Raw genomic sequence first — 116,816 nt, forward strand, 5'->3', positions numbered from 1 at the left:
AAAAGAAAAGGAAATGCATCACGGTGAAATCTTGAATCTCTCCGTTCTCGTCCTCCCTTTTCAGGCATGGACGCCTTTTGATATCCCGTCTGTCAAGTTCCCTTTGCGGCGCGTAAAAATATTCGTCCGTTTCTCGCCGTCTTCCTGAAAAGAGCGGTTATTTCGGGAAATCGACAGGCAGACATTCATCCGAGGGACATCTCTCTCCCCGCGCGCACAAAACAGAGAAACGCCCGGCATCATTCTGTATTCCTTTCTTTTCCATTTTCCTTTCATATGTCATCTATCGATCCCCCCTCCCTCCTTCCTTCCCTCCTTGGCTCCTCGCCGTCCATACATTTTTGCCGATCGCAGTGGTTGCCCTTGGCCCTCAGCTGTGCCGGGAGATTTCTCTGCGAGATAACGGCGTACTATATCTCCTCGCTCCGTCCTCAGGGACAAACACAGACTGATGCTCCTGGCCCCGGAAAACACCGACTCGCAGGACGGTAAACATTCCTGTAAGAGTGTCTTACCTTTGTAGCAGATAAGAAGTGCTTAGCGTGTTTGTGAAGAATCGCACAAACTACTGTGGATGATGTCGCCGTGCAGGTTAAGGAGTGCGGCAACACCGCTCTGCTGGATTGATAGTCCAGAGGTTGTGTGTGTTTGCAAATGAGCCCACGCGGCAAAAAAAAAAAAAAAAAAAAAAAAAAGAGTAAATGAGTGTGTGTGTGTGTGTCAGAATGTGCAGCTGTTTGTATAGGCTGAACGTTGTTGCCTCCGAGACCCGGACCACCCGGCCCCTCCAGCTGCGGACTTTAACCCAAGCTACCCCCTCCCCAGGTTACAAACACTCACATACACACACACACACACACACACTCGTGTGTACGCGTCTAAACACACATCCTCTGCTGTAATTTATGCAATCAGTGCTTTCAATTTACATACATTACCATAGATCATACATGTAAGCAGCCCTCTGCAAGGTCACTGCCGAAACACTCCCCTGTCTTTAAAAGGTAGGATTTCACGCGGAGAGGACGGCGGCGAGATTTCTAATGAGAGCCGCTACCGAGCTCCCCCGAGTTAATATGCAGCCGTACCTCCGCGCTCTTTCCTAACAGCTAAAGTGGGCATGTGAAATGCAAAGACCTGGTAGCCACGTAATTGCACGGTGCACCGCCGAAGACGTCCCTCTCTTAGCATAAGAGCTATTAATGCTAAACAAAGGGCTCCGCCGCCAGTGTGTTGGGATGTAATAGCGCGGGAGCTGATGAAAGGGGGGGGGGCTGGAGACGCTCGCCGTCGAATCCCCGATACCCCCTGTCTCAGCAGGTTCACGTGCGTTTTATTTGGCAGGCCTGCCGCTCTTTTGGCTCCCCTTTTTTCCGGGATGGGATGTAATGATTCTGGGAGACGGCAGCGGGTCCAAGCCCACATTCTGCTTTGCATCCAGCCGCAGAGAAAGCTGTGGATAATTCACCTCTCTGCGCTCCCCCTGTCTCTAACTGAGATGGATGTAGATGAGCTTTTCTCTACCTCTTTGTGTGTGTGTGTGTGTGTGTGTGTGTGTGTGTGCCTTGAGCAAAAAAAAATGGATCGGTCCGTGTCTTTAGACTGGGCTCGGTGAGGCAGGCAGAGAGAGTATAATCTGATTTAAAGCATGTCAAGGATTGTGAATAATTTCCTCATTACCCCCCACCCTCCCATCATTTTCGGAGCATATTTAATTTAACAAGAACAGGGGAGACTCGTGTGTATCCGTGCGCGCGCGTTTACGTGTGTGTATTTGCGCGTGACGTGTCTTAGCGTGTCACGTGTGTGCCGAAGTCTCCTATCTCGCCGCCGGAGGAGGAAAGAATTACTCCTCGCAGACTCTGTCACTCACTTTTCCCGTCTCTCTTTCTCTTTCTCGTTCCCTCTCCTTCCCCCTCCCTCCGACCCCCCCGAGAGCTACAGCTGTCACAGTGTCACTTTTCCCATCCATAATTGAGGAGTGCGCACTGCACAAAACCCATGAAACCATGTCAACCACTTCCAGTTGCTCCTGTTAAATAATCAGGCAGAACCAACAGTGCCGGGGGGGAATCTGCCTGTGCAGCTGCCTGAAACACTGGCCTCGTGCAATCAACTTACCCACTCTTCTGCTTTTCACCAGACCCCCACCCCGACACACACACACACATGTTCGCTGCCCTCGCGCCAAATGTAAACACACGTCGCACTGTTTCGGCTAGCGGGGTAGTCCGTCATCTGCACGGGCAGCTGGTGGAAACGCTGTTTGCAAGGGGGGGGGGGGGGTCGAACCCGAGCTCGTCCGTCATGGAGTCAACAAGTGAGGAAATAAAAAAAAAAAAAAGGAAAAATGGAGTCGGTTTAACTTGAAAAATTTGTAAAGTGTAACATCTTCCCTGGGAGCAAGTGGGATTAGGCTGCTTCTCTGCAGAGGCGTTTGTCTTCTTTCAAATGAAGCCTGTGATAATTAGATCACTATGAGCGCCCTGATTAGTGAGCCACAAGGAAGTATCAGAGGATGGCTTTTTTTTTCTTCCACCTCTTTTTATCCCCTGCTTCTCTTCCCCCCCCTCCCTTCCTACATCTCTTTTTCTTCCCCCCCTCGTCCCCATTTCCATCCCTCCCCCCCTCTTCCTCCTGACCCCTCCTCTTCTCCTCTCTCGTCATGGCATCTCGCAGTGTCAGGAATCAAGGCAGGCGGAAAGCTCCCAGGAAGGCGTATGGCATGCCGTGGAACAGGCGTCACCCCCGCCACACACACACACACACACACACACACACACCACACCTCTTCCTGTGTAATTAAGCTGCATAGTGAAACTGCAATGACTCACAACAATCCCAGGTAGACGCACACCTTCCTCTCGCGGCGAGGCTACTTATTGCGTTGGCGGGCAGGCGGGGCCCCGGGGCCTCCGGGGGGATGGGGGTCGAGGCGGCGCTTCGTCGACATGAAAGCAAACCTACGACGACAAAGAGCAGCATACTTTTTTAGAAAATAAGTGGCGCTGCCAGAATATAAATTGAAATGATACAGCGGGCTACGTGCAGAAATCGTCCTGTGAAGTGTGTGTCTGTCCCGCGTGATCAAAAGAGCTGTCAGGAAATACACACCCTCTCCAGAAAGGTAGAGTATAGTGAGGCTTAGTAATGAAAGAGCTGTAATTACTGTGTAGTGAACAGCAATGGTAACCTCCCACTCTACAGGCTCTTGACAGCCACACAGCTTTCTCTCTCCCGGGAGCGCGGCTTTCTTTATGTAACACGGCTTTTTAATCCCGGTCCTGTAGGAGGGAGCCGAGACACACCGGAATTAACCGACAACGCAAACAGGGGTGGGACGCACAAGTGTGTGTGTGTGTGGAGAAGACGGTGCCCTCATTCATCCTTGATCTTTTGAGGCATTCTGCAATTAGTAATACGCGTGTCTCCTCAGATATATTGTATTTTTACAGCTACGGGTTATGAATGACCTGTTTGTTACACCTGTTTATCATGCGGTTCACAAAGAACCAGTTCTACTTCATCGCGGTCCTGCAAACTGATTTTTGTTGGTTTGATTTTATGTGCGGGGCGTTTTTGAGCAAGGCAATACCCCCTCCAGTGTGTGTGTGTGTGTGTGTGTGTGTGTGTGTGTGTGTGTGAATGGGTGAATCAGAATCCTCAGAAACACATCCAAACGGAAAGAAATAAGAATAAATTAAACAAGGGTGATTATTAATAATACAAGCGTATAAAATGCAATCTAATATGCAGTAGATGCCGTGTAACTTGACATATACTCGCCAATAATTATAATTGTTACCCATTAATATGTAAACAACAAGCTAAGGGAGAAGACAAAAACAAACAAGCGATGAAATAGATAAAGATACAGATCTAGGTGAAGATAATAATACACCGCTTTTCAAGGTGTAAGACAAATAAGACACAAGGTGACGAGAGGATACAAACGCTTTGGATGCAGTTGTGATAATGAGCGATCTGTGACTTATTAATCAACAACACAAGAAAGTAGACACCTGTGTAAATATTTAAAATGTTTTAGTTCAAACAAGGCGATGTGTGCAGGGATGAACGTGTTTGACTTGGAAATATCATTAAACGGGGAGTCGGGGAAGCACGCGGCTGTGAATAGAGCCTTCCAACAAATGCAAATGAAACAGATGATAAAGACGCAAATCCTCATCCTCGGTTTTAGACTCGGGAAGCCGACGGCGGCCCTGAAGAGGCCGGCGAGGGCGGCGAGGGCGCCTGCAGGAGATCAGATAAGGGTTTTGGACCGGAGCAGTTTGGTGACACGTGGCCGCTCGACAGAAAAGTGTCTGAAAATGTGTGTTTTAAGGCGAACGTCCTCATCCGGTCCACAGGGGAGGGTCATCGGACCTTCATTTGTCAAGGAGAGAATGTCTTACATGGCGTATAAATGAGAGAGAGAAAAGAAAAGAATAGACTATAACAACAATCGTCAGCAAAAAGTGCTGGAGTTGAATATGTGCAATATAATATATGTGCAGTCACTAAGATAAGAAACTTTATCGATCCCCATCGGGGAAATTATAGTGTCAATAAATATGAATATAAATATAAATAGAGAGACAATTAGAAAATAGCAAAAAACAAGAATAAATAATAATAAATGGACAGCAGAGAGAACAACGACAACAACATCAAGGATAAGAAAATATTATTTTATAAAATATTATAAATATTATAAAATATATATAAAATATATTATAAAATATTATATTATAAAATTATATTATAAAATATAATATATTATATTATATTATAAAATATTATAAAATTTAATAAAATATTATTTTAAAATAATATTTTATTAAAATAAAAAAAAAAAAATGAAAAAATAATAAAAAAAAAAAAAAAGAGGGAAATTAGACAACCCAAACGAGAGCATCAAGGATCGGATCGGAGTGAGAATAAAGATACCTAAATATCAGAAAATATGTAAAAATAAACAAGAAATAAACTCTATATGTGGCATCCATAAAGATCAACGAGATCCATAACGAACACATGAGTGAATGAAGGAATTTATTATTAGCACGCAAACAATTTCAATTGTTGAGTTGAAGCCTTTTCGTGAGATTTCTCAGACGGAGTGGACGGTTTTGTTCTCCACCCTTTGCGTTGTGTAATTATTAATCCTATATCAAGCTTGATATGCGGAGCTGCAAGATCAGCTGTTTGGATCCTGCAGATGTCCGCTATTGTGTGGAGAGCATCTTCAGTGCGACATGGTCTTTAAGGGATCTTGGCCAAGTTCACCGTCCGAGGACGGCGACGTCTGATGCGGCGCCGTCTCGTGCGAAAGCATCGACTGCGGCCCGATTAAGAAGAACATAATCCATCACACGTGTCTAAAGCCAGAGGATTTTCGGAGCGGCGGCGTCGGCGTCAGAAGGACATCAGGGTCTTGTCAAATTTGTCCCAAGAGGGGTGAAACGCAAGATCTGAAAAAGCCACAAATGTGCTAGAACACGCTGAAATGGCATGTCCCTCCAGGCTACCGAGCAAAACCATGTAGAGCTGATTTTTCTGACTGGATTAGTGTTATTTCCCTCTTCATCTCGTCGGTATTGTCCCGGTTAAAAGAGATTTATCGGACTGCGGTGGAGTATTTACCGAGCAAGCGACTCGGACTGTATTCTTCAGTATATCTTAATTTTCGGCCTCCTTGAAGTCTGTATTAAGTCTCCCATTAAGACCTTCGAGATAAGATAAGATAAGCTGTATTGATCCCCGTAGGGGAAAGTCTTTGACCGATTATAAGTGTCAAATAAATATGAATATCAGTATAAATATTGAGACAATTAGAAAAACCAAAACACAAATAAACAGACAGCAGAGAGAACATCAAGGAAGGCAGGTGAAAGTAAACGACCAAAACAACCAAAACGACAACATAAACAGAGCGATAGCGATGATAAAATTAGCATAAATAAACAAAGGAAGCGAGTGGGTTGAGACCGACAGGATAAGAAAGGGGGGGGAATGGCAACAATTCATTTCCACCGGCCCGGGAAATGATTTCTCGATGCTAACCAAAGTTCATTTGATGTAATATTGACGGAGAGGCATTTAGTCGTCGGCGGCTGTGAGGGATTTTCACTTGGAAGGCGGCCGGCATTCCTTTTATTCTGTACAAGAAAGCCGGGTTTTCCAATGTTGAATAAAGACCTTAAACCGGTCTGTTATCATCCCAAATGTGAGCATCTGGGACGTCTTTCAAGGTATTGATGGCGGGATAATGAGATTCAGCGGTGAAGGTGGAGAGCTGCACGCACTTTGTCTTCTCTGCATTCAGAACGAGCCGACGTCCATTGAACGATAGCTTGAAATGATCTAATGCAAAGAGAAGACGTGTCGGGGCCTCGCCGGGGGCGAACATAACAGCATCAGCTATTAACCAATGATGCCGCAATGATAATTGGGAAGAGTTATATTCAGCGGACGCTACATAGGAACCAACTCGGAAGCGGATCGAATGCTCTGCAGCTGATTATCGTCCGCGAACTCATTAATATCCTCCCTGCGGATACTAAAGTAACATATAAATACATTTAAAATGCTAACGCTACCTCGCTTCCCTTCAATTCCCTCCTCAGTATCGTTTTCCTTTTCGCCAGCTCTTGCGAAGTAACGCTACGATCCGTCGGTTTAGAGCGCATCGCCCTGGAATAACGGGGAGGTCCCGGGTCGGCCCCGGGTTTCCCCGATTATGGGACCGACCGAGGAACGAGACGTCGACCCGTGCAAACACGTCCAAACACCTCCGTTGTCCGCGGCGAGGGTGCCTAGCAATCGGGGGTTCTGCGCGACCCCGATCCGATTGAATTTGGTCCATTGTTCATCAACTGGAAGCCCAATTTTATTTCCGTTAGCCAGCGGGAGCAACTCGTAAGCCAATCCATTTATCTTACTCGCGGTAAAGCTGTAACTCCCCCCCGTAAGGCGTCCCCTTCCTGATTCCTGACCTGTTGACATCCAGGGATCAGGTCTTGGAAGGGGTCGCGGGCGAACGAGACATTTATTTCTTTAACAAGAGCGACAGAACATTTCCGGGCCGCCGTCCCCGTCGAGGTCAGGGACGGACGCGGGAAGGGGTAACATCGTTTCTCGTGCGGCGAGCGCTTTGTCCTCGTGTCAACAAGAATGGCTGGGTTTGAGACAAACGCCTCTTGTGCTTTCAGCCAGACTTTCAGATTCTCGTGACAGTAATTACAGCTCTCCGAGTGGCGTTCACTCCTACTCGTCATACGAACGCACCGTCAGGTATTTCCACGGTGACCCCTCTGTAATTTGCGCCGCAGTAGGAGTGTTCGGGAGGACTTGAAGGCGGCCTTACCAACGCGCGGAGCGCCAAAACTTCCTCCCGGTGACTTTCACTAAACGCTCAGTCGCTTCGTTTGGAGCGAAAACGGGTGTTACGGCTTTCTTTGCGGGCATTTGTTTCATAAAATCAATCCTTTCCCGCATTGTATTTCAAACAGTGAGCGTCCGCTAACGCTACGCAGCATTTGCACGTCAAAGGTTACCAGCGGAAGACAAACTCGATCTTTTTCGGCTTGTTTTCTTCCGAAACGGTCCTCCATTACGGTCCTGAGCGGTGTGCACGCCGATTCCTTACTCGCGCACTTGCAAAAATCCTCACTGAATGGCCTCGCTGGAAAGCAAACGCTAGTATGATGTCACCGCTCAGTGCCTTGGCTATCGCTAGCACATCTGGTTTAGCAATGGGAAATAATTCGACCCACCTGGAGAATTTTAATGAAACGACCGGTCATTATTTATGTCCTTTACATGCTGACGGTTCAGTGAGATCCGCTGAAATGGGTATTTCGGTTCTGGGAATTTGCTCGGGTTTGGTGTCAGGGTGTTGCGTGGGATTAGCTTTGCACGTTTCGCACTTTGTTCGTTTTTCAGCAGGGGCTGCGCTTCGTAGCATGTTTCCCAAAATGACGTGGCTCAATGTAAGTTCAAACAGCGTGTGATTCGGGGTAAATGGTTTTCGAGCCGCCTGATTCCGCCGCTTCGTCTGCACGCCGACTCCTTTGAGAAGCGGGGTCGGTTCGAGATGTACGCGCGGCACATTTGCCGACTCGTATTCCGGTATTTCCGATCGACGGACGATTAGCATCCAACCGACATAAAATGAGCTCTCTGCGCTAGATTGGTTTTCTTGTCGGTGGTACCGTGCCTCTGTTTCTCTGCCGTGTTAGCGACCTTTTTATCTTTAGCGATCTTGCAAACCTCAGTCGGAGCGATTAACTCGCCCGCTTGCGCAGAATAATGTCTTGGCCGGGGTTCGGCCTTTACAACTTTCGTCATTGTTGCCACGGCAACTATTCATTCCGTCTGGATTTCTCTTTGCTAACCAATCGGCAGATAGTTTCAGATGGTTAGCAGACAGGTCATGTCTTGTTGTAAGAGGGTTGCCAGTTTCCGCTAAGCTGCCATGTAGTTCGCTATCATCGGCTGCTGGTAATAAAGTGGCGGGACATCTCTCCCTAGTTAAATTACACAGCGGTGGTCGGACCGTTGGATAAGTGCCTGGTTAGTGACATGTGGGATTTTATGCAGCAGTAGAAGCATTAAAACCCGATGAGGGACCTTGAGGGTCAGCGGTGCAGTCATTCTGTCCCCTTTTTTTCTCCGCAGAAATTCACATTAACGTTGGTTAAACGTTGGTCTCCAGCAGCACCGCATCATCGTACGTCCCTCGGAGAAGCATCGAAAACGTTAAATCTTCCACTCTTTTGTCATTTTTCAGGATGGACTAAATTGTCTTTTCCCTGTTTTTCTGCAGTGACCCCCTCCCAAATCCCAGGTCCAGCAGGCACGAGGTCCTCTGCGGACAGAGGAGGGCGACGTTCGAGGAACAGGGAGGAGCACCTGGTCTTTGGTCAGTCGTCTTGTTGTTGTCGTCCTCTTCGTATTCATTACAACTCCCTAACTTCCTTCTTTACCTCCTCGTCTGCTTCTCTTATATCCTTTTCTCTTTCAGCTGCTTCTCCCAAGTCATTGTTTCATGAGTTTCTTGTTCTGTATCCTCAACCAAGTTGTCCCAATGTTCTCCCTTCCCTTGTTTTGCATCACCTTTCCATCGCCTCGCAATGGGATCGCACTGCACAACACGAAACATGGAGCCCGAACAAATCTCAGCGGTCGGCTGAAGGTCTGGTAGCCTACGTGCTGTTACACCCGAGTTTTTCTATGTTGATTGTCATCCCTGACTTCCCCTTTGGTCATACTTGACCGCAAAATCCAAAGAACAGCCACGAGTTGCCCTTCGGTTCCTGGATCTGAAAGAAAGTCTTCTTTTAGGGAGTTCTGGACTCCCCCTTACATGGTATCAGTTTCCAACCTTGTAGAGAGGGAACGTAGACCTCGCTATCGACTCGAAGCTTTGAGTCTCTCCAATGAGGACTTCGGCAAGAGCACAACTGAAGGAAGCCTGGCGATACAAGGAAATGCACCAACTCTTGCGCCCCCAGACAAAGGTGGAGCTGTACTCGTGTTACACCACAGTGACTGATTCATATTGTTCCCTCAAACTCGAGCGTCTCTTCTGCTGGCACTGCCGTGTCAGGACAGCTGCACAGCGGTCAGGAAGCTGCACCTGTTCTCAAGGTTACACAAAATCAATGGTCCGGTATGTTCTTTCGCACAAAGAGGCAAAGCTAACGTGATTTATAACGTCACTTTTCTGATTACGTAGAAATGCAACTTGGCTCTGTATGGAATGCTCTGCAGCCTATATGTCTTCTCGCACATAGAAACGTTACGTTTCCTCGCTTTCGTGATGAATCGCCGCCTTTATCAATGGAGGATTGATTTGCAGTGGCGAGGCAAACATCTGCTCAGGAGGGCGCGCACACAAAGCCTCCTTCGGGATTCAGCTTCACCCCACGTGATCGATCCGTCGATAAGCTACATGTCAGAACCAACGGAGAATGCCGGGCTGCTCTTTCATAGATGGTTGAATTCAGTGACGTGCGGTGAAGTTCATGGCTGGTGAGGCACTGGTGACGTCATCACGGTCAGATTTACAAACATATGAACCCTACAGAGTAGCTTATTCACCATTTTATTGGCAGCAGTTGACATGTTTTGGTTAAAATATCATAGCAGCATTCTTTACATATACAGACTGTAGCATAGAAAAAAGCACATGTAAAAAAAAAAACGTTATCATCTCTTACCTTTACTTATAAATGAAGTCCAGAGCCGCTCCTTCTGAAGAAAAGCATCGATGACTTGCTTGTAGAATCTTCCTTTTCTTTCTTCGGTTTTAAAAGTCTCTCTGTCTCAATGGAAATCACGGCCAGTGAAGACAGCCGTCCTCGATCGGTCCTGTTCCGACCGTATGTTTTGAGTCTTTTCGGTGCCGAGAATGAGCGCTCCGCCAATGCTGTCATAGCTGGAACAGTGACCGCTTTGACCACCGGTGAGCCACTTTGTCGCCTCAGGAAGAGTTTGAATGAGATCCTTCTGGGTCAAAAAGTTGAGAAGCTGCCCAGGAGATTTACATTCATCCCTCACCGTTTGTGAGCTACACGGCCCGATGAGATCGGCGAAAAAATAGCTGGATGGCTGCACTTGACTTGCTAACTATTTACTGTAGCTTGCTCTTGCTAATTATTGACTTGCTAACTGTTTACTGTAGCTTGCTATTGCTAATTCTATTATTCTGTAGCCGAGTAGTAAGAGGGATCCCTGGGATCAACGGTGCCCCCTACCATGAGGCACCGTCACTGCCTGCCTCACTTAATGTCTATTTGCAGTCGTTTTATGATTACGAGAAACGCGTTACAGTTATTGACGAAAAACATTAGACACATCAGCTAAACTATGGAAATTTAGTTCATTTATTAAATAGTGTTTTTTTAACAGTGACATCCACAGAGACAGCACTACGGTCTCAGTGCATAGCATGCTAGCACAGTTAGCAGAATCATTAGAATCATTGCGCCATCCATAGTGATTTTTTTTTTAGCGATATTGAAAAAAAATAACTAAAAATGGTGAAGCTACGTGGAAAATAACTATATAGTACAAATCACTGAATAAATCACTGAATAAATTTCATTTTGCATTTTTTTCTTTCCCTGATGACAGGTGAGGCACGGCCTCCCCTGCCTCCCTTGCCTGCACGTCACTGGTTGAATTGTACATGTCGTCGCTTTGTTGGTCACAAACGCACCCGGGGGTCCAATCGATCACCTCGGTGAACTCAACGCTATGACTCCTGAGCCACCTGAGCCAGTTCGCCTGTCGAAGTCATCCCGTTTCCAGGCGGCTCTTGGAAAGGAACCCGCTACCTGTCAGCCTTTAACCTCTTTTTCCGTCCGAGATGCCTCCGCTCCGCCTCCCTCGACCGCCAGGCGTGTCACGGAGACACATCTTTCTCTTTAATACCGCGTTAGCACCTTTGACTCCGCTGTTTTTCATATCCTTAACAAGGGGTGTTCATGTGCGATGCTTCCCTCTATGATCTACTGCGCGCCGCCGGAATGACGATGTCTCGGGCCACGGTGCATCTCTGCCAAGCTGCTGCTTTGTTTTTATTTGCAGTGACACACGCAGAGACTGGAAAAGGTCAATGGCTTCCTCTACAGAGAGGGGCGGCGGTGGTGTGGAAGGGAAAAGGGAACCTCTGGATCATAACATCTGCATATCTATGAGCCAGAGAGCGAGACGATGACTCGCCTCCCTGGATTTATTGACTACCGTTCGAGTCTAAATTGGGATTCATAATTGCGCGGAGACGCAGGAATCCGAGCGGCCTATCTTATGTTAATGTGGCGTCTGCCGGGGGAGAAGAAAGGACCGCGGAGCGGTATTAGTGTTTTCCTGCCACTTAGAGTCTGTGTCTCATGAAAGTAAGTCAGCTTCAAGGTTTTTCTCTCACTAACCACAGCTATTCATAGCTTTGATGGCCCCTGAGCAGAACTTTGTCAGAATGAGTGACTTCCAAAACAGCGCAAGCCGCAATAAGTCGAAAAGATGGTTGAAGATTGTGTTGTTGTGCGCGCGAGCGCGCGTTTGCGTCTGCGCGCGCGCCGCGGAATAATTCACCCGGCTTTGCAAATACGGATGAGGAATCGGTGTTGCTGTGAATTCGTGCATTGATTTTGTAGCAGGGCGCAGCTACTGTACTTTTTCCCACGCGCTGCACATTCTCTCCGAGCGGCGCCGCCGTGCACGGGCCTGCCCGTCCTCATTACTTACCGATCGAGACTAAAATGGGAAGAATTAGCATCTTCTCTCTTTTTTTTTTTTTGTTTTTCATTGTATTTTTCCTCCTAGCGAAATAAACAGCGGGCTCCCAACGCGCCGGGCTCGTCTGGTATTTGCGCGCCCGTATTGTGTATTGTGTGCGCCTTTGCGAAGTGGCTGAAGAAAATAATGAGACAATGTGAGAATTTGAGCCAGACCCTTAAAGCGGATCTGGCGTGGGTACCTCGGGGCGGCGGGTACGGTGTCCGGCACCGAGGAGCAGAGCAACAGGGGGAACGTGGAGGTTAGGATTTAAAAAGCAATCAGAAGACGTCTTGAAAATGTACTACCAGTGGCTGGAGTACTCCGGGGTATTGGTACTCTTCACCGTCATCGGAGTACTTTTTGGAAGTGAATGCAGTCAGATGGAGTCAAAGTAAAGCACTGGAAGAGCACGTGAATGGTTGAAGGTCTCTTTAGGACATGAATGACAGGGTGAATGGTCGTGCATGAGTGAATAATATGTATCAGACACGTGAACCAGAGGGTGAATGGTTGTGGGTCGCTTGATATGTGATTGAACGAGTGAATAGTTCTATATCTCCATATGCCATGCGAATGAATGAGTTGTAAGTTTCTCTTACACGTGAATGAGAGGGTGAATGGTCGCAGGTCTCTCGCCAATGTGTGAATGAATAAGTGAATGGTTGCATGTCTGTTTGTGTGAATGAATGAGTGAATAGTCATAGGTCCCCATGTGACATGTGAATGAGTGAGCGAGTGATCGGAGGTCTCTACACGTATGAATGAATGAGTGAATAGTTGTATGTCCCGATATGATGTGTGAATGAAGGTGGATTATTTTAGATCGTATTCGTTGTGAATGAATGGGTGAATGTTGTAAGTCTATATGTGTGAGTGAATGAGCTCATAGTTGTGTCTTTGACAGGTGAATGAATGAGTGAGCACTTGTAGGTCTTTATTCAATGTGTGAATTAATGACTGAATGGCTGAAAGTCTCTATGATGTGTGAACGGTTGCCTGTCTATGGGTGTGGATGAATGAGTGAATAGCTGTGTGTCTTTGACATGCGAATGAGAGGGTGAATGGCTATGTGTTTGTATATATGCGAATGAATGAGTGAATAGTTGTATATCGCCATATGACATGTGAATGAGTGGGTGAGTGGTTGTACATCTCTGTGTGCAATGAATGAGTGAACAGATGTAAGTGTGTTTGATGTGCGAATGGTTGCATGCCTAAATGTGCGATTGAATGAGTGACTAGTTGTATGTTCCCATATGATGTGTAAATGAGAGGGTGAATGTTGTAAGTCAATATATGTGAATGAATAAGTGAATAGTCGTATGTCTCCATTTGACATGTGAATGAGTGAGTGAGTGGTTGTATGTCTCCACATGTGTGAATGAATGAGTGACTAGTTGTATGTCCCCGTATGATGCGTGAATGAGCGGGTGAATGGTTATAGATCTTTATTTGATGTGTGAATTAATGAGTGATTAACTGTCAGTTTCTCTGACGTGAATGACAGGGTGAATGGCTGTCAGTCTATATATGTCAATGAATGAGTGAATAGCAATTCGTCTTTATATGACGTGAATGAGTGAGTGAGTTGTTGTATGTCTTGAATGAATGAGTGAACAGTTGCATATCTCCGGCATGTCTTGTAAGTCGTTTTGGTTAAAAGCGTCTGCCAAATGACCGTAGTATAATGTAATGTAATGTAATTTAATGTAATGACAGGTGAATGACAGGGTGACCGGTTATGGGTCGGTTTAATATGTGAATGAATGAGTGAACAACTGAAAGTCTCTGACGTGTGAATGAGAGGGTGAATGGTTGTAAGTCTCTATTACTTGTGAATGAGTGTCAATGAGTGATGTGTGTATGTCTGTGTGTGAATGAATGAATGAATAGTTGTGAGTTTTTCTGACATGTGAATGAGAGGGTGAATGGTTGTAAGTTTATATTTAAATGAACACGTGAATAGTTGAATGTCCCGATATGACATGTGAATGAGAGGGTGAGCGGTTGTAGGTCTCTGCAGGGTTAGGGATTTCGGGAATGAATGAATGAATTTTTTTGCATTGATGCCGTTCTGAGAACCCGCCAACTTCACTCTCTTTTTCAAACCACATTCATAATTCAAGATTCTGAAAGGAGAGGTGTAGAGCGGCCATGCCGTCTGCTTCGGAGGCACAGAGGAGAAGACAGGAGGCAGAGATGAAGATGTGGACCTTCTTCTTTGCGAGCGAGGAGGACGGAGAGGATCAGGAAAGGCGTCCATCAGAAGGAGAGCACGTGGGAGATGTTCTGGAGATAAAGTCGCTTCGGACATGGTTCGGACGCGGACAGCGAAGATCTGGGGAGGAGGATGCCGAGGTGGGAGGTCCAGGAAGACCAGAGAGGAGATTTTTGGATGGATGGGAAGGAGGACAGGAAGTTAACCGGTGTGACAGAAGAAGGTCAGATGGAGGCAGGTGATTGGCTGTGACCCTTGAAAGGAGAAGCTCGAAGGAAACGGAGATCTGCGATGCCGGATTCTGCAAAAACGCTCTGCCTTTTAACTCGTTTGGTTTGAGATTCCTGCTTTTTTTCCCAGGAAAATTTCATTCACTTGAATTTGTTTTTTCGGGTGACAAAGAGCGGGAGATGAAAATCTCCAATTTCGACATCGTCTCCAATAAAAGGCGTTAGCGCGGCGGCGGCGGCATGTGGAACTTCTCTCTCTCAGGATTGATACGACTCTCATGGCTGTTTATTAAATATAAGCCTACAGGACCGCTTTTTTTTTTTTTTTCGTGGAGCAGTTGCCAGGCAACCGACAGAGACTACAGAGGCTTCTGGCCAAAAAAAAAAAAAAAAATCAGGTAGCCATCCTCACCCCGATGAAACCATCCATTTTTATTCCTTCTCCGACTCTCCTTTGTTTGTCTTCTGATTTCATCACCAGCTATAAATAGTTGATTAGCGAACTTTTGGTGAAGTTCTGCTGAGGGACGTCAGCCGCGCTCTCCAGCTGCGACGTAATCGCAGCGGTATTGATCTTCACCTGTGACCCCGGGCCAGGAAATCGATCAGGAAATCCCGACACTTTCCGTGCACTCCTGATCTCTAACCTATTATTCAGATCTTTTTCGTCACGTTTTCCGGGAAACACCTTGCGTGTGTGTGAAGCTCATCCATCACGGCTGCACGAACCGCCGTGCAGCAAGAAGGCGTTGTCGCTCTAATGTGAAAGATTTGCACTCCAGTGTGTTTTGCAGCAGATACGCTGATGGGAAACAGCGTCCACGTACATACAGGGTTTGAGGTGCTTCTACATAGCTTTACACTGCGTTCACACACACACACACATGCACACACACACACTGCCATGCAAGGTGTTACCAGACCATTGGGACGTATCTCCTTATGGAAATAACTTAATTAATTTGAATTTGATGTGATCGTAATGATCCGAGTCCTTTTATTCAAAGTAATATCGCAACGGCGAACGTCAAAGTGAGCGAGGGACGTTTACGGAAAAATGTCATCCTGAGAATATTCGGCACAGGCTGTTTAGAATTATAGCCGCTGTGTTTTCGGTTTCGTCTGAAAAATTAATTTGTCTTCGCGCCGCCGAGGAACGGGAGGAAATATCACGCGTATTGTGACGCCCGCGCGTGGAACCAAAGCTAACAAGCACGGCGGCTGTTAATGTCAAGACGTCTCCGGATATTGGTACCTCTGGTGCGGGCGGGTTCCCTCCGCCAAGAGCCGATTCAAAGAAAACCCAATACACACACACACACACACACACACATACACATCCGCTCGTGAAACAGCCTTGTTAGCCGTTAGCATGGCAGCGTGTGTGTGTGTGAACACCATTGGATGCAGGGCACGTCATGATGATCCCTCTGGCATGTTGTCCGTGTGTGTGTGTGTGTGTGTGTGTGTGTGTGTGTGTGTGTGTGTGTGTTGTTTGTTTGTTTAGAAGTTTATAAGGACAGTGTACAATTAAATTAAGCACAGAGGCAGAGATGTTTGTACCAAATTGTAGCTCATAGCTAATTTCCATCTGTAGTCCTGGACAATACAAATATAAAACTGTACAAAATAGACAATATATATAAAATATACAGATAGGCAATAAAATAACTATACAATATATAAACAGGCGATAAAATATGTATTTTGCAAGTTGAAAGTGCTGTTGTTGTGATATTGTTGTGATATTATTACTTTGGTCATCTGGGGGCCATCAGATGTAACATCTAATGGCAAAATACCCGTCTGGCATTGTTAGTGTGTGTGTGTGTGTGTGTGTGTGTGTGTGTCTGATCACCGTGCAGCACAGGAAGCTGCTGAGAGCATATAGGTGTTATTTAGAGGTCAAGCTTTATCCCACTATGAGGCTCCACATGATGCTAATCTGCTTGTTTCCGTGGAGCGCGGGGACAATATCTCAGTATTACATAATGACGTCCAGCTCTGCTTCGCAAAGCTCCTTCTCCGTCCGCGCTCCTGCCTCAGGTGCGCATCTCTCAGAATATGAAAGTATTTTTCATCCAGCCGGCGCCGGGTCGCTTTCTCGGATAATTGTCCTTCCCGGCTCTCCAACCCTCCGTGTCCTTGACACTGCTAGGAGAGTACAAATGACGAGCGTACACAATTTGGGTGTTTGCGCGCGACCTTAGCCGACCCCCCTCCCCGCCGCGCGCCGCTAACGTTGCGTTTGCATGCAACGCGGCCTTCGCTGCGAAGACACCCCGCGCGTCTCCGGTGAGTAATCAGGTAATTGATCATAGAGACAGGTAATTATTCCTGCGCGGGGCTCGCCGGCAAATGAAAAGTCCGGCAGGAGGCATCCGTCTCGTGCCCCGGAGCGCCAGGACAAAGGAAGAGTAAAAAAGAAAAAGCTGCTGTGGGAGGATAGACGACAAAAAGGAAGGCCTTAAATCGCGAAGAGGGTTTGTTTTATTCCCCAGCTGCCGCGTTTAAATGATCTCAAGAGGACAAACGTGACGGGCAGGTTTCCGGATGTGAAATTCGGATATTTAAACGGCCCGGCGATGTGTTTTTCCCCAGTCCTGCACTCTCACCTCCCCCGCCTGCCCGTGCGATCCAGATCGCTTGCTTCACCGGCGTCATTTGGGTTTGTTCTGGAGCAGTGAGTAAACCAATCTCCTTACATACACACCCGTCCGCGGGTCGCCTTGATTTATGGACGCCGATCGACCCGGTCCGACTTCAGCCTCATTCGTCAGCTGTCATTAAGATGTACCGGTCGGGTGTTTTCCCGTTACAAATGGCGGCGGCGGCGGCGGCGGCCCGGGTCGGTCCGGGGCGGCGTCCGTCGCTCCCGCGTTGTTGTGAAGCGCGGCGGACCGAGACGAAGGAGAGAAAGCTCGCCGCCTCTCTCGTACCACCCCCCCGCAGCTGGCGGAGAAGTGAAGGATATTCGGCGTTGTCCGGTGCGTCCGCTGCAATTTCATCGCCGGCTACACCAGAAGATCTTGTTCCCCTCACGGCGATCACTCTTTGTCTTTTTTCATCATCATGAGTGAGTGCGCGATGCCTTTTTCTTTCCCTCCACCCGGCGCAGAAGTGGTTGCGCTGAAACTCCCCCACTGGAGGCAGACACTTATTTGGCTCCGGGATAAAGCTGAAGATGTGCGCCGAATTGAAATGCTAAGTCTAGCATGAAACTCCGGGGGGGGCTAATCAGTCGTCGAAAAAAAAAAGGCAAATCAAATAAAATAAAGGTGCGGGACTGCAAATGTAATTTGGCGTTTTGTTTTAAAGCCCCCCCCGCGCTTGTAAAACACCGACCAAAACATTTGTCCCCATTTGTGGAGTGATGGAGGGATGGAGAGCGGGAACAGGAAGGGACATTAGCCTCAGAGAAGGGGAGGAGGGGCTGGAAGAAGAGAAGGAGGGGGGAGAGGCCGGCTGAAAGGGTGAGATTGACAGAGGCACAGTTGCATACTCTTCATTAAATATGTATTTCCCTTCAGCTGAAATCCCTCTAAACACACTCCCTGAGCTGACATTCAATTGGTATCCTCCGAGCTGCATGGCGGGGAGCGAGGCGGGTGGAAGGAGGGAAGAAGACACGCCAAAATGGGGGGTTGGAGGAGGAGGAGGAGGAGGAGGGTGGAGATGTGCAAACACAGAAAGAGACGGATGGGAGAGGATGTTTGACAGGAATGAGAAACATCGACGCGGCGCTAAGATGGCAGTTAGCGTCGCTGTAATCAGAGGAGCGCTAAATAAACACGAACAAACCGCGGTTCGGCCCGGTCGGACAATTCAGAAGCGGATTTATTTCCACCGGTGTGTGTGTGCGTGTGTGTGTGTGTGTTCTCTGCTACTGTACAACCTACGGGGTTATTCCGTGCTCCGACTCCTTCCTCATTTATCTGCATCAAACACCAGAAACGCTTTGTCGACACATCACACGCTCATTTTCCCGTCATCAGTAACCCAGAATACAAATGACTCGTCTTTTTGCATAACACACTTTTTTTTTTTTTTTTTTCGTCCCCGTGACCTGAAAAACGCAGCCTCCCCGTGCGTTCGCCGTCCTCCTCCCCAGACCACGGCAGCGGAGAGCAACAGGTCGGTGAAGAAGGCGGCGGCCAAAAACAGCAACGGCGTCTGACATCGTGTGAGGGATCAGCTAATATGTGGAAAAAAAAAAAAAAAAAAGAAAAGAAACGAAGAGAAGGTTCCCAGCTGTGTGAGACGGCGCCGCGTGATTCGATGACGAGCTGAAAGGAACGTCGCTTTGCATGCCGGAGGCGTGTTCCTCAGCACGGGTGTTCATGCACGGCAACCAGTCCACCTTTCAGCACCGGCCCGACGTGCACCCGAACCCTCATTAAACTTTCTCGGTCATCCGGGTCTCGGGGAATTCTTATCGAAAACTTTCTTGTCCCGGCAATCGGACTTGAATTTCTTCACTTGACGATGTTGCAGCCACTCATCCCAGAAGCTTCTTCAGTCGGGATTTTTTAAACGACTGAAGAATCCTCTCTGATTCAAGTCCGGTTGCCAAGACAAGAAGATTTCGACGATAATTCATCCTGATTTAAAAAAAAAAAAATGGCATGAAATTTAAAAAAAAAATGCATATGAGAATAAACATATCGTATAAGAATTGAATTTGAGATCATATTATTATTATTATTATTATTATTATTATTATTATTGTTGTTGTTGTTGTTATAAACAGCGTTCTGAGCGCATTTTTATTCATAATTCACATTTTGAACAAAATAATCTGACCAAAATATGTGTCTTTGCTTGATTCATTTTCCCTGTGACCTCTAAACTTCTATTGGTTTTAGATTGTAGCTAAATTGATACATTATTTTTATTATTATTATTATTATGATTATTATTATTGTTATTAAAACGCTTTCTGAGTGCATTTTTATTCAAAATTCACATTTTCCACACAATGGAAAATGGACCAAAAAACTTGACCAAAAAAATGTGAATTTGCTTGATTTATTTTCCCTGTGACCTCCAAACTTCTTTTGGTTTAAGATTATAGCTAAATTGATACATTATTATTATTATTTTTATTACTATCATTATTTTTATTTTTATGTCACTATTTATCATTATTGTAAAACAGCTTTCTGAGTGCATTTTCATTCAAAATTCACATTTTGCACAAAATAATCTGACCAAAATATGTGGCTTTGCTTGATGTATTTTCCCAGTGACCTCCAAACTTCTTTTTGGTTTTGGATTTTAGCTAAATTGATACATTTTTATTTATTTATTTATTTATTTAGTTATTATGAAACAGCTTTCTGATTGCATTTTCATTCAAAATTCACATTTTCCACACAATAACCTGACCAAAAAATGTGAATTTTGTGTGAATTGTTCCATTATTATTATTATTATTATTTATTTTTTTCTTTCTATTTCTATTTTTATTATTATTATAAAACAGCTTTCTGAGTGCATTTTTATTCAAAATTCACATTTTCCACACAATAACCTGACCAAAAAATGTGAATTTGCTTGATTTATTTTCCCTGTGACCTCCAAACTTCTTTTGGTTTTAGATTGTCGCTAAATTAATACATTATTCATATTATTATCATTATCATTATTATTATCATTATTATTATTATTTAAAAAACGCTTTCTGAGTGCATTTTTATTCAAAATTCACATTTTGCGCAAAATAATCCAACCAAAAAATGTGGCTTTGCTTGATTTATTTTCCCTGTGACCTCCAAACTTCTTTTGGTTTTAGATTGTAGCTAAATTGTTATATTCCGACCTCTTTTTTTCCCCAATGCAAAGTCTTCCAGCGGAAGCGAATCAGCGCGTCTGCAGTCGGTTCCGGTTCACGCTGGACTACATTTTAATGAAAGAAGCCAAATACAAAATATACATCCTTTAGCGAGGAAGGGTGGGGGAAGCTATCGAACCCAAATCGGGCTTGATATAAACCAGGGAAACTTTTATTCCTTCGCAGACGCCCTGGTTCCTAATGGGGAAAAAAAAAAAAAACGAATCATAACCGGAGAAAACGGGCGCCTGCGAAGGGTCCATTTCTCAAACCCTCAGCTGGCGAATTAGATTTATATGAATCTGTCACCAAAGATAACACACGGCGCACTCGACGGCGATTATTAAATACAGCAGGTGCGCCATCTACTCGATTTGCGAAGATTAAACGCGGAAAGCTGTTAGAAACAATTTCTCGCCGGCGAAACCCCCGCTATGGGTTTTTCTTTTTGTTTGTTTTTTTTTTCTTTTAATGAGCTAGCAAAAGTGAATTAGATAAACCTCGTTAAGCATAGATTTAATGGGGATTATTACGATCGTGATTATGAAGGATCACCTTGATTTAGATAGACACGCCGGCGTGTAATCCATTCTGAAAACTTGATGGTTTTTTTTTTTTTAGCCACGCGGGAGACGACTAACGAGACTTGTGACAGTTTGCCGTTATTTGTCCCTAAAAAAAAAAAAAAAAAAAAAAAGATGATTAGCTTTTCGCTGTAATTACCCCAACCTAAATTAGAGACGGCGCTTTACAATATGGTGCGGATGACAGCATTTACCTGGCGAGGAATCAGTAGCTCATCTACAATGCATTATGAAAAGGTGGATTGCGCTGAAAAATGAAATTCTAATACATGATGATTTCCCAAGTCGGTTAAGGAAGGTTCGATTCCCGGGCTCCTCTTGTCTGCAGCATGGCACAGCTGTGTGTGTGTGTGTGTGTGTGTGTGTGTGTGTGAGAATGGGTGAATGCAATCTGGTGTAAAGGTGATGAATAGCGCTTTACAAGTGGAGACCATTTATTTTTTCAATTTTTTACCCCATTCAATACATCCTCTTGCTCCAAGGCATTAGCATACACCTTTATCTATTCTAATTATTTTAACAATAATATAGTCTGCGCTACAGACTGATTGTATTGTTTTATTCGTGTAAAGAGCTTTTTTTTTTCCCCCCCACCTTATAGTAAATTGTGTCTCGCTCTTTATTCGGTGCAAATTTGAAGTTATTTTCTTCGTGACGGCAACTTTGTAAAGTGACTAAACTGAAAGTGACCGGTTTTAAGTTCACACACAAGAACATGCATAACATGCAACCAAAACACACAACTCTGCGGGAAATTTCCGCTTATCCTAAAAAAAAAAAAAAAAAAAATCCAAAGTAAGGAGGGGGTTTCACAAAAGTCACAAAACAAATTGCCTAAATTATTGAGTGCTCATCTCCTCGGAGATACCGATACTTCGCGTCCTCGCCAAACTCGTCGACTCGACGTCTCCGGGGTCGGGAGGATTCGGGAAATTTGTCGGCTAGTAACCTCCTTCACACAAGAAAAATGAAGATGGATAGCTGTTGGGAGGGAATCTAGTTCTGGTTGTCGTGCTCTAAATTTTAACCGGGGGTCACCGGGCGTTACGTGAAGGGTTAATAATGAGCTCAGCGGGAGTCGACCCTGGTGAACGCAGGTAGCGGGTGGCTAGTTAGCGGCCTCGGCTCCCCCGCCGTCCGAGGGTCGGCGGAACATGGAAATCGCATTCGCGGGCTCGCCGGGAACTTAATTCCCTTCCCCTTGGATGGCCTGATCCCTCAAGATCTGCAGTAGAACTTCAACTGTGTAATCCAGAAACACTGTCAGAGGCCCTCCGCCAACTTATTACCTCATGCAGAACTTCTCCGGGGGAAATCCTTAAAACGATACTCGCTTCTTCCTTCCTCCTCTGATGAAATTGCGCCAACTTTTTTTTTCCGTTTCAAGCGTCCGTCCGGTTTCCGAGTCCTTCTAGCGCGTGCCGCTCTCCCTCCGATAATTTGGATTTTCCGTGGGCTCGCCCAAAAACGCTGACTCGGAATCCACGGCGAACCGGCATCGCGTCTTCATCGTTCTCAGCAGAGCCAAAACAAGAAGGAAGAAATAAATTGTAGCTATTTGTCCGGATACGATAGCCACTTTGGCTATATTATTCATAAAATAGCCACTTTGGCTATTTTATCGCTTTTTTTTTTGGACCGAGCGCTTTCATTTATTCCGTTTTTGTGCAAATTGTGATCACATCGGTGGTAGAATCGCAATTATACTTTTCACGCGTCCTCTTGGAGGGACGATTCCATCTGGATGCGGATCTACGGCGACCGACGCTGGAAGTTTGGCCGGTTTCGACCCTCCGATCCTCAGAGTTTGCAGACACGGACACGCGATCCCGCAGCTCCACTCTCCTCGTTTGTATTCATGCAAATCCACATCCAATCTGCATTCGTTTACTCGTTGAATACGTCTCTTTTGCCGTTTATTTTCTCATATATTCAATTCATTAGCGAGATTAGCTCAGTTCCAGACATAATGAATTCCAGCGTCTCCCGATGCCCGATGTCGTTAAAATTGATTTAAACACAAAGAGCCGCCGTGGCCTCCTCGGCTGCGGGACGGTTTGTGCCGGAGGGTGTTTTATTTTTTATTTTTCGGAAAAGCGACAAAGGTCTCGTCGCCATCTTACGAAAACCGTAAACCGCCGCTCACGTTCACGCCGACGCTTTTGAAGCGCGGGTTGTAAAAACAGAAGAACGAAGCGACCCCGGCCGGGACGAGGGCCGATTCACGGAGACGGCGTGAGGAAAAACGGCGTGTGTGTGCGGGCCGCGGGTCGAGAGGCGCAATAAAAGGGTTTAATATGTCCTCAAAACCACATCAATGCGCGTCTTCTTCTGCCGATCCTCCCCGGGCAGATGTCTATCTCCAATCAATATGAACACAAAGAGATTACGGCGGCCTTATCATCTGTCATCTATTACAACGCGGCTCCAGTAAATACACCGCCGGCGTCCGCGCGACCTGTTGTCGAGACCGAAACCTGCGGGAGTCTGAGCCGCTTTGAGCTTCGGCGGTCGAGCTGCCGTGCCCTTCTCTGCTTTTGTAAGTGATATCATGAAAGCGGGGAAAGATGTAAGGGCATATCTGATTTGCAAACCAAAAACATCCTTATCCAAACAGTCTTCCAGCAGTTCTCACGTCGAGCACGACCGTATGAACGACACCTGCTGTGCGTGCTGCGGACGGATAAACCGGCGTCCGCGTTTCGCGCATAAACTATACGAAAACGCGCCACCCTTAATAACGGTCTAAAAAAAAACGTCGACGCGAGATCGCAGACGTCTATTAAATACGGCTCGGTGCTGGAAACGGCGCGGGCTGATCACACGCGCATTATGCCAACCATATTGCCCTGCAGAACAAGACACTACACAGCAAATGTAAGACACAGATGCCTGCATGCATTATGCATGAGTTTGGAGCAAGTGTTCACATTGCGATGTGCATGTGCATGTTGAGAGTATTATAGTGTGGCATACTGTGAATAATCACACACACACACACACACACGGTGAACAATCTCTCCTCTGCTGGCAGTACAGACGGATGTCTTTTTGGCAGCATATAAAAAACTACCTGCTTGGCTTGCTCTGAGCAAGTAATGGCATGTATTCAGTATTATTGTGTGCATTAGTAGAAATGTACACACCAGTATGAACACGGCTGTTTTTATTCAGCCGGCAGTCATTATTATGCTGTTCTTTACAGCCGCAACAGATTTATTGTTCAATCTTTATGCATCTATTGATCCCGCCGAAGCGTATCAGTAAGTATTCTCTGATGAGAGGAGGCTGTTTGCACAGACCTTGGATGCTGCACTTGGTAAACTTATTGACCAGAAACCAGTATGTTCAAATAAACCCCGCTCATGAATATTGACTGACGCCCCATAAAATATTGACATCTTCTGCTGTGCTGGAATCTTGGGAGGGGTTGTTTTTGTGTCTGCTTCCCCCTGCGGATGCGGGAACGGGTGGACCGACGCGGTTCTGTTTCGACGTCGTTGCAAAATATCGCCGGAAACCAAAAAAACGGCGTTCCGGACATCGAAAGGAAGCTATTTCAAACTTACACCCGACGACTTCATTGGACGTGGAAACACTGTATTGAGCCGCGGAGTGCAAATGATGCTAATCAAAGACTTCGATGGGCGCGGAAGCTTTCAAGCTTGACTTTAGTTGTTCTTTTATTTCAAATATATCGGTCTCCGTTCGTCCTGGATTTAGGCCGCGCCGCTCTGACGCGTCCCCTTGCCGTGTCGGTAAAATGAATACGCGGGTTTTGGCGAGTTATTTCTTTTGCAGATTGTCCAATGAAGTGCTAGTTATCATGTGTCGATGGAAATATATCACTTATACGTTGCCTTTTCAGCTTAAGCCGTTTGCAGCTGATAGCCAGCCATCGCTCAACAAATCCAACTATTTATTTGTTTTCTTTTTGAAACGTGTTTTATTAGTATCTTGCGCTGACATAAACACTAAAAGTAGGTAATTGGACAACTAATAGCCATAACAGATAGAGTCCCGAACCACTTCCTGACGCCGGTCATGCTATCTCTTCTTTGCAAAGCTACCCCAGAAATGCGTGTCATAACTCCGACGGTTATTAGCGCGCCGGCCGACACTGCTAGCTCAACTGTGGCCCCCGGGGAAAATGATGCAAGGTGCCAAACTCTGGTCCGCGGGCCAAATTCGGCCCACAGCGTTATTTTATTTGGCCCGCGAAGCCACGACTGTCGGAGCTGGTACGGTGCACCGCTAATACTACAAATTTCAGAATGCTCTGCCGGTGTTTTGGTGGCAAAATCACGACAGGACCCATAAACACCGTCCGCTCTGTTGATAGCGAGCTTATGCTAATACCGGCAACGTGCTAGCCCTCCGAAAAAATGGCGAACAGAAAGGCAGAAGATCAGATCAGTGTGTAGCAAACTGAGCTAATGTTTTCTTTCTTGCTAATCCAAGACACGGGCTTGAACGGTTCATTGAAGGATATTATTTTTAGTTCATCGGTTTAACACTGTTATTTTATTTTTACATTTATTATTAGCCTGTGGAAAAAGGTTACTGTTGAAATTGAATTCACAAGGCCGCAAGTAAAAAGAGGCATATAATATTTATTTATTTTAATTTTGATTTTGATTTTGCGTATGTGCAACATTAGTTTTTAGTATATAGTTATATACTATATAAGTTATAGTGCAGTATTAGTCTTTGTTTGTTCCATATTCACTTTTTAAGCAAAACTTGTTTGGTCCATTTAAAAAGGTTCATTGTTATATCTGGAGAAAGATTTTTTTTTTGTCAATGAATATCAATGTTCGTCCCAGTTTTATTACGTGTATTTGAGTTTGACACCCCTGATGTAGATATGTACATTTTCTTCCACACTTTACAACAAGCATGACTGACTGTCAAGCCATCCTAGAAGAAGACACACGTGACACAGCACATTTCTTATCATCCACCCCAGCGGGTAACGCATTACCACGAGATACGCCGAGCATCAGGAAATAATCCGGTTATCACGTCGGACGTGGATCGCGGCGTTGATGGTCATACATCACGCAGAGGCACGGAGGGAAATATGTCACAATCGGGCTCTTTGAGGCAGTAACCGTCGTCGCTCGTGTCTGACGCTGAACGCGGCGCTTTGCGTAACAAAAACCTCAGAGCAAACGCAGAAACACATGCAGAAGATGTGTTGTATATTTATCTGAACGTAGAATTGTGTGATTTGTAACAGGCAGCCTCGGCGTTCAAGGGCCGATTGTACCTTCAGAAATCGATGAATTGGTTTTTTTTGAATATAGATGAATATATGGAGTTGTTGCAAACGCACCGGATTGAACGCGAGCTCCTCGCTCATCGGGGGCCCGATATGGCGGCTCAGAGCCTGACATTTATGTGCCGGAAATTGAATCGAGACCCGAACCTCGCCGGTTAAGTGACTCAAACAATGCTTGTCGTGTCTTGTGAGGCCGGCGGTACACCGGCCATCTATCACGGCTCCACTTTAATTTACAGATCGCTGCGAGTGTCGCATCTTTTTTTTTGTTTTTTCCCCCCTCCTCCGGCGCGATCGCGTCATGCTACGAGCAGGAAGCAAAGATCGGCGAAGAGGTGGTCGCTGATGCGTGTTGGTGGCTGTGCTGATGGAGCAATCGGATCCCATCATCAAGGGGGGGTGGGGAGGGAACCGGAGGTTTCCCGGCTGCCGAGCGGCCCTCGGTATCAATCAGACGCACAAGCGGCGGAGAGGAGCCTCCTCCATCCCACGCGCAGCTGCCAATTAAACAATTAGAAGCAGAGGCCGCCGTAATTGGAAACGCCGCCGGTTCTGCGGCACGAGGGGCTCCTCCGGATCAACAGCCCTTGAGCCGCCCTCCTCCCCGCCACTCGGCACGCCCTTGAGATGAACTCCAACATCCCCCGTCGTCGCTCTGCCCTCTCGCGCTCCTTCTCGCTTTTCACCTCCCCTCTCTCTCTCTCTCTCTCCTCCCCGCCGCTGTGTTTCTGATCTAATTGCGGCGGTGCCATATGGAGAGGGGGGGGGGGGAATCTGCAACGTCTGCAAACGTCAAGATTTTCTTCGCGACAACACGGTTCGTCCTCCCGTTTCCCCCGAAGATCCGGACGTGACAAACATTTTCGCGACGGTCTGAAACACGGTGTGAGCGCCGCCCCCTCAGATGTGGCCCCGTCTCGCGGTGTCAACTTGAGGGAAAAATGACAAAGCGCCGTGTCACGGAGGAATGTCAGGCATGTTGCGGCCGGTCGCCCGGGTCAGACTCCTGACGGCGGGCCGGGGTTTTGCGGCTCCGCCGACTCGAGGCTTTTGATGGTGTGATTCTGACAATGATCTCTTTCTCTCTCCGTCTCCCCGGACGGTCTGGAGGAGCTCGGCGCTCAGCCTTCTTCTTCCCAGCGGCGGGCAATCAAGAGGGAGAGGTGGGGGGTGTAGTGCACATTTCATTAGCTTTCAATTCATATTGAGTTTATTAATCCCATGCTGCTTCTGCAGGGGTGGGGGGCTGCTTCAGAGGGGGAAAATATCTTTGATTTAGACACCTTTGCCTCCATCTGCTCGCAATGTGTGCGCAAAAGTCTTAAAAAAGCAAGCGGGGGGAGATGGATGGATGGATGGATGGATGGATGGATGGATGGAGGGAGGGGAGGGCGATGGATCCGAGAAGGCGGGAGGATGGAGGGGGAATAACAACGACAGCCCAACAACAAGGGCTGGTGAAAAGACTGCAGCGGGAAAAAAGTGTGTCAGATCATTTACCAGCGGGGATGCGCGACTTCGTCTTTTTAAAGGCGGCAGCCCTGCAGAAAAGCTCTTGTCTAGTCAGCACTGCAACAAAGGCGCAGCCGCCGCTTTATTTGTGCGCCGGGAATGTTCCCGTGTAGACGGGGGCAGCGCCCGAACCGGCAACCCTCACCTCCGTCACGGGAGGGAACATGGCGCTCACCTCGGTCAGACCTCGGCGCTGGATAGAGAAGCAAAGCGTTGTTGCAACAACTGAGCTGACAAGCACTTCACACTATTTAACTCCAGAAGTGAGTGAACAATGAGCAGCTCTCTGCCTAACTGCCTCTGAATAACACAGTGTGACGTCGATCTGCGGCTCCTCTTACAGTTCTAGGGTTTGATTTGAGCAGGTGTCACCCGACAAAGAGCCGGTGTTTGTTGCAGAGGACAAAGCGGAATGCGTGACAGGAGCGGATTCTGGGTCAGAAAGTTAATGTGATGCATAAATGCATCCTTCGCGGTGAGCTTTTTCGGGGAGGGTGGATCCTGCAAAGTGAATTTTTTCACCTCCTCCACCCACCAACTCACTCACGTGCAGGTCGGACGAGCTCACCTTTCGACCTCTGACCCCGCCGTCACGCTCAACCGGTTCAATTGTGTTCAAATTCAACATCGCCGACTCGGGTCACCCTTTTCGAAGTTGCCCGAAAGAAGGGTAGGATTTGTCACTCGAGGAGATCGGGGTCGCTGTTTTTTTTTTTTTTCCGTTTTAACCGGTATTTATTCAGAGCAGACTCTTTGAGAGTCATACATATTGACTCCAGGCAGCCGGCGAGTCCAACAGCAGCCTTATCCGGAGCGCGGGGGGGTGGAGGGGGTTAAGGTCCTTGTTAATGAAGGAGAGCCGATCGCCGCTTATCAAACCAAATTGAGATCCAACACGGACGCGCCGGCCGAAAACCAGATGTGTCGGTCGGTCGGTCGGGAGAACAACTGGGTTATTTTTCCAGTTCATTTAGTGCACACAGGACTCATCGTCTCACTTGTTTCATCAATTCAGCGCGAGGATGATGTCTTCAATGTCGGTCCTGTTTCAAGACAAACGGGCTTCCATGCTGTGTGCAGGCGTGCACGTTTGACAAAGGGCCAAGTCAGCTGGAGAGGGAGGGCCAGTCATTGGCTGGAATACACCAGGGGAATGTACAATGACTTACACATGAGTGTTTCCATTGTAACACACTGGCCAGGAGAACCTTGTGCGCACACACACACACACACACACACACACACGTGTGACTTGATACCATCCAGGCATTTAACTCAATAGGGACTTCATGTAACTGTGTAAAATGGCCCCCGCGTGCACGAGGAAAATGAATATTTCGCTGATTCCGAGTGAATGCGAGGGGCCGGGGCAGCTTTTCCCGTTCCCACAGCGAGGCAGACGAATCGTGTGTGTGTGTGTGTGTGTGTGTGTGATCAGAAAATAAAGGCCATCTACATCAGGTGTCTCTCTCAGATCCTTAAGACGATATTTTCCGACGTGGAAAAGCACTGAACCTGAGGGATCCGTGCGTAAAACCGCAAGACAGCGGCTATTTTCTGCAATTTTCTTGCACCTTTTCCCGCAGAAAAACCTCCGATTTGTGACTTTTGCTTTTGCGGCCACCAACTCGGACGACGACGTCCGATCTCCCGTCGGAACGTCGCGTCGCTGCGTCTCTTCTCACAAAGCCAACGTGTCAGATTATCACTGATTTGTCTGCTCTTTCCGCCTCCGCGTGTTTTGTTTTTCTCTCCACAGCTAGCGAGGGGTAACAGCTGGGTAATAATCCTGATTCAACAGGCTGCGAAGAACACAGTGTGGGAGGAGCTCCCGGCATTCATTTATCACCGGCCTCAATAGCCCAACACAATCTTTTACAGCCTCTTTGTGATGGGGCTAATTTACGCTCCTCTCTCTTGTCACGCGGAGAACTCTCTATTTCTGTACGTGCATTTTCAACTCATTTTGACAAAGGGCGGGAAGACGGGGTTCAACAACAAAAAAAAAAAAAAAAATCCCCCAAAACTACTTGAAGCCGGATTTAATCAGATTTCAAGGATTGCCGCCTCTAGGAGTCCTACTCGTATCTGTTCTCGTTCGTACGGCGCATTGATGGGAAGTGCTCTTTGAATACATGAATTATAATTATGATTATTATCATTATTGTTGTCGATTTTATCATCGCATCGTCAATGTAATTATCATTGTGTAATTCACACGGATTATATATTTATACATCATATATTTATAATACATCATATATACCATATATTACTACATATATATGTACACACACACACACATATATATATACAATATATAAGTATAAGAATAAGAATAAGAACAACTTTATTTATCCCGAGGGAAATTGTTGTGCCAGAGTTTCAAGTAAAACATAACAATAATAAATAATAGTAGGAAATTGTATAAACAGTAAAAAAAAAAAACATATGTATTTATATATATATAATAAAAATTATAATATCCCTGCAACCCTGAATGCAGGATAAGCAGCAGAAGATGGATAGATGGATGGATAATATAATATAATACAGGACTGTCCTCAGAAAATTAGATTATTGTGATAAAGTTCTTTATCTTCTGTAATGCAATTAAAAAACAAAAATGACTTTTTCATGATATTCTAATGTTTTGAGATAGGATTTTTGAGTTTTCTTAAGATGTAAGCCATAATCAGCAATATTGAAATAATAAAAGGCTTGCAACATATCAGCTGATTTATAATGAATCCAGAATGTATGACATTTTTGTTTTTGTAATTGCATTACAGAAGATAAAGACCTTTATCACAATATTCCAATTTTCTGAGTCAGTCCTGTATAATATAATATAATATAATATACTACACTATAATATAATGTAATATAATATAGTATACAATTAAATTAAATTAAATTAAATTAAATCGATTTAATCTAATTTAATGTAATTTAATTTCATTTCATTTCATTTCATTTCATTTTATTTTATTTATTTAAATGAAATAATAAAAGAGCAATGACACTCTTCAGACCCACAGGAGCCAGATAATGTGACGATAGTGCCACTGTGACATAGTGACACTTGGCGTCTCACTATTTTGCAGTGATGACAGGAAGTGTGTATGTGTGTGTGTGTGTGTGTGTGTGTGTCTGACCGTGCGTCATCCTTCGCTTCCATCAGCGGGTCTTCACAGGCCAACCACAGTTTGCAAGGATGATTTACGGTGTTTCCTATTTGTCACTTTATCTGACCTGAGATTTTCTGCTTTCCCTTTTTGCTTTTTGTCCTTGTTTTAAAAGAGCAAAGTCAAACTATAATCACCCAATCATTTCAAATGACTCCTTTAAAAGTCAATTGAGACAGTTTTCCGACACTCCAGATCGGCCTATTGGCTCTTAAAATATTTCGTGATTGTAATTCAAGTACAACCTTGACTCTCGCTGTGTTTTTATTATGCAATTTAATAACCAACAGTTGACACCATCGTCGCTAATAAATGAGGGAGATAAGTGTGTCTCTCATTCATTTCAAACACTTGAATTGATCTCATCTCTGCAGACTTGATCTGAGTCTTCTAAGATGAAAATGATCTGTGTGTGATGATAAGGGTTGTGTGTGTGTGTGTGTGTGTGAGAGAGAGAAAGAGGGAGTGTGTGCAACGCGCTGGAGTGTTTTATCACGGGATGCAGAAATGCTGCTCCTTTTCGCCCTTTTCGTGGCCGCGGGTCGTCCGGCGAGGCCGAGAACGGTGCGTCGCCACTTAGCCTTTGTAAACACAAGTTACGCGTCGAAGCGCGGACCTTGGAGTCGCGCTCTTAAGCGCTGGATGTGTCTGCCGGTGAAGGGGAAAAAGCTTTTCTCCCTAGGAGGTCAATTCTATCGATTTGGAGAAAGCTTTTCAAATACGTCACGTGATTCTCCTGATCTTTGCATAGCTGCGCCGTTTTCCCCCTCGTCTCCCGACTTATATAAGGTCGTGGGACTCGCACAGCTACACAAACAAACGCGCCGACGCATTTTTTTTCCACAACACGTGCACCTGGGACGCTTCATCCTCTGCTATTTCGGCGTGTTAAATAATAGCGAGGTGTAATTCTCCCATTTCCCGCTTCTGATATGACCACAGGCCCTCATTAAATTCACCCCGTGCACTATTTCTGGCTAAATCTCAGATTTATTATTCACTTTCTCTCGGGTTTGGTCACACCACAGTGAGACCGAGCGCTTTGACAAACGCTTCCTCTGTAGAGCAGAATGGCAGGGGCCGCGGAGCATGTCGAATCAAATGTCGAAAGAGTAGTTGGCCAACTCTAAACTATCTTGTACTTTCGTTTCCCCCGATGTTCTCGAATGCCGCCGGGACGGGATATATATGACAGGAACGTCTCCGCGGGACGAAGATAAGAAGGAGCCGTAGATAAGTGATAGAAAACCATCACTAGATATGATAGCGATCTGGTATCCACATTAGTTCTCTCTGCTATGACAACTATGGCTGCTCTATTACATGATTTTTTTTTTCTGTTCGACAATCTTCCACAGATGGTATCGTGCCACGATTGTTTTTCGTTTCAAGAAGAGTGATGATAAAGCATGGGAGGCACTGAATGCGATTATCATTCACTCCTATGGGGAGATTTAAGGGTAAGAAAGCCGCTCGTTGCTTCATCCAGGATCGAATGAGAGACAGATGTTACGGGGCCTGAGAGACAGCAGAATAAAAGCCGAAAACTTGTATTGTGCTTGTAATTGATGCACATAATTAACATATCAAGGCGGGATCACGCTATTTAGATGTTAAATATTTCCTGCGTTTCCGACAAAATGACTTGAAGAGAAACATAATTACTCTAATGGAATCATAGAATTCAAAAAAAAAAAAATCTCAAGGAATTAAAAGCCATGACTAAACACAGCTCACAGTGTATAAAAGCATAGCAAATGACAGACCAGGAATTTCTAAAACTCATTCTTAATATTCTGGAACACTCACACAAAGAAATAAAGGAAATATTATTCTGGCTGGGAGTGCGCCTTGAGGAAAAAATAAAAGGAAGATTTTTTTTTTTTGGGGGGGGGGGTGAATTGCTGGGGTGCTTGAAGTATTGATAGTGGGGAAATAAAAAGAGAAATTTTGAACTGCAGAGGGAGATAGATGGAGACACGGGAGACCCAGCTATTTTGCAGAATGAGTTCTTTCATATAACAAAGGGTGACAATGATGATTCTTAATAATCTTTTCTCCGCTGTGTAAAGGTTGGGTAATTTCTGGAAATTATTTAAAAATATGTGCTCAAAAAGAGCATTCTTCTGGGATTACAAGCATTCGCACTGCACAAAGTGAAGCATCTGTAAAGCGCACGTTCGCTTACGCAACCTCAAACAGGGCAAACTACATTGCATGCAAACCTAAATAAGAACGTTCGACTTTGATTTATTTCTCTCACGACTTACCGGTGGATATTGAACCCGTGTTTATTGACTGATTCACCAGTCTGTGTTATGGTTGCACGAGATGTGAGATTACCCTTCTTTGGTTCGATGGGTTTCAATTTCTGGCGCAACGAAATGGTTCGTGACCGTCTAAACAAACAAATGAAAAAAATGAAGGGTCAAATTATGCAGCAGGAGGTTTTCGAGTTTGACTCCCTTTCTGTGCGCCGTCTTTATGTTCGGCGTGGGTTTTCCCGCGCGTTCTCCGGTTTCCTTCCAAAGGGAAAAACAAAAACAACAAAACAAAACGAGGTTCACTGGAGACGCGAAATAATTCGGACGTCTGAATGAGAGGGTGAATGGTTCAGTGCGCTGTATTTGTAACTTAAACCCGCTTATGTGTCCACGAGCAACGGGCCGTTTGGAAGAAATGATATGCCGCGACGTGCAATAAAATACCAGTATCAACAAAATATTTAAGACATCACCATGTACAAGTACACATTGTGCTAATTAGGGGAGTCACACAGATTGCTACGCTGAATTGTATCTATTTGTCTTCCCACTGAATATTATGTGCATAATGAAAGTAATAAATATTTGCAATTTCACCATGGGAATACCGCGATACTGCACATAATCTGTTCGGGCTTGACGGAGACTTAAATTGTTTTGGCTCGTGGGTTTCCCTGGAACGAAGCTGTCGAGGAGGTAAAACATCTTAAATGATTTCCGAGTGCGAATTTGTGTATCGCATTGCCTGGCGTCGGTATTTAATCTATTTTATTGTGTCTGCTCTGCTCGGATTCTCCGTTATTTTCATGTTCTGCAGCTCACCGGGTTACATAGTTCTATTGTCTGGAGAGATCTGTCTCGTGTCTACATCTATCAATGTTCTCTCATGTCCTCGATGTACCGCCCTTTTCATGTTTTCCTCATCCAACACATCCATCGGTCGCACCGCTGCAATTCTGCATCGCTCACATTTTACCTCCAATGTTTTCTTCATCTCAGCCGGTTAAATTGAGGTCAGCTGAACGTCGCCTATTTGAATGAAGTGAAACAAAACAAAGGGCTTATCGATGCATCTGGGTTGCACATTTCAATTGCGAGTGCAACATCACATGCACTAGGTGGTGCACTGTGTAAGTGAGCAAGTTTAGAGGGGTTTGATCATTAGTAACAAAATCTGTTGCTCAGCAGCGCCACTTGCGCTGGCCTAGCGGCAATACCTATCAGTCTTGTGTTATTACAGCCCTCATGACCACGACAGTATAGAGCTAGACATGATCATGGCCGGAAGCCGGTGTGCGGACTTTCAAAATAAAATCATCACCTTTGCGCTCCGGGGCGATGATGCATCTTTGGAGGATAGAATACCCGAAACAAAACAACCCCGCTGTGCGGCGAAGGGTGACACGCAACCACGCGTGGTTTCCCCGGTTGTTTGAACTCCGTGTTTTTTGTAAGCGGCCAAAACGCACCTACGCGTGGTTTTACTTCACCGGAAGCGTCGCCTACTTTGTGATGTGTTCACGGCTATGTTCGGCCAGCTTGACAAAGCTTTGACCACGAATGAGCCAATCGGCTGTGGAAGGCAGAGTTGTCCCTGTGGCCGCCATTAAAGAAAGGAATCCATGAATTCAAATGGAAACCGAGACAGAAATTATGATCGAATTAATCGTTAAAATATAGGCCGACGCCATCCTTCGAGGGGTTTTTACAGGACGTATGCCGATCTTAGACGGAATTTTGCGATGGAGGAGTAAGACAGGACATTTTTATTTTTTTAAGCAGAGACCGTTTTAGGGCTAAGGGGGAGGGGGAGAGTTGCTTCTTTGCTCTCCTTTTCTTTTTGTTTTATGAACATTTCTCGCTTCCTTTAATTGCCTCGTACTGTGTGTTTCTGAAATGTCGACATAAAGACCACACAGCCTCTTTTATCCGCTTTTCGCTCCGGCGGGGGGAAACTGCAAATTGGAAGGTTGTTGAATTAACTATCCTCCAGCCAAATGTTACAAAAAAATATTTCTCGTTGATTAAGCTTGCACATTTTTTTTTAGAAAAAAAAGACAAATCCGAAAAAAAATATTGCTTTTTTTTTTATTTCCCTGGAAGTGAAACGATGGAGAGTTGGATCTCGCAGTGAAGAAGGATGAGTTCTTGTTTTGTACCGAACGGGGCCAGCTTGGAGGATTGCCATTCCAATCTATTCTGTCTGGTAAGAGATTTAAAACTAAAGGAAAGCAGCCATTTTTAACTAGCTGAGCGGCGGCTAAGCTAACGTTAGCCGTAGCGGCATCAGTTGATAGCGGCTTAGCTAGGCTTTACGGCCTGTCGAGCTGACATCATTTCGGGACAAGATTTCTCCGTGTGCCGCCGTAACAATACGACGCCGCTCTTTTTTTTTTTTTTTTTTACAAACACTTTGTTTTCCCAAGTTGTAATTTTCCATTTGATACAAATCCCCCTGCGACGCAAACCCCCGGTCTCCCTTTAGCTAACTAAAACAACCGCTCGCTCATTGAGCTCCTAATAACACTATTTTTACAAAACATACACGGCCACACGCTCCCGAGTTAGCATGGAAATAACGACTCTTTATCCCGTTATTTTGTCGATATTTATTTATTTCCTCCCCGGTGAGTTTCACTCTCTTCCCTTCTCCCTCAGACCCTTTGTTGTTACGAACTTGCTACTTTTTTTTGCGTTACATTTGAAGTATTAGCCCCCCCCAACCCCCCAGTGGTGACCCGTAAAGCAAACATATGTAGTGAAGTTTGCATAGTGAAATGATCGGGCTCTTTACGGGGGGAAAAACGCTGCTGCTCTTCGGTGCTGTTGGAATTTACACCGACAACTCCTGGAGGAACCGATGTCAATGCCAAACTTGCACACCTCGTCGTTTTTTGTGTTTGTTTTTTTCTTCTTTTAAGGGACCCCCCACCTCACCAATCCACCCCCCTACAATCTTTTGACAGAAAAAAAAAGGTCTTGTAAACTGGCATGTTGTTCTGGTGTTCATCTACTCGCTGGCAAACGTTAATTATTTATGTAATGTGTAATCATATTGTTTGTCAGGGGCTTAATCTCCTTGGACCCGATTCTCTAGAATTCACACCAACTAGGGCACAGGCCCCTGGTTGATTATATAATCCCTGGCATGCATTCCTACACATTACAAGCATCTGAGTGCTAACATATCTTTACTATTGTCTCTGCTCATATAAGCGACTCTGGGAGTTGGGTGAGGCATGTCATGCGCCGCGCCGTCTGTCAGTATCTTTTCATCGTATCGCGTTGTCAGTTGTGGGCCAGTTCACATTATCCGCATTAATTGAGGTTGTGCTCATAGGTCTTCTTTAAACCAAACTCCCTTTGGATAAACAGACCAGTGAGCAGTGACTGAAGTGCACGATTGAAGCCGCTACAGGAAAATGTAGAGGCGTCGGATAATCAAGAGCGCAGTCAGAATGTGTTTGTTTTTGCTGTTAATTGGCTTGTCAACAGGCTTAACTGTTTTGCTTGTAGCTTAGCCGGGGAGTGTAATGCAACCTTCATATGCTCCTGTTGACATCCTGCCTCCACGGGCGAAGGCGCAGGTGTGATTTTTATCAGATATGGAGTAATCCATCTTAAAATATTCGGATTTTTGTTACGCAACACGCCGGCGGAAGGTTAAACACATCAAGTGCATTATGAGCGATTAAAAGAAAGAGAGACGTACGCGTGAACCTGCGGCCGAGGAACGAAAGTAGAGCCCCCTGGATAATGATATTTATGCAGAAGCCAGTATTATAACAATATTGTGAAATACTACACTGCTTTTACCACCCGTTGAAAGAGCAGCCACGCTGTCCGCCCCTTGAATGTCGCATTCCATGGCAGAAAATCCCCACTCTCTCAGTACTTCTCCATTGGGGTTGATTGTGTGCGCTGAACTCGTAATTACAATGTTTACGACAGCACTTGAAGGCAGCATTGGTTACAGTGGATAGTGAGAGGTAGATGTGTAGCCGTGCCTGTCTGGCTGACATTTTCCTGCTCACTGAGACTAAGCATAACACCACTGCTGTTATGACTCACTCACAGAACAGACTCCACTTTGTGGTTTTATGGTGAAAGAATGTGAATAAATAAATGGTTCTTTCCTCCCCGTCATTTTTCACCGAATACTTTTATACGGAGGATGATAGCGCCTGTTGCGAAAGCTGGCTTGTTATAATTAATTGTGTGGAAGTTCTGATTGTTATGCATCATTGTCTGGAAAACTGGAGTTTGAGCCGCCATGTGTTTCACTGGTAGTGTTGTCTGGTGTGCCTCCTGGGGGGGAATCACTTCACAAGACTTTGTGTTTGTCAGTAACATTGAGCGTAATATACGATAAACTGAAAAAGGTGTGCATGTTTCAGCAATGACAGATTAAATTTGCATTCTTCAAAAATAATGGCACCTCACACACACACACACACACACACACACACACACACACACACAGTTATTGGTTTCATGATTGCTCTGTGACAATGTTAACTGAGGAAGAGAGAGGTGACAGACAGGAAAAGAGACAGGCGTGATAGCTGAGGAGCATCTGTGACATGATTTGGGCAGCTTCACCTGTTGCTCGTCTGATATCTTGATAGGCAGGAAGGCAGCTGTTCGAACACTGTGTTCCCCACTGAGATCCAGAACCCTAAGTGGCCTGAGGGAAGGTGAGCAGCTGGCGAAATCCGGGGTCGTAACCCTCAAGTATGCATCACTTCAGGAAAAAGTTCCTGCCTGTATCCATTGGGTTTGGCCTTAAATTCCCTTCTTGTGCCTCAGTGTGATATTTGGCTTTGACATATGAAAGACAAAATGTCTCATGACCCACATTGCCAGCTCTGTCGTCAGAGTATTTTATAAGCGGTTGCTCGTATTTACCGAGGAGAATCTATAAATTCCATAAGTGCGCATCAAGTGCTCGAGGTACAGTCGTGCTCGCGGCCAGAACGTATTCCGAATGTTGCGAGACACTACACGTCTCTGGCAACTTTTCTTTTTTCCCTTTCGCACGGAGTCTCCTGCTAATTTTTTTTGAAAGGGCCGACAGAACAACTGCAGAAGGCACATTTATCCTTGATAGGGCAGGCTGCCTCTTGGATATTGTTGATGAGGGGAAGATGTGTCTAGGCTTTTGACGAAACCGCTGTTGAGCTCTGCTTCTCAAAGCTTAAAAATACGAACGGACAGCAGTTTATTTGTGACCAGCAGAGGTGACCAGCAGAGGTTCGAGGGAAGTCTTCATATTTTTGTGCAAAAGCACTTTAAAAACCAACGACAACATCAACGAACAGAGCTGCGTGAGGATTTACCAGGTTTACATTAATATGATTTATGAGTCAGTGTAGAGTGGCGACTGTTTGCTACATCAATATGATGATGGACTAAAGACTTAAAACATGGAGCTGAAAAAATATCAAATGGTCATGAAGCATTTGACGACGATTAGTGAACGCACATTTTTTTGCAACACAGTATTCAGTACGTACGCTATTTCTCGACGCGTTTGTTCTTCGTATCTGTGGATCCTTGTTAAATCCAGCCGCTTTGCATAATTCAAGGCATAGGTCATGGATTGCAAAAACAAATCTAAACCTTTATATCAACCACTGCACACGGTTTTCATTTCGGTCTGACAGTCTTCATCACAAATTACCTCCATAATGAATCGGCAGCCAAAATAAATCATTCTTGTCTGAACAAAACATATGCAGCTGGAAGAGCTGTGTGTCGCCCGCTTCTTCGGAAAGTGGCTTCAGATGTTTTTGTCGAATCACCCCCAAAATCAGGCTTAGCTGGTTAAATTGTGCGAGATCAAAATGACTGCCTCGCGATGTGTCCCCGCCGTCCCGATCTCCCACAGTCGTCGTATTCATGGTAAAACTTGACACAGTTTTTGCGCGGTCCGTCTTATTTTCTCCGCATCTACGCACACTGTTGAGCTTGGCAGCCCGTCGCGAGTGTCGCAAAGTATAATTACCTGGTTTTATGTTCTCCCCCTCTCGGAGAAGTGTGGAAAATGGAAAGCACGAATTGCAATCTTTTTTTTTTTTTTTCTAACTCCGTATTTGAGTATGTGCGAATTGTAAATACGCTAGTCTCAACATTTAGAAAGGAAACTCGTATCAACAACCGGGTCTGAATTCACAATCTACGCGCAAATTTTCTCGATACGCATACTTTAGTTCAGCATATTTATAAATGTTTTTCAGGCACAATATGTTAATGTCTCTCAGTGTCCCGGGGCCCTCTTGTTGGTCGGCTGCCTCATCCTGCATTTGCAATAACTATATTCGGCCTTATACTTATTGACTTCACGCCAGAAATGCCTCGGTTGCGGCCCATCATTGCCTGCTACTGTAATGCATGTCTTGACTACTGTAATGCATTATGGTCTGTTTTTTTTTTTCCTGGCATAGTGTCCAGTGCTTGCAGGTAGTAAAATATTTCCCAGATGGAGTATGTACTTCACACATAGTGCAGGCTTCATAAAAGGTTCACGGCATCCTCCAAAACACTTGTGTGATTTTAGGGCAAAATGAAAATCTCAACGCGAGAGATAATTTCTACCCGATGTTTTTGACACATTCTGGTATACACGGGATACAGTTAGTAACGGGAGGACAACATCTTGCTCTGCCGTTATTTTCGTTTGGCTGGAGGTTCCATATTAGGTCAGGATATTAAATTACATACTGTGATTGAAGATTCTGCTCATTGCAATGTGCACTGAAGTTGTCCGGAGAAATGTTGAAGAACAAAGTTGGCTGAAACGGACGGACCAAGTTGAATGTTTGCATATTGAGGACAGAGGTGTCACACAGAGACTAGAAGTCATTAACATAATGATAAGCAATAACGAGGATAATGACTTGTTGATAATAACAAACTATTTTAGTTGGTTTTACACCGCGGTGGCAGAAAACTTTTTTCTCATGCCTCCTTTGTAGACCATGATTTGTAAATCACTCCTCCACTTTAATGGCACAAATAAGGATAAGCATCTAAATGCCTAAATGCTGACGAAATGCATTTGAATATGATTATGAATCGGTTTGTAATCCAGGCAGACTTGTATTTTATTCACGTAATCCCGGCACACCTGCGGCATTCATCGTTTTATTTGTGTTATTTTAGCTGCGGTAGCTTGCACTGGTTAATCTCCAAACCAGGTTAAACTTTTCGGCACCCACAGGATGTGGTCAGTGGCTTCAATTTGGCCTACGTGCGCTTGTGCTACATTAACTGAGTTGTCAGCGTACTGTTTTTTTTTCGGCATGCCATTTTCCTAAGTCTTATCTAAATGAAAACATGTCATTTTGCATGTAGTTGCCAGAGAGAGAGAGAGAGAGAGAGAGAGCGCTTTTATGGTCAGCAGAGAAAGTGGAATGGCAACTATTACAGTTTTCAAGGAAACTTAAATCCTTCACGTTTTTGTTCCACTCATTTAAGAGGTGTACATTATTTCAGTCCAGGTTATTTCAGTCCAGGTTTCAGTTGATACTTTTGTGTCAAATGGTTCCGGAGAATCCGGTGAGGATCTCGTTGCAGCTTTCCCTGCGCTGAAACAACATTCCCTGAATGAAAGTACAGGATGCGGTAATTCAGACACAGTGGCAGAATCCAAACTGGTCTGGCTTGTATGAACGACTCTCCTGCATTTGTACAGTCAAACTCCCCGACAGTTGCTCTTCTGGTGTGTACTCTTGCTGTTTTCATGTTTGCAGCTATTAGGTTTATTTTTTTTTGCTTAACAATATGCTTAGTTGCAGCCACAATTGCTGGACGTCTGTCAAGAAGCTGAACTTTAAACATGTACATCGTGTCCCAGTGTTCCCCCGGTGATTTGGTCGGACAGCTGCATTTCAACACTTTCGCGATACTTCGGATGTATAAACTCACATAACATTGTGTTAACAGCTGATGAGATGTACGAATCGGGCTTCAATGTTGGGAACGCAATATTTGATATGGCTTAAAGGGACATTTGGGGTCCGATTGCAACAAACAAATGAGTTGCATCTCTGCAGCAGCTTTTCTGTGAGGATCGTGTCTCAAGTACACGCACCGTTTTATGACCAGGCTCGGTTTTTGGAGCATCGATTGCCATTCATGTCTTAAACGGCGGAGAAAAAAAAAAATCAAGCGCAAACTTGCATTCCTTCTGGCTAGAAGTGCTTAAATGAATAAAGAGGATCGATTTCAGAAATAGAGAGCTTTGTACTCGCTCAATGAGCTGCATTGGAGCAGTTATAACAGCTTTAAGAATGATAAAGTCAATCAGAACAGCCTGTTGAACTTGTTGATGTGAAAGAGGGAATGCAGCAGCCACGGCGCTGCTTTTTTTTTTCCCCCTGCTGTGGCCGGAGAGGTAAGAACCAAAAGCGGCTCTCCATTTTTAAGTTAAAGCCTGTTCAATTCAATTTAAATGGCCAGCATTACGTGTCAATAAATGACATCGTAGCACCCCGTGACAAAGCAGGAGTCACTTTAAGACTGAATGGCTTGAGATGGAACAAAACTGCAAAGTTGCTTTTTCGTATTGTATCAACTCACAGCTGATGGGGCGCGACCCAAAAATAAAACATAGCGCATCTCTAATTGTCTGGAGTGGTGACAAACCTTGTAGCTTCAGTCCGCTCGTCACGACTGGATGTTCTAACTTATTTCTGCAAGTGTTGAACGGTGAGGAGACACTCGAGGCTTGGCGATCATTAAATCCCGACACTGTGCAGAGCCAGTTCTTTGCTTCTTGAAACGTATTATAGCTTCTTCGTGATCCTTTTCTAAGTTTCATCATACAGTTGTATAAATTTGACATTTGCAAATATTCGCCAAAATGTACTTCATAGTTACGAATGTAAAAAATTTTATGCATCGCTCGATTCCCCCCCACTATTTCGGTCCTCTGTGAACATGCATCAAGAAACTAAAATGTCACTGAATTGCATCGTGGCACAGACAAAATAAGAAGCCGCTGTCTCGCACAAAATATACAAATGTATTTTTTTTTTTGTGTATTTATGAGACTGATTTTGATTTTGTGTAAAGAGTTGTAGCTGAGTTTCCCTCTGTTGGAATAAGCATAAAAGAAAAAAAAAAGACACACATCTTTTGATTGCCAAAGAAATAAACCGAAACAAAACTACATCCAGTGTCACAGTTGTCTGGCGGGCTTAAGCCGACACACTTCGAACTTAAACCAACCTGTCGAAGCGTTTCCAGTCGATACAGTTCACCTCATGTCTTTTGGCCCGTTAAGAGACACAACTGTGGAATCTGGCTTCACATTGACAAATTAGTTTGTTTTTAATCGTGCCGGGGACTTGGTTATTTCCCAAAATAAACAAATAAATTAGTGTCCATCTAATGGGTTTCAACCTGTATCGAAAAAGTGAAACCAAGGATAGTTTAGAGTACGCTACCTGTGAGGGCGCATTTTAAGGACAGGCTCGAACAACTCACAAAGGATTTAGCTTCTGAAATGACAAGAGGCGCCAAAATACTTATTTGAAGTCACGTAACTCGAACCGAGTCGAGTCAGATATAAGCGTCCTGCGTTCGGCTTGATGTCAGTTGACTGTGCGCACCACATAATCAGCTCTTGAGAGTGTGAAACCAATCTCCGAGGAGGGGAAAGCCGTAATAAAATCTGTACCGCTCTTCCGAACAAAACCTTTTCTACGACGAAGCCCCGTACACAATGCCGTCGAGGACAAGTGATGTTCAGCGACATGATGGGGGGGCGTTGACGTTCTTAATAGCTGATTTTACAGCTTATGATCTGGTTTCACAGTTAACCGTTGTCCTCCCGCTCCCTTTGCATTGTGCACCCAGATGTTTCCTCATAAGATGCAGGTGTAATGTAGTGCACATCACACTCCAGCAGGAAGGAGGAACCGAGCTGCTGTAGGTCAGCCGTTTATGCACAGATGCAGCTCTGTCGTGTGCATCCCAAAAATCTTCCCTCTGTTTGCGTCGAAGCGGGCGTATATCATCAAATGTGTTTTGGACGCTGTTGAGGGACAGCACTGCAACGTCAGGCTTTTTTACCCTTTCTACTTTTAGACAGAAGGCGAGCCATACAGTGTGTAATTATAGGCACAGAGAGTTGTTATGGTGCGTTACCTGAGCACAGAAGTTCATGAATATGTTCAGAAAGAATTTCGCTTTTCCAGCCTCAGGCCATGAAGGATTTGCTTCCTATGTGTTACGGTTTGCTAACCTGTTGTGATGTAACCGCCCAGCTGAGGCCCCACGATGTTCAGTCCGCCAGTCCTTAAACGACCAACCCCTCCTAAAAGCAAAAAAAAAAAAAAAAAATCTCCAGTCATCTCAATCATACCTAGCTCCACAAATCTCCCAGCTTATCCGGAGCCGGGCAAAAGACCACCACTTTGCCACAACCATGGGTAATTGCTTGTTCAGGCCCAGCGCCTCTGCACTCAAGTTAAGATATCCCCTGAATTATAATGGATTAATTGGTTGAATATACAGACGGACAGCCTGCTAACTCAACCTTAACGGCATGGAAATGAGCAGCCCATGTTCCCAAGGATTAGTGGAAATGTCTACAAGGATAGATAGAAGACCAAGATCGGACAGAAAAGGGAATGTACATCTAAGGCGCTTTGTGTCTCGTGGCGGAGGGGTGCATGTGATCAGGTAGCCACAAGAGTCTCCCTGTGCATGTGAGATGAGCGGCGGCGCTAGCTAGCAGTGAAGCGTAATGTTCCTGCCTTAACACCTAATAACCCTGCCGGTGATTTACTGCCGATGAGGCTTTTTCATGTGTGTTTTGTTCTCCCTATAAAACCCAGACAGCGTTTGTAAAAAAAAAAAAAGGCAAAGCAGCCCAGAGCACTCACCAATAATGAGAATGAAGGCGGTACGACCGCAATACACGGCCCTGCATTCAGGTTTTTCTTTCCGTTTCGAACACGGCCACATTGGGAGCACCTCAAGGATACATTCTGTCAACGGCTAGATTCAAAAAACAAAACAACTCCTTGTGTTCTTTTTACGACCTCACAACGGTTCTTATGTATTACTCTTTTTTTTTTTTTTTTTTTTTGACCACTTCATTTTGCACGAGCAAAATGTGATTGAACTGCATTGTAAAAAAAAAAAAGGATTAATAGCGCTCAGAGGATGTTTATTCGGAGGTGGCGCTCTGCTCTCACCGACCATGCTTTCTCCCGTTCTCTCGCAGGCTGACTTGACGGGGATCAAATGGAAGAGGTTTGTGTGGCAGGGCCCCACCTCTGCACCCATCCTGTTCGCGGTGACGGAGGAGGACCCCATCCTGTGCAGCTTCAGCCGCTGCCTAAAGGCCGACGTGCTGAGCGTCTGGCGGCGCAGTCAACGGCAGGGTCGGAGGGAACTCTGGCTCTTCTGGTGGGGCGACGACCCCAACTTTGCCGATCTCATCCACCACGAGCTCGCAGGTAAGGGCCCGGCCGTCTGGCCGACAAGGACGGACTTTCCAGAGCACGCTAACGTCGGCTTTATCGCGGCGTGAGTCGGAGGTCAGCCGTAGAACAGCGCCCTGGGTGTTTTTAAGGGATTCACTGACACTCGCTTTCCTTGACTTGATAGGTCGCTCCCACAGTTTTAGAGCGTGTAATTTACTTTGCTGCCGCGTGATAGTTTAAAGGGAACTTCACATCACATCAAAGTCTGTTTACAGGTCTTTGGGAGTGCAACTGCATATGTGATAGAAGTCTCTCGTGGCTCCAGAGGGAGCTGAGGGAAGTCTGATAAGCCAATGTTAGTTGGGGCTGTAGACTATGATTCTGAAACCAAAAAAAAAAAAAAACCTGGGCTTTTGGATTTAAAGAGAAGTGAGGTTACCGACAGGGTGTGACTTTACAAGAAAGTTTCTAATTCACATTTCTGTATTTAAGCCATTTCGTTTTAAAATGTTTTAAAACAATGATTTTGAAATCTTGAGCCATGTCCTGGTTTCCAAAGAGGAAAGTTTGAAACTACATTTCAATAGAAATTCCCTGAAACCCATTTTGAAGCAGCAGAAGACCGTATGGCTTTTTTAGATCTCATTGTTTACTCCAATATCTGCTGATTCAGGGAAACACTTCTTCTTTTTCTTTGGGCTTTTCCCTTCTGGAGTCACCACAGCGAGTCAACCTTCTCCATCCAACTCTATTCTCTGTATCCTTCTCTCTCGCTACATCCATCAGTCTTCTCTTTGGTCTTCCTCTAGACCTCCAATTCCAACATCCTTCCACCGATACATTTGCTATCAGAGAAACACCCGTGTCGTTATTTCATTGCCCGGTGTGGAGTGCCAGTCAGAGTTTGCTTAGCAAATGCCTTGCCGAGCTGGCTTTTTAATCCTTTGTTAATTTGTAAAACTGCTCTTTCATGTTCTGGTGATAAACCACCACATGCTTGTCACTGTCATCCAAGCCACTGGTCCTTATTTATCACTGTTGATGTCCATTGAGTGGCCACATTAAGCCCTCATACTGGATATAGAGATGAACTTGGGGATCACCGGGCTTCCATTTGTGGCCGTGTGCGGACGCTGAAAAGAAAAGTTTAATGGGAAGGAAACTCGAGTTTTGGAAAAGTCTGCAAGTACAAACCACGTTGAAACAACTTTGCGATCACCTCGGCGTGGCCTCCCCGTGCAACATCAGGCTCGGGGCTCATAGCACGGAAGATGGGATGATGGCTCAAGACCGAAGATGTCTTGCACGACAAGTTTCCAAACTGTAAAATCCCCGGCTACGTAGCACGCTCATCCGCGCTCGTGGCAAAATACTCCAAAATCTCTGTGAGTTGCGTCTTGGGGAATGTAGTTGTCATTTAAAGAAAGGGGGGAGACAAGATGCATGGAAAGAAAACTCCCATTGATTCTGATCCTGTTTTAATTAACTGTCCTTCGTGACAGTGATTGAAGAGTCGTCCGCTTGCGATTGATTCATTTTGTGCCGTGTCGGAGTATTGCTAGCTCTGTTTCCCAAATTGGTTTATTCAAGGAGACCTATGGTAGGTCTCTGGCAGGGGAAGAAAAAGAAAAGATTAATATGAATTCACACCTCCTTTGTCTGCACCTTCTGGTGGATCCACTCAAGGTTGTGTAGTTAAGGGAGTGATAGCTGTAAAAGACTAAAAACAACGCTGTTTCGCTTTAAGCTTTTTGTAAACTAAACACGCCAACATAAATCACTCTGTCATGACATGTCATTGGTTGCAGCAAGAAAAATGATAGTGATTTCCCTACTTGTCAGGTAGGCACAGGGGAGATACCCTGTAAGTGAGAGCCCTTGGGAAACGTTTGAATCTGTATAATCTTATAACTTGCAAATGCCTCCCCATCCTTGGCTGACCCAACAACCAGTCCGATACATCGGCAGTGCCAAAACATTTAGCTGTGTGCTCGAGAGAGGGCGAACGTATCGAACTGACCCTTGCACGTTAGCAGATGAAGCAGAAGAAGTCTAAATGTTGCAGTTCTGTAGAGGATGAGCCGCAAAGGAAGTTGGTGGTGGAGACTGAGATCAGCTCCATTTAGCTCAAGCGAGACACATTTTTCTTTCTGTTTGCGAGCCACAATGTTAGCGCAGAAAGATGGAAAAGCCTCCTCTGGTTTTTGCTCCCTGGCGTTTCCACCCATGTAGATCCAACTTCGAAGCCCGAGTCGAGCGCCGCTTGTCTGTGACCCTTTATTACGGGACGTTCCCCCCCAAAGCGGACACCAAATGGGAGCCCGGGGCTACGACGGGCTGCACGTTCAGGACCAATGGGTCCTGGTGATAACCTGAAATGACTGCTGCGGGCCTCCTAATAGATTGTGCCACATTTCAAGGCGGGGGTCGGGGCGGCTGCTTCAGATGATCTATATTTGGAAATCACAGCATTGTTACTTCTTGCTTTGGGGAGATTACGACGGAGTCTCCTGTAGATCACGGGAAAGAAATTAGTTACTGACCAAAAAAATTGTACACATAGCAGGCATTTTGAAAATAAGTTCCAAACATGTCTGATACTAACAGAAAGCTTGTTTGTGATACGGCGCAAATTCAAACATGGTGGCACAGCTCATATCCCCAGGACCGGACTTGATGTTGACAGTCTGGAGATTTGCATCCAGAGCACCTGATGTTTCACATTCCCCACTCTCCCTGTGATCCTCAAGTGTTTTCACACTCTGACTCCACATGTCTCCGTGTGAGTGGTGGCCAGATGGATGGTGTTGTAATCCATGTTTCCTGTTTTGGAAGCTGTAGCCCCCCCCCCCCCCCACCCCCAACCCAACCCACACTCTCCACTGGAAGACGTCTTCCTGCTTCCATCAGTCTCTCTGCCCCCTGGAGCTGCTGTGGCCTCCGTCAGGGAAATGAAGCTGAGCAGCTTCTCTAGATGGACTCTCAATCAGAGTTTCTTTCTCCCCTCCTAAATATCTCAACCTCAGATCCGCAACCGGTGAGCAGTCTCAACACAATTTGTGTTGAAGACTCGAGTCTCCCACACTTGGGGTCCACTGGTTTCTTTGAGCATGGCCTCGGCCACGGACCCTTTTCTTCGAGCCTGTAGATTTTGTCTGCCCCCCCCCTCCGACTCATTGGGCGAACCGTGAACGATGAAAGAAGGGAGATGAACAGCGATCTGAATTAAGCATCGCCCCTCCGACGGTGTTTGTACATGCTGTCCAAGAAGCCAGTTGATGATTGACAGTCTGCTCTGCTTTGTGGGCTGTCCTGGATCTCCTGCCAGTTAAGGTGCAAATCAAAAAAATATCGGCCGGTATTTGGGGATTTTTCTGGTCCTCCCGCCCTTCTCAGCTGCGCGCGCTTCACTTGAATGTCACCGATGTCGTTGGCTTTTCACTGCCACGCTCTCATTGGGCCATATTTGGATTGATATGTATTTGCTTTGGTCCCAGCCCGCCATGGGAATGCAAAATCCTTTTTCATTTTTATGTTTTCGGCCTCTTATTTTAGACTTCAATGCAATGGTGGTGGTAACCAAGAAAATCCGCTCCTTTCATTTAGGCAAGTTGAAAATGGCTCTTGGTGCTGCCCCCCCCCCCCCCCCCCTACAACTCCTTTCCACCCTCATTAGATTAGCAGCCTGTGAAAGTCTTTTAATTTCTAGCAAGTGCCATTTCTGTATACCAGCGTGCCAATAATCCCTTCTCTCCGGGGAGTTGAAGGAAGAAGGACCGAGCAAGAGAGACGAGAGAAGTGAAGGGTGGAAAACTTAAGGGATCTTTTAACGTCTGTCGCTTAATCACCATTGAAGGAATGTAAGGGTAACAAACCACCGAGCAACTTCTCTACACCGGTGGACAAGTTGCCTTAGTCTTACCAACACAATGAGAAAACTAATTCTAATCTTTCCCTGGCCATGCATAGAAATTATTCCCAACAAGCGAATGCCATTGCCGAATTAAATGGTTTGCCTCCCCCTTCCTAGAGGTTGAGTATAGGCATGCATTCTTATGCAAATGTAGTAACCCCCCCCCCCCTCCCTCGCAATGAGGAAAAAAAAAAAAAAGCAGATGGAGTCTCCTGACCAGGGGCATCTGATGCAAAAGATAAATGGCCATCTTTTCCTCTCCCAAAAGACTCACTGATCTATTTTGCATCGGAATAATTTTAGTCGAGTGATTGTTCAGTGTTGCACTTTCCTCTTCAGTTCTTCCTCATTTAGCCCGACTCCCTTTTCGTCATCAGTAGCTCCTTACCGCCGTGCTCCTTTGGTAGATTATTGCTCCTGCTGCTGCTCTTAGACTTGTGTTTGGGAAAAGCGGTTCTTTGTTTTTTTTTTTGTTATGAGTTGAACCTTTGTTTTCACATGCCGTACCACCCGAACTACCAGGGAGCTCCTCCACCAGCACGCAGAAACGTTGTGACGTTGCCGATTTTACTCGCAGGCGCTCACCGACCGCTGCATGTTTTCCGCGAGCTGCAAAGTTAAAGGGGGGAAAGTCTTATTCAACAGCGACGGAATTGCGTGTTCGTATGAGCACCAATGTTAGGGACGGTCTATTTGTTGTACACGATCAAACGAATATCCCTTTTCTTATTGGTTGCGGTCTGAAAATCAACTTTTTCACTTGGCACGTCAGCTGCTAGCATAAACAGCGAAACACTCGCATCAGCGAGCTCGATAAGTGACGGCAGATGGACGAAATCGTACCTAATTGACATATTTATCGCTCCTCCGTGGCGGATACCTGTGACATGTCCATAGAGCCGAACAAAAACCCCAAGTCAGACCCATTCCAACGGGAAGATCGACAGAAAGGAGGGCAGCGGCTACGTACCGGCACACACCAGTGAGCCTCTTGTACTCAACAGCATAGCGAAGTACCCATGCAGAAACCTTCTCAAAGGGTCATGAATGTGCTTCTAGTATCTGTCATAACTCCACCCGGCTCCCTTTCTTTCCAAAGCAGATGGGCAGAGGCTGACAGTTGCTCCACATGGCTCGTTACTTCTGACTACCAGCTCTACATGGCTACTCATGCTACACTGAGCTGTGGTCGGTGTCCTTTACCCCCTCCTTCACACACACCGCGCATCTACGTGGCCACACCCCGGCGTGTTATTTTATTTTATTTTTTTTTGGTTCGCTTCCGTCCTTTTTCCACTTTTGCATTTCCGTAAAATCGCAGCGTGGTTATCCTTCACGGGATGGGTTTAAAGGAGGGGGTGGCCGTCCGCTGTCCAGAGCAGGTTATCAGCAAGCAATCTTCACTGCAGCCTTGGAGCTCACATATCCATTCATTACGGGGTGTTGGGTCAGCTCTCTAGAGAACAAGAGAGAGAAAATAGAGGGGGAGGGGAAAGAGGGTTGCATTTAAAGTGTCGCTCTCATTCATCAGTTGATGATGAGCACATTGTATAGGGTCCGTGCTCCGGACTGAGGGAAGAAAAGCTCTGTTTAGTATCACTCCATGGCTGTGTTTGCACAGTGATCTTCTGACAGTTGTATTTGCTGGTATGCAGTAACTCTTGGAATTTTCTATCTCTGCTGTGTTCTCACTTTTTTTTTTTTTTTTTTTTTTTTTTGTGGTTGTTTTGCCATTCTCCTTTGTGACTATTCGAATCAAGTATAGGGGGGAAGCCTGCATTGCACCTCGGTGCAAAATGTACAGTTTAAAACTGCATCTGGCAGTTGTGTGTAAGGGTCAAGTGCAGGTCACGCCTTTTTTTTTCTGGCCCTTGTGAAGCGCTCACAACAACAGAATTGTTGAACCGACCTGATGTCTGCGGAGCTCCACTTACACATGACATCTGTTCAGTTTTTGGAAAAGCTGGACCTGTGCGTAGATCAGCTTTAAGCACAAAGCAAGAGCTTTCCTGTGTTGGTAAAGGTAATTGGAGGCACGTCACGCCCAATGAACACAATGTTTTTGTGACTTAATCGCAAAGTTTTACCGTTGTCCTTTTGCGTATGTGACGTTTCTTTGGGGTTGTATGTTTTTTCTATTGCTCTCCTTGGAGGATTAACTCCTCAACACACAGCTATTCCTGTTCTGCTCTCGGAGTCGTGGATGAAATTAGTTTGTTTTTAGTTGAAAAGAAGGGAGATACAACATTATCTTGTCTGATTAAAGTTATTAAACATTGGCGACTAAAGAGCCGAAAAGGCAAAAGATGAATCTGACCAGTGTTCCGGATCTATTTGCCTCATCCATCAGATGCCGGTGATTGACAGACGTGTTATCAAATCGCGAAGCGGGAGCTGCAAATCTACAGGAGCCAGATGATGATTTTGTCTCTCTGATCGCTCCTCGACGCTTCGCCCGCCGCGACCGCTCGACCTCCCGTGTGAACGTCAACCCCTGAATCAGAAAGTTGTCAAAAGTTTGAATTGATGTTTTCTATCTTCGCCTCCTTTATGAGAAAGTTTTGTTGGTATCCAACTTGAGCGTGCGTGACTCCGGACCAGCTCAGATGGAGAGGGGGAGGAAAAAAAAAAAAAGAAATCCACCGACTCGCGTGCGCCTCTTAAACTGAGCTTTAATGGAAATTCACATGATTGGGTTTAAAGCTGAATCAAACTGCGATGAACAGTTTTTATTTATTTAAGAAAAAAAAAAAAAAAAAAGATTATAGTAGTAAAACCAAGATAGAATTAACAGAAATGCGAGCTCGGGCCACAAGAATTATAAACTCTTGCGGTCGCCTTCACTTAAAAGGGTCAGACTTGTTCCCAGCTCTTTGTATAATTATAGGACTGTTTTCCTTTTCATAACAGAGCAGTCGGTTTCTTGATTTTCTTCACAGCACAACAAACCATCAATCACGATCAACCATAGCGTTTTGTCTCTCTCATGATCTTTGAAGTGCGGTAATGTTGTGTTCGGACCAAAATGTGGAAAAACTGCATTTCTAACTAAAAGATTACCGACAGGACGCTTATGTATATGTGGACAACAGGTGAAGGATTTCTCTCCGCACTATGATAAACAATGGTTTAAGTGCATATTTTCTTTAAGAGTTTGGATTGAACCAGCCACAGTTCGACCTCACCATGTCACCTGACGCCGCTTTGAAAACAGAGTCAGTCCAGATGCAAATGTGACTTTTATCACTGTCATTAGTTTGTTTTTTTTTTCTTTCTACATTTGTAAACATGTTCATATTTCTAGAAACATGAAACAAGTTTCTTAGCAAATTGAAGGGATTGTCTTTCAAGTATGCCTTTCTTTGTTCTACGAATGGGAAAACATTTTTGACCGCTTCCTCGCTTAAAAATCTACAGATGAAACCACTAATTGTAACCCCGGTGACCGAATACATTTGGAGGCATAACCAGTAATCTCTGCAGGGGATTGGTTTTAATTACCGCGCTGTTGTTGATAAATGCTCTTTTGTAATTGCTTAATAAGTTTGTCTACGGCATGTGTGTCATAGACACAAGATAAACTCTGCACAGTCTGTCATCTGAGTTAGCCGTCAGAAAATATCTATTGTCGTCATTTAATCATGTTTATTTGATTATTACTGTTGCCATGCATCTGCGCTTTCTTCTCCTCCGCTTTCAATGCCGGCATTCCTCTTATCCAGTCGCCGGTAATGAGAAATCTGCCGGAGGTTTATAAGCTTTAATCCTTGATGACTTGACATATTCTGACAGAATGTGAAATGAAGAATCACACCGAACGATAGTGTTGTTACACGTGCCGAACCGTCACTCGTGTGGTCGCCCGGAATCCTGTTTTAAAGACTGCACGACACATTTGGGCTCTCTGGGATACCGACAGAGGCGATGACATAAAAAAAAAAAAAAAAAATGTCACACACACACACACACACACACACGTTCAGCCCCGTGATGACGCAAGGCTTCCTGTGCACTGTAGTCCGGCGGATGCCCCAGGCAAGGATTCAGAAAGGTGAAATGCGACTGGAATATCCGCGGATGCTGTCGACTCGGCCGGGATGCGGAAGTGGAACGGAATTTCAAAAGCGTCTCGCTGCACCCATAAATAAATTGCATACAAAAGATTAAAAGTGGAGAGTGAAAGCAGCCGGCGAAGTGCTGGGAGCAGCCGCAGATTACCGCTAATGATGATAATTGATCATGCAAAAATTGAGTTTATGTATTTGTTTGATCTCGACTAACTGCAGAATTTATGCACATAAATTTAAACACTATCAGATCGCGATTGTTGCGAGTTCTCCGCACTTCTCCCAGCGGACAGGTGCGTATCATCGATAATTACCCCGCCAAGCAAAACTTTTAACGGGAAGATTCATCGACTGTGCCGTTGCTCCGGTAGCGGTTTGGGGGAGGAAAAAAAAAAAAGATCAGTGAAAATGATGAATAGATGAACTCAGGTTCAAGGAGGAAAAAGAGGAAAAGGGTGATGGCTTTTGTGCTCGGGGATCAATTTTCCAGGGCTAATCTGCCGCCTGCAAACCACCCTCTGCTTCCCCCCCCCCCTTTTTTTTTTTCCTCCCCGCCCCCCCATCACTGATGGATCTCCATTTGGCTGGCACAGCGCAGGGACTCGGCCATGCATGCAGCCCTGACCCATGGGTGCAGTCTCTCTCCCCTCTCTCCTGCTATCTTTCTTTTCCCTCTCTTCTCAAGAAATATTCATTAATTAGTAATGGAGACTTTACAGAGCACCGCTGCTTCTCTCTCTCTTTCTTCCTTGCAGATAAGGAGGTAGCAAAAGAGGAGAAAACCTTCTGGCCAGGCTTGCTAGAATCCCCTTGAGCCCAGTCGATCACAAGGCATTAATCTTGCTGTTTAATGACCGACTGCCGCTCTAATTGCTTATACACAGATGGGGATGGGGGTCACAGGATTTAGACCACCTCAAAAAGAAATTTCCGCTTTTTTTTTTTTTTTTTACTCGATTCTCAACCCCGTCGTCCTTTCACGCCAACGTCAAGAAACACCCGCTTCCTCCCGTGCCGAAACCTTCCGAACACCGACGTTCCTCGATTTCACGAGGGTTTCCCTGCGAGATTAACAAACCGGTTAGGGATTCAAGGAAACTTTTCGTCCCGATCCGAGCATTAGAGATTGACTGTGCTCCACGCCGCTATGATCCAAGCGGAGGTTCAAAGTCTCGCGGCTGTATTAAACGAAGCAGACTCGAAAGATCTTGGTCGCTCACGGTGGCTTATTAAGAGATTTTGTCACGCTGTTTTTTTTTTTTTTTCCTCCCCCCCTTTAATTTGTCACCTGTCTGATGGCAGGGATATTCTTAACAGAGCTACTGTGCACCCGCTTAAGAGCTCTTATAAAGGTCAGCTCATCTGGGCCTGCAACACAGGAGGCAGCGACATAAAAGTGTCCCAGCCGTCAGCTGGGCTCATAAATCTTTGTGGCAATGAGGCCGCTCGTCTTTCACCTCATAGCACGAAATCAACAAGCTGGAATTTTAGGTCGCACATGTTGTGAAATGTGATTTTGTTCAATATTTTTGGCCGCTTTGCAAAAACATGGAAGTACGTAAAATGAATTGCATGTGAAAACACAGGGAAACCCTTCCCAGGGCTCCAGGACTTAATTTGGAAGGCTAACGTGGAATTTAAGCACGGGAATCGACACGGAAAATTCCCGTCTTAATGCCGTCACTAACGTATACGCGTTATGATTTCTTAAACAGACCCGTCCACACGGATCTGTTTACCTCCAGAGTTTGGGATTTGGGGCGGCGGTGAAGCCAGGTTTGTCGAAATTAGCTTCCATGAGAATTTCGGTAGCCTTACACAAACACATGAGTTAGGCTTTACCCAGAGGTGCGTGCACAAAGACAACTGGTCTGTGGTGTGGTATTTTTTTTCAAGAAAGAAATGTTGCCTTATGCTGTAGTTCAAGTCATACCCGCTCTTTAATAACAAATGAAGAAATGACCAGTCAAACTGAATAAATCCATTGGAATTGGAGTTAGCCTTATCTCCACTTCCCTTGGTTCTCTGTTTCCACCTCTGCTCTCCTGTGCGAGTGTGAGATTTTCGCTGCGGAGCCTCGCACTCTGAAATTCCCAAAGCAGACTTTGAAGAGAAACCCACACGAACGTCGCTGACAGCGAACGTGATACAGAACTTTCAACTCGGTTTTTCTTCCCATTCAGCTAAGAGGCTGTGAATAAGCGCTTTAAATGCCGCGTCTGCTTCGACATCTCACCATTTTCATACAGCCCGGGGCACACAGGGGGCAGATTCGAAAGTCACCGTATCGCGCTTCGCCGTACGGCTTCGTCGCCCCGTCTCTGGAAATAGCCCCAAAACGTCTCAAGTGTGCATTAAATTCCCGACGCTAGAACAAAACCAGGAGGTAGTTAAAGTCTGTGTTTGTAGCGTTTAATACTTAAATGATTTATCATCCTCTTAAGCGTAACCTCCCGTGTGTTGCGGCGGAGGAAAAAGTAGTAATGACCCATCGGCTGGCCGTTGATTCCGCCTTCAGATTAAATAGTTTGAGGGATTTTTTCCTCACTGAAGATTCACGCTGTACCCGAACCGACACTTGAGTTGTTAGTTTGGCGTGTCGAGACGTGCCGTTTCTGCTGCGAGGTCGCGTCCTGCGACCGGGTGAACGCTTCCACGGTAAACCGTTTTAACGTGCCTGACGGGCGTTCGGAATTTTTCGATGTCGACCGGACGGCCGTTTGCGGGACGGCGGCGGGCCGGGAGGCAGGGCTTCGGAGCAGACGTCATTTTTTGCAGCAGGACGCCGGCGAGATGACTCGGGCGGTAGGTGGCATCCTCCGCAGAAGAGAAGCCGGAGTGCGTGTTTGCTTCCTTTGGATTTCAGCCCTGCAGCTTTCATCTGTTTCCACAGGCTTTCAAACGCTATCAGTCACTCTGATCTCGCTCCACTACATTAGACTATATTCTAAATCGGATGCCGCCTTCTTTTTTTCTCTCCCGCTTTCTCCCGATCTGTGTCTGAATGTGGTGGCTTTCTGTTCTCGTTGACTTCTTGGCCTCCCTTCTCCAAGGGTAGCCACACTGGCTGTTAAATCATTCAAAGCCGATGTGGTGAATATATTCTTGGGAGCAAGCATGTCCTATTACATCCACATGGGCCAGAGCTTTAAATGGCTTTTTACTGTTGTTGATTTATTTTAATTTTGCAGTCGCTGTTAATTTTTAATGGGGAAATTACTGTTTTCCTTCCCCTTTCCTTCCTATGCCCCGCTTTTCTGTGTTCCCGATCTTATCCCCCCTCGATGCGTTTGCATCTGATGAATGTGTTTGTTGCTCTCAAATTCACCGGGCACGTAGCCCCCTTTACTTGGCCGGCAGCCCGAGGTTGTTTTACTTCGGGTGGATATAACGCTTAAAAGGCTCGCTGAACTCGCCGTGTCCGGCAGAGCTTTGGACGCGATGGAGCCGAGGATACCGTTCTTCATAGTTAAATCACAACCGACGCGCTTTCCTTCGGATCTTCAAAAGAAGTTTGCAACTTTACCGTGCTTTTCAACGGGCGATCCGTTCCGAGTAAGTCACGGGAAGCCCGAATGGCGCCTCGTCTTATACAGGTGGAAGCGATATAATTCAATACCTTGAAAGTTGAATCGCGCTAATTCAAGAAATTTCAACAGTAACGTCTGTCCAAAATGTAGCTTATTTGTGATTCTTTTCCCCAAGGATGAGGTTGGAGTATGGATTGCAAGTAAAAATAGGCGACAGAGGTGGACGTGTAAGAGTGGAAGCGAAGCGCGGTGGCCGGTATTATGATTTAGCCCGTTTCGATTTTGTCCTTGTTCTTTATTTTCCAGTGATGACGGAAACGCGTGGGGAAACCTCGCACTGATATTTCAAATTTCACATCTGCTATTGAGGGCCCCCGGAGATAGAGGCATTGAATATATACATATTTAATGTGTAATAACACAATGTGTTTAATAAAACAAACACACCGAACAAAGAATTAAAAAAAAAAAAATCGGTTTGGGATTCTCAAGCCGTATTTCTTAGTTTGTTAAAACGGGATAAAAACACATTTTATTTCTCATCAAAGCGATTGTTTTCTGCTCCTGTGGGCCAGAAATCAACCACTTCACCAGCACTCAGACACCATACCTTCCACCTTTTTCTTCTTTTTTTTTTCCCCCCCGTCCGTAAAGGTTTTTAACCAAGGAGGCTGTCAGTATGCGCTCATGCAGAGACACACTGGGGGGAAAGGTTTGCCCGAGACTACTTGAGTGAAAGCAGCTTAAGTGCTGCAAGAAGTGAGCAGTTGCTTTTGGATCTTGAGTTCGGTGCAAAATAGGGTTCAGCAATCAAGTCCGCTGGTTGCAACACTGTGTGTATTCACTATGAGCAGCTTTATTTAGGATGCTCCGCTGTGTGTTTTTCATGGATAATAGAAGACTTGTGATCCCACTCAATCTCAGTCACATTATAGTATATAGTACACCGCGTGGTTGGAGTCTTCGTGTCGACCAAACGGTTCACTTAGGGTTGGCTGAGGCTTTTACGACAAACTAAACCAGAAGAGGCAGAGAAAAAGACGGTCCCAGATTGCTTCCTGTTCATTGTTTCCGAACAGATGATAGCATCGCTGTTCGATGAGAAGTGCGTTGAGCAGAAAATGAACGCCTCTGCTGGCAAACAAAACTGTTTATATTTGTCTTATTGGGAGTAGCCACACATAACATAAACATGTTTGCTAACTTTTCATTGTCATGCAACATTACTGATGACACTGCTTTTTTTTTTTTTTTTATGGAATATATGCTAAAAAAGCCACTCATTAGCATGCATTTGCACTTTTTGTTTGGCTTTGGAAAATATTTGCTTGCATCAGAAATTGAAATCCAAGTATTCCTCATTGGGCTGCAAAAAAATGTCAAAATAGTTGTAAAATGCTGAAAGCACCTGAAAGGCAGGTTTCCTCCCAACCCGACCGTCACGGTGAACGGAATCCGGTTTGCCATCCATTTTTGTTATTCAGTTGTCAGCTGTCACTTTAGTTCTGACTTACGACTTTGCATCTCAGGAAGTGAGCAGTTTCTCAATCTGCATGTCCTGTGTTAACCGTCATAAGAACTTTTCATTCTTGTTCCCGCAAGCAAATGCACAAAGTCCCATGGTGGCGTTCCTGTCTTGTATTCTTGTTTGTTTAGTTGATCTTGTGGCTTTAAGCCGGCTCAGTGTTTGTTAAAAGCTAAGTCATACAAGACCCATTTTAATTTTCCCTATAGGTCAGACTTTTGAGTGTGTATTCCCTACATACAGGAGGGATATGGTGTGTGTGCGTGTGTGTATTTACACATTGTTTTTTTTTTTAAACTTCTTTTCCTGACGCAAGTTAAAGCTGAAGGACTTTGAAAAGCGGGTATCGGTACATCATTGTTTGGGGCGCCGGTGGCACTCGCATCTTGTAAAAATGGATAAATCTCCCACTGTGTGACAACGGAAGCCGAACACGATAAAATCAGATTTGTGATGATAAATTGACTTTTTAGCTTTGCCAAAACAGCTTCAGAATCACATTTCTGACCTCTCCTGTCCCATCTTGTTTTTTTTTTTTTTTTTTTTTTTTTTCTTCTCCAGCTGAGGATGACGGGCTCTGGGAGAACGGCCTTTCCTACGAGTGTCGGACTCTGCTCTTCAAAGCCATCCACAACTTGCTGGAGCGCTGTCTCATGAACCGCAGCTTCGTGCGCATCGGCAAGTGGTTTGTCAAACCTTACGAGAAGGATGAGAAGCCCATCAACAAGAGGTTTGTCTCACTGCTTCGTCGACTTTCTCGGTCGGGGCTCTTGTTGCGGAGATTTGAATCCGCGCAACGCGGCAGGCACGCCGAGCGACTCTTGTTTGCGCTTAAACATTTTGCTGCAGAATGCATATTCGGCTATGAGATGATGTTATATGCCAGTCTTTGCCCACAGGCGGGATTCCTGCGCCGACAAGCAGGTCGGAACTGATCGTCGGGCTCGACAGACCTCGTTTTTATTTATTGATTAGAACGGGAATCACAATAATTGTGACGTGTAGCTGTCAGCACGCTAAGGTCCAAACGCGTGGCACTTCAGATGGTGCAAAAATGAACCAGCACCCCACTTCCACAGGCCCGGAATTGTACTCAAGAGTGTCCAGACGCCAACGTTGGGCTTTTTTTTTTTAAAATAAACACGAATGCGCTGCATGTCAGAATGATGGAACGGGGAGCATGCATTTAACAACAGTTGTTTTTGATTAATATTTGTCATATTTGGTAATCTGGTCATATGGATTTAGTTCTATTGCTCCCACAGTGAGTGCACCCACTGAATCATTTGGTGTTTACATTTTCACGCTTGAAATATTACAAGTGATTCAACATGGATGGTGGCTGCTTGCTTTGTGTCTCTGACAGCTACTTGTTCATCACGCGGTGGCAGTTTGTTGGCCAGGTGTTCCAAGTTCAGCGGACGGTTTTGAACGTCACTGTAGTTGAAAATAAACAAAACGCGTGCGCTCGGCGCCGGGACGGTGCCAGATCCAGTTCCTGCGGGTCACCCGAGGCCACGTTTTCCTGGGCTACTACTTTGCTACTCTGCAGGTGTTGTGAGAAATTGTAACAGATGGAAGTTTGCCCTTGTTTCTCCTTTCCCTCAAAGTGAGTTTGTGTTCAAATGAGATGCACTTTGCTATCTGCTGAGCTGTTTTTTTTTTGTTTTTTTTTTCGCAGTCAGCGTCTGGATTTGTTGATAAGATGCGGACATTTACGCAGTTAGGGGAAGAAATGACCACCTTCTTTGCTTTAACTACCGCTTCCCTGTCAACCATCCTCAGTTGATATTTCACTGAGAACGGGCTTCTACTTTGCCTTTTGATAAGAACAATTTGATAGATATTACTTTTAAATACTAATTGAATGTTCAACCCCAGTGGCCATATGTTTGTTTCCCTTTTTAATATTGTTTTATTCATTCCTTATTTTGAAGGAATGTTCAGCCAAAATGGTGACACTTATGATTCTGGTGAACGGGGAGAATAAATAAACATATTCCTTGTTTGAATCCATCAAATAGGAATCGATGGATTTTCCATGTCCTGTATTTTTTTCCCAGTAATTTGTCCTAAAAACAAGCTGCGTGTCAATGAGGTGAGGCCACCGGGGGTGGAGATGTAGAAGGATGTAGAAGAATGCTGAAGTTGGAGCTGCCAGGCAGCAGGTCTTAGAGGAAGACCAGAACGGAGGTTTCTCGATGGACTGAAAGAGGACATGAGGTTATTAAGTGAGAGAAGAGGATACAGGTGGATTTGCTGTTGAGACCTCCAAAGGGAAAGGAAGATCTCAGCAAAACAAGCAAAGCAACATTTGATTTTTATCATTTTCTTCAATAGATGGAAGGTACAAAGTCCATGTAAAGAAACGTGTTAGCTCCCGTTTCTCTGGGAGGAGTTTACACTATAACACATTTAATCCATGCTCTTCTGTAACATCTGCAAAACAGTGTTACAGCAGCTTGTAGATTGTCAAGCAGGTTATAAAATCAAAGAGTAATGCTGTATTTTAATGCACTTGGCATCAACATTTCTAGCTCTGCTTTGTGCGTGAGTGGGTGTGTGTGTGTATACAGCTCAGTGTGTTATTTGTTGTTGAGTTGTTTTGGTGTTGTTGCCAGATTTTCCCAGTCAGGTGATCATAGGGGCCATGCAGCAACATAATCTTGTTTGTGCACAGACACGTGCGGGTTTTTTTTTCCTTTTTTTTTTTTTTTTTTTTTTGCCGACCAGTTGCTCTGCCCACGTTGGAAATGGCCAGAACCCGGGCCCTCTGCCGTCAGCTCGTCCTTCTCATCAGCACATTGTGGGTTTGCACATCAGGTGCACGTTTGCAGCTCCAATGCAGATGCTTCCAGGGCCTTGAAAGCGTAGACGGGACCCTGACCCCTCCGGCATGGGAGCGTTTTTGCGTCCCTGTCCGATTGTCGAAGCCAGAAAGTTGACTCCGTTCCTTTCGTTGGAATAAACAAACTTGTCTCTTCATTATCGTCATATTTTTTTTTAGCTTTTAATTAATTTCAGCACGTAGCGAACCAGAGCGTGTAAAAACTGTAAACTGCGCATTCCTTTAAAAACACGAGGGGAACAGCCTGTGATGGATTTTCTCATGGCAAAATAATAGGCCAAATAATGAGCAAAATGGTGCTTACCGATTAGCCGATCCTCTTTTAAAGCTACATTCATGCCTTCCTCTTAGCTCTATGGCTGCTTTAACAAGCACAGATCATAGAGGGCCCCAGTCAAGGGGAAAACAATGGTCTTTTCCTCTGTTCTGAAACTCACAGGCTAGTCTGTGTGTGTGTGTGTGTGTGTGTGTGTGTGTGTTTTTATGGTGCGTGCACGTACACCCCCCACCCTCTCCTTTCTCTATCCCCCTCTGCTGTCACAGAGCAGACTGGGCAGGTTATAAATAGTGGTGCAACCACCCTGAATTTCAGTTGTTGTCAAGGATGTTTTTCCCTCTCTCCTTTTTTCTCTCTCTCTCTTTCTCCCTCTCGCTGGCTCGTTCCTCTGTGCCCCAGCCACTCTGGGATTTTTGTCAAATAATTCGTCACAAAACTGTTGCAGAAATTCTCCGGACCTGCTCTTTTTTTTTTTTTTTTTTTTTTCCCTCATGTCGTCGATGCACCTCCACCCTCTCCCGGTGAAACATTTATGCAGCTGTTAATGATAGCAGGTGTTTGTGAATATTAAAGCAACCGTGTGCGTGCGGCGAGTGGGTGTCTCTCTTTGTGTTTCTTTGTTCTCGCTGATTTTTATTGGCCGACTACATTGAGCGAGGGGAGACCGGCCACCAGTTCGTTGGCTGCAGACGCTATTATTTTCTCGAAACGATAAAAAAGCGAAACGGACAAAATTGTTTACCAAATCTACTTGTGTGACCGTAAATGCGTCCGTACAGCATGCTATAATCTACTCGTGTGCAATCACTATATTTTCCTCAAATGGTGTTTTGTCCTCAAGAAGCCTTGGTTTCTCAGATGCACATAGGAAATTCCGTGTGTGTGTGTGTGTGTGTGTGTGTGTGTGTGTGAGAAAGAGACGGACCCAGCGCATACAACAACACAGCAGTGGGTGGGGACTGTGTGACTGATGAGTTATTTGCTTAAGCAGGAAAAAGGCACAAAATGCAATGTTACAATCTCATTATGAGAACAATATTTTCATTTGTCATGTCTCTCCGCAACGCCATTCCCCCTCCGCCCCCCCTTCCCCTCCTCGAAGAAAATTCTCCGGTTATCCTGGGGTTCGTATCAACAGAAAGAGAGAAAAGACTGGGGGAAGGGGAAAGGGGGGGGGCAGAAAGGGACAGTAATGGAACCCAGGCCAATACATGAGTCAACCTTGGTAAGTCAGTCAACCGTATGGGATTTGAAAGGATTGAAAGCTGATCCTGAGCTGGCCCTCTTCTCTGTTTTCAGATATGAAAAATGTCTCTCACAAAGCAGTACTGTAATACAGGTGACTTATAAAATTTCATGAAGAGCCCGACAGCGGACGGATTTTTTTTTTTTTTTTTTTTTTTTTTTTAGCAGTCGATAGCGTTTTATCAGTTGGTCGATGTGAACGGATATAAAATCCGTGCAGATCTGCGTTTATATACGCTGCTCAGAAAAATGCAGGGAACACTAAAATAACAGATCGGAATGAATGAAATATTCTTTTGAAATACTTTGTTCTTTACAGAGTTGAATGTGCTGACAACAAAGTAACACAATCAAATGTATGAACCCACGGAGGTCTGGATTTGGTGTCACACTCCAAATGAAAGTGTGAAAATTGGCTGATCCAACATTGATGGAATGTCCTTAAAATAAGTCAAAATTAATCAATGTTGCTTCCAAAGTGGACACTTTGATTTAAGTATTCCCTTATTTTTTTTTTGAGTAGTATATAAAATGTGCCATAGGTGTGTTTTTAATCCATTCAGTGATTTGTCTGTGCAACTGAGGGAGATGAAGTACCTTTTTAGCGCGACGTGGCTCCTTTTGCCTCAATATTCGCGTCTGACGCCGTCTCCGTCATTTGTCGTTGCCAAACCCGCGGCAATAACGGGGCTGAAAAGTCCCCCGGAGATCCTGGGAAATTCGGCTCAAATTTATCGTCCGCACACCGGTAAATCAAGTCGAGGCCACCTATTTGAATTTTATTGATATTGCTGAAAATGCCATTTCGGGATCATTTCAAAGTCAGAACCACCTTTGTAGCGGAAGCCACGAAAACGCTATGTAGGTCCCACCAGCACGTTGCTGCCAAACTGTTTTGCATTCACAAGTTTACTTGTTTTTGAAGGCATTTATTTCTGTGCTGTTAGTTGCAATTGCGCTATTGTGGCAGATGGCTTTCCGATCTGAACCTTCAAATGGCTTTTTGCACGGATTTGAAATGCCAAAACATAGGAAAAAAAAAGACATCTTCTGTGGTCAACCGGTCTATTCATGTGCGCTTATGGGAAATGTTGATTACCCTTCTGTTCATCATACAACCCCTCGCGCCCCCCCCCTCCCCCAAAATCTCCAGTTGGTAGAAGCTGTAGCCAGCTGACAGTGTTGGTAACTTCAAACCCCGCATGTGTCGAGAAGCTTACATCATCCCTTTAAATAATAACCACCGCTGGTGTCTCCGCACGCATCGTCAGATTCGAGACCCAAGTAGTCCTGGCTGTTTCTTAGCAGCACAGAAATACCAATACGTGTGCGAACGTTGTATTCATAAATCCGTGCAATTTATGCATTAAAATATTTTACAGTTTTCTGCAGAATAAGCAGGATGTGTCGACGCCGCAGACGGCGGCTCTCTTTGTCTGGAGTTCACGCGGCTCCCAAGTTGTGCAGCTTTCTGCGAACCTTATGCTGCTAGGTAGACTGGCTTCAAGAAACACAGAGCAGGGGGAAGAGGACGCCGGCGAGGGAGGGGAGAGCTCTCGGTTGTCATGGCAGCAGGGAAATGCACCCTGGGATCGTGTGTTTCCAAGGTGAAGTGGGATGCTTGCGCCCCATTGGTCAGCTTGAGGCAGAGTGACTCGTCGACTGGATCCTAATTGGCTGCGTAACCGAAAATCAGCGCAACATTATATCCAGTCTGCTTTGATATTTCGAATTGATTGGGACAAAAGAGAGGGTTTTTTTTTCTTTTCTCCAAGCCGACGTACGCTCCGCGCTAAAAGCGGTCGTTCCAACCTTTACACATTTGCGAGCGCACGGCAATCAAAAGTGTTGTCTGTACTCAGACGCGTTTGAATATGTAAAGTCTATTGTGCTTTTTGTCGACTGATTGCGAGCATCATTATCAAATCAAGCTGTTACGAAACGGGGCCAACGTGCCGCGGCTCGTAGCACAAGAGCGAATTTTAATAAATGAACGTTACACAATGACATATGCCTGCATGTGCGCACGTCGCGAGTGTGTTCACACTTTACCGTGCATGCATGCGAGTGTGTGTCTGCGCGAGCACATTCTTCCTCCATTGTCTCTGCCCGATGCTGGGAGGTGAACGCGTGTGTGTGTGTGTGTGTGTGTGTGTGTTAGTGTGCGCGCAGTGGCAGGCGGAAGCAGAGAGCAGCACTCTGTTAAGTAGGACAGTACAGGATAAAGGGCCACTGCCTCCAGTCTGGGGCTAAAGCGCTAAATTTATCCCCTCCCTGCTTCAAGCACAACACAAACACACAGCAAGATGGACACACAAACATGCGCGTCAACAACTGGGCATGCGAGTCAGTTGACAGGAGGGCTGCCGCAGAGACACAGACACAGTTGATAGGTTTGCTCCCCCTGACTAATGTCACTTAAATACATACTCAACCCCTTACTAAACACCCACCTAACCCCGGAGCCCTCAGCCCCTTGTTCCTCCTTGCACTTCATCAGTCTCTCTAGCAACGAGAACTCTCAGGAGACCGAAGCCGACCATGTGATCCGGCACTCTGGACGTATCGTGTTGCCGGAGTGATCTTATCTGGCCGATAAATACGGCTTTTAAAAGGAAATGTGTGCGTTTCTTAGGTATGGGTCACTTCCCAAACTGCCGGGCAATTATGCATTATTTATAACCCATTTCCTGTTGACGCACGTTTAGAGTTAAAGTTTAAATTCCTTCGCATCGCTGAACTCGTGATTTGTAGCCGCGAGCTAAAATACGGCACGTATATTTTTTTTTTTTCGTGTGTAACCCACATTAGTAATAACTGTCAAATCCATGGCAAACCATGAAATATATGTTGACTGCTTTAGGTTCCAGCAACAGAATATTTGTCCATGAAATCAGTCTCCCTAGTGACACAAATAAAGTTTTCTCCAAAGAAATTGCTATTTTATCAGTCGAGGATAGAATATTAAGTTTTAAGCCGTAAATTGTCGCCATAGTATTTTGACGTTAATTGGAAAAGAAATTATTTGCAAAGTTATTTTTGTGTCCCCAATATCCAAGCGCGGTACGGCGGCGCTGACGTGCACGGAAACCTCCGCTTTGAAACAAACAGGCGCCGCTAAACTTCCTCCTATTAACCCGGCATCTTCAAACCCCGGGAGGCGCCAAGCAGCGCGGTCGGATGTCGACGCGGAGCTTCCCCCTCGTACGGACGATCCAGCATCGCCCCTCAGAATACCTGTCGAACACCTTTGCACCCCGTTTCTGCTGCCGAACGCCTCCTTTATTTCCTGCGAGAGATCCAGAGAGAACAAAGAATGCGTGTCTCATTATTGAAGTTAACAGGCGCTGGCCTTTTTATGCGTCGTAGCACTCAGGAAACCCATATTGTTGTCAGCGGCGGTATTGTGAGTGGAAAAAGGGCCATTGCGGAGACCAATTTCACTATTTATGTCCCGCCGCCGTCCCCTCTTAGGCCCTTCTTAATTCCCTTTCACGTCCTCAGCATCCAACCACCCCCCCCCAACATTCCTCTGGACCACGTGACCACAAGCGACGGCGGCGTTCTGGGTCAGCCGAAGGTCTGAAGAAGTCGTCATAGTTAATCCGTCAGTCGTCAGTCTCCCGTCCCCCCTCCCCGCCTCTCTGTCCTTTTCCAAGTAACTGTGATTCCTAAAGCACCATCTGTAATCCAGCGGTTCAGACAGATGGCCACGTTTAAAGCTAATCCCTTATATGGTGTTAGGCCTTTCACCTCTCAGCCGCAGAAAACAAGGTGGTCTTTCTGCCGTCTCATATCGTCAAACGTGCTCGAAGGTTTATCGCGACCCCCCGGAAATACCGTGAAATGAAGTTATAATAAACACCCCGGTGCAAGACGCATCTATTTTTCAAGGCGTATTCAAAACATTGGGATAAATAATGAAATCCACCTCGGCGCCGCCGAATACGTTTGTAGCAATTTTAAATCACGGTTCAGTTTTAATGGCTTTTTAACAAGAAAACATGACAACATTTTCTTCACATATGTAAATATTTCCTAGTTTCTCTTGTCTTCCACCAGCCGATGAACATAGATCGCTAACTGTTGAGAGAGGTTTCTTCTGACTGCTATTTTAGCTTCTGACTCAAGGTCAGAGGTGACCTGCAAACCTCCTTATCTCTTCAACCCAATCATGAAGGTACACGTTTTTCTACCGCCTCCCCCCCTCCACGACGCATATGTAATATTTTTTGACTGAAACCGTCGCGAAACTCTATTCGGCGTCCCTTGGGACGCAATCTGAAAACCTCCTAACCGAGGAGTCCTTAAGACATGTCATAGCTGCAGAACATGTAATCCAAACCATACTTCGGGGGCCAGGATTAAGGCCTAAGACGTCCTGTTCTGATGTGTGTTCTCGCCGCAAAGACGTCACCGCGCAACCGTCGTCACTCTGAGTTGGTCCCGCAAAAAACTTAACGATCGAGATATTTGGTTAAGAAATGAACCGAAAGAAAACGGGTCCGCGCTGTCGCAGTTGCGGGAACATTAGTGATTTCAGTACCCGGCCAGCTGTGGTCACGCATGGCTCGACCCTGAGCCGTCGCTTATTTCTCGCTTCGGCTTCATAGAACTTGACAGCGTATGACAATGCAAGCGGTATTGGCGGTATAACCTCTGCACCAAGCTCACGCAGGTTGACGCACCTGAGGCATTTCTTAGGCTATTATTGTCAAAAGACACGACCGACCCATTTGTCCCATCGTCTTCAAAAAAAAAAAAAAAAAAAAAAAAAAAAACCCAACCTACTCCGGCAGAATCAAAAGGAACCACTCATATTTAACCCTGCATGTAAAGGTTCATTTGCAGCGCTCAACCTGCCCATGTCCGTCTGCACAGGCGGCAAACCTCTGGCAGTCACCCTGACACCCTCTTAAGTTAGATATCTTATTCACTGCCACCAAAAAAAAAAAAAAAAAAAAAAAAAAAAAAAAAAAAAGACAACGCTTTCCTGTTAACCCTCCGTTTGCTAGGGGGACATAAATTCGCCCGCCATGCGGTGCAGTTTAATGACGCAGCCGGCTCGGGCGATAAAACAACAGCAATATGTATTGGTGATAAACACTCAATCAAAAGTAATAAGAAACTTGTTTGAAGAGAATACAACAGTTCCTTAAGTGTATTCAAGGTAAATGGACCTGAAAGCCCACGACTTAATATACCAAGTTCGGGTTCCGTGAACGGGAGATCCACTTCCCCGGCTCATTGACATTCTGTCCTATTGCTGGATAAGAGAGTTCTATGGATGACACGGCAAACATTTAAGGGCCTGTGTCCGCCGAAGGATTTTCCCGAGCTTTAAATGTCCATCTCACTTCTCAAAATGGCCAGCATGAAGCACTTGAGTGCTTTGGAAGCGCGGCATTTCATCAGCGGAGGCGCAGTGGTTTCTATAAAATGGAATATTAGTTGAAGTAAAAACGTCGGCGCATAACTACCGGCTCGGGGCTCCGGATCCCGATGAAATAAAGCCCGACCGCGCAGGGAAGGGAAGCGGGTCCGCGCGGGTTCACCAGGAAATACCGTGGTGAGCTTCTTGTGTCCGGACACGACGCAGTTGGAGGCTGCGGTGAGCGCCGTTCCGCCCGTAGTCCCGTGCATTTTGAACTTTCGGGGCCCGAGAAAAAAGCAAACACCCCAGCAAAAGATTACAAGCAGACAGCGGCGCTGGGTTGTTTGTTATTCCAAACAAAATTCATTGAAATTTCATTGTGATGTATTTTTCAACCATACTGCAAACTGTCAAAAGAGACGCGTCAGATTCTTTCACACGGATTCCACAATAGCGCTCCCCGCGTTGTGATCCGGCTTTGTTTGTTTACACAGAACCACACAGGCCCGGGGTAGCGCCGCTGAATTTATACAGGACTGTCGAGTCCGATGCATAAATGCGGCGACATCTGTTTGCGAGCGTTCGCGCGTCCGTCGTTCCACCTGTCCGTCTCGCGCGGATGTTAATGATTGCTCGAGTGCACGTTGTGCCGCGGGCGGATTCATCCGTCCCCTTCTTCAGTCCGTAAACTTTCACGCAGACGGCGAGACGTTCCAGCGGCGTCGTGTTCCCGCCTTGTAAAAGGGTCCGGAGAGGAGATTAGACACATGCTCATGTCATCCCTAACGTGTATTAATTATATGCCGGGCTCATCTTTGATAGTAATATGAGCCGTTACAAGGCTGTTGTTAATCGGCGACAATCTGGAAACAACACCAACTTCTTCGCTTTGGTTTACACATTAATAACATGTCAGGTTACACGCTCCGCCGTCCGCGGCAAAGCCCCGCAGCCGCGAGGCGCGCACGGACGGGACGCCGGTCGAATCGGAACCCTCGCTCTCCGAAACGCATATCCGTCACACGGCGGCGACGGGAATCGTGGAGAAGGAACAGATGTCACGTGGCAGTTTGTCTGCAAATTGACTGTTAGCAGGGTAATGAGCGTGATTACCAAAAATATTTGGTTTCAGAAGAGCAAGGGGATGTGGCTCTGATTGAGACGGTATCTTTTAAGCTGACAGCAGGTGAATTAGAGGAACCCCTGCCGTGTGTGTGTGTGTGTGTGTGTGTGTGTGTGTGTTGGGAGGGGGGGGGGATCTGACTGGCTGTCAGGGTTGTGTCAGTATTATCTTTAGTCGGCTCCCGCTGTATCCGTGTGTGGCTGCGAGGATCCCATTTCTATTCCCCCTCTCTTTATGGACTTCTCGCTCTTTCTATTTCTCTCCCCGCTCCGAGTTTAATCTGGCATGTGTAAAGAGGCTCACCCCCCTCTCCGTTTTGTGGCTGAGGGAAATCAATTCAAAGTAATAAAGCTGTGTGTGTGTGTGTGTTTGTGTGTGTCCTGAAGAGTTTTGCTTTGTTTTCACTAGCACCTTGTCTCTTGTGTAAACTGTGTTGAACCTAATGTGGGGGGGAGGTGTCTCTCAGGGTTCCCTGTGTGTGTGTGTGTGTGTGTGTGTGTGTGTGTGTGTGTGTGTGTGTGTGTGTGTGTGTGTGTGCGCGAGCAATCTTGGCAGGAGTCGGTGCTGCATTTCCCCCAGTGGTCAGGTGGCAAGACGGTAGGGAAGATCATATCGCCCCCAAACTCGTGTCCTGTTGCCATCTCCGCTCTTTATTCTTTTCTCGCGTCTCATTCCTGCTTTATTAAATTCGTCAAAACGCCCAAGTATATACGTGGTGTATTAACGTCCCGTCTGGATAATCAGCGGCGGCGCACGACCGGTCAAAACATCGTTTTCGTGCATCTGATGGTGATAAGAAGCCGGTATAAATGGCAACCGTCCACGAACAAGACTGGCCAGCGGTGACTGGCCGGGCACAACGGCCAGAGACGGAAGTGCACGGACGTTTGTTGTTGTTGTTGTTGTTGTGCCGAGGAAGTGAACTCGAGCCAAGCGGAAGCCCGTTTCTTACAGTACGGAGAACCAAGCCCAGTAAACATCTGAAGAATGTCACAGCTCCGCGGCCTCCTCCCGCGTTTCCTCCTCGAATCATCGCCGCCTCCTCGTCTTCCAGCGGACGGCGGATTTCGCCGGAAATCAGCTCTCAGAACGCCTTTGTGTGCCGGTGTCATGTTCCCCTCCTGCGAGCATCTCCTTCATCCGTGGCCCGAAATCCCAGATCATGCTGTCTGCAGAGATGTTGGGCCGTTCTCGCGTTTAAAAAAAAAAAAAAAAAAAAAAGCTTCCCTGAGAGTCGTTGAACATAATCAGGTTCTGTGTAAACACCGTCTCACGCAGTCCAGGGCCTTTTTATATTTTAAATTACGCAGTGCCGTACATCAATAGACTATTCATTCTACTGACTTTTATGAGTCCAATAAATGTCTGCGGTGAAAAAGGCTAATTAGAGAACGCTAATTGATGTGACAAAAAGTTTTACCTCCAGTTCACATACTAGCATGAACACTTTCTGAATCCCAGTCAGATTCTTCGCTTTGGAATCTGGAAAGTTGGAGTTTTTTTTTTTTTTTTATTTCAGTTGAAATGAAAAACCTCCCTCAGTTTCCGATGAATGATATCATTTTTAATAACAACCACGGCGCATTTGCATTTTTTTTTTTTTTTTTTTCAAACAAAACAACAATACGACAACAATACAGTGAAGTTCAAACTCCCCGAGCTCACATCAGAAGGGAAAAATGATTTAACAGTTCCAAGTATATTTAGCTTCTATGTAAATACCACTAATGCAAACAAAAGCAGGAAAATCCATAGCGATCCCGCAAAACCGAAAAATACAATGAGCATTCAGGGAAACCGGAGCGGTGAAAGAAGTACTCCTGATGTTCTGCCCCTTCAGGTTTCCTCCAGCTGCTCTGGATGGATCTACTGACAGGGTTGCGTACGCTTAGCCACAGCAGATAATGAGAGGGTGTCAGTCACGCAGAAATCGCTTGATTCCGATACAAAAAAAAACCTTGTTTTTATCACCGTGTTTGTCAACGCCTTTTTTTTTTTTTTTTTTTTTTTTTTTCCATGTGAACACAACAATAGAAATGATTTATGTCAGAACAAATCATGGTTGTAGCGAAAGATATTTCTTCAAAGCAGATACCCCTGCTGAGAAATACAAAGGGGTTCTGCAGAACGTGGGACCAGAAGTTGAGTTTGATATGTGGAACAGGAGCCGGTTAGAAAGTAGGTTTTGTTTTAAAGCAGTGATTCTTTGTTTAACACGAGTCTCTTACCGGGCAATAAATACCACGCTTCCGGAAGATTGATCACGAATGCTAGTTAATTCATTTGTATCAGTCAGAAACCGACACAAACGCCTGCTTTTGGTTAAACAATAGACGAAACTGACTTGAGTATCAACAAACAATTACCTGGATGAATACATCTAAATTTTGGAGTGCAGCTGAAAACGACTTCAAATATCCCAAATTGAGCCGATTTCAAGAAACGGTTCACCGCTCTGCATTAAGAGGAAAGGCAAAAGGCAGGATTTCAATTTTGCAAATGGAGATTTATCATTTTTGGAAGTTTAGAAAGGGAGAAAATCAAGAAAGCGCCATCGTCCCCTCCGGCCGCCTCGCTCCAAAACCTTTGCCGGATCATCTCGCCGTCTCCCGGCCGAAACCAAAGGCCACCGGCCGTTTGCGCTCCGGAGGCCGGGCGGAACTCTTGCGGCGCGTGAGCGAGGAGGAAAAAGAGAGCGACGACCAGTTCATTTGGCAGTCGGCGTATGAAAAGGAAGGGCGGGGCTGGAGCGCCAGAAGAAAGGTGGAAGATGATCAGAAGAAACCCCTTTTCTAAACCGACTCGACATCAGACAGAGAGGCAGATAAAAACACGGCGAATGAACACGAGGGTCCGGGTTGTCCTGAAGGCTCGGTCCGCCGGATCACGCTTTTTCTGTGTGATTCCCGTTATTGCCGAGCAGATGAGCTCATAAATACCGCACCGTTTTGGGACGTGTTAGCGTGTCCATTAGCCGCTGGCAGGTGGCGTTTTATTTGCACGCAGCAGCGTTTTCCTGTGGTTCCCCGCGCTCGCCTTGAGCTTTGGCTCCTTTTTTTACATTTATTTATAATTTTTTTAACTTTTTTTTTTTTTTTTTTTTTTTTTGATGTGAGCAGCGTCCGGCTGCACGGGAGGGATGACATTCTGAAATTCCCCAGAATCTCCAGGCGCTGATGACAACACACAGGAGAGTTGTTAAGACAATTTATATTTCATTGTATTTCTTATTCTTCCTCCTTCCTACTATTATCTATTACTGTTATGTTTTTGCTTGAAACTCTGGCACAACAATTTCCTTCGGGATAAATAAAGTTGTTCTCTTTCTCATTCTCATTAACAAATTAAATCTTGATTTCTGAAATCTGGTTTGAAGCTCACAGGGGTGAATTCCTAGGATTGCACGGTTCGTGGCATCTACTTTTCAAATCGTGTATTTATTTTGGCAAGAAATAATTTTATTCAGTCTGGACAGAAACCGGGAATTATTTTATTTACATTTTCTCGCCTTTTCGGTCCTGTTCACAAGTTGCTCGCTGCCTCCCTTGGCTGGTACAGGAGACGTAATCTACAATTTTATTGACTTTTAATTATTGCATATTTGATCCCCTTTTTTAAATGAAATTATGAAATAACACTGCTCAAAAAAAATATGGGGAACACTAAAATAATACATCCTAGATCTGAATGAATGAAATTCTCTTGTGAAATAGTTGGTTCTCTACATACTTGAATGTTTTGACAACAAAATCACACAAAAATGATCAATTGGAATCAAATGCATTAACCCACACTCAACATTTAGAGTGGAAAAACACTCCAGGCTGATCCCACGTCGATGTAACGTCCTAAAAACAAGTCCAAATAAATCAGTTTTGCTTCAAAGTGGACCCTTTGAATTCACACGAGTACTATATTGTGTTGTTTAAGTGTTTTATTTTATTTCCTTTATTTTTTGGAGCTGTATATTTAATGTCCAGTAACAGTGATGCAGCTGTGTCTTGCTTTAGAACTTTCTCATTAAAGAAAAGTTCTTGAGCTGGTTATGCTGACCCTTTTTTTTTTTTTTTTTTTTTTTTCTGCTCCCTCAAATAGAGAGTCTGAAGCAGCAGGTCAGCCCCCAGCCAATCTCCTTTTATAGCGATAACAATCTGTAATCAATAACGGAAATAATCAGCTGCATCTCCAAAAGTAAGCTCACCGGCGTCTGGCTCTTGATTGGAAATTCAGGGAATCGGAGTAATAGTGATATCGACATCTTCCCCCGGATTCTGCAAGAAAACGGTTATTTTTTTTTTTCCCACCTTCTCCTCAGACTAGACAGGGTTTCCCCACCGAACAAAATCATCTCTATGCCATCACTGGCCGTAATCAAATTTCTGCTGCTTAATGGCCCAGTTTAAATGGCGCGTGATGATTTTCAGGATTTTAATTGGCTATACAAACCTCCAATTGGCTCTAACTTTACACAAGAGGAAGGGGGAAGGCAGCACAACGTAGCGGCGTGGACGATAAAGCCGACGCTCCCCTCGCTTCCAGTCCGGTACCTGTTGAGAGGCCAAAGCTGCTATTTTCATACCTGATGTTTACACACACACACACTCGCACACAGACAGACAGACAGACGGACACATTTGGGCTAATCTGATATGACAAGCAGTTTTATGTGTGTGTGTGTGTGTGTGTGGGTGTGTGTGTCGCTGTATTGGATCCGCTGGACCTCCGCCATGTAGAGCCTGATAAATTGTGCTGGAATATTATAAATCAGCAGGACTATGAGTCAGGGCTGGTCGCCTGCCAACTCTTTCTGCAATTTTGATGTGGTTGTTCTTTCTAATTGTTAGAAAATAACTAAAGTAACTTTATAAATGTGTGATTTCAAGGTTTCCGATTCCGTAGTAATGAAATAGAAGTGATCGGATAATCAAATGAGCAAAATCTCTGCTGTTTATTATTAGGTAATTCGCTAATGTTAATGAACATTATGCCCTCGTAAAGTGTTGCAGTGTGTTTGCGCCCTGACCTTCTCACCTCTACGGTTCAAACACACACACACACGCTTTCCCCACCATGCCCACCAGCTGCTCTTGTTTGCCCGTGAACGCACGGCGTTCACGCTGCGTGGCATACGTTTGTGTTTTCTCACCAGCAGGCCTCGGATGTTTGCTGAGATGTGTGCGTTGTACGCGTGAACACCACAGCAAACTCTTCAGTTTACACACACATAGACACACACACACACACACACACGTGGGTCTCGTGGTGTAGTTTGTCCAGGGCACAATTTACTCAGCGCTCCTTGTTTTCGCGGGTGTCCGCAAGTGGCAGAGCGGCGGGAGAAAACACACGAACGCGCTGTTCCTCCTCCCGCCGCCGCCGCTTTATTTTCAGAGCTCACTTGGCCGATGACTAACCACCTGTTGAAAACATGCGACCCGCCCTTTCGCCGTACATCACTTTTGCAACTGAGCTACGCTGAGGTTCAGTAGCACGACGAGTGTGTAATAAAAATTAGAAGCCTGTAATAGCCTAATAGCCATAGAGGATTGTCCTTACTCATGTGATGGGATTATGACGGGCCACCGGCTGAATCGTTACGTGACCGCAAGATCTTTTTTTTTTTTTTTTTCTTCCCCCCCCACATCGAGTGAGCTGTAACTAAACTGGCTTTGCGGCGAGATCATTTGGCAAAAGACTGGTTTGATGTAAACAGCTGGCGTGTCTAATAATCGTAATAATCTGTTATTTGACACAGACAATGGCACGGCAATCTGTACACAGTTTTAGGAGTGTGTGTGTTGTGTTTGCACTTCTTCCTGCTGAGCCACAGATGGCAGTCCTCCACCTCAGGCTTCCAAGTGCCCTGCAAACATACTGTAGGTATGTGTGTGTGTGTGTGTGTGTATGCATGTAGCAGTGTAGTCTTATGGTTTCTGTGCTTGTCAGCAGCTGTGGATTCCTGTTCTGTTTAGGTCTGCAGAATCCAACACACCCTCATCTCTCCATATTGTGGTCAGTCTCGGGGTCCCTCCGTGCACATAAATTAAGACCCGCCGTTGAATTCCTTCTCAGGGAAACGCCGACGGCAACTCCCTTCGTTTTCGCCGACCGGGGCCCGTTCTGTGGCCCCGTCTCCGGGAACCTCAGATAACCCCCCGCGCTCCTCGGCCGGCGTTTAAACCCCACCTTTGCGACGTGCCTGTTTGCCTTCTCATGCACCTCCAGGTGGCCGGGTCACGCACTGCAGCCCGAGGGGTGGAACGTCTGCTCCGGCACAAGAGCGGCCGCGTCGCGCCTCCAAAACAAAGGTGTCTTTGCTCTCGGTGCCAGCGTGCGGCCTAATTCCCCGGTTGTCGATTCACAACCCCTCCTGGCCGCTCGCCGGCGTTTTCTTCCCGCGCTCGCGTTCACCCTGACCCAATTTTTATTTATTTCCGCGCCACCACAGGTAGTAGCTGTTGTCGTCTTCCACCCGCGGACATTTGGGTGTAAAGGCATGTTGAGATTTTCTTCTCTGCAGGCCAATATGGCACAACCGGTTTGAAATGGATCCCACACGATGCAACGCGACTTTGCAGGTTTTTTTTGCAATGTTTCTGGAGTCAGAAATCGCCTCGAGCACAAATAAATACCTTTATATTCATGTTTTTATTTCTCTCTCGTTCGCCCGTAAAATAGAAAAATCACAGAGTAACTGGAAATTGATCATTTAGAGTAAAATTTCATTTGCGAGTTTCGATTATTGCGGCACGAGTAGCAAAAGCCGGGAGGAAAACGCTCGCCGTAAATTCAGTTTCAGCGCGGGGTTAAACAATCATCTCGGTCCGTGGGCGCCGTCCTCCTTGCTGTTTGGCTTTCTCCCCTAAAGTGGATGTTTTTATTGCATATTTTTATTTTGGGGGTAAATGTGGCTCTGCCTCAGCTCAGCACATCCGTCAAAAGTTGGTGCTCGGCCGCAGCGCATTCGGAGGAAGTTACCAACTGCGGCCAAATTGCGGAAAGTGTGTTTGAATGGCGGGACGGCGGCCAAGTTTATTTGGTTGCGTGTCGTTTACAATGTATTCCCACCAGGAAAGGAATATAAACGCGTTGTTTTTTGTTGTTTTTTTGGGGGGGGGATTCTTGGCGCAGACGAACCTACAAAATTCCGATATGCTATTATGAAAAATGAAAACCTCGTACTTTTGAAAGAAGCCGGTCATGTTTAGCTCAAACGGTAACAACTTTGCGGGACGACCCGGAACACCTGCACTGTTGATATAAATTGAGATGGAATTCTAATGAAACCCTCCGCCGTTGAGAACGCTGTATTACCGGCATAATCTCCCGTGTAGGAATACATTTGAGAATGTATGATAAACGGCGAACGGAAACCGAATATGTAAGTATTTGGAATAACGTTAGCTGAAACCCCCTGAATCTTTGAGCAGCCAGAACGCCGCCGCACCGCTGCGCCTTTTTGCACGGAAGCAAGGCTTCTTTCACGCGCTTCACCGCCGCTCTTTGAACGTCGCCGCGTACGAGGCCGCGCCGCAAATTGCTGCGAGCGAATGGAAATGGCGATATATGAATGAAGACATCTCCCCCTCCGCGTCTTCTCTGCTCATTCATAATCGAAAAACAGCCAACTGGTTAATAAAATGTGAGATCCGCCGAGAGCCGAGGCGGAACAGACGGCAAAACGCGGACCGGTTCGCGGGGCGTCGGGGGCCGTGGCGTCCTCACGTGCGTCTAGTCGTCGGAAGACGAACGCCGGCTCCGTCCCCCAGACTCCGCCTGGATGTATTTTTTTGCAGAAAAGCAGACCTTCCGGCTCATCCGAGCACCGAACCGATATCCAAACGCATGCCCGTATCCAAACGCACGTCGGCGTGCCCGTGAATATCCAGGTTTTTTTTTCCACTGACTCACGTTCATTAACTGACTGGCTCCCAGCTGCAGTCTGGAGGTGTCAATATGTGGAATATGAGTATTATACACTGAGTCACCAGCAACACCTCATTTTTAGTGGGAAAAAACAGATGATAGATGAATGTCACGTTCCGGGGGGGCTCAGGGTATCTCGCTGCAGCGCATTTGGTATAATCTCACTAAAGTGCTCTCCGTCTCTCTCTCTCTCTCTCCATCTCTCTATCTACTTTGCCATCCCTATCGGCTCCTTCTCTTAATCCTCTGCAGAGTAGGTGTGTGTGAGAGAGAGAGAGGGAGGGAGGGAGGGAGGGAGGGATCCAGTCAGGGAGGGAAGACTGATATTTGCTTAATCAAATCCTCGAAGGAGGCAACCCTCTTTGATCCACTTCCAAGTTCACCGTGTTCACTTTCATTCGGTCATCCGTCACTTGCGCTGTCTCTCAGTCTACCTGCAGCTCTGTGTGTGTGTGTGTGTGTGTGTGTGTGTGTGTGTGTGTGTGTGTGTGTGCGCGCTCTCTGGCTGAAAGGGAGAGAATAGCCCCGAGACAATGCCTTGCATTTTCCTCTGTCCCTCCCTCCTTCCGTCTGCCTCGTCCTTGCTTTTCCGTTTCTTCTACAAGCTGTTGCGAGCTGCTGAGGTCAGACTGGCACAGGCAGGCATTGTCGTAAGCATGAGAGCCTCCGTGTGTGTGTGTGTGTTTCTTTGTGTGTGTATAGTGTTGTGCCAGCATTAGCCAGAGCTTGTCCCTTTGTTTAACACGACATGCACAGGAGCCGCCTGTGAGAACTTGCATGTGGACTCCCCTGCACCCGGACCTCAGCGCAGGCCGCCGAAGAGTCCTTTATCCCGAGGGGCTTAGCGGTTTACATCGTGGTTCGGCTTTTATTTCGCATTTCAGTGCCCGTGATTTATAATTCTTTAGCATTTTTTTTTTTTTTTGCAGTACAGTGGACCCTCAGTTTTTACTTTCCAAGACCCCCAAGTAGAGACGTGATCAGTTTGATGGTATTTAAATGAGATGAGATGAGAACAACTTTATTTATCCCGAAGGAAATTGTCGTGCCAGAGTTTCAAGCAAAAACATAACAGTAATAGATAATAGTAGGAAGGAGGGAGAATAAGAAGAACAATAAAATATAAATTGTCAAGGTTAAGGCTACCGAGTGTTTTAAGGTCTTCAGTACAAAGATTTGAAGATATACAGATTTACAGATATATTAACCCTCAACTAACCTCATTCAACCCTTTACCAACCTCCCGCAACCCACCATCGACTGGATATTACGCTTCTCACACTTATACGGTGCACTAAACACTTAAGCTGGCATTGCAAAATAGGGGTATTGCAAAATAATTAGTCGCTTTCACAAACTAAATCGCACAAAGTACATACAAATGAATGTCCAGAAAGAGAAAAGTTGATGCCGACGGAAGGCTGTTTCAAAAAAGATGGGAATGCATATGTATCATTTTGGATTTGAGTGAGTTATACATGCACAGTTATTTAACATTAAGGAGTAGTTACATTTATTTGACATTACATTTGGTTACATTTACACTGTTACCGTTACATGTGGCCCTTTGAGGGAAACCATTATGCAGATGTGGCTGATGGTGAAAATGAGTTTGACACTCCTGACTTAGACAATGTGACAAGATCTCACGAGGGTACGACGGTGGGAGCGAGAGTTTAATTTATTTTGTATTTAATTTATTCTATGAAATGAATTTCAGTTTACTTTTACTATATCTTTTTACTGTGTTTTCTTCTCAGACTAGACTATGGCTAATTTGTCACAAAAATAAAAAACAAAACATTGCAAAAAAAGACCTAAAGCGCGTTTAATGACTAAATTAAAATCACAAATCCGCAAAGTAGTGAGGGTGTGAAAGCCAAACCACAAAGTAGTGAGGGTCCACTGTATTTACCTTTTTTTTCGCTATGATATTACCATATTCTAGCCTGGGAAGAAAAAAAATCTATCGTAAATCTACGGTAAAATTAGACTAAAATTTATTTTATACGATAAATAAAATACGAGACCTCCTTTGCTAAACAGAAATAACCGGTATTGCGGTAATTGTGGCGGTCCTTGATTAGAAGGGCTTTTCACCAACTCAAATTCATAACGCCCACGAAAGCCGGGGCAGTGAAGCCGGCCGGCATTCTCGGAGGAGACGGCTTGAAAATGGTTTGCGGGAGGTTCGTAAAGGGTTAATATATCTGTAAATACCATCAAAACACTCACGACATTCACTTTGAACGATGTGAGGATCCACCGTATTTAACGTCAGACCCGGATCCCGGCTGCAGCTCCCTGGGGGGGGGACTCAGAAACACAGGTGTCCGTTTGTCGGAGCAAGTTTTCGGCGACGGAAAGACGCCGGGAGCGCGAGCCCCCTTTTCTCCCCCTGCCGTTGTTCTTCGGGCTTTACGAGTGTGTTCTGACCAAAAAAAAAAAAAAAAAAAAAAAGTTTTTTCTAATCATCTCTACCTTTCCCTGCCAGCGTTTGTTGCGTTAAGAGGAACGTAACCTGGATCGCTCCCTTCTCCCGCCCCGAGGCATCTCCACCCCGTTGCATTTATTCGCTTTCTTCGACACGCATTCCAAAGACTCATCTCGCTTTTGTTTTTTTGTTGTTTTTTTTTTTTTCTCCGTCTCCCTCGCAGCGAGCACCTATCATGCGCCTTCACCTTCTTCTTACACGGCGACAGCAACGTGTGCACCAGCGTGGAGATCAACCAGCACCAGCCCGTCTACCACCTGACCGAGGAGCACCTGGCTGTGGCCCAGCAGGCGTCCAGCCCCTTCCAAGGTGGGTTCCTGCGCCGCGAGCGCACGCGCTAGCTAGCGAAAACAATTAAAGCAAACGCTTCACCCAAGACTGCATCCTCGGTGAATTATGCAGGTCCCTTTGGGCCAGTTAGAAACTAATATCATACATAACCTTGTTATGATACGCAATAAAAGTGGCAGGTTTCGCCTCGGGACGTCTCTGCGAAAACGCTCGGCGCTTGTAAACAACATACCCTTGTCCTCTGAAGATGCGATCAGTCGTTGGATAAACAGATAAACCGCGTCCCGCCCGCACACGCCACTTTGATTTGACCCGCGAGTGGAGTAGCGGCGACGCACGCCGTCACCCTCAAGTTTTGTTAAAACGCGATCGGCGGCGACCGAAATATCGCATGTGACAGCGGAGCAAACGGAGACGGAATAAACGGTGTCCACTTTTGAGAATGGGAAATCAGAACTGCTATGTTTTGGTTCTTTCGCTGGCTTCCTTCCTTCCTTCCTTCCTTCCTTCCGGCCCTGAACTTGTCATTTGAAAACAAACTCGACCGCTCTCGTATTTGCATGTTTATACGCACGCTGGCAGCGCATTGCAGACGATTTTCCCCTTTCCTCCCCCCCCCCTTTCTCATTTAAGCCGGAATGCAGGGTCAGCGAAGGAGACTCTTTCATCTTCTCCTTCCCGGTGGAAACGCTTTTTTGCCGTAAATTGCCGGTCCCGAAATTTTCTTTTTCCCGTCAGTTAATTTGCAGATTCTCCCGCGTCGACTGTAAATTTTACGCACGTGTTTCAAACCTCGACAGTCAGAAATGTACATTCAAAGCGTAATTCAAGTTAACCGCGCATTCCTTACCGTCACAGCCCCCCCCCCGCCGAGTCGGGACGCAGTCGCGTTTCTCCTGCCAAAATCAAGAAGCGAGCGCTCGGAAAAATTCTCCGGCAGCGTAAATCAGCCGACAGATGTAAGCGGTGAAAGTTCTTTTGGTCCCACTTCTGAAAGAGAAGCCAAAAACCAACATGGCCAATATGATACAGAGAGATCATTTTCTTACCTCTAGTGGATGTTCTGCTCCTACTTCTACTCGCCGGAACCCCATTTAGCCGTGACTAATATCGTCAGGAAACGCCGCAACACCGATATGTTTGAGGGAAAACACTTTTTGCGCGGAAGTGGAGATTAGTCTTTACAATTCAAGGGTCCCGTTCGGCTCAGATTATGATGATTTTTAAAGAAAACCCACGACCTTTTACCCCAGAGGACAAGAAGCGGGGTTTTCAAGGGCAATTAAGGGAAATCCACTTGCAGAAGGGATTTCCTTTTTTGTCACTTTTATTTTTAAAGACGTGGTCGGAAAGTTACCGTCAGACCGGCTTTATCCTGTAAGTCTTGACTCTTGTCAACAAAAAACAGGTGAAGGTAAACAATCCGATGCTACGAGACGCTCGGCCCGGCGTATGTCTGGATCCCACCTTCTCAGCTCCGCACCGCGACGCTAATGTCCCAACAAGTTCTGCTGTTCATGTCAGGATGGGACATACGGCGAACGTCCCCGGCCCGAGAAGGACGGGGGACATTGAGCTCTGATTATTCAGCTGCTGAAAGGCTCCATGAATCTTAATATCTTGCGGGATCCATTGAAGACCATCTACTGCTCCCTCGTCACCAACTCGGAGAGCAGTTACTTATCGCACGCTTTATCGCTCTATTAATGCTCATTTTTATTTTCTAGTTTAGGATGCCTTAAAAAAGGTTTCCCGCCGAGACGCGCGGGCCTCCTTTTTTTTTTCCCCTCCTTTGTCCGTTATGAGAAACCAACGGTATCTTCAGCTCAATTTATTTTTTTTTTCTCTGTTGAAATATTAAAATTCAATTAGGAATTTTGATGAGACCCGGCAGATGTGCCCCAAAGCGCCCCCCTGGAAGCGTCTCATTTTTGGATATACTCCAGCTCACAGGAAACCTGCCAGTGTGTGTGTGTGTGTGAGAGCATATATGTAGTGTGTGTGAGCAGGTGTGTGTTCTCACTGCAATGTATCTCCTCCTGGCTAGCCAAGCATAGCGGCCAGGAAGGAGTGACTTCCATCCATCTCGTCGGCATCCTCTCCCGTCCCCCCCTCACCTCTGCCAAGCCTGGTTTACTGTGCGACAGAGCGCTCCGGCGTGCAGACCTCTCCAGGATGTGACCTCATAAAAGGGCGCAGAGTGAATGTAATGAACTCTCAGCCCATTACACTGATCTGAGCACATTTGACATGTCTTCGGGGAGCCACAGATACACTCACAGCTAGAAAGGGAGGGAAGGACGTAAGGGATGGGACGGCGACGGGGGGGGGGGGGGGGGGGGGGGGGGGGGGGGAAGAATGGTAAACCATTTCCATAATTGCCCCGAATTCGATCTGTCTTCTCCCACTCGGCCCCCAGGTTTTCAAGCGGTGCCAAAGCGAGACGCGCTCAGTTAAAAATGGTTGAGCTCAATTAAGGTTAATGTGATGGAGGATCACCGGTCGCTGTTGCGCACAACAACATAAATAACCTTTTGCTCCTCAGCGCGATGGGTCGTTTCTGCTGAGGTGGCTTTTACTGTCGGAGCGAGCCGAACACCGAGGGACACTCGACGGGCGCCGACGACGCTCGCGCTTCGGCTTCAAGCGCGGCTCATAAGCGGCACGTTTTTTTTTTTTTTTTTTTCCCTCCTCCCCGATACCGTGCGTACACGATAGCGCGCGTTCGACCCGAAATGTTCCAACCAATGTTCGGAAGTGTGAACAGATTTGCTCACTCCCGAAGCCTTCGCGAGTAAGAGGAACCCGATACACCTGCTCCTTCTCCCTTCCTTTTTTTTTTTTTTTTCCCATTTTCTCGTCCGTCGTCGCTGGAAGCCGTCCGATGCTCGGGTCATGCGATCGATACCCCGGGACAGAGACCATCTCGTCATATAATGACACACAGGAAGAAGCGGGGCAGGGAGGGACATTAACAAACGCCTGCTTCCACACCCACCCAGGCGGTCTCTTTGGAGAATCCTTCTTATCCGCCTTTTCCTCTCGTCCATCTACGATAGACGGACGGTGGAAAAAAAAAAAGGAATAACAAGCCCAGCCGCCGTGTGCACGCTCCGCCCGATATTCATGTGTTTTTGTCCCCCCCCCCCCATGCATTATGCATGTTAGTTTATAGTGGTATCTGCATTTACTGATGGATGTAGGTCTCTTGTATGAGCAAGCTGATGGGCTCTCTATGACTCCCATATGTCTGTGCACTGAAGTGTGTTTGCTGAGGAATGGCCCTTTTTATAAGCCTCTGTTTATGGCCTCTGAGAGGCCACCGCTTGCCAATAATTGGAGTCTGGATTGCTCTGTAAGTATTTGGCGAGTCAACCGGGACTGGCCGGGTCCAGCGGTGCTCTGGAAAGGTCAGAGTGTTGCTGAATGGGATGGAGATGGCAGAACGACACGGCGAGGAAGGCGTATGTGGGAAGAAAGAAAAGATTGTCGGGATAGAAAGGATCAGATTGTTCCAGCGGTGAAAATAGAGAGGAAGTACAAAGCCGGAGAGGCAATGAACGGCCATATTAACCGGGGAAAGGGGCGCAAGAAAAGGTGGCTAGACAAAAAAAAAAAGGCAAAATCGGAGGATGTGGGCAAAGACGGAGATCCACAGGTGGAGGAGGACAACACGGGCTCGACCTTCTCGTTACCCCGCCCCTCTCGTCTTTCTTCCAACAGTGATCCTGAGTCCTTTCGGCCTGAACGGGACGCTGACCGGCCAGTCGTTCAAGATGTCAGATCCACCCACCCAGAAACTGATCGAGGAGTGGAACCAGTTTTACCCCATCGGCCCCAGCGCCAAGGAGAGCGTTTCCGAGGACAAGGGAGAGGACATGGATTGGGAAGACGATTCTCTGGCCTCCGTCGAGGTCCTTGTCGGTCAGTTGTCGTTTCATTCACCGTCCAGCGGAATCGGCGTTCGGTGTTCCTCTGTCTCGGTCAGCTGACCCGTGTGTGTGTTTTCAGGTGGTGTGCGGATGGTGTACCCAGCCTGCCTGGTGCTGGTACCCCAGTCAGACATCCCCGTCGTGGCCCCTGTGGGGTCCTCCCACTGCACTGCCGTCTATTCGGGTGGCCACCAAGTGCCTGCTTCCCAGCGAGAGCCCGCCATGTCTTTGGTGACCCTCACCCCTCCCACATCGCCCGAGGAAGTGCAGACAGGTAGGATTCCGAAAACGAGGCTTCGCTCTCCGTCCGCTTTGGGATTTACGCCCGCGTCGTCACGTGACCCCGTCTCTCTCTCTCCGCTTTCAGTGGACTCTCACTTGGCCCAGAAGTGGGTCAAGATGCCTTCGTTGTCCGACGGGTTCAGCGTGGACAGGACGAGCCACCACGGAGGCAAGATCCCACGTCGGCTCGCCAGTCAGGTGGTGGAGCGCGTCTGGCAGGAGTGTAATCTCAACCGAGCCCAGAACAAGTGAGTCTGCGGTCGAGCTCCGGAGGCTCGCGGGACCGTTTTCCCGCTTTTTATTTTCTTTAACGCGTGAAGTCCTGGCCAAAAGGATACAATAAAAATGATGCAGTGAATTAAAATCAGACCAGCCTCTCCATAATATTAATAACTCTTATGCCATAAGACGAATCCTGCCAAATAAACCGGTCTTGAAATCCTTTTATCGTCGAAAAAGTGTGACATATTATATGACCACGTACGGTAATATTTTATCAGAAGAGGCTTTGTTATAAAGAAGCGGGAGTCCGTCCGAAACCGATGGCCGACGGTAATGAAACAGGGGTCTAGCTCGCCGTTTTTGTTTTTTTTTTTTCCCCCTCCCAGTCCGCTGTACAATCCAGCATCAGTAAATCTGACACATTGGGAGCACCCCGGGATCTGTTGCCCCTCCACCAAGCACACAACGTCAACCGTTGTTAGCTGTTAGCTTGTCATCCAAAATATTATGGCTCCGAGCGGGGCCGTGAACTTAGCCACGGAGGCGCACGACTTTAGACATTCACCACGGGAGCCGGGAGACAGGGTCGTGCTTTTTTTTTTAATTTTTTTTTTTTTAAACAGATATTAAAAAAAAAAAAAAAAAAAGAAACAAAAAAAAAACTGTCTGAAATCTTCTCGTTTGTGTCCAAATTAGGCGGAAGTTTTCCGCCGCAACCAACGGTACCTGTGAGGAGGAGCGGACCGAGAAAATGGGAGTCTGGGATTTCGTGGAACCGTCGCAGAGGTCGTACTGCAGCTGTTCCAGGTCAGTCGCTTTACACGCCTGTTTACACGGAGCGCCGGCGCCGCTCACACCCGCGCACTCGCCCGAGACGTGAAATGGAGTTTATAGAGCTTTGAGAAAAGGCACCGCGGGGACCGTCCTGCCAAATATCCGCAAGTTATCTCGTCCACACTTTGACAGCCGTGCAAAGTAGCGATAAACCCCAAAAAAATCTGCCGATGTAATTGACTCTCTGGCCGCGGTTTCCGAAACGCTGCCGTTTTTACTTCCGGAGGATGATTTCCGAGGAGTTTGAATGAGTGCTTGATGTAATTAACATGGTGGTGGGTGCACGATGTCAATATCGTGTTATTATTTTCCGTTCGGAATTTTAATCACAGAAATATTTAGGATCCTTGCAATTAAACACTCGTAAGCCCACAGAGCAGAAGAGCTCTCGTCTGTAGTGCACCTATTTCAAAAAATCAGCGAGATAAACATCGCGGGCTCACGGAAATACAAAGAAATGGATTTTAAATCACTTTAAATCGTTCATCTCGAGGTGTAAATTCATTTGAAGGTTACTGAATTTGTAATTGTGATTCCTTCACGTACGTGAGGAGGCCTGTCTTCTGCAGGAAGGAGCTTTGAACAGCGCGCTTACTATAACATGCAGTACAACCGTCAAAGATGGTTCTCCGAGAAGTGTAATTAGTTTTACTACACCGCAACCGATGATAATCCCCTCCTGAGACATCTAGTAGACCCACAGGTGGTTCCAGGACTTTGCACACTTCCGGTCCGAGCTCCAATCGATGTTTCGGTCTGATGTGCTCAGCATATGGCTTTTATTCTTCTCTCTTTTCCCCCCACAATCGCAAAAACACTCGACGGGGAAACGCGAGCGCTCTCGCCGCATGCAGATATGTAATTCGTCGCCCGACACTTTAATTAGTTTGTTACCTGCATCGTCCTCGTTGTGCCCGCTTACGCCGGCGCGCCTTTGTCATTTATCGCATGTATTTGAAATCTCAACATGGCGAATCGCTCACTTTTCCGCTCGCTTCCCTACTCGAGCGAGTATTTTTAAGGTAGCCGGCGAACCCCCCCCCCGCGCCCCGTGCGTTCGTTTCGGTTTCTCGGCGGCTCGTCATCCATCCTGTCAAATCGCAGTCAGCCAGCTGCAGCTCTCATAAGGGTACATGCAAATGAGCGCCGGAGACCAGGACGCTCGACTGGCCTCGGCACTGGAACCAGCTTAATAGATTGAAAGAGAAATCAGATTCACGGCTCATTACTAAAGCGCTACGGAAGCAGATGTTTTGATGTGCTTTCATCGGGCGAATACATTGAAGTTTCGGGCATGCCCCGGCGGGGGGAAATCCTGCGCCCACCTAGGGAGCGGAGATCTGGCTCGGGCGGCAGGAGAGAAAAGAGCGGATTGGGGCAGTCAGCCGGGGCATGTTAATTTGTTGGAAGCCACCCAGCTATTTAGCGACACAGAAACGGGCTGCCGCGTGCGTTGCCAGTTTTAATGGCCATTAGCTTTTGTTTTTTTTTTTTTTTTTTGCATGGAATCCCTCCATTTTATCATGACATCTAATTGTCAGGAGACCCCGGCGACTTGGCCGGGCGTCCACGTGAGCAGGCGGATAACCACGTTAGACCGCGGTGACCCTGCAACCGGGGAGGCTAAAAAAAAAAAAATCACTGATGCCGATCCAGGAGACTCCCGGCGTGTCTGACAGGCTGGCTGCAACATCTCCGCCGGCTTAGGTGGCAGGTTTTCACTGCAGAGGTGACGAGAACAGGCCAGTGAGGAGGTCCTTTATTTTATTTTGTTTATTTATTTTTCATTTTACTACTGCAAGACTACTTTCTTTTTTTTTTCTTTTTTTTTTTTCCCAGTTCAATCGGTCACCGGGGAGAAAAATAAAAAAAAAAAACATTGAAAAATGATGTGAGCGCAGATTCCAGAAGTAGCTCGGGTCTTTCAGGGCTAAGTTATGGAAAGGTTATATATTTCTACTCGCGGTTAAAGAAGGCGGGGAGATTTAGCCCTCCGAAAAATCCCACTGCCAACACATCAATATGTTGCACTTACAGAAAGCCCAAATGCAGAACCTTCCTCTTTAAGTTCATATTTTTGCTTGGCTGGATCGTCCTGTCTCCCGCAAAGTAGCTGCAGCGAGCGCCCCCGGCTTTATAGACCACTTTATTGATTATAAAAAACACTGAAAATGTTTTATGTCGCCAGCTTTCTTTATTAGAAAGGCGCCCCGCCCCCTTAATCCCCTGCTTCCAAGCCCCCTCTCACGCTGGCTGCTCGGAGAAAGGTGCCATCTGATGAAGTGGAGGAAGTGTAATATCACATTCACACTTGGAGGGGGTTCAGATTGACAAGTGAAAAATGCAGGGGTGGGTTGGTTGGGGGGGGGGGGGGGGGGCAGAAAAAAAATGTTTTGGGTTCTTCCCTGCGAGACTTCATTTGCTACCGCCGATTTTATTACTTTTCCTATTCTCCTCAATAAAAGCAAAAAGTGTGTTGTTAAAAATCACTTATCTTCCTATCAAATAATGGGCCCACAGATAGTTGTATTGATAAACACTTTGGAATGCTAAGCACTCTCTGCTGTTGTAGCCGGTCTGCTTAAGGGAATGATGATCCGCGCCCATCATTTGATCGCTTAACGGTTTATGTCCCACAAGGTTTGAGGTAAAAGGGTCAACTCAAGGCTTTTGGAGTCTTTTTTTTTTTTTTTTTTTTTTTTTTGGGTATTTTAAATTGTGTCGCGTGTGTTTGCTGACCAAATGTCGAGGTGTTTGGATTGCTTTGTCCGTCCACTCAAAAACGCAGTGGGCCAAAATTTAAAATTGGGCCAAAGTCGCGGGCCAACATTGATATTTATTAAAAAAAAAAAATCTTCCTCCAGATATAACACAGAGCCGTTTCAGTGGACCCAAACAAGTTTTGCTTAAAAAACTGAATATGGAACAAGCAAAGCTCAATACTAAACAATATATAACTTCATATTGCACACATGCAGAATCCTGTTTTCCTGTGCCAGTATTAGCATAAGCTCGCTTTCACTAATGTCGATGAAGGAGAGGGTGTTTATGGGTCCTGTTGTGATTTTCAAACCAAAACACCAGCAGAGGGCAAAATATAATATAATTATATTGGAATATAATTAGACTTGGTCAGAGTTGGGGCCAGAGTTTGACACCTATGGCTTAGTAGCACGGTGAAGTAAAATAAACAGGTGTGAGGGTTTTCAGAAGATCTGGAAGGAGTTAATGTGTTTTTTTTCTGCATGGTGGAAATGAAATAAACAATACCTATCCCACATATTCAGGTTTTCTTCCTCCCACTCTTTTTCGCCCCTCACAGATACAAGTCGGTGAAGCAGCGAGCGGGTAGCACCACGGGCCAGGCCCAGTCGGCGGGCCAGCCGTCTCAGCCTCCGACGAAGCACAAAGCTGGGGGAGAGAAGCCGGACAAAGGCGACAAGCAGCAGAAGAGACCCCAGACTCCCTTCCATCATCGAAGCCTGACCAGCGACGACGCGTCCATCGAAGCCGAGGCGTCGGCGGGCCAAAGACTGGCGATGAGGGGCCAGGATGAGGGAAGATTCGCTACCATTCGCTCCGGGGACGCCATCCAAAAAGCCCCCCAGCTCCACGGCGGGGGGGGTCGGTACCGGGCCGTCGGACCAGGCCAACTCCCCGCAGCCGCCGCCGCTCAGCCCCCACCCCTGCGAACGCAGCGAGGAGTCGGGCGAGGGCATGAAGAACCCTTCCACCCCAAACAGCCAACATTTCTACCAGCCACCTCCGGAGCCCTGTCTGGTCGGGGTGAAGGGCGGCGGCGGCGGCGGCGGCGGCGAGGAGCCCGGAGGGCCAGAGGGTCTAAATCAGCATTTCAACCCCAACCATCCGCACCCCCACCCGGGAGCCTCCGGTTACTCGGAGCCCCCGGAGCCCGTGGTGTACATGGGGACGGCGGTGCACCTGGAGGAGGACAGCTCTCACTCCCCGTGGAGGCTATTCAACCTGCCCCGCAGGAAAGAGGTGGACGTCCCCACGCCGCTGCTCCCGGGGGACAAGTTCAGGGACGAGGCCTCGGCGTCACAGGACAACTTGATATCCGTCACAGAGTAAGTGATACGAGTCGATAACGACGAGTGGCGGTCGCGCGCTTCGTCCGCCTTCTCCGGGACACTCGGGAGCCCTTTCAAACAGAGCGACGACGACAGCAACGACAACAACAAAAAAAAAAAAAACATTTCAAAGAGAAGTGACGCAACAACCACCTTCTCCCTCTTTCTCGTTCTCTGCCTCTCATGCAGCCCCTGCCTCGTCGCTCGGCTTCAGAATGTTCGCCGCGGCGCTTAGCTACACACAGCCTGTTAATCTCTTGCTATGTGCCCTTTTGACATCATACATCACCAATGTGCAGGGCCAGCACTACTCATTGATTCCTGACACACAAACAGTCACACTCGCCCAAGCTAGGAGAGGGGAAGAGTAACTGTCAGGCAAGATAAAGATAAACCTCCACTATTGTAATGGAGTCCGAGCTGATAGAAAACTGTCCGCCGGCTATCTGTCGAGGGGGGGGGGGGGGTTGGAGATTTGCACGAAGACTTAGAATTTGCTCCAGATAGACAGGAAGGATCACCCACGGACAGAGGAAGGGTATCTCGTACGGCGTGACCAGCAGGCCAAAGGGCGGCCGTAGTGAGAATTATCTGCGGGATTGTGCAATCCCAGTGGGCCGTCCACTCGACCGAGCTATTCTGGAGAGCCGTAATCCTCCCGACCGCAGCTCTGAATGGCGGCTAATCTCCGGCCCAGGCCGCCGCACACCATCACCTTGCATCAGAGCTGCACAGGCATGACCAGACAGAGACTCGCCGCGAAGGGGCGGGGCTTTACGCCGGGACCTCGTCTCCCGCTTAGCGGTCGGCGGTATTCTTCTTTTCCCCTCTCTCATATCGTGAAAATATGACATTTTCACGATGCATCTCGGTGACGTCCGTCGGATTCCCGTGCCCGCGAGCGCGCGATCGGTCCTCGCCGAATCCCGCGGATTTCCCTCAAATCGGCCGGAAATGCGATCGTTTGCAACCGCCGCCGTTTCATTTTCTGCGAAATCGGTCGCAAAGCTGACAAGTCATACCAGTCGGCATCACGCTTAAACACAGCAGCGGCGGAAAGGGGGGGAGGGGTTATTGTTGGCAAAACGTTAGCAAGCAAATCAATACCTTCGTCGTTTATAACAGCCAACGCTTCTTATTTCAGCGCTCGAACCTTGAAAACACATCTTGTCTCTTCGTCACTCGCCACGATAATCATCCTGCTCCTGTGCCTCTCCGTCCTGTCAGGGTGATGTCCACCTCGAAATTCCCCCTGAAGGTGTCCGACGAGCGCGTGCAGATGTACCAGGCCAGGAGGAACCAGTACCTCTCCGCCGCCATCGTCGACGGAGACCACGAGCCCGAGGTGGACCCCTACGCCTTCGAGGACGGAGACGTGAAGTTCACGTTCTCCAACAAGAAGGACAAGGCGGGCGGGGAGCGTGAGCCGGGAAAGAAACACAAGGTAAAGGTCCGATTTTGCCGCGCGATTTTGCCGCGCGATGTTTTAACGCGAGGCCGCATCGAGCGAACGCCGCTACGCAACCGACGACGAGGCTCGGATGTTATTCAAAAGTTGTGTGTTGAATTTGTTGCTCCCACTCTGTCACCACAGATACTTCATCATCTTTTAATCCCACTTTGAAGGAGGATATTTTTAGATATCACCGACTTAGAAAGACCCGCTATTCTCTTCGGATGCATTTTCACATAACGTAGCAAACATTTATTCAAATTGAAGAAAAAAAAAAAGGGCTTCCTGTTAGCATCTCTTTATCGTGACAGTAATTTGCCGTCATCTCCAGGCTCTCTCTCTCGCCGTATTTGCATGACGCCAGTTTGACGGAGTTGAATTTTTGCGGCGGATTTTCAAGTCGGGAGTTTGTTGCGGAGGGCTTTACACCCGACAACTGAAGCCAGCCTTAGATTCATCACACGGTTGCGTAACTATTACAGTGGGATCGAAACAGCTATGCGGGTGGTTCTTGCTATAAACTTCTTTTTACCTTGACACCCTGCCATTTTTCAGCGTGAGTAGTTGAACTGAATAACAGTGGTGAGTTTTTTTTTTTTTTTTTCCTGTTTTATAAGGCTCTCAACACGGTCTAAAAATATGCAACACAGAGGACCTTTTCCAAGTCGGCTGCTTTCAGTCCAGGATGCAGCCATACCTCAATGGATTTAATGCAAAGAAAGGGGAAAAAAAAAAAAAAGCTGTGTCAGTGGAAAAAAAAAGAAAAAAAAAAAGTGTTGTTGTGAAACCTTTCTGCAAGGTACGTGAGAAGCGGAACCACTCCATCGTTGCCTTCTGTGCTAATTGCCGCGGTGTAAAAAGGTGACAGGAGCTCTGATTTTCAAGGAACGGAGCAGAAGGGGGGGAAGAAACCAGGCCATCAGCATCTTCAGCCGATGGCTCGCACTAAAAATAACGGCGTAACCGCTTTCCACAAACATCCGCTTTCGCTTTGCGAGCGGAACCGAACAGGAAGCCGTCCCTAGATTCCCATTGTTGGTCGGGCCAAGAGGAAAACCCAACAGTTCTACCTGTCCGGCTTCCGTTAACTCATGTATTTCCCATTTGATCGGCCCCCCTTCCTTTTTCGGCTCCTTCTCACATTACCCCGGTCCGCCTCAGTTTCTGGGATTTACGGCCGTGGCTCCAAACAGGGGGCGCCCGCCACAGGATTGCCCCCAGCGCCGAAAGGAAATCCAATGTGCGCATTCACTGCATGTGCGGAGAGACGCTCGGTCTAAACACAATAACCAAACCCCGGCTCGCTCGGCCACCGAGTCGAAAAAGCGAACGCCCCTCTCCCATCGTCTGAATGGTAAAGACCGTGCTGTTCGCCCCGAGGTGTTTGCCGGAATGTAAGGGCAGAGGCGGCTTCCAGTGGAGCGCAGAGTCCCTGAAGAGCAGAATGTGCAGCGGAGTCCTTCCGGTGTCTGCTCTTGAGCGCACATCTACCGCACGTTCATGGTTGTGTTAGCAGACACCGGGATTTTTGTCGTTATCTCTTCTCTCATTAGTCTTCTATTGTGCAATCCTTTTTTTTTTTTTTTTTTTTTTTTTCCCCGAGGCGATTAGTCCCCGTACTTGTCCGATGTCGAATCCCGATATTCGAGCGTTTAGGAAGGTGAAGGATGTAAGCTATCCGCGACCGTGGTCTCCGAGCTAATTTGTAGCTGTCCGGAAGGCCGGCCATCTCGGGACCAGCGGACTTCTCGGTTGCGTCTGGAGATCGGCCCCCTGACCGGAACCTACCGGATGTTGCTCGGCCCGAATCAAACCAAACTTCCATGTAGATCACTCACAGAGTTCCGAAAGGTTCGGAATTGTAGACCGGCCGGAGGGAGTTCGGGTCGTTCTGGCCCGGCGTTAGACAGTAGAAGCAGAAATCAGCTTCTAGGGTCAACGTTTACATCAGCGGAGGAGGAGAAGATCGGGAAATGAATTTTATTGAAGGCTAATGACAAAATCAGGAGCCAAGTGGAAGAAGGCAAAAATCTCGGGTAAGGTTTAATTGGACTTTGCTCAGGAGGTTGGAGCCGCCAGTAATAATGATATTAACAGCAGCGGTAGCGAAGACCAAATGAAGTCAATCGATGTCAAGCGTAGGGGAGGGAGGTGCGCCCCGCGAGGGCTGATGACTTCATGTCAGGGTATCAAACCCTCTTATTTAATTGACTTCCTCACTTTCGACCAACGAGATCACAAAAAAACATCAAGCGCCTCTTCTGAAATTTTTAGCGGGGAAAAACAAATGAGCCGCAAGCATCTCGATGCGTCTCAGGGTCCGAGTGAAGGCCGTCGTTTTTCCCCCAGAAGGAGGAGGATCCATGTTTCGAATAAGAGTCCAGTTGCGCGTTTCAGCGACGACGGGACACTTCGAAACGGAGTCGGAGAAGCTTCGCCATCGGGAGAAGATATCACACGTGCGCGTCGATACCCTCTCGAGGTCCAAGGTCATTCGGTTCGGGGTTAAGTCATCATCACTGCCTTATAGATTCCGGCCTTGCTATCGGACGGTGCGCGTGGCCTCAGATAGGTCCTTTAAGGAGTGCTGATTAGAAGCGGAGAAAAGCCCCGGAGCGTAATGAAATCAATGGCTAGAACATAACATTCCTGCGCCGCAGCGAGAAGAGCTCAGCACACAGTGTACACTTTTTCCAGCGAGGATCACGTTCAAGCAGACGCGCAACCAGGCTTTACCGATATTGATGTCTGGGCGGGAGCCGAGGAGGCCATTCCTTCAATCCCGATTCCACTTTGATTCACACATTTGACACAGAAAAGGCAGGCATCCTTTTATCCCCTCCTTTTTTTTTTTTTTTTTTTTTTGCTTCTGTCCAATTATATATATATTTTTTCTATTTTTATCTTTGTTAACCTCCTCCCCCTGCCCAACCCCTTCTCCCCATTGCTACCTAAACATAAAAACGCCGCTTTGTAGTTCATCTATTTTGTAATTCATCCAAAATCCCGCTCAGATTTGTTTTAGCAGGTTCGCGTTTCAGACGCTTGAGACGCGAATGAAATTGTTCATCGAATGCCGGATCCGTGTCGTATCTGTCCGAACGCTTTTCCGACTCACGCTCAAATCAAGCGCGTCGTCTGACGTCTGTGTTTGTCGTTCCTCACAGGGTGAAGACGGAGGGTCGGGACCATCGGATGGTGAGGAGCTTTCCTGATTTCCGTCTTCGGCTCTGCGACGCTCACACACCTCGGCGCCACTAAATAATAAAAGTTAAAGGGTTCAGATCTGCGGACTGAAACTCGGCGGTGACATTTTCATTCCGGCCTAACCGGCATGTCAGTAGAGACCACGCTCATCTGGAAATAAGGAGCGTTCATTATCAAGTCGGTTTAATTTGAACGCGGTGTAACAGATTGGTCATGCCATGAGAATTTCAATAATTGAATTGGAAATTGATTTTCTGAACTGATTGAACAGCGAGAGAATTAAGGCGAGACCCGCTCGTCCGTCGGCTCGGAGGATTTCGCTGGCTTTCAAAATACTCGGTTTGTTTAACAATCCAACGCGTGTGTGTGTGTGTGTGTGTGTGCAGATGCCCAGCGGGCGGCCGCTCAAAACCGCATTGCTTCAACCAGCCTGATCTACGAGACGGACCTGGCGGTGTCCATCAACGATCTCGACAACCTCTTCAACTCGGACGAGGACGATCTGCCGGTGAGCGGGAAATCGGCGTCGTATTCGCGTGGCGGAACCTTGTCTTCGCTCGGCCCGTCATCGGCCGACGGCTCTCGCCACGTTCGCGCAAAGAACGTGTCGCCGATGCTCGGAGCATGCGGGTGCGAGGGACGGATCGTCAAATCGGTTCAGGAAGTATCATCGACCGGCGCGTTCGGCTACGCGAACGGTCGGGAGCTAACGCAGTCGTTCTTTTCGTCCGCAGCCCGGCGCTCGACGGCCCATCAACGGAACGGACGAGAAATTTGGCAGCAAGGAACCAAAGCCGTCCACTTTGGACCCTGTTTCCTGCATCAGTACGTATTTCCGCTCCCTCTCTGAGGAAATCACTAAATTACTGACCCGTTTTAACACTCGGGAACCAACACTTGGGTTTTACACCTGGTTCACCAAGGTAATAAGGAATCTTCACCTTTGTCAATCACTTAATGAACCGGAGTTTAACTACTTCTTCACCACCGATATTGAGCCTGGATCCGTACCGGCACCGAAAGCAGCTTCGCTGAAAATAAAAGGTGGCCATTGCAGCTGCAAGGTTGGGTGATCTAAAAAAAACTGCATTACCTTAAATCAAACGAAACGAAGCCCTGATAGAAAAATTATCATAATATTTAATATTCATATTATTTAGATAATATTTCATGCGGTTCAAGAGGTGAAATTTTGACGGGAAACACAGACGTGTGGAAAATCACCACCTCCGTAGCACAGTGTGTAATGTGGCGGCTCCAGCGGCGGAAATGATCTGCCCTGCCAGTCGGACGCTCCATTTCAGCATCTGTCTTAAAAAATTTTTTTAAATACACCCCTCGAAACTCAACTCCAGCGGTTCATTGGTGGAATAACGCCTCGGGAACTCGTGCTCAATAAATCACAACCTCTCACAAAAAGCACAGTTTAGCTTCATCGCTGCATTTCGGAGGCCTGGACGCTCATTCTTGGAGTCTGGCTCTGCGCGGCGCTCAGGCACAAATGCATTTCAAAGCAGTTTTACCCGGATCTTTATTTACACATCACTTTTAACACTCAATACTTTGCTTGCAAAACAAAAAAAAAAAAAAAAAACGTTTTAACTGTAACACAAGGCACTCAAACTACAAAAAAAAAAAAAAAAAAAGACACCGGCCTCACGGGTAAACCAACCCCGCTGGAGATGGTGAAGAAACCGAAGTGTCTTTGGCAATCTTTAAGAAGAAGGAAACGCTCGTTATCTTCCCGCTTTGTCCGAGTCCCCTCCGATCGTACCTTTTCCGTCTCCCGCTCCAGGCTCGGCCGACTTGCACCAGATGTTCCCCACGCCTCCCTCCCTGGAGCAGCACATCATGGGCTACTCGCCCATGAACATGGGCAGCAAAGAATACGGCAGCATGGAGCCCAACCTGGGCATGACCACGCTGGACGGACCCTCGTCCCTGGGAGGCCACTTCAAGATCGAGGTGGAGGAGAGCTTCTGCAGCCCCAAGCCCACCGAGATCAAGGTCAGCCGAAAGCTCGTGATGTATTTTACAACATTCCCGCGCCGACCGAACCAATGGGTTAGATTTACTGCCGGTAGATGTCATAACTCTGCCTGAGTGATTGTTGGCGGATATAATACAGATTGAAAAGCGTCTGGCAGTAAATCCATAGAAGTCCTGTAATTCTCCAGAAATAAACATCCTGATATCAGCTGTCCATCCCTCAGAGATTACACTCAACTGCAGCAGCAGCAGCAGCAGCGACTATTGCTGTTCATCATATACCCTAATTTCCTATAAGCCGCTACTTTTTTCACACGCTTTGAACACTGCGGCTTAAAAAAAAAAAAGCGACGCGGCTAATTTACGGATTTTTTCGTGGGGGGAGGCTAACGTCTTTCACGGCGTCAAAACGTTTAACCCCGTCACATCGGATCGATGAAACGGCCGTGAAATTTCGAGGCCGTTCAATTGCGACACAGAAAAAGACGACTTTAACGGTTTTAGTGCGCAGGAGGAAGGTCAAGATAGCGATCGGCCCGAGCAGGACAAAGCAGGGATGGAAAATGGATGGACGGATGGAGTTTTCCTTGTGTTATTTCTTATTCATCTTTTACATAAGCCATGCAACAGGCACTGTTTGGGGAAAAAAAAAAGAGTTTATTGTATGTATTTATGGATGTTACCGGTATGCATTTAATTAAAAGTCAAAAAATGTTTCTGTGTACACATCTCACGTTACAACGTGGACACTTGCAGCTTTTTCGACAAAGCGAGGCACATATATTTGTGACTTATATTCAGGTGCGCTCAATAGTTTGGAAAGTACAGTAACCTTTGTTTCATTTCGGGGTTACTTTATAGCGACTGAACAATCTGTTTTTGTTACACATTGGTGGTGAATTGAAGGTGGCAAATTGTGGCCCGGGATTGCATTCATTCACATATTTCCAGTTTGCGCATCTTTCCTTTAAACATGAAATCCACATTTTTGAGGTTACGACGTCCCCGCGCTGTGCCCGCTCAGGCTGATAACACACACACCGAATTGTCTCGGCGAGAATCGGAAAAGAAATGATTCTCCCACCTCTTACCGCATCTTATTTTCCATCATTTTCCAGGACTATTCATTCGTATATAAGCCAGAGCTGTGCCAGGCCTTCGTGGGCTGTTCCATGTTTGCTCCTCTGAAGACGTTGCCCAGCCAGTGTCTCCCGCCTATCAAAATCCCCGAGGACTCCATCTACCGACCGAGCTGGACCATGGGCCGCGACATGCTCAACCCCGTGCCCGTCATGACCATCCTGGGCAAGGACAGGTATGGAGCTGTCATATTTCCCCACCCGTTTGCCGCAGAATGGGGTTTTTCCATATCCTATCGGAGCAACGTCGCAGGTCCCGTGTACTTTTCTTTCGTCTGGAGCGGAACTTTGCGTAAAGGTTTTACTATTTTAAAAAGCAAAAAAAAAAAAATCAATACACGCTGGACGTTGTTGATATTGTGCCGGTCGGCCGCAAACAAATGGGCGTATCGGAAGACTGAGCGGCGTCCGTCATTGGAGGAGTTGTTTCCCCCTGAATCGGTAGATACGGCGGTGATGCATCACGCTCCTAATGCCCGCCGTCTGATACCCGAACCATCCGAATCAGACGTCACCCTCCCTGTCGAAACCAACGGCTGAGCGTCTTCCGTGACTGAAGCGCCTGCCGCCGCCGCCCCGACAATGAACCCGCTTTCAAAGTCACTTAGATCTCTCGCCTTTTGCCGTTCGGATTCCAAAATCCAGATCAAATGTGCGCGCTCTGCATTTTTATTCCCGTCATGCTGTGGCGTTTATTCGCTGAAACGTACCGTGCGGCTCAGCGCCTCCGAAGCGCCGACCTTTGCTGTGTTTCTCTGGAATTGGCCGCCCGTCTTGTGCGTTCACACGCCGGGCCCTCCCCCGTCCGCGCACGCCGTCCCTTAAGGCGCCGTAATTATGATTATAACGATGATTATTATCATTTTGAAGGATATTGAGCTTATCGTTGCTTATCAGAATTATTCATTCAACAGCGGTGCATTCATTTCCGTTTCGTGCCTCTTGTTTGCTTACTTACACGCGGTTGCGTCCAAGTAGGATTTAAAAATAAGCGTAATTATCATTTTAATGGAGGTCCGGATCAGAACAGTGAATGGATGTGGTAAAGTTCAGAAAGCTGATGTTATTTTTTTTTTTAAGTCCACAGGAGTTAAATATTCGCCTTTTTTTTTTTTTTTGTTTTGTTTTTTTTAAGCTACACAAATACTCCCTGGAAATGTAAAAAAAAAAAAGAAAAAAATGACCGCCCCTTTGGATCGTCCAGGGACTTGTGACACCGCATTACCGTTACAGCGGCAATATGGAAAAATCAAAGATGACCCCTGGATGATCATAAACTGGCGTGCACTAAAAAGGGGAAAAAGAAACGCGTTTATTTATTCCAGGCGCAGGAAGGAGCAAATGAAAAGTCCTGTTGTGAGCGTATCAAATATGTCATTTGATCATTATTTCATCCACACTAAGCCATATTGTAATTTTAATAACATCTCCGCTCCCTCCGTTGCCGCGCTTGACATATGCTGTCCCATAACGCAACATCTCACGTTGTAAAAACCGATATTCAAACGACGCGCGATGGTCTTTTTCGGGGATTAGCTTTCACCGTCGGCCCCGGCTTTATCATTTACACCCGGCTGTGTGTATTACTCATTTACTCTGGAGCGCAGCCGTCCAGGAAAACTTTGGACCAGCCGCCGCCGCCGCGGAGTCTCGACAGACGCCCCGACGGCCTCCTCCTGACCGGCGGCCCGGGCGTCTCCATCGCCCCCCGGTGGCGGAGCTCCGCGGAAAATAATCATTTGCTCATTTTGCACCTAATGTTCGGAAGCCCGGATCCCGATCCGGAATAATATTCGTTTATCGTCGCGGGTCCACGCCCGAGGTCTGCTCCCAGAACAACCCTTAGCGGGACGCTCAATTTCCCATGCATGGTCGCCTCAGGTGCCGCCGGGAAATGAGTATAAAATACCTTCTTGTTTGGAAATGAGGATTATCACCGGAGCGAGGAGATGAACCCTCACGCTGGCTGCGTGCCACCTCATGGCTCACAGCAGCGAGGAGTTTATTTGTCACAGCGCCTCTCTTAAACACATCTCTGAGACTTTAATCGTCATATTAATCAGTAAAGCCCTCCGACAAAACCTGGTTTTGTTCTCCGGACAGTGTGCGTATGTGCCCGGATTAGATTAACCGCAACAATGCTTTTATGAGGCATTCAGTTCCGAACAAATAACATTAACCCGGTAACTCGGGGGGGAAAAAAAAAAAAAAAAAAAAGACGGCCCGGAGCGACGGGACGGCGCATTTCCTCAGGTATGTTTGCGAGCCGAGCTGACGTACGGCACGGCTTGGAGTTTACTCAGCCGTTACAAGCCCAGCGAGGAATCCGCTTCTTTTTTTTTCCGAAACGTAAAAAACCGAATCAGTTTGAGTTGCGTCGACGGCTGATGGGACGCCTATTTTACATTTACATTACATTACATTGCATTTGGCACTTGCAAATACACGATGCACAGGAAATATACAGAACAGTAAGCTTGGGTTAGTGAGGTTTTTTTTTGACAAAGACATACACGAACGTACACACACACACACACACTGCATAGCCTAACCTGCTGCCTAACCTGATCTGGGGCATCAGCGCAGTAAAAAGTCCTGCGAGAGAAAAGTTTGAACCTGTTTCTTGAAGGTTGAGATAGATGATGCTAGTCTTACTAGCTATTTTAGCGACATTCCTCCGCAACTGAAGTGCACACGAGGGCGACAAAGGCCGGAGCGTTTAGGAGGGTTCGGGTAACCGTCCTGTGCTCGCGTCTCATTATCTTTCGATTCGAATGTAGTATTTTAAGAGGGTGTAACCGGAGTCGTGCGCAGGAAGGGGGGGTCCTGCATTTGGCAGGCCTTGGCCCGGGTCCAGTGAGTCATGAGTAAAGATCTTATTACAGCGTGTCGGCGCTGCCTCCGCCGCCGCCGCCGCATCCCGTGGTGAACGCGTACGGGCTGCCGGAGAAGAGAGTTGTACACTTCCCTCTAATGGGTCCGTGCCAGGAGTTATTCCTCACATTCAGCCGGGGACACGATGTGCCTCCCTCTTTCTCTCGTCTGCTCTGGCATACATTCCCCTCGCTCCGTCTCCTCGTCCGGCTCTCTCTCTCTCTCTTTCTCTCTGCGCTTCGCCTACGGGAGCTTTGCCAGCCCAAAAATAAAGCTTACCTCAGAGGGACGCTTGTTGAAATGTTTATGGAACGTCTCTCTCCGCGTCTGACGCCGTTTCTGTCCTCACCCCGGCCCGCTTCTCGCACCCTCATGCGTAAAGCGTCACCAAACCCGCGTCCTCCGCGATCCTCCCGACGTTACGGGGGGGATAAGACCGTTTCATTACATTACATTACATTACATTGCATTTGGCAGACGCTTTTATCCAAAGCGACTTACAATAGAGGACATAGGGACTGCAAATACACTTGCAAATCCACGATGCACAGGAAATATACCGAACAGTAAGCTTGGGTTAGTGAGGGTTTTTTTTTTTTTTGACAGAGACACACAAACGTACACACACTGCATAGCCTAACTTGCTGCCAACCTGATCTGGGGCATCAGCCCAGTAAAAAGTCCTGAAAGAGAAACGTTTTTACCTGTTTGTTGAAGGTTGAGAGAGATGATGCTAGTCTTGTTGCTTCTGGGAGTTTGTTCCACCACTGAGGTAGTAGAACTGAGAACAGTTTTGCCTGAGATCGCTTAGAGCGAGCAAAAGGTACTGCTAGTAGGTTTGTATTAGAGGAGTTTGGGATTTTTCTTTTTTTTTTTTTTTTTTTTTTCCTCATGACATTTAAAAAAAAAAAAAATAACCAAGCTGTCCGTGTCACCCGCCGTGTTACGAGGGACGAGCTCTTGTGGGTAAACAGCGCGAGTGCAGGCGCGTCTCTTCTTCTGTGGCCGAGCTGTTACCTTCCTGCGCTCTCCACAGCATCCAGGAAACCCAGGCAGAAGTAGATTTTCACCGGCGAGAATTCACTGGAACGCGCTCCTTCCCTTTGAAGTGACATTTGCTCGGCTCTTTACAAATGAATACCTTGCATATTTTGACAGCTTCCTTGTTTTTTTTTTTTGTTTTTTTTTCCCCAAACCGTTCATTGTCTTTCTAAAAATCTGAACGCGCTCCGAAGACCAGCCTACGCTTAAAACGACAAACCCGATCAAACTGCAAAGAAGCCCACATCCTGATGGCCTTTTTCTTCCCTTTTGAATTAAGGCCCTTTTCTTTGTAGACAGTTTGAAAGTAAAGCAAAATAATGTATTCATTTTTAATTAAACACATCGGACATAAAACTAAATGCTGTGATTATAGGAAAAGGGGTTGCTGGATATGTCTCACTGGCAAGTCTGTTGCCTAGGTAGTAGGTTGCAAAACATTGATTCTTTTATTTCTATTAAATTTTTTTAAGGCTTTTGCTGTTTTACTGTTTCTATATTAGCATTTTTCTTTGATTTTTTTTATTTTTATTTTTCATTTACACTTAAACTTTTTAGGATGTATAACATCATTAAAACTGCAGAAAAATATAAGGTAAATTTAAGATAAATTTAATAGAATTTAATATAATTTAAATTTAATATAAGATAAATTTTCACAATTTTGTAAAAAATATCGCATTCAGATATTCGACCCCCATTTAAATAATAATTGAATTTATTAAGGCTGTATTGATCTCAGGGCTTTTCTCCCACCCAGTGTGACAACCGTTGAATACTCCTCCTGCTGTGACGCACCATTAGCCTCCATTTTCACTGTTGCCCTCCTCTCCGTGTGTGTGTGTGTGTGTGTGTGTGTGTGTGTCCAGTAACATCCCGAGCGTGGGCAGCACCATGGACCAGGACTACAGCCAGACCTACACCCCTCAGACACACACGCCCTTCATGTCCAACAGCGCTCCGCCAAGCAACAGCGGCGCGGGCATCCTGCCTTCGCCCGCCACCCCGCGGTTTTCCGCCCCGACCCCGCGCACCCCGCGCACCCCACGCACACCCCGGGGCCCCTCCAGCGTCCAAGGCTCGCTCAAATACGAGAACTCGGACCTGTACTCGCCGGCGTCGACCCCCTCCACCTGCCGACCGCTCAACTCGGTGGAGCCGGCGGCGTCGGTTCCCGAGGCCCACAGCCTCTACGTCACCCTCATCCTCTCCGAGTCGGTCATGAACCTCTTCAAGGACTGCAACTTCGACAGCTGCTGCATCTGCGTGTGCAACATGAACATCAAGGGGGCCGACGTGGGCGTGTACCTGAGCGACCCCGTCGGCGAGGCCCAGGAGCCTTGCAGCTGCGGCTTCAGCGCCGTGGTCAACCGGCGTTACGGCAACGGGTCGGGGCTCTTCCTGGAGGACGAGCTGGACATCATCGGCCGCGGCTCGGACGTCAGCCGCGAGGCGGAGAAGCGCTTCGAGGAGCTGAGGCTCTCCTCGCTGGAGAGGAGCGGAGTGGGTCGGGGGGACCGCGTCCCGGACGAGCTGATCCTCCTGCTGCAGGACCAGTGCACCAACCCCTTCTCGCCGATTTCGGTCCCGGAGCACGACGCGGCCACGCCCGGCGGGGTCCCGACGCCGCCGTGCGTCCGGGTGGAGGAGAGGGATTACCACAGCGACTGTTACATGGCGCTGGAGCACGGCAGGCAGTTCATGGACAACATGTCAGGCGGCAAAGTGGACGAGGCGCTGGTGAAAAGCACGTGCCTGCACCACTGGTCCAAGCAAAACGGTGAGACGCCATCTGAAAAACATTTCCGAGTAAATCCAGCCCGCGGTTTTGTCCGCTCGCGTCATTTCAAAGACGACCGACCGCGCGATACGGTTGCCGAATGTTGACGTTTACGGTTTGCCTTTACGTTATCGTGAAAACTTCACACGGTACCGGATTTAACGTACCCCCCCCTCCCCCCCGTCATTTTAATGTTTTTCACGTTTGGTTTAATCTCCCTCTTCACTCTGGTGTCGTACAGCGGTGGATGTCAGTGCCCTGTGCTCTCAGGACGTGCTCCGGGTGCTGATGTCTCTCCAGCCCGTTCTCCAGGACGCCATCCAGAAGAAGAGGACGGTGCGGTCGTGGGGCGTTCAGGGGCCTCTCACGTGGCAGCAGTTCCACAAGATGGCCGGGCGGGGCTCCTACGGTAAGAAAAATCCGCCGGATGTGTTTTACGTTCGATTTTTTTTTTTTTTTTTTTACACTCCATTCGCGCGCTTCGTCCCGTCGTCACCGAGGGCTCCCGCGAATTTCCCCGGCACGGACCTCGAGAGCGAAGCCGCGGCGGATCTCCGAAGGGGATCACCGATAAAATGCGCGGCGGCTTTTGGGTCGTCGCACGTGTGACATTTGCGACGCGGGTTTCCGGGTAGAAAACTGGATGTTGTCAGATCAATAGGCGGCGTGCGGTCCCGAGCCGCGGCCCAGATGTCAGCCCTGTCGGGAGGAGCTGTCAGATTGTGTGGTTGACCTTACATTCTGATGCACAGCGGAGGCCGACTTCACTCGTTTCGCCCGCCCGCTGTTCATCTCTGGTTTTTAAAACCGTCCTCCTCTTTGTGTTTCCCTCCGTCTCGCAGGCACAGACGAGTCCCCGGAGCCTCTTCCCATCCCCACCTTCCTGGTGGGTTACGAGTATGACTTTGTGGTGCTGTCTCCGTTCGGTCTGCCCTACTGGGAGAAGCTGCTGCTGGATCCCTTCGGCTCCCAGCGGGATATCGGCTATTTGGTGGTTTGTCCCGACAACGAGGCCCTGCTCAGCGGCGCCAGGAGCCTCTTCCGAGACCTCACCGCCGTCTACGAGGTAGAGATACTAAAGACGTCATCAACGTCCGCGCCGTTCCGCGCGCGCTTTCCCAGTGTGACCTCACCTTCCGCTTTGTAAATTATCCAAGCGAATAGTTCATGTAAAACCGACTTCTTTTTCTTTAAAAGACTATGCTAAAAAAAAAAAAAAATGTGAAAAAAATCAGTTTAAAATATGCAAGACGCGAGTGACGGTCTATCAGGTCTCTTGGTTTGTCTTCGACAAAATGTGAAAATCTGTGTTCCCCTTGCAAAATTACTCCGGGGATTACTTGTTTATTTATGGCCCTCCCATTAAAAATTAACGTACCTGCAAATGTCCTATAAGCAGGGCATCCTTGCAGAGGAACCGTTCCTCGCTGTCAGTAGCCATTACGGAAATCTGCGTATCGCTTCCCTCGCACAAGTGGACGTCGCATCAGGCGGCTAAACGCTCTTGCGGGGGACAAAGCATCATCTGGAGGTGTTTAAAACGATGACAACGGTGTGAGCGAAGCGGCGGAGGCTGCACGAGGCCGCCGGCGCCAGAGCGGCGCGCAAACCGCCGGGGCTTTAGCGCCGTAATTCATTTAAAAGACGGAGATTCAGAACGCGGGCGTGTCGATTTGTCGTAAGCGTCAAGCCGTGCCTTTGAGTTCTCTCCGCGAGATATCGAGATTAGACGTTTGCTGAAAGATATCGCACCCAATTAGCGTCGGGGGGGGAGAACAACACTCTGCGCAAGATCGCCTCCTTTTATCAACACAGAAAAAGACAAATCCTCCCAATATTCTTCCAAGTCGGGTCATTTGAATGGGTAAAAACAACGATAGTGGAATGTAACCGAACGAATCCCGTGTTTTCTCCTCACCTGTACAATTTTACACACCGACCCTCCGCTATTACCCTCCGCTTTCCCACAGTCGTGCCGCCTCGGACAACATCGGCCCATTTCCAAAGGCTACCCCGACGGTATCGTCCTCGTCGGCGGCAACGGAGCCAAGAGCCTTCTGGATCAGCCGGTCAGCGACTGGTTTCTCAAGGCCGCCAGCGGCAACAGCGACGCCTTCACTAAGCTCAAACTCTATGCACAAGTGTGCCGCCACAACCTCGGTGAGTCTTTTGTGTCCGGCCTGCCTGCCACGCGTTGTGTTTTCCGTTCGGTCCAAGGTTCTTCTTTCTCCCCGCGCGGTCGCCTTTGGCGCCTTTTTTTTTATTAGCTTCTGTTAAAACGGCGAGCAGGGGAGTCTCGATGTTTTTAAAGGGAACGGAACAGAGGTGACGGCGGAGCGATCGACGTGGGCGGCAGTCAAGTGGAAAAAGATTAAACTGATCTTTTCGTGCGCGTTTGATGTATTCATATGAATCCACTCATGTATCTCCTCAGCTCCGTACCTCGCGTCACAGCCATTGGACGGCTCCCTCCTCACGCAGCCCGCCCCGCCGCCCTCGTCCAACCAGCCGTCATCCGCGCAGCCGCCGAGCTCCGCGAGCCAGCAGGGCTCGGCCGGCGCCGCCGGTCCCTCCGCCCTCGGCAACGGCGCCGGCGCCGGGTCGGGATCCGGCCCGGCGCCCTCCAACAGCCTGGTGACGTCGTCGGGCCAGACCGGCAGCGGGATGCATTCTGCCAAGGCCAGCTCTTTTACCCCCTTCGGGAGCGTGGGCAACCAGAGCCAGGGAGGAGGCCCCCAGAGCGGACAGCTGGGCCAGCAGGCTGGTACTCAGAATACTGGCACCTCAGGGGACAACTCCAACAGCCAAGCCTCCTCAGAGCCTCCTGAAAGGTACCGCTTGTCACATTTGCTTCGCATCACTCGGAATCCCTTCGCACACAATAACGCGATCCCACCGTCGGGCCGAGGACAAGATTAGCCCTATTAAATTCAACCCGTGTGTGTGTGTGTGTGTGTGTGTGATTTCCGCAGCACTTTGGAGCGTGAGAAGGTGGGCGTGCCTACAGACGGGGAGTCCCACGCCATCACGTATCCGCCTGCCATTGTTGTTTACATTGTGGACCCCTTCAGCTACGAGGAATCTGACGGCGGCCCCGGGCCGGCGCCGGCCCACTCCAGCGTGTGGACGCTGGGTTTGTTACGCTGCTACCTTGAGATGCTTCAGTTCTTGCCTGCACACATCCGCAATTCCATTTCTGTACAAGTAAGTGGACTTCCACATCGGTTTTTAATTTATCGCGCCCTAAAAATGTAATGATTCGCCCCGCGCCGTGCCGAACTGCTCCAGCCCGCTGCGTAGTTTTATTTATTTTTTTTTTTGTGTGTAATCCTGCTGACAAACTAACAAAAAGCAATGAAAAGCAGGAGCTCCCCGGTGGAGGTAATAAATTTCCCTTTTCCTGGCACCGGGCTCCCCGCGGGCCCTGCTGCGACGGGCTTTGTTCAGTCCTCTCCGTTGGGTTCGTTTTCCAACAGGGACGTTTCAAAAAGGGAATATCTGGTCCGCTGATTTTCTCATTCCTCCTTCATGTCCATGCTTCTTCCAAGAACCTTATGTTCTATTGTAGTTGTCCATTTTAATGGTGGTTATTGATGGCATTTCTTACCTCGTTCCAAAGCCTCCACGCAAAGTTAGCAAAACGAAGTCCCTTTTTCTTTTTTTTTTTACGATCTTTCAACTTTCCGTGGCGAATATCCTCCGACCGTTGGCTCGGAGGCTCTGCCTCCGTCCTCTCTGGCCTCCCGCCTCGCTCCAAAGCCCTGCAAACATGGAGCGGCCACCGAGAGTTCACCCGGGGCTGCGTTTGATATTTTGAAATACGCCGCAGTTGCCGCGGCTTTCGCGCGATTGCGTCGATGCTGGATCGTGTCACAGACTCGATGCGTCCGGTCAATATGAACGATTTGTTTGTCTATGGATCATAACGATCCATATGTTCGTAAAGCTTTCTGTCCTAAAGTGCTGCGTAAACACGAAGAAATCGTTCATTCGTTGTGTATTCCGCCTTTCCCGTCGTCAGCCTCGTGGCAAAAGGTTTCCGATGAATTCACCGCATGTTTGTGTCGCGCCGGAGGAAAACCGGACGATCCGGAGATATAACCCCTTCTCCTCTGCTTCCCCTCAGATAATCCCCTGCCAGTATCTGCTCCAGCCAGTAAGAGGTGAAGACCGTCACATGTACGCCCAGCACCTCAAGTCTTTAGCCTTCTCCGTCTTCGCTCAGTGCCGACGACCGCTGCCCACCTCCACCAACGTCAAGTCGCTGACCGGCTTCGGCCCGGGTTTAGCCATCGACACCGCACTAAAGAGCTCGGAGGTAAACGCGATTCCGTCCCGGCCTCGCCGTTTGTGAAAGTTCCGACGGCGCGTAGCTTAGCTTTAGCGTTAACCTGCGCTCTTGCTTTATTGAAATCTTCCGTCGACATGATTTTCCCCGTGTTATTTTCATCGATCGGCGAGTCAACAAAGGCCGACGCCGCCGCTCAGGTAGCCGCGGTTCATTTTCTCGTAGCTCTTCGGCTTACCGGGACACGACCCGACGCGGCCCTTTTACCCGGGCCGCCTCTGCAGGAAACGGCGGCGGGGCTTCGGGTGTAAGCGCCCTCCTAGCTTTCTCTGCCGGAGCACAACTAAAGAAACTCGTAACCCTCCGCTACTCTGGGGTTGTCTTTCCATTTCCTGCTTGGCTGGCTCTCTGAGAACTCCATAATGGGACCTCCACTAAAAAGCCACTTTAAATCAGGCGCTAATGCACCCGATTTCCTCCTTCGCGCTGGTAGATTCTTGTGGGATGAATGAATGAATGCGGGACGGGCCCGCCGTGGACATTTTGTCCTTAAAAAGAGATTTACGAGATGGTCCCGTGTAATTCGTCCGGAAAATCTGTTTGCCTCGAAAGGCTGGACGTATACCTTTAATTCTTTTTCCTTACGCCCGGTTTCCCCCTCGCAGAGGCCAGACTGTCTGCGTCTGTACACACCTCCCTTCATCCTCGCACCAGTAAAGGACAAGCAGACGGAGCTCGGGGAAACATTTGGGGAGGCGTCGCAGAAGTACAACGTGCTGTTCGTCGGCTACTGCCTGTCCCACGACCAGCGCTGGCTCCTCGCTACGTGCACGGACCTGTACGGGGAGCTCCTGGAGACCTGCATCATCAGCATCGACGTGCCCAACAGGTAGAGGCGCGGCGACCAAAACGCCTCCGTTGTAAATGCGCACTCGAGGTTTTCCATAAAGCAACACGCTGGTGTTTAAGCGATGTATGTTTGCAGCCAGCGGGGTCCGGCAGCTATTCCGAAACAAACTTTATCGACACCCGTGTGAATAAATGGTCTCGTGTCGAGTGACCGCGACACGGAGAAGACGCGGGGGCGACCGTTTCCGCCGCTCGCAATTTAAAATGTATATCCGAATAGTGATTTTTCACACCGGTGACTCCCGGCTAACTGTCACCGGTGAAGCATAAATGAGAGCTAAGAGAGCATATAGCTGTCAATCAAAGATAGCACGCACACACATCCCCGAGGAGACTCGCACTCAAGCTCGGGGTCAGAAAGCAATTCGGCTTATTTGTATGCGTGCCCGGCCGGAGACGATGCGAATCCCTCGGGGATACCTCTGAAAGTGCGCGTCTGTTTTCCAGGGCGCGGAGGAAAAAGGGCTCCGTGCGGAGACTCGGCCTGCAGAAACTGTGGGATTGGTGCTTGGGTCTGGTGCAGATGACGTCAGTGCCCTGGAGAGTGGTGATCGGACGACTGGGCAGGATAGGGCACGGAGAGCTAAAAGGTAAAAGAGCGCCGTCCCGAGACGAGACCCTTTTATTCATTTCTTTTTTTTATTTCCGAGACATTTTTACATCCAGATGTGTTAATTCGTCCTCTCCCGACGTGCCAGACTGGAGCATTCTGTTGAGCAGAAGAAACCTCCAGTCGCTCAGTCGCCGTCTGAAGGAAATGTGTCGAATGTGCGGCATCTCCGCCTCCGACACTCCCAGCATCCTGAGTGTGTGCTTGGTTGCCATGGAGCCCCAGGGATCCTTCATCATCATGCCAGGTAGGGTGTGCCGAAGACAAAGATAATGAACGCGCTTATTAATCTGCTTTAACGTCTCATCGAAGCCGCCTTATTCCGCAAAAGGAAGGCGGCCCTGTACGTTTCCGTGCGCGCGCGTGCGTATCTCCGTGCTTGTGTCGTGACGGATGGCTGCAGCTTATCACAATGCATGTCACCTTCTTGTCCAGAACAGAGATTGATGGCAGGGGGAGATCATGTACCATTTGGCTCATAAAGCGCTACCTCTCTGATGCCCATTGATCTCAATGCGATGTGATGGAGAGCCGGATCAATGGGTTTATTTTGGGAAACGAGTGGGGGCACCGTCACTGCATCACGCCAGGATTGTGTCCAGCGCCGCCACGCACGATGACATCCGCTTCCTAAACACCTCCTCAAGCTGAAAGCTACCGTATTTCCCGGACTATACGTCGCTCCGGATTATAAGTCGCACCAGCCAAAAATGCATAATAAAGAACGAAAAAAACATATAGAAGTCGCACTGGAGTATAAGTCGCATTTTGGGGGGGGGTTCATTTTTTTCATAAAATCCAACACCAAGAATAGACATTTCATCTTGAAAGGCAATTTAAAAGGAAAATAGAATAGAGAACAACAGGCTAATTAAGTGTAGCCTCGTATAGCCTATATGACGCATAAACAACGAACTGAGAACGTGCCTGCTAGGCTATGCTAACGTACGTCGCTTACGTCAGAGTCATCGTCACTTGCAGTTCCAATTATTCCAGCCTTTCCGGATCCCGACAGGACGGCGTCCTCGCTCTGATAGAGAGGCGATGGCGTTGCATGAAGCGGTAACATCAGGAAGCTCCTCACGCAAACTCATTTCTATTCATCTCCATGGCAACTACCTGGGTGTGAAGACGCAACCGTCCTGTTGACAAGCCTCTCCCGGCAGCACCTTCGTCAAGCACCCGAGTGTGAACTCGTTCCTCTAGCCAGCTAGCTTTTAGCCTGCGATTAGCTTTTGTAGTTTTCTTCATTTCAGTAAGAGTAACCTCCGCTTTTCGCCAGTCCTTTGCAAGTTTCTCACAAACTTCAAACTTTCTCTCTGCCGCTCGATCGCCGTTTTCGGCGGCATATTTCACTACTTCCGGCTTGTAACCTGCAGATTTTCTTTTCGTCGCCATTTTTGTTGAGCCCTTGTCAGATGTTTTTATAAGTTAGCGCAAATGTTGAAATGATCAATTTTCATAGGCACAGAAGTCGCTGGTAGCTTCTTTTTTCACAACGCACTTCCGCCATGACCCGCCCCCGCTGAATTTTGATTGGTTGGCGTGTGTGTGTGAGACGATCGCTGTTATATTAAAAACACACACACATCAGAGCAAGAGAGCTCAATTATTTTACACACAAGTCGTTCCAGAGTATAAGTCGCACCCCCGGCCAAACTATAAAAAAAAAAAACGAGACTTTTAATCCGGAAAATACTTTGTGTCGGTCCCACGTGTGCAGACGCAAAGGAGCGCAGAGGTCATCTGAAATGTCAATTCCAGGATATCGTACCTTAAAAGCCCGCGCGACGTTTTACGCTCTCGATATTTCTCGTAACGGCGGACGCTGCGCCTCCGACCGCATTTGAAAATGTGATTTTTTTTTATTTTTTTTTTTTTTTGTTTTAAATCCTGTGAAAAATTAGTGAACTGTCACTGAGAAGACCTCGTCACGGTTGCGTTTTCCCAATCTTTCATCTCAATACACAGTTAAAAGCTCAGCGTCCGCCCGGCCCAGGGTGGTATCTATTGATTTAGTATATTCTAGACTATATTTTTGTCGGAATGGTGTTTTTAAATGGTTGCCTCCCTGCCTCTGCTCTCCCCTTCCCCCAGACTCCGTGTCGACGGGCTCGGTGTTCGGCCGCAGCACCACCCTGAACATGCAGACGTCGCAACTCAGCACCCCGCAAGATACCTCCTGCACCCACATCCTGGTCTTCCCCACCTCCGCCTCCGTCCAAGTGGCCAGCTCCAATTACACCAACATCGACCCCAACATCGACATTCTCAACGCCACCACAGGTCAGCGGCAGTCGGCCGTTTCTCGGCGAGATGTTTTATTTTGAATAAAGTCACTCGCTAGCTTTTTACAAGACGGCTCGGTTCTGTAAGTTTCCCCGATGTTGAGGTGAGAGCGGCGCTCACGGTCGCCTTTTCCGATTTACACGGCTCTGGTAAATCCGTCATTTTCATCCGGCGGACGTAAAGCCCGGAACACGTCACATGAGATTGTTTGCGATCCTCGAGATAACGATAAAAAAAAGCAGAGACAGTTCCATGATTTGCAGAAAGCTGGCGAGAGGAAAATAAGCCGGTGTGATAAAGGCCCTCAGTTCTTTAGGATAATCGAATTTGTGCTCATATATTGGTAACATTTACAGACATAACGGGCTTAATGACACGGTGAAAAGATATCTTGTGCAACTCAAAGGGAGGCCAAATAAAAAAAAGAGAGTTATTAAGTTACTCAGAGATGAGATGCACTTTAATGATCCCATGCTTGGGAAATTGTTTCGCAGCAGCAGCAAGACATACAAGGACAAGCTAAAAATACATGTGAAAAATAAACAAGATAAATCAACTCTGAAGTGTAATCTAAAAAAAGAAACAGTCTTGTCATATTTACCAATATACAGGAATAAATAATAAGCAAAGTGGCAATGCGAAGTAGCGCAGTAATTGATTAGAGTGAATTGTTGTATCGGATTATTGCACGAGGTCGGAAAGATTTCCCGAATCTTTCCGGCTGCGGCAGCTCGCCGGAGAAGCCGCTCCGTTGTCGACCCGAAGTTCGGCTCTCCCGATGACCCCGTCTGGTCACATGGCGTAAAAGACCTCCAACATCTTGCTGCTTGCGTTAAATGATCCCAGTTACCCGAGGAAGTAAAGTCCGCCGGTATCTTTCCCGGACACTGACTCCGTGTCGGATCCGTTGTTCTTTCCAGATGGCTCGGACGCGATCGGGATCTTTGACCTGCTGGACCAGGAGAACGAGCTGGTGGATCCGGACATCATCAACATCTCACCCACCACGTCCCCCGTGCACTCCCCCGGGTCCCACTACCACCATGGAGGTGATGGCAGCAAGGTAAGCCGCCGCTGAAATATACTGCTCAAAAAAATAAAGGGAACACTTGAACAACACAATGTAACTCCAAGTCAATCACACTTGTGTGAAATCATAGTGTCCACTCAGGAAGCAACACAGATTCATTTTGACTTGTTTTAAGGACATTACATTAAAAGTTGGATCAGCCTGGAGTTTGTTTTTACACTTTAATTTTGAGTGGGATTCCTAATCCAGACCTCCATGGGTTGATACAATTGATTTCCATCGATCATGTTTGTGCGATTTTGTTGTCAGCACATTCAACTGTGTAAAGAGCAAAGTATTTCATAAGAATATTTCATTCATTTAGATCTAGGATGTGTTTTTTAAGTGTTCCCTTTATTTTTTTGAGCGGTGTACATACTCCGGTTGTGCGTCTTGTCTTGCGAGATTTAATACGGATTTAATATCTTTGCGCCGTCTCCAGGGCCAGAGCACAGACCGCATGGAGTCTCACGAAGAGGTTCCCAACCTCCTGCAGCAACCTCTAGCCCTCGGCTACTTTGTGTCCACGGCCAAAGCCGGCCCGCTACCCGACTGGTTCTGGTCAGCCTGTCCGCAGGCCGAGAACCAGTGTCCACTCTTCCTCAAGGTAACCCGCTCGCCTCAATCGGTTGGGGAAAGAAACGCTCGCAAATGCCGAATTTGAAGTCAAGCGGTTATGGAAGACCGTTGATTCTCCGATAAAAGCTGTTGATGAAAATGTAAACGAAAAAAAAAGGGTTCATAATGTCGCCTCTGGATTAATCGGTGTAAATTATTAAGAAATTCTCGATCCCAGTACCGACACGCGTCTGCGCGTCCTCTGTTTTATTGTCTGATTTAAAAAAAAAAATTAAAAAAGCGGGGAAAAATGGTGGCGTTGAACTCGGAGAGGAGATGCAACACGCGCAGTCTGGTTCATGTTCGTGTTGTCGCTAACATAAGCCACATGTGCCAGGCGTGAAATTATATTTTAACATTTAAAGATGTTAAAAATGAAAATCCTTCTCCGTTCATCATTTCCTGTGTTTGTTTTGAGACTTTGGTCACTATGAAGTGTTTACCCTCCAGTTTGTTTGTTTTTTTGGCCAATTTTGTTTACCGTAATTTCCGGACTATTGAGCGCACCTCCATATAAGCCGCACCGGCGAAACCAGGGGTCGGCAACCCGTAACACCCAAAGAGCCATTTGGACCCGGTTTCCTCAGAAAAGAAAACACTGGGAGCCGCAATTACTTTTTGACGTCTAAAATAAAGGTACCACTGTATAAATTGCTTTTTATTACCTTTACACTTTGTATAAACAAGTGTGTAGTGTGTTGCTTCTGAAATTCACAAAGTATTACGGAGAAAATTAAATTTTATTTATGTAATGAACTCATTTTGAGCTTTGGGCTTTCCGAGCGTGTAGCGGAGCCTTAACCTGAATTTTAAAAATATATCAGGAAAAAATCAATGTGTCAGTAAACAATAAAAAATAAATATTTGCAAAACATCTTCATAAATATTTATTTTACCTGGTTTATGGGACTTCTGCTCCTGAACTTCTGCGCACAGTATCTGCAAATCGGGACTTTACCGGCCGGCGGGTATACCGGCTTCCACGAGTGTGACGTTATTTTGAGCGGCGAAAAATAATGAATATCATTTTATTTGATATTTCAAGATCACAATAATCTTCCAACTTAGAACTAAAAGTTAAAAAAAGGGATTAGAACAAATGAAATACACTTCAATTTAATATTTATCATTTATTTTCCCAAGCCGCTCGGAGCCGCAGTGTAAAGATGAAAGAGCCGCATGCGGGTTGCCGACCCCTGGTTTAGCCGATCGCTATCTTTAGCTTCCTCCTGCGCAGTCAAACCGTCAAAGTCGTCTTCTTCGGTGCCGGAGTTGAACGGACTCAGAATTTCCGGTCATTTCATCGGTCCGATGTGACGAGGATAAACGTTTTAGAGGCGTGAAGCTCGTTAGCGTCCCCCACCCAAAAAAGTCCATATATTAGCCCCATTGTTGTTTACGTGAAAAAAATCGCGGCTTATCGCCCGGAAATTACGGTAATTTGCTAAAAAAGAAAGGGGGTCGTATTATTTACCCAAAACAAAACGCTGTATTCCTCTGTATTCGGTAAGATGTTCTGAGTCTTCCTCGCTGTTGTTGACCACAATGTTGACAGATGAGCTTGGAGTCATTTGAGAGGAGCTCATTCGTTTAGCGATAAGAGATTGTGATGGATTTGACCCGTGTTTTACGACTTGTCTACTCCCCGGCGCTCTCCGCTGAAAAAGAAAAACCTACTTCCGTGTAATTTGGCAAAATTGCTCAGGGCAACCTGGATTGAAAAATGAAGTGCAACTGCATCCGTGCAAGAAAACACCCAGAAGAGGAAAATTTCAAGTGAAGAAAATGAACAAATGCCTTTTCTTTGCAAGGAACTCCGTGACTCCATCTTTTTTTGTGAATGGAGGAGGATTTAGAAGAAAAAAAAAAGAAAGAGAGAGAGAGAGAGAGAGATTGTTTTGTTTCACAATGGCCCTTCAAAGTTCCTCAGAAGCCTAGAATTGTTGAAACAAGAGAAGCAGCACACATACAGTAGTCATTTGGAGTTTAAATATTTGTCCGGGCGAGAGGAAGTGAGACCGCGCGCAGACTTCATTCATCAGCTCGCGTCCGTTTTCCGCCGCCGACGCCGCGAGTCTCGTGTAAACGAGCGCCGCCCACGCGAAAACATCCGACTCTCGGCTCAAGTGGCAGTGGACCCGCCGGAGAGGAGCGTTATCATTCAGACGAAAGGTTAATGACTTCATTTTGTCTTTGCCCCCCCCCCCCCTTCCCTCTCAGGCCTCTTTGCACCTCCATGTGTCTTCAGTGCAATCAGACGAACTACTGCACAGCAAACACTCCCACCCCCTCGACTCCAATCAGACCTCAGACGTACTCAGGTAAACACAAAACACTCCCACGGCCGCGCGAACCCACGAAGACGCACGAGCTAATGATTTTCAGCATACGGCGCCCTTTTATCCGTTAATCGTATCTCGCTGTTTTGCAAATCTTTAATTCCTCACGTGCGGTAGGGGGGAAAAAAAAAAGAAATGTTTATCGTGTCCCCCCCCTCCCTCCCTCCCTCCGGCAGATTCGTGCTGGAACAGTACAACGCCCTCTCCTGGCTGACGTGTGACCCGGCCACGCAGGACCGACGATCGTGTCTACCCATTCACTTCGTGGTGCTCAACCAGATGTACAATTTCATCATGAACATGTTGTAACCGAGAGCCACCCACGGGAGGGACGACATTTCAGACCAGCGACGACTCCAAAGGTTGGGGGAGAGGGGGAGGGGGACGCCCTCGCCCTCCCGACCCCCCCGAGGACCGGAGATACCCGCGGGAGCCAGACCCGGAGGAACGGGGGGGGGGGGGCCGAGGCGGGATTCCAGAGGCGTTCGGAAAGCCGGGAGGGTCCCGTCCTCGCCCCCGACGGCGCCGAGCTCCCTCGACCTGTGATTCTAAAAGACATGCACATAAGAGACAAGAGGGGGCGAAGCGGAGGTCGAGTCGCATTAGTGAACGTGTGAGAATGACAGACCGGTTCGCGGCCGGTCTGTATTCGCAAAGATGTCTGTCTGAAAAAAAAACAATAAAGGGACATATTTGATCACGAAAAAAAAACAAAACAACAACAAACAAACAAACTCAAGAGCGGATCTTTGGTTTTAAGACCTGAAATTCCTTTTTATTCCTTTGGATGAAATAGTATCCAAATGAAATGCCTGCATCTATCTTATTTATTGTAAGTTTTTAAATGTATAATTTGTCTTATTTCTTAACCTCTTTTATATATTAAAAAAAAAAATGGAGAAGGTTTATATCACCCTCCTGCTTTAAAGCAATTGGTCTAAGATATATGTAATCGTCTTACTTAAAAAAACAACCAGGAAAAAAATCCCATAAAAATGAAATAAAAGTCCTAGTAGGTTGCTTTTAGAGTATTATTTTTTTGTAATGGAGACAGAATATTTGTATTGTCACAATGTACAGAAGAATTAGAGTGGAGAATTATGTTTCATGCCTTTGAGCATGATGGACTTACAGCAAAGCTGTAGCTACAGAAGACTTGTACAGCAATGAACTTCACTGTGTTCAAATAAAGAGGTACATTGTTGTATATAGTATTTTATACCACACATTTAGACACAAAAACCAAACGGCAATATATATAAATAATTATATATGAATGCCATGCCAGCAGTTGGTGGTGTGGCTTCTGTTTTAGGAATAAAGTGCGTCAACTTATTTTCCTGTGCTTGTGTTTATTGCTGTGGGGAGGGGGAACGTGATGTGCAATTGGACAAGGACACCAATAGTGGCGCGGGAGGAGGACTATTGGCATCTCTTGGAAGTAGCTGACCTCAGGTTTGACACTTATTTTTTAAACTATGACGAGTAAAACAGAAGAAAACAGATATAGAATGTGAGAGGAAAAATTGTCTTAACGGCAGACGCTGACAGCGTGTCCTTCTCAGCACATCCCTTTAGTTTTCTTGTACCTCTCTTCACTTCAGTTGGCTGAGGTCTGGCTCTTCTTATTTTATTTGTAATTATTATTTTTTTAATCTTTCCCCACCACATTTCATTGGTTACAGATGCATTTAGACCGATCTCATTTTACTTCAGTGTGAAAGTAAATGTATGGTGTAAATGAGCTTTAACCAGCTACAAATGTCTGCCCGCTGAATATGCAGTGTTTGTGCACAGAGGAAGATCTACTGTCTGGATTTCTCCTGTTCAGAAAGATACTGTACTTTTGATTATTGATAAATCCATTGGTATTGCTCTTGTACATTGGCCGGCATTTGTTGGCATCGGAAAATTTGACCATCAAAATGTATCCGGTCCTCTTTTGAGTGTAGATAAATACATTCAATATTTAATAAAACTCTGAAACTTTATTTTAAACCAGTTCCATGTTTTCTTTTTTTTTTTCATGGTTTGCTTGCAGTAACCCATAGACAGTAGCGCGTTCCCACGCTTTACTAGGAGAGGCAGCAGCGTAAAACCTGCGTAATAGCCCAATATCTCGGTTAACTGCCGTGTAGATAAATACATTCAATATTTAATAAAACTTTGAAACTTTATTTCAAAGCGGTTCCATGTTTTCTTTTTTTTTTCATAGTTTGCTTGCAGTAACCCACAGACAGTAACGCGTTCCCACGCTTTACTAGGCGTCGCAGTAGCGCGTTCCCACGCTTTACTGGGAGCGGCAGCGGCGTAAAACCTGCGTAATAGGCCAATATCTCCGTTAACTGCTGACTTACTCCGGGGTTGCGTAGTTTCAACAGGCAATCCCTTTTTT

The 116,816-nt window shown here is 46.8% G+C and overlaps 1 protein-coding gene across 1 annotated transcript; it reads left to right on the top strand.

Annotated features, from left to right (window-relative positions):
* Positions 1-35,394: 35,394 nt before the first annotated feature.
* med13a (mediator complex subunit 13a) lies at positions 35,395-115,753 on the top strand. The gene is given in 31 exon segments (XM_086160472.1): positions 35,395-35,607; positions 44,641-44,875; positions 58,439-58,607; positions 79,328-79,473; positions 83,179-83,379; positions 83,467-83,661; positions 83,755-83,917; positions 84,588-84,698; positions 88,048-88,344; positions 88,346-88,813; positions 90,044-90,260; positions 93,437-93,467; positions 93,863-93,984; positions 94,211-94,301; positions 95,272-95,483; positions 96,584-96,780; positions 101,389-102,299; positions 102,541-102,708; positions 103,142-103,365; positions 104,270-104,459; positions 104,734-105,130; positions 105,272-105,503; positions 106,426-106,617; positions 107,253-107,476; positions 107,944-108,086; positions 108,195-108,353; positions 110,204-110,392; positions 111,316-111,458; positions 111,907-112,071; positions 114,303-114,403; positions 114,598-115,753. Coding segments are annotated over 31 exon segments (6,492 nt in total). The 5' UTR covers positions 35,395-35,541; the 3' UTR covers positions 114,731-115,753.
* Positions 115,754-116,816: the final 1,063 nt, after the last annotated feature.

The sequence above is a fragment of the Fistularia commersonii genome, chromosome 15 (genome assembly GCF_037954325.1).
Source record: "Fistularia commersonii isolate RoL2024-O1a breed Wild chromosome 15, RoL_Fcom_v1.0, whole genome shotgun sequence".
Classification (NCBI taxonomy): Eukaryota; Metazoa; Chordata; class Actinopteri; order Syngnathiformes; family Fistulariidae; genus Fistularia; species Fistularia commersonii.